Here is a 144,179-nt window from a genome sequence, read left to right on the forward strand (position 1 = left end):
ATGAATTTTGGGGGGACAAAAACATTCAGACCATAGTACCTTGTCATTGCAGAGCTACAATGCACTTTTATCCAGGTGTGCTTATATATAAACTCAGTTCCAAATTTGCTATCTCGGAAGCCAGATTAAGAATTTTCAGTACTATCCTACCTCACTTGAATTATAATATACCTGGCAATTTCTATTTCACCAAATTAAAAGTGTCATTTTCTCCATTGAATCAGAGAGGGTTCTTTCTCTACAGAAAGTCTAAGCTTAACACATTTACTTAATCACCTCGATAACTGCTGAAATGTATCCAGTAGCTTGTGAAGCTGACAAATTTCCCTTCTCTGTGCTATCAATCTAATGGAGCTTGAAGTGTCCATTGCTCCCCACAGGTAGGCTGAATAAAGTGGGGTCTTTTCACTCAGTCTCCTAGTCTTTAGGGCTCACCATGAGATTTAGCACTAAGAAGTTGCAGCTGCATGGCTTTTGGATGTTGGTGAGCTGCTTTGAGGTCACTGGCCAGTATCAACTAATGGAGCACTGGCTTTCCTCATCTACTTTGGTGCACATGAACAATACATGCACACAACACTCTATGGCTCTCACCAAGAGGAAAGATCCTCTAATTACCTCATTTTGTATAGCTTTTCCATTCTGTCCCTTAGATTTCCCTCCCTATCCGTGTTATTGCCAGGAAAGAATGACTTACAATTTCTCCTGAAGGTCTCTCCTCTACCAATCTGCAGCCTTCCCTCTGTCATTCCTCACATCACCATGAATGAAGGAACTTTCCACAAAAAAGATACAGGCCATGCTGGATTCTGTCTGAGCAAATTGGAAAGTTGGCACCAAAGCTCTCCTTCTGTTGACTCCCTTCTTTCTACTACCTTCATCTCCTTCCCTCAGCAATCACTCAAATTGCTTATTTCTCTCACCTTAGTGATATAATATCAAAATCTTATGTTAAGAAAATAAAGCACATGCTACAACAAGATGTCACAATTTGAAAGACAATCCCAGGTTATTTATATTTGCACATGGTACAAAATATTATTTTATAATTAATACAGCTCTGATGGTGAAACATTAGAGATCAAGTCCTTCAGGGAAGTTTATTTCACAGAGGTGAAGATGCTGCCTGCCCCTAATAATAATTCTAAAAATAAGAGTAATAATAGCCAAGTAATAAAAATGGCAGCTGTCCTTTACTGTATTCTTACAACATACCAAAGTGACTTGTAAGTATATTATTTATTTCCTAACAATTTTATGAGGTAAGTATATTATTTATCTCATTTTGTAACAAGGAAATCAAGGGTAAGAGTTGTTAATAAGCTGGCCCAGTATACAAGATAGAACATAGGCATACAGGATTCAAACCCAAGCAATCTGATTTTAGATTAGATTAAATTAAATTAGATTGGCAGGCACTGAAGTCCTTTTGCAGTTATGACAATTGTGTTTCTGAAAACACCTCTGATAGAATTTTCTGTTGAGGACCTAAAAACTATCTTAAAAATGGGTTAGGGGAATCAAAGATAGTAATAAAATTGAGAAAGGCTTTATAGGTTTATTAATGTTTATTAAAATAAAATAATAAAACACCCTCCTAAATTAAATACAATATTATTTTCCCATTTTAAATTAGTTTAATAAATACCCTGCTATTAATATCCACTTACCAGTCCTTACTCAGAAAATTTTCAGTCTCTGCCTCTCACAAACTTTGCTTCAATCCACCACTGCCATTCTTACAAAGAGCCATTCCACACGTATCTCATCTGCTACCTGATTGGCTAATGCCTTTTTTGTTTTAAAATTTATAGTAGCAACACTCTGTTCTTGGTGAGAAAGTCTTAAAATTACTTAAAAGGTACAGGGAAATAAGACCTATGTTCTGTAATTTCTATGGTATTACAGATTACTACCCCTAATAGAAATATATATATATATATATTTCACACAATGGTGAAAGACATCACACAGTCCATTATAAGATTAGAGAAGGAATCATTTCCTTATTGTCATACTGATAATATCTTCTTTTCCCTAATTACTTGGGAGTAGACATATCTGAGTACATATTAGCTGAGAAATGTTGAGGAAATGCTGCCAATTTATCAAATACGGCAAGTTAAATTAAGGACCTGTGATAATAGGGGAAGGTTTATTGTCAGAGATAGCAGGAAGTGCTGTAGAAAGGAGTAGGACTGGAATCTGGTGAAGGTGGGCCAAACTAAATATCAATATAGGAAAACCAGATGACCAGGGCCTTGTATATAATATGTAAGTATAAGTATTCATTGAAAAATATATATGAATGAATGGATGGATGGATGAATGGGTGGGTGGATGGATGGATGATTGGTTGGGCGAATGGATGAATGAAGTAGAAAATATTAAATATTTCCAACTTCACAATTTTGCCAAGGATTGAATCCGCTATTATATTTGATTGCTACATTGCATTCTGTTAAATCCATGTTGTATTTTTCCATGCATGAGTGAGGAAAATAAAAACATAATATCTTCCAATAGCTATCTGTGAGAAACTAAAGATATATTTTGCTCTGCTACTTTCAAAATGTTTCCTATTAACATGCATGTTAAAGTCTATCGATAATTTGTGACACCATGGATAGAACTGGAGAACATTATGCTAAGTAAATTAAGTCAGGGACAGAAAGAAAAAATACTGCACCCTAAAACAATCGAACTTATAGAAACAGAGTGGAATGGTGGTTACAGAGGCTGGGGGGTGGGATGGGGAATGGGGAGATGATGGTCAAAGGTACAAAATCTTAGACAAGGGGATTTTTTTTCCCTTTTTTCTAGTTCTATCACATACCATGGTATATATAGTTAGTAATAGAGTATTGCACATTTCAAAATTGCTAAGAGAGTAAATTTCAAATGTTCACACCACAAAAAAGTTAAGTATTTGAGTTGATGGATATTTTACCTAGCTTGACTTACTTATTCCACATCATGTTTACAAATTATTATATGTAACCACTCTTTACCCCATAAATTTGCACAATTAAAAATTGTCAATTTACAATAAAGTCAGTCATGAAAAGTACCAACCTTGGAAGCTGCATTCTGTTTTCCTCACTTTACCTAAAAAAAAAGACAAGAAAAAATAAATTTAAATGAAAGTCAATTAAAACAACAAAATAAGTAAAAAGGGCATTTTCTTTTCTTTTTAAGAAAAGTTTTTACCCATTTTCCTTTGGACAAAGGAGAAACAACATTTAACTTTGGAAAGAGAAATACCTGATGAAACGTTTTTTCTCCTAAATTTTTTAAGCATTTTGTACTTTGTGATAGTTTCCTTTTTAAATTTCTAAGAGACATAGCAATTATGAATGACAAAGAGTAGAGATACAGAGGGGATGTTTAATGAAAATGACGAAACTATAAAAAATTTCATAAGCAGCACTTAATTAACCCATGGAAATTTGCCATCATGATAAGATTTTTCAATAAATCCAGGCCAGAGTATTTTAAGGGGCTATTACAATTTATCCTCAGGTTCTGTGTTTATGTTCTTGAATGCCGATTAGAACACACGCTTTTGCTTCTTCTCTCTCCTCACTCCCCTAATAATCTATTCTCCCTTATGGACCAAGTGATTATTGTGTTGCTTATAATAACTGTTCTACATTCCTTATGGAAATTGTAATTATGATGCTGAATATTCAAACTGCAAGCCACTTTTCTCAGGGAAATTGTAATTATGATAATGCAGTATTTACCCAACCAATGTTTTCTAGCCATTGTTCTCTTTGAGGAATGAGGAGGTGAGAGAAAAACACTGAAATAAATCATCCTGTTGGGATCTTAGATATGTATTCAGACAAGCATAATAATAATAGATAATATTTGCTTTATGGTACGTATGAGACAATCAAGCTTACATATACATGTATATGACATACATGTATATTACAGACAAGGATACATGAATTACATAGGTTTCTCATTTATCTAACTCAACAACTTCATGAGGTAAGTAATATTATTGCACCAATTTTATAGACAAAAGACCTGAAGCCTTTGTTTAGCATCATGATCTGAAAGCCTACAGAGTGTCTCAGACATCAATACACCTAGTATGATTCCACTTTTGTTAAAAATACATTTTTATGCATATATAATATCTGATTATACATTTAAAAATCTAGAGGGATAAATATCAAACACTTAAGATAATCTTTTAGTAATAGATCGAGGAGGGAACTTTTTTCCCCATGATACATAAACATTAGTGCTTGAAATGTTTATAGTAAGCATGCTTTATTTTTGGAAACCAAAAGCAAATTTTTGAGTGTAAAAACATAGAATGAAAAAATTGTACTATTTCAAAAGGAAAACAAAAACCAGACAAAACACAAGGCCCATCACTAAAAAATCGTATTAGGTGAACCCCTACATGGGATGGGAGGTGGATCTTTACGAACTCATATCATCTGTCTGCCTTTCTTCTACTTCACCTCATCTCTACAGCCAGTGCCCCAAACAATGATAGAAGCCCTGTCCTTTCCTCCTTAGCTCAGCAGTGATTATTATGACCTTTTTCAGTATTAATAAGAAATGATTGGCCACCTACCACAGACAAGCACTTTATAGACACGTTTTAAAATCTCATGATAACTCTCCAAAACAGGTATATTTACTCTAATATTTTATGAATCATAAAATAAGAAAAGTGAGGTTCATTAAAGTCATTTATTTGCCCCAAACTTACCAAGTTGGCTTATGTTCTTTTAAGTTGACAAATTGACTGGTTTTGACCAAAAAGAAACTAACATTAAAAAGAAACTCAGAAACTAAGGGCAAACAAAACAGGACATTAAAAAGGCAAGAATGAAATATGTAAATTAGTGAGTTTTTAAAGAACTACCACCTTGTGCAGCTTAAGAACTTCCAGGACCTATTCTTGATCCTTTTCTCAGCTTTATTATATTTCTAACAACCTGCCCAAGAAATCCCATCCCTCCACCACATGCACACACATTTCCTTCTTAAGCCTTAGAACGACCTCTTCTCCGTTCCTTCAGTAGCACCCATCTGTTTCATATGGGCCACTCAGTAATCCATTTCTGATTTCCCATATAAAGAAAGGCTGATGAGCTGTCCAACCTAATAGCAACAAAGATTAGTTTCAGTATTCATCCCAAGTCCGAGTCAACTAGCCACTTAGAAGTAAGCTGATTATGACATTGGACCTCTTCCACTTTAGAAGGAGCAGTGATTCATCTTGACTAGACCTGAAACAAATTCCAAATAATGGTTTGCCTTGCATGCCTACGGAGCCTTGTCCAGCACCAAGATCTGAGGACCTACAGAGTGTATGATACAGGAAAACATGATATACATAATATCACTCCAGATCAATGGAACTACTTTGGACTGAGGTAGAACAGTGGGTGCATAATATTGGGATCTACTCATCCTAGTACACAGTGCATGACCTAGAAACCGGTGGTCTGATACAGTGATGGAACAGCCTTTTGATGGTGCAGCTGAAGCACCAGCTTGAAGATATCTTGAAATGTTGAGGTAACATCCTAAAGGATGTGGTAAACACTCTAAATCAATGATCATTCTTGCTACCACGTTCCTGATAGGTAGAATACATGGGTCTAGAAACCAAGGGTAAAAAATTAGAGGTCCTGGAAGATCCTGAGAGGAAACGTTTCCATGAAGGGACATGGTAGGAGTCTCATTAAACTTTCAGATGTATCCTATACAAAATCACTTTGTGATTCCGTGCCAAGAGATTGGCAGCAAGAAGAGTTACCATCCTGGTGGATGTAATTGACTCATTATCAGGTGGAGACATGGCTGCTGTTAGACAAGAAAGGCAGAAAAGAATGTCTGGTATGTGACTCATGGCATATTTCTTGAAATTTATCTGTCAATTTTTGATAGCAAATGGACATGTGCAGCTGTCTAAGAAGGGAATGTGAGAAAGAGTTCAGACCCTTTAGTAATGGTCTGTATCACTCCACAAAATAAGCCACATAGGTGCTGGCTGAGGTTGAGGGAATTCTGGAATGGATGGTAGAAAAGACAATAGAGATACATTAGGTATCAGTTGTGACCTGGAGTCTAGCTGCAGTGACAGGGGCTGTGGTTCCCACTGTTCTTCCTCTTAGAGGTTTCCTCAAGAAAAATGACCTATCGGGACTCTGGAGGCGCTGTTCTCAGATGGGATAAACTTGTTCTGTGAAGCAAGTAGAGCCATGCTGCAGGACACCACTCAGATTCCCCTTCCTGAAAAGGCCCTCATTCCCCTGGCTGCCTGAAAGCCCACAGTCAAGTCTTTCTCTGGGAATTTTCCTCTTTCTACCAGAGGGAACTGCCTTGGCCAAGGCAGGTTATTCACCCTCGCACAGACAGCTCACAACTAATGACTGATTATATGGTAGTACAAAGGCCAGGCCCCCTTTCCTCAATTAAGGGATACCTATAAATATAAATTTCCTGCATGAAACCCACTCTATCTCAGAGTTTGTTTCATGGGGAAATTTACCTAAAGCGTGATTACAAAATTTAGAAGACATGAACCTGAGCGTAGAACACAGATATGTCTGGCTCTAAATCCCATATTCTTTCCATTATATCTTCCTGCCTCCCATTAACAGTAGCTTAAACAAATTTTCAACACATTTTTGTATATGCAGTAGACATAGTCAATGATGATATGTTTAAGCCTGTAAGTTACAAAGGATTCTTCAGTGCCACACAAGATCTGCAATTATACTGCCTTTGGAACATTAAACTAGTGCATTTACATCTCTTGAAATCTAAACATTCACTGAGATAAATTAGTAGATATGCACACACATATTAATTTATAATATTCTATTAAAATAAAGTTGGCCATTGAACAAGATGGGTTTGAACTATGCAGGTTAACTTATAAGCGGATTTTTTTTTTTAAATAAAAGTTACATCAGGTGTGCCTGACTCTCCTGCCTCCCCTTCCACTTCCACCTTTTCTGCCTCTGCTGCCCCTGAGACAGCAAGATCAACCCCACTTTTTCCTCCCCCTCGTCAGCCTACTCAACTCAAAGCAACAAGGATTAAGACCATTATGATGATCCATTTCTACTTAATGAATAGTAGATGCATTTTCTCTTTCTTATGATTTTCTTAATAACATTTTCTTTTCTCTAGTTTACCGTATTTAAGAATACAGTATATAATACATATATCATAAAATATGTGTTAATCTACTGTTTTTGTTATCAGTAAGACATTAAAGCAATAGTAGGACTTTTAGTAGTTAAGTTTTGGGGAAATCACAAGTTATACATGGATATTTGACATTACAGGGGGCTAGTGCCCCAACCTCTGTGTTGTTCAAGGGACAACTGTATATTTGTATATATGTACATGTATATGTGTATGTGTATATCCTATAAAATATATCTCAAGACTAACTTCAAGGTCAGTTTGACCAAAATCCTTAATTATGCTAGCCTATTTTCAAAGAATAGTATGATACTTTTAATGGTGCCATTTTTTAGGAAAAATTCAAGCCTTCTCTGTTTCAGAAAACTTAAAAGATTACTTACAGAACAAGGGCTTACATTTTCTATTGTAATGTAAGGATTTTATCAGGTATGAAATGTAGTCAGAACAATTTATGGTTGAGTAAAATATTACTTCAGGCAACTTTTACAATCAGAACACAGAAATTACCTAATTATATGCTGTTTTGAGAAAATAGGATTTTACAAGCAGTGTACCGTTCTTCACACTATTTCTCAAGAAATTCTGCAACACCAATTCCTTTAAGACTTCATTCACAAGCCTTAATTCTAGGTCAAATAATTGTACTTTCCTATTTAAATGTATTTGGCATCACTAGTTTACTCATGTTATCCCACCACTATAGTGCATTAAGGGCTTAAATATGATAAATAAAAATAAGGTGTTTGATAAAATTTCTCTGACAGAAAAATAAGACAAGAAAGTTTCAAGAAATTGTTCTTAACCTGTCCATCGTGAGGCAGAAAATAGGTGTCACACAACAAGGAAGTGCCTACTAGCTTTAGTTTCATTTTTAATTGTCTTCAGTTAGTGGACAAAGGTTATTTATACAATTTTGATGTAAATGGTGATGGAGATAACTAAAACTTATCCCCATCTTTGAATTCAGATGGACCTAGCTTGGATACCAACATTACTATATATTAACAGGGAAACGTTGAGCAAGTTCTTGAACTTCTCTGAGCCTCTGTATTCAACGAGGATACTTATACCTACCTCAAGGTTTGTTTTGAGCATTAGTGAGATAGTATACAGATAGTGCCTGGAGTTTGTTAGACACAAAATAAATATTGGTTCCATTTCTTCTTTAATTCTGGTTCTGATTATTAAGCTATCTCAGCTGCTTGCATTTATCATCTGTGACATTCAAAATCTGATAGCATTGTCAGTATACCTGAAATGTCTAGAATTCAGGTAAAGATGTTCTCCCATAGAATGATTCACATGGACAGAGTCATATGGAAAAACGCCTTAGATATATTTTTGAAACAATTACATTAATAAACTATTAATTGATTTTAACTAAACACCTATAACACATTAAGGACCATTAATAGGTGCTCATTTATATTAAAGGCAGAAATAATATGCACAGGGAGAGTTAGCTGAATACCAATTTAACACATTTAATTCTTCCTATGTTGTACATCAGCAATATTTAGAGCAAAGACTTGGGTCTCATGGGGGCTTATTCACATGCAATTTGCAACTCTTCAACACCTGAAATCTTCATATAGAATATTATAATTCAGTTCTACAGGCCATATGGTACATTTCATTTGGAAGCACTAAGGCATAGTGGTTAATAAAATTTGCTCTGCTTTTAGGCAACCACGACATAACTCTTTAACTTGCTGTATGATCTTTGGCAAATGACCTGAGGCTTGTGCCTCATTTACCTAATCTCTAAATGGAGATGGTAATAAAGCTACATCACTGGGCTATTGTGAGGATTAAATGAGATACTGCAATTAAAGTGCTTGCTATATTGAAATAACTAAATACTATCATTTTTTCACAAATAGGATTTGTAGAGATTCATGACATTTAATACATACATGATAATTAGAACAAAAAGGCCAAAAAGAACAAGAATTCTATAGTAAAAGGTGGTTAAGTGTGGAAATAGGATCTTCCTGCCATAGGACTAATCTTCCACAAACCCAATCCAGAGCCAAGGTCTCTAGGTCCAAAGGTCTCTAAGTTAAAATCTTTCATCTATAGCTCATCAACTGTAGGATGAAGACTATTCACCCTAGCATGCATGCGATTCTCTTCATGGGGTGGCTTCTGCCCACGTGGCTTGCTGGCAGCACTCATCCTTTTTTTAGTAAAATTGAGACACCATAGATCTCCAATCTTATATTGTATGAGTGCATAAGATCCTAGATTTCTCTGCCTCTTGTCTATATACGTTTGTGTGTGTCTATATATGTATGTGTATACACACACACACACATTACTTCTCCAGGAATCCTTTCTCCTCTTCTTCTTAATCTCCCATAAGTGACCATACAGTGTAAGAAAGGTTTAGGAAAGGGAATCTGTGGGCTCATTGGAAGAAGACACTTTCCGAAAAGGACAACATGTTCAAGGCAGGAGAAACTACTGGTGAGGCCAATGAATTCCGGAGAGTTGGAAGTCAAACTCCTCAGGGGATCCTTATCTGGGAAAGAAGCAGTTCATGCAGAGAAACTCCCAGTACATGAAGCCATAAACATAGACTGGAATTTGGAGGTGAGTGAAAAACAGAGGTTTGTCACTTTCAATCCCCAACCACTAAATTAATGCTGAATGTTGATTTATGCTAATTACACTTAGTAATGTAAAATTCTCTGTAAGAGCATCTGTACAATATTTCAGATATTCCCAGGGGTGCTTAGAGAGAGGGAGTAAGTCAAGCATATAATATTGTGTAAAATTAATTAAACAGAGACTTTAATATAAGGAAGCTCTGAATTGGAAAATACATCTGTTTTGTATATGCATTTTTTTCCACCTCACCTGCAGTGTTTAGGTTTGCTTAGAATTCCTGTGTAAAAAGGATTTAGGGTAGAGAAACCTATGATCTTTTGCTAACACAGAAAACAAAGTTATAGACCTTGAAGGCAGGATTACACCTATGAAAACCTTTCTATATATTTTCATATTTACTAAAATAAAAATTATACAATACAACATATGTAAAAATTTATAGATATTAAATTAGTGTAGATTATTATAGTACTTATTTTTATCTTAATAATTATTTAAATAATTTGACATAATTTAGAAATTGTATTTAGATAATTAGTAATTTTGAAAAATGTAATAAGCAAACCTACCACTCAAAACAAAAACTAGAAAGTTGACATTATGCTCTTTTTTAAAACATATGATCCCCATCTCCTCAGGAAACCAATATTCTGAATTCCACATTTATCATTCCCTTCCTTTCCATTTTACATAGTTTTATTGCATCTATAAGCATTCACATAAAAATGTCTATATATGAATATATGCACGTGTATGTGTATTATGATGTTTTTTAATTTAAAAAGGTAATCATATGTAATCATTTGGACTTTTTTTCAGTTAACATTTTATTGTAGTTATTGATATGTTTTGATCTACCTCTACATTTTAGTTTATTTCAATTTTATCTTCCTTTCTATACTTTTAAGTAATAATTCTCTCCCTTTTTTTTCCTGTTATTTTTAAAACAAACATGCACACATCAGATTCATTGAATTCCATTTTCAAACATATCTCCTGTCATGTTGGTATTAACATTCCAGACTTTTAATTTTGTATTAGTTAATATATGCTTTCTCTTTTTCGTTGCTCTTAGCAATTTTTAAAACAACAGTTTTTAACACGAGATAAAATCACTTATAAAATACCGTGTATATTTTTGCAACATCTCCTAAGATTTATTTTCTTATCTAGATACTTTATCCAAACTGCCCCCTTAATGGGTCTTTGGCAATTTCAGAGGCTTTGTATGATAAAAAATGCCGTGTCTTCACATTTATTTATTTATTTATTTATTTAGAGACAGAGTCTCACTCTGTTGCCTGGGCTAGAGTGCCGTGGCATCAGGTTATCTCACAGCAACTTCAAACTCCTGGGCTCAAGCAATCCTCCTACCTCAGTCTGCCGAGTAGCTGGGACTACAGGCATGTGCCACCACTCCCAGCTAATTTTTTAAATATTTTTAGTTGCCTGGCTAATTTTTTTCTATTCCTTTTAGTAGAGACAGGGTCTCACTCTTGCTGAAGCTGGTTTCAAACTCCTGACCTCAAGCAATCCTCCCGCCTCAACCTCCCAGAGTGCTAGGATTACAGGTGTGAGCCACCATACCCGACCATGTCTTCACATTTAAACATCAGTTAGCAGGATATCAAATTCTAGGTCCTAAGTCTTTTAATATTCTAAAAACTACACTCCACTGTTTTCTTGCATTCAATGTTGCAGTTGAAAAACCTGATGTTAGTCTGATTCTAGTTTTTTTGATGTGATCTATTTATTCCCATTAACTCTTCTTTCTTTCAATCAATATGTACTAAATGAACGTGATGCACTAAGTTAGGCACTGGGGTACAGGTGTGCACTAGAGGCATATCTCTAAATTCTTGGATTTTGCCCTCTAGTGACATGCATTTAACACATGCAAGAATATGTTTTTATGGCCAGTTTTAAAGGAAGCATTACCTTCCTTTCATTCTCTTAAAGATTCAGTACTTAGAATCTCTATTCCTATACCATTTACTTTGCCTGATCTGCTATGTCCAGCTCCAAGTTCCCTCTATAAAATAATTAACCCATCTGAAGTGATTTAAAATTCATTTAGCTTATCTAGACTGGATTCAGTTTTCTCACAGCTGCTGAAAAATAAATTCATATACAGGTCAAATTGTACAAGGAGAACTCACAATCAGAGGTTGTGGGAGGGATTGCTGTATTCAACATCATGCCTCTGCTCTGAATTAAGAAATGTAGAAAAGACACAAATATTGTTATGATTCATAATGCTGTTTTCCCTCTTTCTAGGCAAATAAAATTAGGCTTTGTGGCTGGGAAGAAGTTATGTGCAGCTTAAGTAAAATTATGAAGCAGGAGAAAATAGAGTGAACAAAAGATAAATATTCAAAATACAATCTTGCCCTGGAAGTCTCAAATGTACTCAAACCTCTATGAATTGTGTTGGTTTCCATAAAAATACAGGATACGATAACAGACAAATATATGTGCATGTGCTTCATTAGCATACCTTTCCAGATAACTGGAACTAGGCTTAGCCACAGATTCAGAGAAGGCAAAGGAAAATGGACCTAGGGAGAAAAGGTGGATGACAGTTTGGATTTATTAGGGAAACCTGGATATCCTTGACAACTCTGTGGACTTTATTTTTAATGAAACAACACAATTCAATATATATCTTCTTACAGAACATCATTAATAAAATACTACAGTTCTGGGCCTTCTGGGAACTCAAACATGATAGCAGCAGATAATTGCCTTTGAGAGGAATATCAACAAGCATGGAATCTTTTTTTCCATCTCAGTTAGACTTTAATATTGGAAGGAAACATTGCACATAGCACATCGATGGCTTATATCTCTCTGCCTGCCTGAGGATCACTTGTTAGCAAAGATTTGATGAGGTACAGTATATCTCTCGTTTAAAGGGAAAGAATATACAATGTTCATACAGAGATCAAGAACTGCCCAAGTAGGCCGGCATGGTGGCTCAAGCCTGTAATCCTAGCACTGTGGGAGGCCTAGGCAGGAGGATCACTTGAGCTCAGGAGCTGGAGACCAGCCTGAGCAAGAGAGAGACCCTGTCTCTACCAAAAATAGAAAAAATTAGCCAGGCATAGTGGCACGCACCTGTAGTCCCAGCTACTAGGGATACTGAGGCAGGAGGATTGCTTGAGCTCAACAGGAGTTGGAGGTTTCAGTGAGCTATGATGATGCCACTGCATTCTACCTGGGTGACAGAGTGAGACACTGTCTCGAAAAAAGAAAAAAAAAAAGTCCAAATTTATCATGCTGAATCTGGCTGTGCCTTTTGACATTAATGTGCACACGAGAGGCAAGCATTTGCTACTAGGAGCCTAATTGCCTAAGAAAGAGAAACTCCTGTCTGTGTGTATGTGAATGTGTGTGTGTTTACTCCGTTTTCCTTTGCTTCATATTTCCTTAAAACTGCACATATTCTCTTCCCACTCAGAGCAAGTGACGACATATATTTTAAATAAATATGAAGAAAGAGCAGACAATACACAATCCAATGAATAATTCTAAAGATAGAGGTGATATGTCATTTCAGTAAGAGATGACAGGGTATATGAATCTTTAAAACTTACTATAATGTTTTCAACTAATAAAAAGTAAACTTTAATAGTCTCTGGAAACAATCATAGCTCTTCACCTCAATTAATAGAGCAATACTTTGTGTGGTATATGAGAATTTCTGTCCTACATTTTTTAAATATGGGACTTCTAATTTAAAAAAGAAAAACAAACTATTCTAGATAGGCTCCTTATAAGGTAGGTAGGTGTTTCTTAGAATAATTCATGAGCATGAATATGTAAAAAAAATTCTTAACAAAATAATTACTTTGGTTTTAACAAAGACACAAGGAAACATGAAATACTTATATTTTATATGGGAATAAAAAGGATATCAAGTAAGTTTTGATTCTACAATGTGTTTAAATATTTTTTGTTATTTTATTTTATTCATTTAAAAATTTTTTTTTTATTTCAGCATATTACGGGGGTATAAATGTTTAGATTATGTATATTGCCTTTGCCCCACCTGAGTCAGAGCTTCAAGTGTGTCCATCCCCCAGGTGGTGCTCACCGCACCCATTAGGTGTGAATATACTCATCCCCTCCTCCCCACTCTCATCTGCCTGACACCCCATGAATGTTATTACTATGTGTGCACTTAAGTGTTGATCAGTTAATACCAATTTGATGGTGAGTACATTTGGTGCTTGTTTTTCTATTTTTGTGATACTTCACCTAGTAGAATGGGTTCCAGCTCTATCCAGGATAATACAAGAGGTGCTATATCACTGTTGTTTTTTGTGGCTGAGTAGAACTCCATGGTATACATATACTACATTTTATTAATCCACTCATGTATTGATGGGCACCTGGGTTGGTCCACATTTTGCAGTTATGAATTGTGCTGCTATAAATATTCTAGTGCAGATGTCTTTTTTATAGAATGTCTTTTGTCCTTTGGGTAGATGCCCAGTAATGGGATTGCTGGATCAAATGGTAGTTCTACTTGTAGCTCTCTGAGGTGTCTCCATATGACTTTCCACAGAGGTTGTACTAGTTTGCAGTCCCACCAGCAGTGCTGAATATTCCTATCTCTCCTCATCCACTTTCTAAATGTTTTAAATCATGTATTGAAGATATAGTAAGAATGTTTGTAAATGTATTAGAGATAAAGAATTACAGTATAATGAACACTGTGTACCTAATACAGGTGACCAATGTAACCAATAGAACATGCCCATCACCTTTAAGGTCCTTATGGGTCCATCACTAGTATCAGCCACTACCCTTCCCCACGAAAGGTACCCACTGAATTTAGTGTTTTATCATTGTCTGACTGTTCTTTATAGTTTTACTGCAATGGTTAATAACCTCAAGTATCCTACTTCACATGTTTTTAAAGTTTTATAGCTAGACTTGCTTTATTCTCTTTGTGTTATGCCCCCAAGACAGAATAATTTTATATGCAACTATGGCTTATTCATTCTCATTAAGGTATAGAATCCCATTATGTGAATATATCACATTTTCCCCTCTCTGTTCAACTGTTGATAGACATTTGGGATTTTCCTGCCATTTTGCTATTATAAACATTGTTGCTGTTAACATTTATGCATGTGTCTCCCAGTTCAGAAATCCTGAGGCACATAAGTAAGAATTTCCTTTCGTTTTATACCTAGGAGTAGAATGGCTGAGCCATAGGGTCTGCTTCTTTTGTTCGACTTTACTATAATATGGCAATGTGGTTTCCAAATCTTTTTATTTAAATCATGGATGTTTTAACAATTTTATTTGTTCTACATCTTTGCCAAAACTTGATATAAGACTTTCAATGCTTGCCAGTACTGTATCTAACTCTTGATTTTAATGTGGTATCTCTCTGTTTATTAATGAGGTTGATAATACTTGATTCCTCATCTGTGATATGCCTATTTAAGGTACTTCCTTGTGTATTTCATGGGTTTTGACTCTAAGCTCTTATTCCTTGAAGTTTTATCAGCAGGAATTCTTTGATGCCTGGGACAAATGTGGATTCAACCAGATATAATTTGTATTTTCTCCTGTCATGCATTTAGAAACTTTATAAAGTTTCTAGAAACTTTATAAAGTTTCAAACTGCAGCAACTTTAAATATTTTACTTGAGGGCTTGTTTGGATACCCCCAGTAGAATGAATTTAGGCCACAAACCACACATGAGGGCCTGCCTGTGGATATTAAAATTACTGTGATTTTTTTTTTCTCCACTCAGTGTCAAGGTTCCAGAATGGCCATTATTTTTTTGGGTAAACTGGAGTGTAGCCAGTTTATTTGTAATTTACCTTAAAATGTAGGTGCAGCCCTTTATGTTCTCAGATTCCTGGGCTTGTCTTCCTCAGACTCTCACCTTACAGCAGGCTTAGGTGATTTTTATCTAAAGCAGTTATGTTATTCTAACAAAAATATTAAATTGCAAAACATATGAACTGTTCCTTTATGTTCATAAAATTATGTATCATACATGCTGCTTATCAAGATATCTAAGAAGAACTACATCATAAATACAAATAATCTTTATTTTTTGTCTCTAAATATTACTTTACAATTTCAGAGATTTCTAACCATAGATTGGAAGCTAGATATCAGAGTTTTAAAGTTTTCCCTAGTTGACATTCTTCAACTCTCTTGACCTGGCTGGATTGGATTCCCACCTTCCACAAAGGTTTGATGACCACAGCACGGAGGCATCATTCATACTTACCCAGGGCCTCTAAGCATCAGTATCCCTAAATTTCTGCTCCATTTCCTAGAGGATTCCACAGTCAGCTCCACTCAGTGCCACATCACCCAGCAGGGAGCCTAGTCATCTTCCTAGAAAACCAGCAAACCGAGCACCTCAGCTTGCCACAGTAAAAAAGAAAACTTTACTTTTCATAAATGCATCCAAAACTTTGCAATCAGAAAATCTAGGAACTATTTTAAATTCAATAGATATCTAAGATTTTATTGCGTAGTTGAATAATATTTTCATTTTGAATTACATATAGAAGGCATCATAAATTTCTGATTTGAGAGGAAATGAAGTTTTAATCTAGCCCTGGCACCATGCCATTCCATGCCTTCTTTTCTCTCTTATTCTGCCAGGGTTTGGACCATTGCTCAATTGCCCTGAGTTAATTTGATAAATCACACTGAAAATATCTTTTGTAATCTGGAAAAATGTATATCTGTAACTGAGCAATCTGTTTTCTCTATAGTATCAAACTCAGTTTTTAAAGCTTGAAGAGCCATTATACCGATAATAGTTACCAATTTTTTCCAGTGTCTACTATTTGCCGGACAATCTGCAAGTGTTTTGCATACATTTTCTCTAATCCTTACAACTCTTCATGATGGCCCAAGATTGCCCAAGTAGGAAGTGCCTGGGCTGTATTCTACCTCAAGTCACTGTTTCCACAATTTCTGCCTTACACCGTATAATGCTTACACTCATTGTGACCAAATAGCCTTCCCATTGTCTAAATCCAGCAGGTAATTACAAAATTAAACTATTTCTTTTAGCAAAAACAGATTTGGAATTGTTTGGCAAATAATAAAGGAAGAACTTTTTACTATTAAATCTTAATCAATATCTATGCATTATGAGTGTTTACCCTGAAGTCTTGTATTATTTAATAATTACCTAGCTAAATCACTTTATGTATCAGTTTATCAAGCCCGGAATAAAGAAATGGCATAACCGATATTTTCAGCTTTGGTGTTTATTAACAGCTTCCACTGCTTTCGTGCTATTAAAGTGCCGACATATGTACCTAGAATAAAAATGGGTTTACTTTGAATGCCACATAAATGAAGGAAGAAAAATAAACCTTCAGAATGGAGTTTATGATCACAGTCCTGGCAGACCTTGCTATATACCTAAGTCTGCCATCTCCTAAACTTTCCTAGGTTCCAGTTTCCTCCCTATAAAATGGGGATAATACACATTTGACTTCTCTCAAGTAGAGATTGTTTCATGAAGACATGAATGCAGAGCAATTTGGCTTCTTCAGAGCTCAGAATTTTATAAACAAAAGACATTATCATGATGCTTTTGTTGTTATTCTGTTGTGTTATAAAACCTCTCAAATGCAGCCACAGCATGGGAAAAAAAAAAATCCAACCTAGCACATCATTGAAAAAGCTTTTATCTTTTTTTACTTTTCTCCCTTAGCAGCAGTAGTTTTAAAAAATTCTGACATACTTGACAATTCAGAGAGAACGATTGTTACGGATGCAAAAGTTCTCTCTATGCAAGTACCGATCCAATAACATGTGACTCCCAGACATGTAAAACCACTAAAACATGCAGGTGATTGTTAGAATAATTCTTATTCATCTCTAGTTTGCTTGCTTATAGACCCATTAACTTAAATCTAGTTTTATTTTTAAATCAACTTTATTTTGGTATAATTCAATTCACACAGTTTGACCGTAAAATTCAATGAACTGTGACAAATTTATAAATCCAAACAATAACCACCACACTGATCAAGATAGGATATTTTCATCTCATCAGAAAGTTTCCTCATGCCTCTTTGCATAGACTCAGTTTTAAATTATTGGAAATTAGATCTTATATTTAAGTTGGTGGCATTATCTTTGATTCAAAACTCCAGTACCTGGATTCCTATGCAGGGCATGGAAATTGGGGCAGTGGAAAGCATCCATAATTCTCTTACTCTGTTATGAGTTATTATTTCCTCACAAAGGCCTTCCCTGTCCGAAGGCTTTATTATTCTCTCTTTTTGTGCCCTGTTTTTCCTCTTTATCCTTGTTGCAATTTTCATTTATGTATTTATTTGTGTGTGTGTGTGTGTGTGTGTGTGTATGTTTATTTTAAGGTCTACTTCATTCACTGGACTTGAGACCTTCCAGAATTAGGAAACATTTTTTCTATTGCTGATGCTCTCTTAATTAATGCATGACACTTCCTTGGCACATGGAGGATTTTGATAATTATTTTTTGAATATACTAATAAGTACCTGATTCATTTATACAACATTATTAAGCACCTACTCTAGGCAGGTGGACTCCATTATACAGGGATCTAAGGGTGAAAAATAATTCTTAATAAGGAGACCCTAATTTTACGTTGAATCTGCAATTATATGCTTACAAAACAACACCTTGGCTATTACCAGCTTTAGTCAGCTAAGCTTTTTTCCACTTTTAATTAGGATCAAATTGTCAATATACATGAGGGAGAGAAGGCTGCTTCTTGAGAAAAAGTATACATTCAGCATGTTAACACTGGCTTTGGAGGTAGACACTCCTGGGTCCTGTCAGTGCTATTCATTAGTTGTTTGCTCACTTAAGAGTCATGTAACTTCTCTGAGCTGTAATACACACATTATTAGTAGAGAAGAAATAATAGTTCCAGCCTTATCTGGATGATGTTAAGCTTAAATGGAAGGATGCATAGGACAAGGTATGGGGGAGGGAAGGGCACACGGGGCTTCCATGCCCTCTTGGGTCAAGCCACCCTCCCAACACCTGGATGTGTTCATCAAAAATCACTATTCTAGGTTCTAGCTTCTCATCTCCTTTGGAGAGGTCAATGGGTGTGGCTAAAAGTTCTAATCCTCTAATCACATGGTCTTTCTGGTGACCAGCCCCATCCTGAGCTATCCAGGGGTCCTAAGTCACCTTGTTAGTGTAAACTCTGGTGTGTTCTAAAGAGGCTTGTTATGAATAACTAAAGAGAGCCTTGTCACTTAGGAAACTCCAAGGGTTTTAGGAGCTCTGTGCCAGGAACTAGGAACAAAGACCAAAAGTATTTCTTATTATATGACAGTAGTTTAATAAGTTATTTTTTTCAACTCTAAATGTAGGAAATACCACACCATTCCCAAAAGTAGGGCTGTGAATGGTGTTGAGGGTGCATATATCCTTAGGAAGAATCTTAATTTTTATAGCAACCTTGTCAGAAAGATGTTTGACTAATGAATCTCTCAAAAAGTCTCTTAGAGAATTTAAACCTTGCCTGAAATCAACAGCCAGTGAGTAGCTGGGCTATTTGAATTCAAGACAGTCTACTCCAGTGTTTACTTTCTTTTAATAAAAGTATTTTTTATATCTGTCCTGTGCCTACTATGTGGGAGTTATTCCATGCCCTGGAGACACAGCAGAGAACAAAGCACAAACATTGCCCTCATGGAGCTCTGATTCTAGAATACAGACCAAGCTCATCAACATTTGGCAAGCATATTTTCTATTAACTCATTAAGTCCTTACAGTCCCTTTTCAGCAAGGAAAATGAGGCTGAAAGAGGTTACTGAGCTAGTAAACTGAATTGAACAGCCAGAACTGAAGCCTGCCTCTGCATCTTCTGATGCAAGATCTAGCATTCTACTGATTGCAAAATCAACAGAAACTTCAAATTTTATCCTTAATGCAGGAGAGGCGGTAGTTATGGTAACAGTAATATAGTGAACTACAGCGAAAGACCAAACATTTATATTTAGATGGGAATGGGGGGTTATAGAGTTGGTAACAAAAGGTATATAAATAGCTACAGGGTGGAATGCAAGGCAAGACCAACTGTCAGATACTGACATCAGGCCTTACTATGTGAAAGACATCAGCCTGACTTCCCACCTCCAGCAACATCATCTCTCTGCTTGATGGGTTTCTTTAGAGTTTTCTCTGTCCCAGTGTAGTAAGGCAGGCCAAAGTTGCCAGAGAATTAACGTCGGACTGTTCTCCCAAACAGCCATCAAGGAATGATTGATGGGAGTTAGGGTATAAATGTCCTTTGCCCCTTAGGTGGGATGACTCTGAGAAAAGCATTCCCATACTGGCTGCCATTGTACCCAAACAGGATTCATCTCTAGTTACTGAAAGTGAAAAATTTGTTGGTAACCTTTTCTGCCTTTTTTTGTTTATCCCTTGTCTCACTCCTCTATCAATGTTTCTTGGGATTAATTTATACCAGAGTCTCTGACTGGGGGAACCAGGACTAACAGCAACTGATTAGCTCAAGTAAAGATGCCCAGTCAGTAGCCTTAGAATTAAAGGTTTGGTATCAAAGCCCTATCTAGTATATCCCAAAATTTCTTGCCAATGGAGTGTTTCACTCTGCAGAAAGGCTATGAACCATAGTCTGCTGGGCCTTTTTCTGTTTAAGGTCTTTGCTGTTAGTACTTTCTAATTCTGAATTCTCTCAGGCATATGAAATGTAGTTTCTGCTTACAAATCCAGTGGGGATTGTTTCTTCCATCACTCAAACAGAATCAGATCACAGCGAAGAATGCCTTCTCTTCCTTCCTTCCCCACTACCCTCACTACTAATGTTCTTTCTTCTCAACCTCTTCCTTCCTCCCTTCCTGCCCTCCTCTTTTCCTTACTCCATCATTTTCTTCCTTCCTTCCTTTCTTCCAACAATAAAGATAATCATATCTAAATCCTAGCCTTTTTGCAAGAAGGTATTTCTTTTGTTAAGAAGGTAGGCATATACAAGGTAGCTGATTAATCTTTCCTCCCTTGATGTCTTTCTTGTCTTTTCTAAACCTCTCAGAAGATTTATGGGGCTATGTAGAGGTACCAGGTAAGAAAAAAATTATTAGTTTTAAGCTGTAACTAGAGCTCCTTTTTATTACTCAACACTATACACATAGATTCTTATTAAGAAAGAAAATCCTCTGTGAAGGAAATAATCCATTTCATTTTCCAAATGAGCACAGTGTAGCTAACAGAAAAATCAGAATTAACAATAGAATTCCCAGTCAAAACCCCTTGTCATTTCCTTCCTTAGTAAAATGAACACAAGTGGAGAGAGTATTAATTTCATTATAAGGTAGAAGAACTAAACTTGCCCCATCTTTTTGTATTTAACTCCCATTTGGCATTAGGCCACCGCTATCTCATTCATTAGATTATCAGACCTCAAACAACCACCTATCTTGGCACTTGACAACAAAACTTAGACATTCTTATTTTATTAAAACACAGAGAATCATTGGCATAGGAAACAAAATTAATCAGTAATTCATAGTTCAGTCCCAGCCCACCATTAAAACTGATAAATGTCCACATTTGAAATAAGCTAATGAAAGCCCTTTCCTTTTATTCCTGGACGTAATCTCTATGATCATAAATCAAGATAAAACAGGCCACCTATGTGCTGGTAAGAAGCAAAGGAGGTAACAAAAGTAAAAAATGCAAATAACAATATATTAATGAAAACTTTCATCAATTAAATTCAACATGAGATATGCTGGAAAGTGTCATTTTATTGTGATATTACTCACCCAAACACTGTTATTCTGTCTTTTTTTCAATGCCAACATATTAGAGATTTAGAAGAAAGAAAATGCATTCATTGCCAAGAAGATGAATATTGTTGCATAAAGTAGACTTCAAAAGCATTTCCATTATGATACTGAAGCAAAGATATGGAAGTAAAGCCACAATAACAGGAGTAAAACAAAACTCAGGGCCTTGCTGTTCAAAGTGGTATTCCTGGTCTTCTGGGTGTACGGTATGGCAGGGGACAGGCAAGTCAGTGGACAAAGCTGGCCCATGCTCTTGGAATGTCAATTTTATCCAGTGGTAAATAATTTACAGTATTACTTATATATTTAAATAAACACAGATATAGTGTAAAGTCAAATGCAAAATTTTCATAACTTCTAAAGAGAAACATTAACATTCAGATAAGTTTCATAAGTGCAGTTGGTCCATTTTGCTGTTGCCGAGACCTCTACCAGGGTAAGTATACTGTCTTTGGGCATTCGGAATACTTTTCTTGGAAGTAAAGCACTTATTGAACTTGGTTATTAGTTAGTGGCTGTAGAAATTTCAACAAACTTTTTCTCTTTGCAAGTAAAAATTAATATTAGATCTTAAATTCGGCCTTTTGGTCTTCAATATTTAGATTTGTTTGGTAAAACCAGAAATGTGCCTTGCAACAGATTCCCCTGGGTCAGTTAAAAAAAAAGTTAAAAACTGGTGTGTCCATTGGACAGGAGACTGGGAAAAGGGTCAATTAACTACCATTATTCACACTGAGTTCTGGTTCATCCTATCCAGCTAGTTATGTGGCACCTCACTTCTGGGACTCCAATTCCTCTCTGCAAAATGTGGTAGGTTATTTATTTAACAGACACTTATAAAGGAATTACCAGGTGCCGAATGTTGTACTAAGCACTTTGCATGTATTGTCTCATGTAATCTTTATGGCAATGGTCTGAGTAATAACTGCTGAGAATAATATGCAATGTAAATCCGAGTAAGGAAATAGGGATAGATAGAACTATTTTAGTCTAGTCAGAATATTTTATTATTTTATTCAATATTTTATGCATTATATTGGAAGCTGACTATTTTGGATAGGAAGCAATATTTCAGTAGTCCTGACTAAATTAAAGGGTCATCTAGGTAATTATCTGAGAGAGCAATATTTCAGGCAGACAGACCTGCAAGTGCTCTGAGATGGAAACATGCTTGAGATATTGAGAACTAGCAAGTTGACCAGCTTCCTAGAGAGAAGCTAGTACAGAGAAGAGGAGTGTGAGGTCAAATCAGAGAGGAAAAGAGTTTGGGTTCACTTCATATATGATGGAAAACCACACCAATTCATTATTCTCTAAGCTGATTTTGCAAGCATTTTTGAATCCAGTCTACTCTTTTACCTTAACAAAATAAGAATCTATATGTAAAAAGATTTCATGCTTTTAAAAATGCCCTGGGCCCATTATCTTTGCTTATGCATTCTTCTCAGGGATGTTTGTATGACCAGTAACTCATTGTACTTCCTTCCTCACGATGCTAGACTTAATTTTCTAATAAGAGTTCTATCATTTGGCATATAATGAATCTTTATAATGTCTAACTAAGGTAGCAAAAGTAGAATAGGATCCATATCCTTTAAGATCATCTTGAGAGAATAAGATATATAAAAATAAAAACATTTATTTTTAATTGACATAAAATTGTATTGTATGTATTTATCATGTACAGCATGATGTTTTGAAGTATATGTACATCGTGGTATGGGTAAGTCTAGCTAATTAACAAATGTATTACCTCACATAGTTATCATTTTTGTGGTGAGAACATTTAACATCCACTGTCTTAGTATTTTTCCAGAATACATTTCATTGTCATCAACCATAGACACCATGCTGTACAATAGCTCTCTGTTGAACTTATTCCTCCTATCTAATGCTAAATATGTATTCTTTTACCAACATGTCCCTAAGCCCTGTGACCTTTGTACCCCTTCACAATATGTAATTCATATGTACTCCAATAGGCTTTAATAAATGTCACTTAAATTGAGCAAAAATCATAAATAGAGAATACAATAAAATTATTTTGGGAGTTAAATTTTCATGTTAAAAGAATGCTACCATTAATCCCAGATTGAGGAGGGGAAGACAGAAAAGTTCAGTGTCGTGATCAACAACAAAGGCTGATCACAACTGGACAGAGATTATATGCATAACTCCTGTCATGTGAAGGTCAGACAATTTAATCTATGCTGCATTACAGGATCAAAAATATATACTGGAACTGTGTTACTTAGCACTGTCCCTGGATTTAGAAGGTGTTTAACGAATGGGGTTGATTTTTTTTTAGTTGCAAAGAGTTAATGATAATTTAATGTCAAATCCATTCTTTTTACTTCCTAATACAGGTTTAGCAGAAATCCTTTTTTGTAATCTTGTTATTAATGAACCTTTCTGTAGTCATTTCCTTTCCTTTATGTGATTTGGAGTAAAAACTGGTGTAGGTGCAGTTTGGATAAATTGCAAAATAAGGTAATTTGTTAACAGGGACTAAAATTTATTCAGAATAGAGTTAAGCAATAAAGGTAAAGAGAAAATGGAGTGTTTTTAACATGCAGTTGGGACCAACACACTACTGTAAAACCTCAAAGCATGCTGAAAAGAAGGAATCCATACTAAATAAATAGAAACTCTGTATGTTAGAGCAGGCAAGAAGGTGAGTGAGGACCACCAAATTGAGAGAGAAGGCCAAAGAGGGTATGCACCCTGCAAATTTTTTTCCTTTGATAACCTGGGGATTTTTTTTATATTTGTACTGATTTAGGAAATTTCATTTTTGAAGGATGACATGCAGATGGTGTTTAGGAAACTGGCTAAGTTATCTCAAAGATTGTCATTTCCAATATTTTGAGGATCAGAGCAGGGCAATATTACAACCCTTTCCCTCTTAAATTCACATTCCCTGAGTGACAAAATTCAAGGAGACTCTAATTCCATCTCAGTTCTTTCAGTCACGCTCCAACATTCAAAGTAGCAAATATAAATATATTCCTGCCTTTGTAAGATAAGTGGGATAATATTATTCAAAGGCATTTGCCCAAGCTTTGGAGAGTTTGGCAGCATCCTCTCACCTGCTTCATCATCAACAGGATTAGTATATTCAGGTGTCCTACCAGAAGAGAACCTCTGCCAAAGGAATTTTTCCAATACTGGACCCAAACAGTATCTAAACATAATAAGTTCTGCAAATACAAGGGGCCCATGAAGATGGGCACATAGGCTAGCCAATCTTTCTCGTAGGAGACTTAAGCAACAGAAAGCAAAAGCCTTAGATGTTTGTAGCCTTTGACGCAAGGGAAATTCTATGAATTTATCCTAGAGAAAAAATAATAAATGTGTGCACAAATGTTCTTTATCATAACATTAATTATGAAAGTGAAACTGGAAAGTATGTAAATATCATCAGTGATTGACTGGTTAAATAAGTTATGACCTTGTAGACTTACATTCTGAAATATTATACCATTAATAAAAGAAAAAAATCACATGACTGTTAAAAACAACAGATAGAAACATGGAAAAACATGATTAGAAAAATTCATTAAAGAAGAAATACAAATAATCAGAAAAATAAATAAAATGTTCATCCTCAGAGTAATCAAAGAAATGCAGAATTAAACAATGAAATGACCATTTTCTACTCAATTTAGACCATGAAGAACTATAGTGTTGGTATCTATAGAATTACAGGTATTATAATGGTGGCCAGGGAAGGTTTCTGATTAGAGTTGGTATAGAGTATTAGGAAGAGTTTCCAAGAAGACTGAGTTCTGAATTATGCTAATTATTATATTAAATTATAGGATTTGACTTAAGGGTACTCAACATTCATTCTATTTTCAGAATTCTAAGATTCTACTTCAGATATATTTGCATGGGAAAATTTTTAAAAGTAATACCCAATATGAACATATTGAAGGTATCTATCGAAGAATCCATGTACGTAATCACTTAACCGACCATACTTGAATGAGAGCTTAGTTTATAAAATTAAAACAATGGTCTTTGGCCCAACAAAAGCAGTCAGTTTAATTTTGAAGTATTCTTTTGTTGCAAGCAAATAATAGTGGCAGGTTCATCCATGTGGACACAATGTAGCTGGACTGCAGGATCTGACAGAGGGTGGCTAAAACAGACGGTGTGGCTCTATTGTGACCCTTTGGCACCAGAAAGACCAGCCCAAGATACAATCATATCTTTGAACAACAGCCTATTTTGTGAAGAGAATTTATTTGGAGTCAGAAAACCTAGATCCAAATGCCAGCTCTGTTTTTTATCATCTGTGGTAGCTTATACAACTCATAAATTTTCCTATATTTCATTTCCAGTGGTGTGTAGGAATTGGCTCATACTGCCTCATGACAGCCAATTGTGAACATCTTTTTCCAGCTCTATGTTCAGTGATGTTAGAGCTTGAAATTAGGCATGGTAGGTGTATTCATTTCATGGAAACCAGCAGACACTACAAACCAGGACTCCCTCTATCCAAAAGAGCCAGTTGTAAAACATGGACCAGTACACTACTGGTTTAAACAAGGTGCTTTTAAATCCCTCAGTCATGTTCTTCACTTACACCAAGGGATTTAAAAGCACCTTGTAAAACAGAACATGCGTTTCAAGGTATTGTTAGTAGTATCACTCTATGCATAATGTTTTGATAGCTCAAACCTTGTACAAATTTTATCAAAGGCATCGATTACTTCTAACGAAGGAAAAAGTGTTGAGAGAAAAGGATGATTAATGAGACCTGAAAAAAAGAGAGTACATGAAAAGAGCAATAGTCATAGTTAAAACTTCATATTGTATATATTGATAAATAAATGCACTATAGAAGATAAAACATGGAAAAAAGTGAGATTAAAGAATATGAAATCAACATCAAGGTGTCAAAAAACAGTGACGGGTAAGTATAACAAAAATCAGCATCAATGATTTTACAAATATTTGCCATGAGCAATCTTACTAGTAGATCTCATCACTTTCTTCTATCTTCCTTCCTTCTTAATCCTGCCTGCCTTCCTTCCCTCTCCTTCCTTTCCTCCCTCTCTTCTTTTCCCCCTAGGTCTTTGCTTTTTTCCACTCTCTCCTCCAACATACCATCTCTGTTTAGGTCAGAGTTATCTTTATAAGGTCCTTCCCATGTTTGATATGATACGTGCGGGGAGTTAGCTACGCTCCCCGCACAGAGGTCCTCTTCTCTTTGTTCTGATCAGATCTCTAAGTTGACTATGCCAGTTTGCAGGGAGTTAGCTACGCTCCCTGCAAAGAGGTTTTTTCTTCCCATCAGGTCTCTCAGGCAGGGGTCATCGCAAAGGATAAAAAATATAGTAGGAAACAGAAATAAAAATATAAAGTAATGGCAATAATAATACACAGAGCCAAAGATATAGTTTATAAAGTAAAAGTTTATGAAAATAGATAAAGGAGGGTATCCGGATGGAAATATTTTACCCGCATAAAATATCTCCCCGACTGAAACTCCACCCAGGTATTATATAGGATACATACAGGCTTCCCCATTGCCAAGGGCAACGGGATTTGCATACTAACAGGCAGTTTGCTTTAGGGTCAAAGTCTCCTAAAAGGCTACTACAGATCCTTTAACTAACTCTAACTAGGGGAACAATGGGTTATAAAATTGTCTTGGGGCAAACTTCTAAGTTTTATGATAAGGCTATTACTTTAGCAACAAACAGAGACATCTTGGCTCCGGTGATTGTGTTCTTGGAGACAGAGATGATCCCAGAAGTCAACATGGGCTATGCTTTGTGTTAATTACTTTAACCTGCATGATTCCATCTGGGCCCGGCTTGGGCATTAGAATATCTATCTGATTAGCTCTCATCTCCGGGGATCCACCTGTCAGCAGCACCAGCAACCTTTGGTCCTAAGGGAGGCCTGCCTTGTCTTTCAAAACAGGTGAGAACCAAAGGCCCAGTTTACAGCTGTCTCCTTGAGATGCAGCTTCTACTGACCAGCAAGACGCCCTCCTGAGACGAGGCAGCTTTTGAACTAACACATTTAGCTTTTCCTTAAGGCAAAGCTTTATTTGACTTCTGAAATCAAATCTTGTCTCCAGAAATACAGGGGGCATTTCTATAATTCAGTATTCTTAGGCTCAACAGATACGCACATAGTGACCACCAATACTCTCCCAGCTACATTGCAGGCTATCTTTTCCATCACATTTCTTCTATCTTCTTTCTCAGGGAACCCTCTGCTATAGCAACATATATATCAACAAAATAGTTTCAAAATGTCTTACACTCCTAGCCTTCACTGAAAAGAAGGCAGGATATGTAGTAGAAAAAGCAGGGTGTTGGCAAAAATCCACATCTGGTCTCTACCACTTAGCAATTGTGGTATGAAGGGCAAGTTACTAGACTTTTCAATGCCTCAGATTCTTAATGTATAAAATGATGATACCCTACGTAGGGTTATTGTGAAAAATAAATGAGATACCACAGGCTGACTGTCCATTATGATAATTTTGATATATTGTTAACTTTGATGGTAATAAAGATGATGATGACTGTGCTGGATTGTCCCCTTTTTCCCCTCCAGATTTGTCGCATCCTTTCCCTATTGGCTCTATATTTCAGGAGGCTGAATTTTGTGGAATTAATCAATAGGCTTCTTTCCCTCTGGTTTCTGGTTGGATTAGTCCAAAGGGAGGTTCCGGTAGGAGTGGAATGAACAGACAAGAAGGATCTTTGGGTATTTATTCCCAAGGCCCCCTCCTGCTTCCTTGAAGGATGTCAGGGGTTGCATTACTCTATCAAAGGCCACAGCTCTCCCAGGTGGCCCCCTCTCATGGCTCCAGCTGCTCTTCAGATCTGACAGCTCGCTCTGCTTGTTCCTTCTGTCCTAGGAACGGTAACTCGTGTCATCTGAGTGCCATCTGTTCTGCCAGGATTCTGACTAATGCAGTGATGATAATTGTTGTCTTTGCCTAAAATACCTTTATTTAACCTCTCTAAACCTATTGAGGCCTACCTTTTCTTCAAAGAATAATTGAAATGCCAGTGTTATGAAGAATTATTATAAAACTACCTCTATCCTTCAGAAACAAAAAGTATGACCTTAACTTCTCCTGGACTTCCCAAATAAAAAAATGTATGAAACTTTAATTTGGTAAGAAACAGAGTTTACATAACAATGATCTGGTTCCTACCTATAAAATTGTGAGCCTGTTAGAGATAAGGGACTGGGTCTTACTTAATTTTAAACCCTCTAAGCACTTGGCACAGTTATTTGCATATGGAGTGTGAATGTAAGACTTTTAAAATTAAATTAAATCATTTTCTTAGCATGATCTCTTTTCTTCTCTCAGCTCTTTAAAATGGAGATAAAGTCAGTCTCTTGCTTTCTTTAGTTATTTCTCTGATTCTCCTTTTACCTAGATTTTTTTATATAAAAGGAGAGCCCAAAGCTGACCCAACAAGCCAAATTCTTCTCTCCTTAAAGACCAAGTAGAATTGGGCAGCACTCATGTACGAATAATTTGTTCTTTTGCTAATATACATTCAAAATTTTTGCCCAACATATCTCTAAAAAGTGTCCATATAAGTCAATTCATTTTCTTCCAAAGTGTCTTTCTTTTTTCCGTTAGCCCATGCTAATAACTGAGCTTTCTTTCATTGCTTATTTCCTTAACTGTTTTTTTTTGTATTAAGAAAACATTATGTTGCTCTTTTGTATAACAGATGAATAAATATATTCTCCAAATGATTTGTGGCAGAAATTTAAAGGGAAAAAAATCAGCTCACTTATTTAACTTAATTTTCTTTTTAAATGTTTAAAAAAATTATTTAATCTAATAGGTACTCTATTCCAAATATTTTAAAGCTAGCAGTCTGTTAGATTTTATTTCCTCTAAATTGTGTTATTGAAAAGAATATTCTAAGTGTCAGAAACAAATTTCCACAGTGAATTATTTTATGTTTTTTAGTCACCATAAAATATACATAATTATATTTCAAAGAAAAAAAAGAATATCAAGTATGAGAACTAATAGCACTACTTTGCTGAGTTATTTCAAACATGGCCGGTGAGAGGCTAAATGTTTTCCTCTCAAGTTGTATTGTAGAGCAGGAAGGAAAACAGGAGTAACTCCATGACAGACTGGACCTCTTAGGAAAGGCCTAAGTTTTGGTTTCCCCAACGCAGGCCCTCCCCCTCCCCGGAATGCCGCTGGTAACAACTGAGGGCCCTGGCTTGGAAACTGGCCAATTAGGAGCCAAAGCCCCGGCTTGGAAACTGGCCAATCAGGAGCCAAAACTATCGGCCACTTTTGAGGGAACAAATGAACTAAAAGGGGGGTGGGGGGGGGTGTGCCCAATACATATAACCTATCGATAAGTATAAAAGCTTTATTTCCACCCCAGGACAGGGTCCGGGCTCGTGGAGAGACCACTGCGCTGGTGCTCTGAGCCTTGGACCCTAGCCTAGGCTAGAAAATAAACTCCTTTGTCTGTTGCAGCCTTGGTGACTCTGCCTATCTGTTCCTGGGACTGAGGGTAACCGGTTCTTACATTTTTGGGGGCTCGTCCGGGATCCCGAAACCCCTAGAACAGAATCCAGGCCCAAGGAGGAGTTGGAACTTTAAAAAAAAAAAAAAAAAAAAGGAAAATCCGCGCGGTGCAGGTAATTGGTGGCCGGCCAAGACCTAGGTGGACGCACTGGGAGGTCGCTGGCCCGGGAGCGAAGGGAGACGTCCCTCGCCCCCCCTCGGTAGGTTTCCGGCACGGGCCGGTAAGGTCCGTTTGAGAGGGAAACTAAGCTGGCCACAGGGCCAAGAGTTGGGAGTTTGTGAAACGTCTTGTCGTGGTCTATGTGCGTTATTGTCTGGTGGCCATTGTTCCGTGTTTGAGTCTTTGGTGTTCGTTCAGCGGCCCATCCCCCAGCAGCAGCAGCAGCAGCAGCGGCGCGCCAGAGGCCCTTGCGCGCGCCCGCCGACTCGGCGGCGGCGGCGGAGGCGGCGGCGGCGGCGGCGCCCGCTCCCGGCGGCGCGGCGGAGGCCCGCGCGCGTGCCCGCCCACTCCCGGTGGCGGCAGCGGTGCGCCGGAGGCCCTTGCGCGCGCCCGCCGACTCTCCGGTGGCTGCGGCAGCGGAGACCCGCGCGTGCGCCCACGCGCCCGCACTCCAGCAGCAGCAGCAGCGGCCCCTGCACCCTCCCGTTGTCCCACCCAGAGGCGGTGGCAGCAGCGGCCTAGTGCCCGCCCTGCACAAAGGCGCCGCCCACTTGCTTCGCTTTTAGTGTCAGATTGTGGCGTATCTCGCCGCTTTTGTCCGTGTTTTATGTTTCTTCTTCACTCACAGGAGCGTGGATTTGATCTGATGTGCAGAGAAAGCAGCTCTATCTTTAGTCCCCAAAGTTTCCCGATTAACAACGGAGTTAAATGTCCTGTTTGTCACAGAGGCGGCAGACAAGGGTGGACTAGTAACTCTCCACCACACTCAACCCCCCAGCCCTTTCCCCCCGCTACTTCTGTTTATTCACTGCAGCCCACAGCGTCTCCCCGCTCTGGGCCCGTGGCCCCGCCGAGGCCCCGGAACCCTGTCGCCTAGGGTCATCCTTTCGATGATTCCCTCGGTCTCTGGAGTTACTGCTTTTTGGTTGCAGCTTATTCTTGTGGACTCACTGGTTCTGGTATTTGGTATCGGTCTATACACTGTTGCCCCTCCTTCTTGGGGAACCCCACAGAGGTGCGCCCTCACACTCTTTTACTGGGTTGTAATAGGAATAATAGTGTGGCTGCAAATAGACCCCCCCACATAAAGTCTGTCTGCCTGATTAAATGAGTGAAGCGTGACTGTATAAGGTTCCACGGCCACGGCTACGGAATCTGAGTGGGTCCTAACCTGCGATTCTGTGGCGGCGTCGTATGGCATAACGGTGATTCACTCCCCTAAAAAGGAGTGACCAGGCCCGGGGTTTATACGGGTACACCTTAGCCAAGACGCGCCTAAGTTCCCGCGAGGGACGCAGCCAGGCGGACACCTGAGAGAAACCCCCTTCCCCCGTTCCGTTTGTGAGCATGGGGCAGACACAGACAACGCCTCTGTCTATCCTCATAGATCATTTCAAAGAAGTCAAGGATAGGACTCACAACCTCGCTATAGAAATCAAAAAAGGCAAATTTATTAAGTTTTGTAAGTCTGAGTGGCCAACTTTCGGGGTTAGATGGCCCCGGGATGGAACGTTTGACTCTGGTATCATTTCCAAAATAAAAGAAAGGGTGTTCGACAAAGGGCCCCACGGTCATCCTGACCAGATTCCATACATTATTGTCTGGCAAGACTTAGTCCAGGACCCCCCACTCTGGTTGAAAAAGATCCTGCTCCCAGTAGGAGACAGCAAGATCATGATAGCAAAGGAGGCCAGGAAAGAGGGGGAGTCCAAATCGGGGACTACAAAAGGCACCCGTTTGGACTCGCCGTCTGTTCTTCCGGACTCCACTCCCTATCCTGACCTAATAGACCAGGAGTGTATTCCACCCCCACCTTATAACCCCGCTGCAGCCGCAGCCCCAGCCGCTGCAGCCGCAGCCCCAGCCGCTACAGCTCCCTTAGTGGATGGCCCGGCGTACGGGACCCGGCAGCGGGCCGCTAAAACACTGGACCCAGAACCAGTCATGGCTCTTCCCCTGCGTGCAATAGGGCCCCCGCAAGCTGACGGGGAACAGGCTTACCAATATTGGCCTTTTTCGACTAGTGATCTGTATAACTAAAAGTCTCAAAATACCAACTTCTCAGAGAATCCTAAAGATCTAATTAACCTTTTAGATTCTGTTTTGTTCACTCACCAGCCCACCTGGGACGACTGTCAGCAACTACTAAAAGTTCTTTTTACTACTGAAGAAAGGGAAAGAATACAGGGAGAAGCACGGAAACTGGTTCCAGGGGATGACGGCAGACCCACCACTAATCCAGGGATCATAGACCGGGCGTTCCCACTTGAACGACCCCCCTGGGACTACAATGAGGCTGAAGGTAGGGAGCGTCTCCGGGTCTACCGCCAGACTCTAATGGCCGGTCTCCGGGCAGCGGCACGAAAGCCGACCAATTTGGCTAAGGTAGGGGATGTTCGGCAGGGGCCCGAGGAAAGTCCAGCGGCCTATCTGGAGAGGATTATGGAGGCTTTCAGACAGTACACTCCCATAGATCCTACGGCAGAAGAGAGCAAGGCGGCAGTAATGATGGCCTTTGTAAACCAGGCAGCCCCTGATATAAGGAGAAAAGTACAGAGGATGGATAGATTATGTGAAAAGACTATACAAGATCTATTAGAGGTGGCTGAGAAAGTCTATAATAATAGGGAGACCCCGGAAGAGAGGCTAGAAAGGATTAGACAAGAAGATAGAAAGTTCCAGGCTGGGGAAACTAGAAAAGCCAACAAAGAGATGGCCAAGATTCTTCTGGCAGCTACAGGGAGCACGCTCGGGAGAAAAGAGTTTGGGGAGGAGAGAGGAGGCCGCCCCCGGAGGAGAAGGCTAGAGAAAGACCAGTGTGCAAATTGCAAGGAGAGGGGGCATTGGGCTAGAGAATGTCCTAAGAAAAAAGGGGGGCTAGGGGGGAAAGCATCGCCTAAGAGAGTCTTAATAGCGGGGCAGGGAGAAGACAGTAAATAGGGAAGACGGGGTTCGGATCCCCTCCCCGAGCCCAGGGTAACTATAGAAGTGGAGGGGAACCCAGTCAGTTTCTTGGTAGACACAGGAGCAGAACATTCAGTAATCACTGGAACCACTGGAAAGTTGTCCAACAAGACTAGTTGGGTGCAGGGGGCAACCGGAACCAGACCCTACCGATGGACTACTCGGCGAAAGCTAGACCTGAGCTCAGGGCAAGTGAGCCATGCCTTTATGGTCATTCCGGAGTGTCCCACCCCCTTGTTAGGAAGAGATATACTTACAAAGCTAAGAGCCCGTATCTATTTTGAAGACAAAGGAATAATAGTAACTGATGCTAAAGGGAACCATATCAGCAGCCCTCAGGTTACTCAAGTCCTGACCTTGGCCCAGGCGGATGAGTACCGACTATACCAGCCTGTGAGGATCTGTCAGGAAGGAGAGATGGAACACTGGTTTCGAGATTTTCGTAAAGCCTGGGCTGAGACAGGGGGAGCAGGATGGGCAGAACATCGGCCTCCTCTTTATATTGAGCTGAAACCGGGAGCTGAACCGGCCCGAGTCAGACAGTATCCCATGCCCCAAGAAGCTAGAGTGGGAATAACGCCTCACATTCGAAGGCTCCTAGACGCCGGGATCCTCCGGAGGTGCCAGTCAGCCTGGAATACTCCCCTGCTGCCAGTGAGGAAACCGGGTGGAAAAGATTATCGGCCTGTACAGGACCTCAGGGAGGTCAACGCGCGCGTCCTAGACATCCACCCTACGGTTCCCAACCCCTACACCCTGCTGAGTTCCCTTCCTCCAACACAAACCTGGTATACTGTTCTGGATTTAAAGGATGCCTTTTTCAGCTTGGCAGTAGCCCCGCGCAGCCAGGAAATATTTGCCTTTGAATGGCAAGATGAGGAGAGGGGAATCCGAGGACAGTTGACGTGGACACGGCTACCCCAGGGGTTTAAGAACTCACCCACCCTGTTCAACGAGGCCCTCCATGAAGACTTGGGTGAGTACCGGGCCAGTCATCCACAGGTGACTCTGCTACAATATGTAGATGATCTGTTACTAGCTGCCCCAACCTCACAGACCTGCTTAGAGGGCACCAAGGACTTACTCAGGGCGCTGGGCGAGATGGGGTACCGGGCTAGTGCTACGAAGGCCCAGATCTGCAAGGAAGAAGTCACCTATCTAAGATATAAAATAAAGGGAGGACAAAGATGGCTAACTGAGGCAATGAAACAGACTGTGTTAAGAATACCCACTCCGACCTCATGTCGGGAAGTAAGGGAGTTCTTGGGATCAGTAGGGTACTGCCGCCTCTGGATCCCAGGGTTTGCAGAAAAGGCTCGACCCTTACATGAGGGGTGTAAGGCAGGTCAGGCTTGGGAATGGACTAGGCAAATGGAGAGCGCCTTCCAAGCCTTGAGAACAGCCATGCTAGAGGCCCCGGCCCTAGCCCTCCCTGACCCCACGAAGGAGTTCCACCTCTTTGTGGATGAAAAAAAGGAAATAGCCAAGAGAGTGCTCACACAGATGCTGGGACCGTGGAGGCGGCCGGTAGCATATCTGTCCAAGAAACTTGACCCCGTAGCGGCAGGGTGGCCGGCGTGTTTGCGTATCATCGCAGCCGCAGCCCTGCTGGTCAAAGACGCCGACAAGCTCACCCTGGGTCAGCATCTGCGAATTACCACCCCTCATGCCATAGAGGGGATCCTGAAGCAGCCACCAAGGCGATAGATTACAAATGCGAGGTTGACTCACTATCAGGGGCTTCTGTTAGATACTCCCCGTATCGAGTTTCGAGCTCCTGCCATCCTAAATCCAGCCACGCTCCTGCCAGATCCTGGACCGGCAACGCCTGAACATAGCTGCCTTGAGATCCTAACGGAGACCCAGATGGCCCGGAAGGACCTGCAGGACCGCCCTCTTGCGAACAGCGACCTGACCTGGTTCACGGACGGGAGTAGCTTCGTCAGGGAGGGACACAGGTACGCAGGAGCAGCCATAGTAGATGGACAAGGCAACCTTATCTGGGCTACACGCCTTCCACAGGGAACGTCCGCCCAGAAGGCTGAGCTAATTACATTAACGGAAGCCCTTCGCCGGGCCCAGGGAAAGAGGCTGACGGTATATACTGACAGCCGCTACGCCTTTGGGACAGTGCACATACATGGAGCCCTCTATAAAGAAAGGGGCTTCATCACGGCAGAGGGCAAAGAAATCAAACATAAGCCTGAAATACTTCAATTGCTAGAAGCTATCCTGTTACCAAAGGCAGTGGCTGTAGTCCACACTCCGGGACACCAGAAGGGGGACTCCCTAGAAGCTCGAGACAACCGGGCCGCGGATGCCGAGGCCAAGAGGGCTGCAGAAGGACCTACACCAACAAATGTCCTACACTTGAGCCTGCCGCCCCCAGGAATGGGAGAGATACCCCCTCAACCGGACTATTCCAGTATGGACATGGACTGGGCCAGAGAAAAACTTCAGGCAACGCAGGGTAAGGATGGTTGGCTCCAAGACAGAAAACATCGCCTAGTAGTTCCTGAAGCCTTGGGGAACCATCTACTGAGACACTTGCACCAGACAACGCATCTAGGCAAAAAAAAAAATGTTGCAGCTGCTGGACACTGCACAACTCAGATTCAAATCACAAGAAAAGACAGCAGAAAACATTGTCAAGGACTGTCGTGTCTGCCAGGTCATGCAGCCGGGGAGGATCAGAGGGACCCATGCAGGTATCAGGGAACGGGGGAGGCGGCCAGGATTGTTTTGGGAAATAGATTTCACGGAGGTAAGGCCAGGGAAATATGGGTACAAGTACTTGCTGGTTATGGTAGACACCTTCTCAGGGTGGGTAGAGGCTTTTCCTACTAAAAGAAAAACTGCTTTAATAGTAGCCAAGAAAATGCTGGAAGAAATAGTTCCCAGATACGGGCTGCCGGAAAACATAGGGTCTGACAACGGCCCAGCCTTCACAAGTCAAGTTAGTCAGGGACTCGCCCGGGCTCTAGGGGCAGATTGGAAACTACATTGTACATATAATCCCCAGAGCTCAGGGCAGGTAGAGAAAATAAACAGAACTCTAAAGGAGACTTTGACTAAATTAGTTCTGGAGACTGGCGGGGACTGGGTGACGCTCCTTCCCTTTGCCCTGTTCCGAGCCCGGAACACCCCCTACCATTTAGGCCTAACCCCCTTTGAGATAGTATACGGTGCTCCTCCACCGGTAATTCCAAAAATAAAGCCTGAGACCCTGCCTGAACACCCTATAGAAGTACTACAGGCTGTGCAGGCCCTGCAAAGGGTTCAGAGCCAGATCTGGCCTGCCCTTCGAGCCATTTATCAGGTCACCCGACCGGCAGGGGAAAAGGCTAACGGGCACCCTTACCAGCCGGGAGATTGGGTATGGGTAAAACGACATAATAGCAAGACCCTGGAGCCCAGGTAAAAGGGACCTTTTCAGACTATTCTTGTTACCCCCACTGCCCTAAAGGTTGACGGAGTGGCGACTTGGGTACACCACTCCCACGTAAGACCTGCCAACGAGGACGAGCGGGAACAACAACAAGTTCAGTAGAGGGCCTCAGCGGATCCTGAAAATCCACTAAAGACAAGACTGACTCGCGTAACAACCAGACCGCCGCGGGACTCAGGATAAAGACAATACGGAATAAAAATGCTGGTGGTGACTGCTATATACATAACCCTTATGGGAAAAATAATGACTGACCCAAATCCCCACATGCCCTATAACCTCACCTGAAAAATCACTAACTTAGAAACTCATAAAATTTATAGCAGGACTTCAGGAACGGCCCCACTAAACACTTGGTGGCCGGACCTGTACTTCAACTTAGAACAATTGCCAGGCATGAATAATCTGCAATATAACCCTAAGCGGCAGGAATTGGGCTATAAATATCAGTATACCCAACGCCAGGCCCGGATAAAATTAAATAAAAATAGTTTTTTTACATGTCCGGAATTTAGAACAGGGGAAATGAGGCGCGCATGTGGGGGGATCGAGTCTCTCTACTGTACAGCCTGGAAGTGTGTGACCACCAATGACGGAGAGTGAAAATGGCAGGTCCGACCTCTTTTCATTGAGATGTCTTATGTCCGGCCATGCTCACAAACCAGGTATACCTCTGACTATAACCTGATACGTGTAAGATTCACAAAAGAAAAAAAAAAGGACAGACGATGGGTCTCGGGACTATACTGGGGAGTAACTCTCTATGATCGCCGCTGGGGGGGGCGAGGCACTATAATACAATTCAAACTGAGGGCTTCTCCCATCTCGGACACTGTAGAACCCAATCCAGTGCTGGGGGGAACCGGTTCCGACATTTTGGGAGTGCTGAGAAATAAACAAAATAGCCCACGCCCGACTGTTGCTCCACCCTCACTCTTAAGGACCCCGGTGACAGAGATAGAAACGCAAATAACCCCCAGGACAAAGGGGTCAGGAGATCCCTTATAGAAAATGCTGACAGCAACATATGAGGCATTAAATCGCTCCGATCCCAATGCTACAAAAGCCTGTTGATTATACTATGACATCAGACCCCCTTTCTATGAAGCAGTAGAAATAGATGCCCCCTTCAACCGCACGGGAGAGGAGGCCCCCAGGTCCTGCACATGAGACCGCAAGGGGCCGGGGCTAACACTTCAGGCAATCACTGGAAATGGGACCTACGTAGAAAAGGTGCCCCCTAGCCATGCACAACTTTGTGCTATAGTCCACCCATCTATAAACCGGAATGGAGGAACAAAATGGGTGATTCCGGCACTCAATGGATAGTAAGTTTGTTCTAAAACAGGCTTGACCCCATGCCTTAGCCTGTCTGTCTTTAATAAATTAGAAAAAGTCTACATCATAGTACTAATATTCCCTAAAGTTATCTACCACCAAAAAAATATAATATATAATACATAGAAAAAAGACACAAGAGGTGCCAGGTTAACTACAAAAAGAGAGCCCTTTACAACAATAACCTTAGCCACCCTTTTCGGTCTAGATACAATAGGAACAGGGACAGATATCTCATCCTTAGCGGTGCAGCACAGGGGGTTCAATAGCCTGAGGGCCGCTATAAATGAAGACATATCCAGGATCAAAAAATCCATCTCCCATTTAAAAAAGTCACTGACCTCACTGTCTGAGGTAGTGCTACAGAACCGGAGGGGACTAGACCTACTACTCCTCCAACAGGGAGGGCTGTGTGCGGCCCTAGGAGAAGAGTGCTGCTTCTACGCTGACCATACCGGGGTAGTAAAAAAATCCATGACTAAAGTCAGAAAAGGACTGGCTAAACGGAGGCGAGAACGTAAACAAAGAGAAGGGTGGTTCGAGTCATGATTCAATAGCTCCCCTTGGCTGACTACTTTGCTTTCAACTTTATTAGGACCCCTAATTGTGCTTTTACTCATCCTCACTTTTGGACCATATATTCTAAATAGGTTAATTACCTTTATAAAAGAACAAATCAACATGGTACAACTGATGGTACTGCGACAACAGTACCAGAAGCTGAGCTATGACTCTGGCTTACAAAAAGAGAAAACACGAGGCCCCATGTCCGAACAAGAGTGCTAAAAAAAAAAAAAAAAAAAAAAAAAAAAAAAAAAAGGGGGGGAAATGTAGAGCAGGAAGGAAAACAGGAGTAACTCCATGACAGACTGGACCTCTTAGGAAAGGCCTAAGTTTTGGTTTCCCCAACGCAGGCCCTCCCCCTCCCCGGAATGCCGCTGGTAACAACTGAGGGCCCTGGCTTGGAAACTGGCCAATTAGGAGCCAAAGCCCCGGCTTGGAAACTGGCCAATCAGGAGCCAAAACTATCGGCCACTTTTGAGGGAACAAATGAACTAAAAGGGGGGTGGGGGGGGTGTGCCCAATACATATAACCTATCGATAAGTATAAAAGCTTTATTTCCACCCCAGGACAGGGTCCGGGCTCGTAGAGAGACCACTGCGCTGGTGCTCTGAGCCTTGGACCCTAGCCTAGGCTAGAAAATAAACTCCTTTGTCTGTTGCAGCCTTAGTGACTCTGCCTATCTGTTCCTGGGACTGAGGGTAACCGGTTCTTACAGTATAATTAGAAAGGACCTGACTCTTTTGAAATACTACAGGGACACTTGCATCATTTGAGCACTTGCATCCAGGATAAATTATGACAATCAGCTCTTTATTGTAATCTCACTTTGTGTAATGGCATTTTGCCACTGTTAGTATGGCAAGGCTGAATCATTTTATCTGTAAGCGAGCTGAAATGATCTTTGGAGGATAAAGTAATAGCTGCTGAAATGTATGGAAGAACATGGTTGTCGAGACTAGAAGCTGAGCTGCCCTTTATTCAGGGTGAAATTCCAGAACTCCACCTCTGAGCTTGGTATATGAACCTTTGACTGAGGAGTTTCATTTGGAGCAGGTCAGAGGAAATTTAATTCTCAATTAAATTAAAAGAGATCTAACTCACTGAGGAGCAATGTGCCTTTATCTTCATGAGGCATAGAAAGGCACCATTTAAGAACAAATCTCTGCCTACGACTCTTATGCAGAAAGAAGCTCTTGATTAGGTTCACTGATATTTTAATATTCTGTAAGCTTAAAACTTTTAAAGAACACTAATGTATATTAAAGTAACTTGTATATTTAAGCTATCTTATTTTTTATTCTCCCTTGGGCTTTAGCAACACTGCATTATTATTTAACATTGTTATATTAATATGTGCCCCCTTAATTGAAATAGAATTGGGTCCTTTAAAATGAGTGGTCCTTCTGAAACCTCTATCATAGTTAATCCCAAAACTGTGTCTTCATTCCTGTCTTCTCAGGGGAGTTCAGGCTTAACACCTTTACCTAGAGGTCTTATTGTCACCTCTAATTTGATTTAATACATTATTTCTAGTAACAGCCTCATCAATTTCTTCATCTAGCTAGCATTTTCTCTTTTTAAGAATGTATTAGATTTATCTCTCTATCACAATTAGCTTTGTAGCGTTTACCACATAGGAGAAATATACACACACACACACTCACTTGAGAAATTAAAAGGATGAACATAAAGTAGAATTCTTATATTGCTGTGCTTATTTTAATTATATTGAAAACAGTTTTAGAGATGGTTCTTTTTAGAATACAAGATATTTCTCTATCAGGTTTGCAGTCATTGGCTTTAGGGCATTTTAAACTCCTCCTCCTCATTTCCCACATCCTATCCATATTTAAGCCACCCCCAGTTTGTTATATGGCCTCTTGTTCCCCTTTCCTTTTTATTTTTAATTTCACCAACCATGTGTAGATTAAAGGTTATCTCATTCCTTTATTCATTCAACCAACAAGTATTTATTAAATGACTGGCTATTGGCCAGGCAATGGAGTACCTTAATTCCTAATTGTGCCAACAGCTTTCTAATTTTTCCCCACAATCCTTCCTACCCTAATAATGCATTCATATTTTTCTTATCTTGTTCTGTTTCCTTATTTCCAAACAAAATTTTCTTGATGTATCATTGCCCATGGAAGAAAATTTGAAGATTTGATTTACATTCCAGATTTCTTTTATGTGGCTACTACCTACCTGTTCAGCTTTGTCTCCCATGATTGCCAAATATTCTTAATCTATAGTCATTTCTAACCACCTTGCTATTCCTGTTACACCTTGCTATTCCTGTTACGCATGTTAGATTTTCTCACCTCTGAATGACACGGTAATATTTTCAAATCAATTAAAAAAAAAAAAAAAAAAACAGGTGAAGACAACTCTCCCAACTCTATCTTCACCAGATTCTGACTATGCATACTTTAGAAGATTTGCTCTGGCATTTCTTGACAAACATGAAGCCATCTGCAGCATTCCCCAACCAAACTGTTCTTCTTGCTGTTTCTTATTTATTCTGTAAGGGGCAAGTTAAATATACAACTAGGGTAAACATGTTTCTAGATATAAAGGTATTGTGAAAGAGCTATTTTAATTCTTTCTTCCCACAAACATTACTTCAGATAAAAGACACCAGGCCAGAATTCTGTTAAATAACAAATTTCAAACTTCATTGTTCTACTGAAATTTGGCTTTTAGAGATCATAATGGTTCTACAGTCCAGATAGGGATATAGAGATATACACGTGTGCACATTTATGATCGTTTATAATGATGCATTAACTATTTTTCAAGACAGGGTAAGATAGGAAAGAAGGAAGGAAATAAGAGAGGAAAGAAGAGAAGAAAAAATTAAAAAATAAGAAAGCAATGAAGGGAAAATGAAAGAAAAATTGAGACAAAGAAGAAAAAAATGGTAGAAAAGTAAGATAGATTCAGAGCCAGAGTGAGGTTATAGAACAAATCACTTACGATATGGAAAATTAACTTCTTTGTAACTCGGCATTGTGGGGCTGAAAGGGTAACCACTAATGCGTAAAGGTGGTATTCAAAGGTTATTATTTTTTCTTAATGAATGATACTATTTGGGGGCAAATGATTACACAGAATTAAAGGCAAGGATACAGGTTTCTCAGCTTGCCTAGTTCCCTATGCCAAGATTCTGCTCATCACAGAGGAGAGATTTCTAAGGCCATAGCACAGCAAACAACTTGAGAAAGGAAACTTGGATTGGGTGCCAACACTTGCAAATTTTCCTGAGGGTTCCTGCTAATTTGCAGTAGATAGAAAAATAAGTATGAAAGTGTGAAATGACACATGCTAAAGGGAAGGGTGGCAGAGGGGAGAGAGGAAGCAGAGAATGATTCTATTTTAAGAGGATGCTTAATTTCATTATAATTAACTGTTAGCCTTTTCCTTACATTACTATGTACTGAATCACTATAATTTTCCAAATAAGCTCGTACCCAAGTCTTATCCATAAACTCCTGCGGAAGTAAGCAGACCATAAGATTCACTCTAATGAAATATTTTTAGTTGGCCAAGGCATTCTGATAGAACAAAAACTTGTAAAACAATGTTCATTTGAAATAGTGTACAGGGAGCCCAGTCCTTGACTAGGGAAAATAAATCATGGAGTAGTGGGAGACACAGAAGGAGAAGGGGAGGGAGGGGAGCGAAAATAGGAAATAGAAGCAATCTGATTATTTTACTACCTTGCTTAAAATTCTCTCAGCAGCCCTGCGGTCTATAAAGAGAGGCAGAGCTGAGGAACTGCTGGGTAAGACCAGAACTTACCTTTGCTAGTAGAGAGCCTGGGTTCAGATATGGTCAGTAATTTACAAGATGCCTTTGGGCACATCATTTATCTCCTCTATTAATAAATTTCAGTTTTTGAATATGTAAATAAAGGAAATATTTATAAATACTATAAACATTAACCTCTATGTGTTTGCTTAATTGAAATCACTTTCTGGAGCACTTAATACACTTTGTGGCTAATAAGAAATATTCCAAACATCTTGAGTATTATCATTATTAGTAGTTGGAACATGGACTGGTATATTTGGAAAGACTTCAGAGGATTATTCTTTTATTTATACATGAGAAAACTCGGGCCCAGGGATGCTCCCCAACTTTCTCAAAGTCACTCAAATAGGAAGATGGCCTTCTGCTCCACAGTCTGCAGTCCTGTATGACAAAGGGGGACAGCCTGCTTTGAAGTTCAGAAAGAATGAAGACTTTAGAAAATAAGCCTCATAGGTAGTGCCTGAATTTCTAGAATTTCCTCTAAAAGATTCTATAAACATTATTAGAAATAAATTTCATCTGCTTTGATGTCACATTCACTAAGACCAAATGACATTAAGAGCACAGGACAGATTTTTAGTAACCACCTCATCCCTCATCTCACCTTAACTTCCACTGGGCACTTGTCAAAAACATTATTTTCACACAGGCATATTTTCATGTAGGCATTAATTTAGAACGCATGGCTAATGTAGTCAAAATTAAAACTTTCTGAGAACAAGTGAAAAAAATTCATGTTGTGTACCCAGTTGCTGATGGTAATTATTTTCTGTGCTTCTGCTATGATGTCATTTGCTTGTCCAAGTTCTCACTCAAATGATACCTTACACAGTCCAGCCATCTCACCTTTCAGAACTGCAAGACAACATAATTTTAATACCCACCTCATATTTCCTTTCTGAAAGAAGATATCAGATTCATCCTATCCATTTCTTATGGTAGTGTGTGCAATTTTACATTTTATATTAAACTTTGTTGTGGACAATGGTGTATGCAAGTCACTTTTATTGAAACCGATGTGGATTTTTTGAATAGTGTTAAATGTTTAAATATATTTCCCAATTGAGATTCTAATGAATAAAATTCAAATTTTAGGAAGACTTAAAATTCAGATTTCATATAAAATCCAGGTTCTCATCACAAAGCTAGCTCAACAGATGTGCAGAGGGGTGTGTGTGTGTGTTGTTTTTCTTGTTCTTTCAAGTCATTGTAAAGGAAAACAGAACATCAAGATCACACAACAACAATGCCCAGCTTGTCTGAACAATAGTGCATGGGTTTTGACAATTTACTCTGACATCTTGAAATTCTGATCATTTTTCTTCTGATAAAAATATGAAAAGTCAATTGGGCAACAAATTAACATTTTTCATAGAATATGTTTGCAAATGAGGTTAAAATGCACGCTTCACAGTAGTCAGTTGATGAGAAAAAGGTCTAGCTTTCTTACAAATTGCTTTCCCTTTAGTGTCAACACGTACAACAACCCAAACTGGCTGAGATTTGAGAAGCTGCTGAGGGTTTACAGGTGCCCCACCTCTGAAGGTGCTAGCTGTAACAGCAGATTCTCAATGCAAGCTGCTCATCCCCAGGAATTCTCTTTTTTCCTCTAAATATGACAGCACAGCATTGTGTATCAGTTGTTTGGAGAGAGCATGCTAAACAGACAAATGTATGAATTTTATATCTGGCATATGGAAACATGCTAAGGTTAGTTATTTAAAGACCAGACAACTCCTGAGCAAAATGACATTTAATGAACTACATGTTCCTTTTTTATGATTTATTTAAAAATGTACCAAGGATCCAGACTGGCAAAAATATTTTCTCCTTTGCTTTTATTTTTCAAAATTTGTATTGTGGTAAAATACATATAACACAAACACAAAATATACCACTGTAACCATTTTTAAGTATATAATTCAGCGGTATTAGGTACATTCATATCGTTGTACATTCATCACCACCATTCACCTTTAGAACTCTTTTCATCTTGTAAAATGTACCTTACCCATTAAAACATAACTTTCCATTTCCTCCACGCCAGCCCCTTGTAACCACCATTCTACTTTCTGTTCCTTTGATTTTGACTATTTTAGGTACCTCACTAGAAGTGGAATCATATAGTGTCTTTTTGTGACTGGCTTATTTCACTTAGCATAATGTCCTCATGGATATGTCGTAGCAAGCATATGTCACAATTTCCTTCTTTTCTACAGCTCAGCAACATTCCATCATATGTGTATATCACACTTTGTTTATCCATTCATCTGTTGATGGACACACGGGTTGCTTCAATATTTTATCTATTGTGAATAATTTGGGTATAAGCATGGATGTACAAATATCTCCTCAAGATCCTGCTTCCAATTTTTTTAAGGTATGTATCCAGAAATGGTATTGCTGGATCATATGATAAACCTATTTTGATATTTTATTGCCATATTGTTTTCCACAGAAGCTGTAGAATTTTACATTCTATCAATAGCACACAAAGATTCCAATTTCTCCACATCCTGTCAACACTTTTTATTTTGTTTCTTTGATAGTGGCCTAATGAGTATGGGGTGGTATCTCATTGTGGTTTTAATTTGAATTTCTCTAATGATTTCTGATTTTGAGCATATTTTAATGTGATCATTAGCCATTTAATAAACTTCTCTGAAAATGCCTATTCAAATTTTTTGTCCATTCATGAACAGGGTTATTTGTCCAGAAGTTCTAGCCAGGGCAATTAGACAAGGAAAAGAAAAAAAAAAATCCAAATTAAAAAGGGAGAAGTAAAATTATCTCTGTTCAAAGATAATATGATCTTATATGTAGAAAACCCTAAAATTTCCTCCAAACTCTAATAGAATGAATAAATGAATTCAGGAAAGTAGCAGGATGCAAAGTCAACACACAAACATCAGTTGCATTTCTATACACTAACGATGATCAATCTGAAAAAAAATTCAGAAAACAGCTCATTGGCTTTTTAAGAATTTTTATCAATATATATTTGGTGGCAAAAAGAGAAAATAGCAATGATATGAAATATGCATTAGAAACTTAGAATTTTCATTTAAAAATATAACTTTCATAGTAAACTTTTAATTCATTTTTCTTTTTTCTTTGTTTTCTTTTTTTCTTGTTGAGACAAGATCTTACTCTGTTGCCCAGGCTGGAGTTCAGTAGCATGATCATAGCTCACTGCAACCTCGAACTTCTCAAAGGATTCTCCCATCTCAGACTCCTGAGTAGCTGGGATTGCAAGTATGTGCCAACAGGCCTGGATAATCTTTTAAATGTTTTTGTTTTTATTTTTTTGGAGAGATGAAGTCTTGCTATGTTGCCCAGGCTAGTCTTGAACTTCTGGCCTGAAGTGATTCTCCTGCCTCACCCTCCCAAAGTGTCATTTTTGTCTTTCTCTTAAAATGATAAATACGTAATATAATTTTGGATATGCTGGGATTTACTTACAATTTCATTTTATGGCTGGGGAACTGACTTGCCTAAGTTTTCATAGCTAGGTCTTTAGTCATATTCTATGCTACTTGTTTGTTTCTCCATAAAATACACACTACACACACAAACACACACACACACACACATCTCAACATGTAAATGTAACTGAAGAATAGTGAAAAGAGACCTCTATTCACCACAAAATATGTTCTCTCTACCTCAGTAGCTCTGTAGTAATGAACAAATCACTGTTCTCTTTGAGCTTGATTTTCTTTATCTGGAGAACAAAGAAATGGAGGGGACTCTATTAGTGTCATCGACCCTGCACAGGTGGCCACAGTGGCTTTTCATTTGTGCTCCACTGTGCTGCAGGGCTCAGCAGATGACTTCAGGGATTCAAACCTGAAGGCTGGGGCTGGGCTGTGGGAGTGTGAGGGTGGCAGCTGCTGTGCGGGTGGAGCTTGGACTGCCGCTTCCTACTCCACTCACACAAGTAGATGCTCAGCTTATGACTGGGTTATAAATTGATACTTGATTATGAGATTCATTTTAAGCCAGGATTATGCTACTAATGTTGATTATTATGATGATCACAAGGACTGGTGCTTTAAAAAGAGGCTTTAAAAATGTGAGCGGTATTAATATTATTAAATCAATCAGTATTAATTTAACAATAATTATTTAATTCCCACATTATAAGTGTTTCTTAATCACATGAATCATAAAACTTCTTCCCCCAAAGCATATATTTGCACTGAATTGGAGTTGTACATAAGTAAAGCAGAAGCTTGTCTATTTTTTATATTTTTGACAAGTGAGAACGACAGATTCCATAAACTTTCTATCCCAGGGTTTCCTATTCTAGTCTTCTAGCTATCAAAATTAAAACTAGTAAGACTTTCAAAACTATACTTGGTACTATTTTAGGGGAGCAGAGGCTCCCTGATTTTTTTTGAATTTTATTTTTTTCCAAGGCCCATGAGACAATTTCATCACGATTTGTTCTGATCCAGCCTTTAAATCAGGTAAAAATTCACAAAGCTCCCAATGAGATAAAATAATACTTATATAAAAATATATAAAATTTGATTTTAAGCACACAGATAGATAAATAGATTTTTAATACATATTTTTAAAATAGTTTCCCTCACTATGTGTTTTATAATCTTCTGCAAAAAGAAGGCAACAAAGGGGCTAATATTTCCTAATTGTTTTTCAAATCATGAGTTGGTTTAGAAGGAGATTAGAGTAGGTACACCTTACTGATTGTGTTTTTAATATTTGCAGTTCCAACTATTTGCTAAAAACTCTGAAACTCCCTGACATGTAATAATCTGTTAGATTGTTGAGATATATGTTTGAGTCACCTTCTGATGGGGGTGAGAGCTCTTCTTAAGTATAGTAATGAGTCATTTAGTAATGAGTGAACCAAAGTAACTGCTCTACAAACTCCTCTCAACTGAGCTTCATTGTTCTGTGGTTTTTGCCTTAGTAATGATGGATATTTGTTTCTGAGAGAGTAATGATTTTACACAAATAATATAGCTTCAGGGGATCATAAGGATATGTGTTGAGATTTCATGAATAGAGACTTGTTGAAAAGTTGTTTATTATAGTAGAGCATTGAAAACAATCCCCGACTTCAAAAATAAGAGGTTAGTTAAGTAAAGGTTTATTACATTTAAATGGTGAAATTTTGTGTCTAAAAAATAACATTGCAGAAAACTATTTAGCAGTATGGGAGACTGGCCATAAATTACACTGTTAAGTGACAATAACCACAATACATATAACAGAAGAGTGAGATAAACAGAGAGCAGACAAGGAACCCTTGAAGGACAGGAACCAGAATCCCTCAGAAAAGCAAATTCTTCAAAATGCATTTAGCCTATAAATCAATTCACATACTAGATCCTTTTTTCTTTAGTTAAATGAAAATCACTCACATAGGATAATGGAATGGATGGGAGGCTATCAATTCCTGTCTCAGAATATCCCAGACATCGAGTCTTCCTCTTAGCATCCTCTCCAGCCTGTCTGCTTCCACTTTTGACTTACTCAAAATGTCTTTTGAAGACAACAACCAGAGCAGTGTATTTGAAATGAAATTTGAATGTTAACACTTTCTAAAACCTTGAATGGCATCTCCATTACATTGACAATAAATCCCAAATTCTTTACTGTGGCCTGTGAGGCCCTGCATGAAATAGTCCTGCCTCTGTCTGCTATCTCATTTCATGATGCTCCAGTTAGAGTTCACTTGCCTCCTATTACACTATCACTCTTCCAAGCTTTTCCCCAATTCAGGGTCTATGAATTTATTATCTGTTTCCCAGAAATAATCTTCTGGTTGCTCATTCCTTAGGTCCCAGTTTAATTATCATCTCAAACACATACAAAATCTCAGCTAAAGTAGGCTTGCTGCATCTTGTATCATTTTCTATAACAACACCTCAATCAGTTTTAATTATTTTATTTGTCTGTCTGGCCCTTTACAGAAAAAGTGTTAGACTATCTGTTCTATGAGAATTGTAATAATGTCTGTTTTACAACTCATTGTTGTGCAGTGACTGGTACATAGTAGGTGCTAAAAATAATTGTTACATGAATGCATGGATGAAAATCATATCTTTTTTGGTATATTTATAAGAACTGTAGTTGTGACTTTTATTATGGTCAAAAAGATCAGAAATAGTTTAAGACAGTATTTAGGTTTAAATTTTTGCAGAATACAATGTACTCTATTAAACCAAAGGCTGGAACAAAATTAGTTCCATTTATCTGCATAGCTTTTATTTTATCAAAAAAGTTATTTTAAAGATCAAGGATTTTTATGTTATTTGATGAGTTTATCAAAGTCTTTGGCAAAATGCTATCATACCACTTTTACATGTGACAGTTGCTATAGCAGATATATAAACAATCTGGCTTCTCTGTCTACACAAGTAAAGCCAGAAAATTATGTTCTTTTCATAAACATTTTCTGTTAAATAAATATACTTTATCATTATCCACTTTAATTAAAGATGCTAGATTAATAAGCTTGGGCAGGAGTTATTATAATCAACAGCATTCCTGAAAAAGAACGAAATTGCTATGGTTTTCTCCCCTTTGTGGTTATTTTTAAATTTAAAACACTCACACATGCATGCATGCACACACACACACACAAACACACACACACAACCAGTTTCTCAGAATATTTTGAATATCTACCATTTACTAACGTGTGTCATTACCTATCACTTAAAATAGATTTTTAAATTAAATTTCCTTCAAGAAGTATTACCTTTTGTGAAGCATTAATTATTTTTAGAGAGAGATAGGGAAACTCAAGATTACAAAGTGTTCCAGATGAATTGCAATGAGTGGATCCCTTCTATCCCAGTACACTCAGTTCCAAATCCCATACAAGAGACCCTCAAAATGCCTATCAAGAAACAATTTTGACACGTCATCTCTCCACTGTAAGTATCTTAGAAAAGGTCAGAACCTATCTGGAAAGCAATGAACAGTGGAGTGGTTTCATCCATCAGCTGCATAGTGTAAGAAGCTGCTTTTATTAGACTATATTTAAGCTGTGTGTTAAGGTAAAGATATACAGAATAGCACAAAGTTCTTTATATTTTTTAATCTAATGCATACATTTTCCTACTATACCTACAGAGATGAAGAATAATACGTATATACCCAATTCTTTGTGCTAATAAAAGAAATACATAGACACACATATATGCATTTATATACCCTTACAGCTCTTTATAAGTATACAATTTAATGTAAATATCAAGTACCTAAATGTATAGATTCTAACCATAACTCTGATCCAGTGAAGAAAACAATCACTGTGGATGGAAACTATTTATTGCAATATAGTAAGTGGTTCAGGTAAAAAAGACTTTCAATTGCATACTGATATGAAATTTACAAAAGAAGTCAGTTGGGAAAATGGTTAGTCTGTGAAGAATGCTGGCAAGGATAAATCATTTGTGGTTTTCAAAGGCATGGAACTTGTAGGAGGGAAATTTCAAGGTAATGGGGTAGTTTAAACCAAGCTCTATTAGGAATGGCTGTGGTTTAGTGGACTTCAGTCCCATTCCATTCCATTAAAAGGCAACATTACTAAAGCCAACACTGTTCTAGGTGCTATAGTTAAATGCCACAATGAATAAAATCAATGCAGATCTCTTTAACATATTTTATTTGTTCTTCATGCTAGGAAGTAATTATGATAGTAATTGTATTTGAAAATGTGATATTGGCTTAAACATTAAGTATTTTATCAGTTTGATAATATACAAATATACACATTACATAATTCTTAGAGGATAACTATTATATAAGGTTAGAAAAATTTTTCTTAATTATATCATAAATGGTTTATAGTTCCCTGAAAAAATGTCAAGCTGCCATTTCACTTTGCATGATGAACTTTTATTGATCTCTTACAACCCTTCTCACATACCACCTCCTTCAAGAAGACTTCTCTAAAAAATAATCCTCACTCCCACTTATAATAGTTTGCCACTTCCTCCTGTGTGATACCTGTGTACCTTTCATAATTTTCTATTGTTGCACATTTATGTTTTTTGTATGCCTCTTGGGCCCACTAAACTATGAGCATTTGGGGGTAAAGACTTAATTGTTTTTACTCATCTCTATATCCCTCATCCTGGAGAAGATATGTAGCAAAAGGTAGGTTCTGAATGGATGTTTGTGAGTGAACGAATGAATAAATTTGTTGTCATCCTCTTAGACAACTCTGCTGGTTAACTCTGAGTGGTAAGAAGGGGACTGAAATATGATCCTTAGACTTTAGACTTGAAGCACTAAAAACTAAATTGAACCACCATTTTAAGGAAATCTAAGAGAATTACCATTTTGTCCCCTATGGAAGACTACTATTTTTAATGAGCAAATATCAAATTCCTCCAATAATTTATTTGGTGTCCTAATTTTCTGGTACCATGAGCATGTGATTAGTGTTCTTGTTCAGTAATAAGGCACTGAGTATTTAAGAGAACGGGTTCTAAAATTAAAAGGACCTAGCTTAAGTCCTAACTCTGCTATTTAGTAACTATGTTATGTTAGACAATTTCCTTTTCATCTCTAAGACTCAGTTGTCCCATATTCTCATCTGCAAAGCAAGAAGAAAACTGTACCTACTCTCCTACAGTAACTGACAAGATTAAAAGAGATCACTTAGATGCATTGCTTAGCACATAGGAAACATTTAACAAATGCAAACAATCAGAGGCTACAGCATCTTGATTATGAAGGAAATTTCTTGATTACAAGGGAATCTTTGATTACAAAAGGAAATGTCTATACCTTTTCAGCATTTAACATAAGCTTTAGTATTGGTTTGAGGAAGCTTTCATCAACATGTTAAAAATCATCTTTAAAATATAGAATGAGTATTATTGATTTCAACAAATGCATTTTTAGTACTAATCAAAATATTCATATGTATTTTCTCCTTTGATCTATAAATGTAATCAATTACAGAAGTCATTTTCTAATTTTAGTCAATTCTAACATTTCCAGAGTAAATAAATCCCTCATAATTAAAGTATATTATTCTTTTACTAAATTGCAGAATTAATATGTTGATATTTTTTCTGTTGTGTTATTTTTCTATTTTGTGTTATTTTTATAGTTCAGGTTCATTGATATCAGGTTTAGGCTAACTTAAATATGTGAATGAGGAGTTTCCGTCTTTTTTTCTGAGCAGCAAATAGTATAAAAATATTTGATCCTTAGGTTTTGCTTATTTTTAAAACCTTTTTCTTAGTTTCTTGTTTTCTCTAAAATGTATGTCCTGAGAAAACAAGGCAACATATTGATTGGATATTTACTGAGTGTAGATATTTCACAAACATTTCATTTTTGTAATATCTATCTACAGTTAGTAATAGTATTGCCATTTTCCAGATGTGAACACAGATCTAAAGGGATTTTTTGCTGAATCTAAGCTGTTGTAAAAGGTAAGGCTTGTACATAAGCCAGACTGCCTCAATTACCCATTTTTAGTCATATTAAACAGAACAACTGCCAACCAAGAATTTTGTTTCCTGCAAAACTAAGTTTCATGAATAATGGAGAAATTAAGACTTTTCCAGACAAGCAAACACTAAAGGAACTTGTCACTACTAGATGCCCTGCAGGAAATACTCAGAACCGTGTTATGCATAGAACAGCACAATAGATACCCGCCAGAGTAAAAACACCTGAAAGTTAAAGCTCATAGTCCGTATAAAATAATAGCACAAGAGGGAAAACAAAAAAACAAGGCATCATCCATTATGATGAACAGAACAATATCTCACGTATCAATACTAACACTGAATATGAACAGTCTTAATGCCTCACTTAAAAGACATAGACTGGCTGAATGGATGAAAAAACACATGCTAAATAGATGCTATCTCCAAGAAACACATCTAACTTGAAAGGACTCACACAGACTCAAGGTTAAGGGATGGAAAAAATATTCCAAGCAAAAGGAAACAAAAAGTGAGCAGGTATAGCCATTCCCATATCAGATAAAATAGACTTTAAATCATATAATGGTAAAGGGAGTGATTTAAAAAGAAGACATAACAATCCTAAATATATATTCATTAGCACAGGAGCTCCTAGATTCATAAAGTAAATTCTACCAAATCTAAGCAAAGATATAAACAGTAGCATTGTAATTCCTGGGGGCTTCAACACTTCACTGACAAGACTGGAAAGATAACTGAATCAGAAAATCAATGATCAAACACTGGACTTAAATGGGACTCTAGCACTAATGAACCTAAAGGATATTTACAGAACGTGCCACCCTAAAAATACTGAATGTACATTCTTCTCATCAGTACATGGGACATTCTCCAAGATTGAGTATATCTTAGGCTACAAAACAAGTGTCACTAAATTTAAAAAATCAAAATTATACCATGCACCTTCTCAGGCCACAGTGGAATAAAAGTGAAATCAATTCCAAGAGTAACACTCAAATCTACACAAAATCAGGAAATTAAACAATCTGTCACTGAATGGTCCTAGAATCAATGATGGAATCAAGATGGAAATCAAAAGATTCCTCAAACTGAACAATAAAGGAGAAACATGCTATCAATATCTATGGGGTACAGTAAAAGCAGTACTAAGGGGAAAGGTCATAGCCTTAAATGCCTACATAAAAAAGACAGAAAGATCACTAATTAACAAGCTAATGTCACATCTCAACGAACTAGAAAAAGAAGATCAAATCAAACCCAAAGTAAGCAGAAGAAAATAAATAACAATGCTCAGGCAGAACTAAATGAAAAGGAAACAACAACAACAAAAAATACAAAGGATCAATAAAACAAAAAGTTGTCTCTTTGAAAAGATAAACAAAATCAATAGACAACTAGCCATATTAATCAGAAATAGAAGAGAAAGGTCTCAAAAATCGCAATCAGAAATGTCATCCATGAATACTACAGAAACTTCTATGCATGCCAATTGGAAAATATAGAGTAAGAGAATAAATTCCTGGAAACACACAACCTCATGAAGAAATAGAAATCCTGAATGACCACTAATTGAAGCAGTAATAAAAAAAATCCCCCAACATCAAAAAAAAACCCCTGAACCAGACAGATTAACAGGCAAATTCCACCAGACTTACAAAGAAGAACTGGTACCTATCTCACAGGAATTATGCCATAACATTGAGAAGGAGGGAATACTCCCTAACTCATTCTATAAAGCCAGTATCATCTTCATATCAAAGCCAGGAAAGCAAACAACAAAAAAAAGAAAACTGCAAATCAATATCCCTTACAAAGATAGATGCAAAAATCCTCAATAAAATACTAGCAAACTGAATTCAACAGCACACCAAAAAGATAATTCACCATGATCAAGTCAGATGCAAGGATGGTTTAACATGCAAATCAATAAACATGATTCACCACATAAAAAGAGGCAAAAACAAAGAAGATATGATCATCTCAATAGATGAAGAAAAAGAATTCAGTAAAATCCAGAACTCATTCATGATAAAAACCTTCAACAAATTATAAAAGCCATATATGACAAACACACAGCCAACATAATACTGAATGGAGAAAAGTTGACAGTCTTCACCATGAGTACTGGAATAAGACAAGGGTGTCCACTGTCACTGCTTCTACTCAACATATTACTGAAAATCCTAGCCAGAGCAATCAGCCAAGAGAAAGAAATAAACAGTATACAAATCAGTAAAGAGTATGTCAAACTATCCCTGTTTATTGATGATAGGATCTTGTATTTGGAAAACCCTAAAGATTCTGCCAAGAGGCTCCTGGAATTGATAAATAAATTCAGCAGAGTTTCAGGTTACAAAATCAATATACACAAATCAGTAGCATTTCTACGTACTAATAACAGTCAAGCAGAGAATCAAATCAAGAACATAATACCATTTACAATAGCTACATAGAAAATAAAATAACTAGGAATATATTTAACCAAGGAGGTGAAAGATCTCTACAAGGAGAACTACAAAACACTGATTAAAGAAATCATAGATGACACAAGCAAATGGAAAACATCTCATGCTCATAGATTGGTAGGATCAACATCATTAAAAAGTCCATATTGCCCAAAGTGATTTAGAGATTCAATGTAAAACCCATTATAATACCAATGTCTTATTTCACAGATACAGAAAAAATAATTCTATGCTTCATTTGGAACCAAGGAAGAGCCCAAATAGCCAAAGCTATCTTACGCAAAAAGAATACACTTGTATTCATTGTATTCCCTAAATTGTTTGTGCATTAAGAACACTATCAACAGAATAAAACAGCAACCTGCATGATGGAGAAAATATTTCCAAATCACAGATCTGATAAAGGTTATTATCTAGAATACATATTAATAAATAACTCCTATAACTCAACAATAAAAAAAACAGACATTTTTTTTTCAAATGGGTAAAAGATTTAAACAGACACGTCTCCAAAGAAGATATACAAATGTCATTAAGCACGTGAAAAGATGTTCAATGTCACTCAGCATTAGGGAAAATGCAAATAAAAACCATAATGAGTTACCACTTCAAACTCAATAGGATGGCTACTACCAAAAACAGAACAAAACGAAACAGAAACAGAAAATAACAATTGTTGGTAAAGATGTGGAGAAATTGGAATGTTTGTACACTGCTAGTGAGAATGTAAAATGGTGCAGCTGTTATGAAAAACAGTAAAGTACTTCCTCAAAAACTTAAAATTACCAAATGTTCTAGCAATTTGACTCTGGGCATATACCCAAAAGAAGTGAATGCAGGATCTTGAAGAGACATTAGCACATCCATGTTCATAGCAGCATTGTTCACAATAGCCACAAGGTGGATACAACCGAAGTGTCCACTGATGAATGAATGCATAAACAAAATTTGGTATACACATACAATGGAATATTATTCAGCCTTAAAAAGGAAGGAAATTCTGGCACATGATACAACATGGATGAACTTTGAGGATATAGTGTTAAATGAAATAAGTCAGTCATAAAGGATTAATACTTTATAATTCCAATTACATGAAGTACCCTGAATAGTCAAAATCATAAAGACAGAAAGCAGAAGGGTGGTTGCCAGAGGCTAGGAAGAAGATGGAGTGGGGAGTTATTTTTTAATGGATACAGAGTTTCAGCTTTGCAAGATGAAAAGTTTGTGGAGATGAATGGTAGTAATGGTTAAACAATAATATGAATGTTTTTAAGTCACCAAACCATATACTTAAAAATGGTTGAGGTGGTAAATTTTCTGTGATGTGTATTTCAACACAATTTTTTAAAAAGTTTCCTTTTCTGAGTAAAGCTTGAAATGCAGTCTACCCTTCAATATTAAGAGAATATCCTAACACTGTATGTCAGAGAAGACTCCATGGTTTCCAAATTATTCTGAGACACTCTGGGCTAAACAACTGGATAAGAAGCAAAAAGAATTAAACACTAGAATATTCCAGTTAATGATCAATAGCCTAACATTTTAAAAAGGGAAATGAATCCATGAAACCGAACTAACAGTGAACATCCTTTGTGGTTTCTCATCTACAGTTAAGAACTACATATGCATCTTTGACAATTAAATCAATTAAGGATACTACTTGTCACTAAATTAGCTTACACTCTGTTTAGAACAAAATTTTCAGGTGACTAGTGGCATGGTTTATAATTCCCCATGGTAACTCTGAGAAGGGAAAAATCTTATAATAGCTCTACATATTTATAAAACATTCACATGTGAAGAAAACTGCATTAGACAATAATTCATTTTCTTCTACTCTAGGTTTTAAATAAATATGAGGGATCTGTTTTAGAAGACTAATCTCATTTAGCCAAACTGTAAGAGCTTAATAGTGGTGAGTGGAGAAGGTATAGAATATCTAATTCTTTGCTCATTTTCAGGATGTAAATCAGAGAAATAGAATGGTGGGGCTTTATAAAAATTATTATTTTTAACCCTTCTATACAAAGATTAATTTCAAAAATAGCAACATTGATTGCCCTAATTCCTAGATTATGTTTCAGTGGAAACCCCACGAAGTGCCTCACTCAGAGGTTAGCTCTTTTTCCCAGATCTCTGACAATAGTGTTAAAGCTGATATTATGAACTCATGGCATTAATTTCCATCTATTGCCTTCTTCTTTTCCACATTGTCTGCCATGTTAACTTATAAGGAAATAAAGTCAAGTGGTAGGGTTGCCTCCAAATAAGCCATGGCAGATTGCAAAAACTGGCTACAATACTTTTTAGTTACCTTCATTAAAGAGAAGGAATCTCTTTCCCAACCATTGAAACTGAGCTGGCCTTGCAACTCACTTTGTGTAAAACAAGATGAAGGAAGTGAAGTTATGCAAATCCTGGGCCTAAAACTTAAGAGCCCTTTCCGCTTGGATTGCTGCCACCATATAGATAAGCCTGCTGGAGAAGAAACCAAATATAGGAGAACCAAGGTACCTCAGCCAAGAGCTAGCCAATTGCCAGATATGTAAATGCAACCATTTGGGACCAGTCAGCCCCGAGCCAACACAACTGGTACACATACATGATCAAGCTCTCCAAGATCAGCAGACTTCACCCACAATTAAAACAACTTCCCAGGAGAATTATGAACTAAACCAATGGTAGTTGCTTTAAAGCCACAACATTTTAGGGTTGTATTTTATGCAGCAATAGATCATTGACATGTAAGTCCATGTAATAGCAAATTAATTACTATTATTTTGTTCCATCATTTCACCCAGTATCCCAGTTATTACAGCAAGGCTTTTCTCCCATTCTGTAGGTTGTCTATTTGCTCTCATGACAGTTTCCTTGGCTGTGCATATGGTTGTTTTTCTTTTTAGCAACAAAGAGAATACAGATTATCATCTACCCCCCAAACTCCTCTTTACTAATCAAGATCCAGTTCAGACGTTACTTCTTCCCTTCTTTCCTCTGTGACTGAATAGCATGAGTACATATTTTTATTAAAACACTTACTATACTTTAGTGTGATTTTTTTTTTTTTTTTTTTACAAAGGTCTAGCTATCACATATTATAAAGGAAGGACTGGCACTTAGCACATAAGAGACATTTAGAAAACCTACTGATTCCTTATTTCACAGCTGCTTTATATATTTATTTCCCTGTCCTTTAAAAACCACACAAGTACTTCCCATATACCAGACACTATGCTAGAAACCCCAAGAGACCCAAAGATGTTAAAACACAAGAAGACATAATCCAGAGGAGATGAAAAATCCATTAATAGCTCCCTTCTTACCCAGGCTCTGCTATAATTGGAGAGGAGGACACTTAAGGGGCTTCTTGGAAGTGCGCCAGCCCACCTGCTTTCACACATGTGTCTGCTTAGAAGATATGCAGACCAGCGTGTATGAATCAGATGCCTTCACCACTCAAGCGAACGGCTATTATTATTTACTGAGAGTTCATTACATACTTAGCACTTGATGTATATTCTCTCCATTAATCCTCACCATAATCCTATCATTTTACATGTGAGGAAACTGAGGCTGTTTATAAAAGTTAAGTCATTTGCTAAAATTCATACAAATAATAAAGGAAATGGATTTTTCACAAGTTTGTCTCATTCTAAAGCCTAGCTTTTTAATTTCTATCCTAAAATTACCTCCTTGCCAATCATATTATGATCCTATTCCATAGACTTTCATGTGACCATAAATCAGTCCTAAATAAGTATGAAAGTACATTTCTAGAACTTATTCTGTATTCCCCCCCAAAATGCCACATTTGAGTTTCCTGTCCAGAGTCTGTGTGTATAATACAGTCAGTTATATCCAGGACAGGAGCAGCATGGAACATCTTCAATCACTTCCCCAGGATTTATTTATTTTTCTATTTTATTTTTATTTCAGCATATTATGGCGGAACAGATGTTTAGGTTACATATATTGCCTTTGCCCCACCAGAGTCAGAGCTTCAAGTATATCCATCCTTTAACATGGAAAAATATTCCTTAATCATAAAAAGGTAATGATTGGAAGCCACTTATAGCCATGCATCACTTCTTAGTTTAAAACGATGCCTCTCCTAATAATGTAATTTCACAGAACAATAAACAAAACCACCATCTATTTGGTTTTTATATTTCATCTTAGGATCAGGAACAAGAGTTTCTGATATTTGAGAAGATTCTTTGGGCAGTCTTTAAGAAAAATGTTTAAGAAAATCACAGCGTGAATAATAAGCAAGGGAGGAATGGGGATCTCGCCTGTGTTCATCCTCTGGCTGATAAAGCAGAACAGCTGCTGCTTCTTAGAAGAAGGTAATGAGGAGGTTGCTTTAGACTATGTTTCCATTCTCCATAAATGCAGTAGATATATTTCCATTTTCCCAAATTAGGTTATTTTCATGTCTAATCAATTCTCTGATTCATTAGAATGGTTAATTGCTAAGAAAGTCATCTGATCAAAACAACTGGACCTTATCAACTACTTGGTAATGCAGTGGGGTTTTCAGTCATCGACCTCAATTGACTCAAAAATGAGTGATTTCTTCAGCTTTAATCAAAGCAGTGATGCTCTTATAAGGCTTGACTCTGCTTTTCATCAGGATCGTGGTGAGCTCAGACATAGTTGCTGCTGGGTATAGAAGGAGCACAAGCTTTGGAATCACAGACTTGGGATTGAAACCACCTCTGTCAATTACAAATGACTTTTGACAACTTACTTGAATTCTTCAATAATGTGTTTCCTCACCTGCATAATAATAATATTATATCTACTGCATTTATGGAGAATGAAAAGTAACATTAAGTGTGAAACTATTAGTGCGTCTAGTTATCTTCAATTATCCTTCCAATCAAAAGGCAGTCCTAACAGTATAACTAGGTAGCACTAGAGAACATGATTCTTTATCTTGCTTTAACTATCTCTCTAACTTGTGAAATAACTTTGGTTGAAAATAAAGCACACTCTTTACTTATACATTTTTGACAATTGTATCACAGCAGTGGAAAATGGAAATAGTACTATTCTAATAAATCATTTTAGCCAACTTAGTAAGTTTTTAATGTTCACTTAGCACTTTTATCTGTTTAAAGGAAAATGAAATAGATGCAAAGAGCACTCTGCTATTATCCTGCCCCTGCAAACTTGCAAACCACACTGCAAAGGCACTGTGCACTAATACGAATACATTTTATACTCTGGATTTTTTTTCTTCCTAAAACCTCACAGTAGATTAAAATGTTAAACAAAAAATAGTGATAGGGTAATAATAAAGCCCTTTCTTCTTCCCTCTATGGCATAAGGACAATGTGTTAACTCCAAAGATATTGCTATGAACCTGTTGAAAAAGCTGCATAAAGAAACATCACTCTCTCTTTGCTGGATGAGGTCCGTCTTCTCTTAACCACTCTTCAATAAGTAGGGGCAAACTACCACTAGAGAGCTTTGCATAATTGACAGCATTATATGAGCAAGTTCAATAGATCAACCTTCCCCACCTTTTTAAGTTGAGAGCCAAGAAATGGTAGAAATTTCCAATGACTCCAGGAATCCTTTAGAGTGGAAAGTGGTGGTAATAATAGTCTTTAAGCTCTTACATACTAAACTAGTTAATTACTATCCTTACCACTACTAAAATACTTCCATTTTCTCGTTTCACTATCTGCTCTTTTCTTTTGTGGCTTTTTTTTTTTTTAAAAGACACAGTCTCACTCTGTTGCCCGGGCTAGAGTGCTGTGGCATCAGCCTAGCTCACAGCAACCTCAAACTCCTGGGCTCAAGCAATCCTTCTGTCTCAGCTTCCCAAGTAGCTGGGACTACAGGCATGCGCCACCATGCCTGGCTAATTTTTTTCTATATAATTTTAGTTGTCTAGCTAATTTCTATTTTTTTTTTTTTGGTAGAGACGGGGTCTCCTTCTTGCTCAGGCTGTTCTCGAGCTCCTGAGCTCAAACGATCCACCCGCCTCGGCCTCCCATGTGGCTTTTTGACCTCACCAAAGATATGGCTCATGGTGTTCAAACTGGAATTGAATCCATGCATATAAAAGTTGAGAAATTGGGAAAAGAGGGAAGGAAACAAGAAACTGAGTATAAACTAGATAGGGTTTTATGAGATTTGCAGTTCAATTCAGCAAATATGTATTGGGTCACTGCTTTTGCAAACCCTCTAATACTACAAAGATGAGTTAGCTATATCTTCAAATTGCCTATGTTGAACTATATATATGTTTCTGGTCCCCAGAAACCACATGGAAGGACCTTGAGTAAGTAATTTCCAAGGTGGGGGGGCAGGGAGAACAGGGGGAGGCTGATTTCCTGCAATGTGTGTGTGTGTGTGTGTGTGTGTGTGTATTTTGTGTGTGTATATTTTGCTATATTTTGTGTATGTATATAATTTGTTATATTTTTATGAGATTCTCAAAGACTTATATATGTAGGTTACACTCAATATCATATTAATCATCTATTGCTGGGCAACAAGTTTACCCAAAACTAGGTAGCTTAAAACAACAAAAAATTTTTTTCACAGTTTCTGTATGTCAGGAACCCAGGACTGGCTCAGCTGATGGTTCTAGCTCAAGATATCTCATTAGGTTGTAGTCAAGATGTTGACTGGAGCTGCGGTCATTTCAGCACTTTGTGATGGCTGAAGGAACTGCTCCCAAGATCACTCATATGGCTGTTGTCAGGTCTCAGTTCCCTGCAGGTCATTTAACTGAGGGCCTCGGTTCCTTGCTTGCTACACCAGTGGGCATCTCCACTGAGCTTCTCATAACTTGGCAACTTGCTCACCCTGGCATGAGCAATCCAAGAGAGAGAGAGAAACCCCAAGTCAGAAGCCACAGTCTTTTTAAAGAACCGGATCTTGGAAGTGACATTCTATCATATCTGTCACATTGTATTCATTACAAGCGAGCCAATAAGTCCAGCCCAGACTTAAGGGGAAGGGATTACATAGAACATAAATACCAGGAGTCAGGAATCATTGACGGTCATCTAAGGTGTAGTCTAGCCCATATGGCATCTTCCTAACTAGACTCAATTTGCTGTTTTCTGAGAAAATTTCCCAATGTGTGTCACAGTAAATATTGAAGAAAGAAAGAAGAGATGGAGGAAGAAAGAGAAGGGGAGAACACTCAAAGCCAAATTACAAATTAGACAACTTAAACAACTGGAAATGACCAATCTATAGAACTAACGTCTGGAAGAAATAAATAAAATTTTAATGTTTTACTCACGTCTGGAATTACACAGAATTTTTAACACTGTGTCCCTTGATTATAGCATTTAACGAAAAAGAATTTGTAGCTTAACACCCTCTATATAGGTCTGGAAAAGAATCACTGGAGTTAGAAATAAAAAGACCAATTATGTCCATTATCCCAGTTCATGGCAGTTCCTTGCAGTATATTTTGTGACTCTTCCAAAAGGTTCTTTGGCTGAAATACTGGCATTTATGGATGCAGTTTTATATAATAAACAGAAGTTCAATTATCTTAAATGGGCTATCTTAAATGTTATATCCAAAGTGAATTCTAATTTAGGCTGATTTCTCCTCAAAAGCAAAATGGGAAAGTATCCATTCTCTTGCTCCAATAATATGTAATATGACATATTTTTCCTATGAAATCTAGTTCTCCCTCTTTTACTTACGCCTTTCTCTCCCTAAACATGTAGGTGATGGGAAAACACAAATGATTAAAATCTGGTCCTTGGTCTCAGAATCCATTGTATATACATCTAGATTAATTAAAAACCATAATATAATGTGAATAATGTGCCTTATCACATTCTATGCAAAGTATTGTAGGGCCATAGCCAATGGGTGATTAGCTCTGCCTGGAGAGGTCAAGAGATCACACAGATGAGATATCATTAAGACCTCTAATATTTAGAAAGAAGGAATATAATTGTTTGTCATCATTTTAAAAAGAAACAAGGAACATGAGGGAGATAATTTAGTTATGGGTCAAACTTCTTGAAACTTACTTATTGAGTTTTAAAAGCTCATTTTGACATTAAAAAACACTATTGAGCTGAAGCTGTATTGAATTCCAGTAAATTATTCTGTCCCAATCAACATCAATTTAATTTTTAAAATAAAAAATATTTACTATCACACATAAAATAGCATTTCAACTGAAATTTCAATAAAAAGAAAGGAACTGATGATGGTAGAAATCACAAGTCAAAACGTTCCCTGTCACTGCTCAGAGGGGCAACTATAATAGTTTCCAGTTCAGATTAACTGTGATTGATTTTGTGGCAATTTAAATATACAAACAATAAATTTATTCACATGGGTTAATTTGATTGCAGCTTCAGAACTAATAAAGGACAGTTTGAATGCTTTCAGACCTGAATTTTGTCTCTATTTTCTTTGCGTTTATGGTCTCATTAATCATGAATTTAGAATAGGAAAATGTTGTAAGATATTAAACACACTTCTAAGATACAGGATTCTGATGTTTGTATTTAATTCTGATTAATTTCCATAATAGAACATTGCAGATAAAAGAGATGTTAACTTCAGCCTGACTACATTTTCAATTTATTATCAGCCAAATATACTGAAGATTAATCACAATTACACTAGTAGAAAATGAATACTGTTAAGAAGTCTTGTTTTAATTTCTAGAGCTAGTTGGAATGGGGAGGGAATGACAGTATAAAGCCACCAAGAATATGCATTTTTTAAAAAAGTCAATTTTGAAAAAATAGTTTCAGAAAGAATAGACATACCAATTTAATTACCATTCAAAATGGCTATCATTTCTTTGAAAAAGCAATGGATTATAAAGATGTGGAAGAGGTAACAGGAGATGGATTAGTGGAAAGGCATCATTCCATAAAATTCAGAGTTGCGAAAGAATATAAGATGTGATTTTGCAAACAGACTTCCTAAATTAAAACAAAACAGACAAAAAAAAAAAAAAAAACAAGCCGGCCATCCCCCCTCCTCCTCTCTCAGCTGTTTTCCTCCACACCTATATAAAGGAAAGATCTCAGTTACTGGATTTAGAGACTAGTCTCTAAAACTTTTTCATTTCTTATTTATTTCACAAATATAATTTGCTAATATTCTACATGTCAGGCATCATACTGAGCCAGAAAAGCAGATGAATAAGTAATGTCCCCTCTACTAGGGGCTTACCACCCATCAAGAGGAGATGAACCTCAGTAAGCCTAGGATAGTGCTGATAGAAAGGAAGAAGCAGATTTAAGACATATTTTTTTTTTTTTTATTTCATCTTGTTATGGGGAATACAGAATTGCAGGTTACATACGTTGCTCCTGTACCGCCTTTCCCCCCAAGTCAGAGCTCCAGGCGTGTCTGTTCCCCAGGTCATGCGCCTTGCACCCATCGTGTAGGTATATATCCCTCCCTTCCCCACTCCCCCTTCCCGAGTCAGCACCTTCAAGTGTTACCACTCCCCAAACGGTGCGCAATGCACTCATTGTGTAGGCATACCCCCATCCCCTCCCCCACCCCCCACCTCACATATGGCTAACAAACATACGAAAAAATGCTCAACATCCCTAATCATCAGAGAAATGCAAATCAAAACCACAATGAGATATCACTTAACTCCAATGAAAATGGCCTTTAAGACATATTTTTAACGTTGAATAGAGAAGTTCTGATTATAGAATGGATATGGGACTTGAGAAATGACATTTTTATCCTTCTTAAATTTGGCTTCTATCAAGTTGGAGGTCTTTTGTTCCAACCCTCTGCATACATGCCTTATTCTCTTCTGATCTCAGGGTCAAAACTGTCATCACATTTTCTTTAAATGAGAATGCTAAAACAATCAGAATTCTCTTTTCTTTCTTCTCTACTCCACAATTTGGATCCACCTTTATTTTATTCTCTAGTCTCATTCATAGCTTGGATATCTGTTCTTCTCTACTGTTTTTAAAAAGTTCATTGGCTTTTCTGTATGCAAATGTTCATGGAACATTTGTAGAAAAAAAAGAAAAAAAAAAACATTGTTCTAAGCTATGAATGTATTTTACCATTCTGTGGTTTGCTTAGATCACTCCATGCTCTCTCTCTTGATCCAAAATAATCTCTACCTTTTTCCTTTATTACACTTTCATTTCCTTAAAAAAAATTTATTTACCCTTAAAAATACCCACTTTTATTCCTTTGGCAGAATTAACTTTTGGGGAAAAAAAGAGTTTACCACTGGTAGTTTTGTTATAGTGAAGAACATAAAGTGAACATTCAACACATAAATATTAAAACAAAATCACTAAAGGAAAGAATTAGGCACTAGAGAACAAATTCAACAGACTGTACATATTAAAGGCTATGAATTACAGGAACACCTGTTCAATTTTATTGTAATAAAAATCAACTCACAATGGATTAAAGACTTAAAGAAGACCTTTTAGGTAAGACCTGAAACCATAAAAAATTCTAGAAGAAAATGTAGGAAAAACTCTTCTAGACTTCGCCCTGGGCAAAAAATTTATGAGTAAGACCCCAAAAGCAAGTATAGCAACAGTAAAAATAAATGGGACTTAATTAAACTAAAAAGTTTCTGCACAGCAAAGAAAATAATAAACATAGTAAATAGACAACTACAGAATGGTAGAAAATATTCACAAACTATACCTCCAACAAAGGGCTAACATCTAGAATCTACTGAAGGAGCTTTAGGAATTTCACCCCATACTATGACTCTTTGGTATAAAGAGTATTTTGGATTAAAGGCCCTTAGAGATAACACACATTGGAAGGGGCTTTCCTTCTATCTGCATAACACCAGAAAGACCCATCAAAAAGAACAATTGACTTCCCTTCTCTTCCTTGTTATCTCAATATATTGCAGGAAGGAAGATCAAGAATGCAACCAGACCTGGCTCAACCCATTTTAAAGATAATACCTGTCTCTCAGGTTAATTTAATTTCCAAAGAGAAACATTTATAAGTCAATCTGTTTCCCACCATCCATTCATTCTCCCAAGTATCTATTCATCCTCCCTAGTAACTATTTATTGCCCCTAAATGGAATTATCTATATTCCTCTTCTCCCCTTTCCTTCTAAAATGAGGGTATATAAACTTGTAGACCCCACTGGAATATCGAGTAATCACACTGTGAGTCTCACCATGTGCATAGTAAGTAAATTTGTAATCTCTTTCTTTTATTAATCTGCTTATAGAGAGTTGAACTTTTAGCGAACATTCTGGGGGTTAAGGGGAAGTTTGCCTTTCTCCTCCACATTATAAAGAACTCAAACAAATCAGCAAGACAAAAACAAATAGTCCCATCAAAAAATGGGCAAAAGACATGAACAGACTCTTCTCAAAAGAATATAGACAGGCTGGGCATGGTGGCTCATGCCTATAATCCTAGCACTGCAGGAGGATTGCTTCAGGTCAGGAGTTCGAGACCAGCCTGAGCAAGAATGAGACTCCATCTCTACTAAAAATAGAAAAAATTAGCCAGTCAACTAAAAATAGAAACAAAAAATTAGCCATGCATGGTGGCTTGTGCCTGTAGTCCCAGCTACTCGGGAGGCTGAGGCGGGAGGATCACCTGAGCCCAGGAGTTTGAGCTTGCTGTGAGCTAGGCTGACGTCACGGCACTCACTCTGGCCCAGGCAACAGAGCAAGACTCTGTCTCGAAAAAAAAAAAAAAAAAAAAAAAAAAAGAATATAGACAAATGGCCAACAAATATATGAAAAAATGCTCAACATCATTAATTATCAGGGCAATGCAAATTAAAACTGCAGTGAAGATATCACCTTAACCCTGTCATAATGGCCATTATTAAAAAGTCAAAAAACAATGATGTCAGTGCTGTTGCTTGCAGTGAAAAGAGAATGCTTAAATACTATTGGTGGGAAAGTAAATTTACCCAACCACTATGGAAAGCAGCATGGCTATTCCTCAAAGAACTAAAAGTAGACCTACCATTTGATCCAGCAATGCTACTACTGGCTATCTACCCAGAGAAAAAGAAGTCATTTTATAAAAAAGACACCTGCACCTAAATGTTTATTACAACACACTTCACAATAGGAAAGATATGAAATCAACGTAAGTGCCCATCAACTGATGAGCAGATAAAGGAAATATGGTGTTTATGTACATACGTAAATTTATACACACACACCCCCCATCTAGTCATGTAGTACTATTCAGCCATAAAAAGCAATGAAATAATGCCTTTTGCAGCAACTTGGATGGAACTGGAGACCATTATCCTAAGTGAAGTATCTCAGGAATTGAAAAACAGATGCCACGTGTTCTCACTTATAAGAGAGAGCTAAACAAAGGATATATATGGTCAGAAATAGCAGTAATGGAAATTGGAAACTAAGAAGGGGGAAGGTGGGAGGGGGTTAGGGATAAAAATCTACCTATCAAGTACAATGTGCACTATTCTGGTGATAGGTACACTGAAAGCCCTGACATAGCATGACATAGTTTATCCAATGAACAAAAAACACTTGTACCCCTTAAATTTTCTGAAATTAAAAAAAAAATGTAAAGTAACTCTTTTTTATTGTAAGTCACTTTAACCAATTTATAATTTAATGATCTAGTACTTTTAGAACTTTGTGATCTAAGAATAACATCAAATTTTGTTTAGAGATATCATTATACATAAGAAGAAAAGTTATTGTGCTTTGCTGCCAAGAAAACTCCTAAATTAGCAAAAGTTGTGATGCCTTAATTTCCCAGACTAATGAAATGCTAAATGAGATAATGGCTAAAACAGGAGTTGCCCACAAAAGTTGTAATGAGCTCTGGACCATGGAGTTTGATGCCCAACTGTCATCCATCTGAATTTAAGATTTCTGAAAAGGATTAGTAAATTTAACATACAATGAAAATGTAATGAAAGAAAAACAATGTAGACTGCTTACAGGAATGCAGGCTTATATATTTGTCCCATGATCTTCAGTTCTGATTAATAGGATTATAATAAGAGTATTCTTTCCTACTTTTGTACATAAGATATGTCTCTCGGCCGGGCGCGGTGGCTCACGCCTGTAATCCTAGCACTCTGGGAGGCCGAGGCGGGTGGATCGCTCGAGGTCAGGAGTTCGAGACCAGCCTGAGCAAGAGTGAGACCCCGTCTCTACTAAAAATAGAAAGAAATTATATGGACAACTAAAATATATATATACAAAAAAATTAGCCGGGCATGGTGGCGCATGCCTGTAGTCCCAGCTACTCGGGAGGCTGAGGCAGTAGGATCGCTTAAGCCCAGGAGTTTGAGGTTGCTGTGAGCTAGGCTGATGCCACGGCACTCACCCTAGCCCGGGCAACAGAGTGAGACTCTGTCTCAAAAAAAAAAAAAAAAAGATATCTCTCTCTTTGGAGAATAGAGTATCAGACTAAGGAGGAAAGCAATACAACCAAAGACCAAGTGAGACTGAAGTTATTATGAGCAATGAGGTCAATAGAAAGTAATAAAAATCAATATAGAAGATAATAGAATAAACAAAACTTAGAAAAGTGTTGGATAAATCAATAGAAAGAGTGGACTGGGAAGGTGAGGTTTTAGAACAGTAAATACTTACTGATTGATTGACAGGTTGGTTCACACTTAGGGTTTCTATTTGTGTCTGCCAGCAGTGAGACACAGTAGCGAGCAGTCACCAAGATTCTTAACTTAGGGTTTTATTAGTATATAATCCCTCTTTCTGTTCTTAACATAATACATAGCTCACTCTACAGTTTCTCAGAAGCCTTTGAACAAATAATCCACAGCAACAACATGTAATTGCAAAGACTTCAAATATTTGTTTTGTTTTTCACTTGGTAAAATCAGGACTTAAATTCATTCTTTATATAATAATAAATAATTTTAAAACATGATTCTAAAAACATGAAATCTTAATGAAAGATTATTTTCTTCCAAGACCTTTGTAACCTAACAGTCTTGGCTATTGGCACTGAACATGAACATATGTCATAACACCTGGAAACAGCGATTGGATCAGTTAGGATTCTGGCAAGAAACAGAAAGAACAGTCTGTTTGGCAGAGATGAATAAGGAAGAATATTTATAAAGGTGTGGCAGGGTACAGAAGAACAAACAAGGGATATTGCAGTACTCCAGGGCAGCAAGAGCAGGAAGTCCTTACCACCACCAGGTCTGAAGGGGCCTTAAACGCAAACCTCTGTGGAGAGAGCCATCTGATAGGAGCTGTAGCTTTTAGGAAAAGGAACGCAGCCAATCTGTGAAGACCTGGCAGAGAGTGAACTGCTGATTAAATACCCAGCGTGATGGTTACTTTCAGATGCCAACTTGACTGGGTTAAAGAATACCTACAGAACTGGTAAAGCATTATTTCTGGTTGTGCCTATGAAGGTGTTCCCAGAGCAGACGGGCATATGAGTTGGTGGACAGACTGAGGAAGACCCACTGGTAATGTGTGTGAGCAACACCCAGGCCTGGGGGCCCAGATTAAAAAAAGAAAGGCAGAGGAAAGGCAAACTCTTTTCTCTCTCTTTCCTGGAGCTGGGACACTCTCTTTCTCCTGTCCTTAGACATGAGAACCCCAGGGTTTTCAGCCTTTGGATTCTAGAACCTACACCAGCAGCTCCCTAGGCTCTCAGGCTTTTGGTGTTGGACTAAGAGTTATACCATGGGCTTCCCAAGTTCTGAGGCTTTTGGACTTGGGCTGAACCACATGACTGGCATCTCAGGCTATCCAGCTTGCAGATGTCGTGTCATGGGACTTCTCATACTCAACACGAGCCAATTTCCTAATAAATACCTTCTCATATACATACATACATATAAACACACATATATACACACATACATATATAGATTCTATTGGTTTCTATCTCTCTGGAGAACCTCAATACACTTGGTCTCTCTCTTCTCCCTCTTTTTCATCTCTTGATAGTTACTCCATTTTTTAAACTCAGCTAGCCAAAGGGCAAGGGAGCTCCATATGTCAGCCTTCCTGGGCCTATTGAAAGACAGAGAAGGATGAAGAGGGGTTCTGAAGGACAAACACAACATATTCATTACAGAAGACCTTTTCATAATTTGCCAGTCAGCACAAAAAATTCTGCCAGACATTTTTCTTCATATCATTTGTAACATTTTAAATTCTCATTGCTAACACCATAGAGTATAATTTAGTTTTCCCCTTTTTTTGTTACACCAAAGGCCTAGAGCTTTCATGGTGATTTCCTTTCTCATCATATTGACTTCTATAGCTATTGAAAAAAGATACTGTCTATTTGGTCTTTTTCCCTCCCCAACCATCTCTGATGGTTAACTTTATGGGTCAATTTAAGTGGGCTAAAGGATACCCAGATAGCTGGTAAAACATTATTTCTGGGTATGTCTGTGATGGTGTTTCTGGAAGAGATTAGCATTTAAATAAGTAGACTGAATAAAGAAGATCCACCATCCAATTGGTTCAGGTCCCAAGCAGAACAAAAAGGTAGAGGAAGGGTGAATTCTCCTGTCGTCTTGAGCTGGGACATCCATCTTCTTCAGCTCTTGGACATCAGAGCTCCTAGTACTTTGGTCTTCAGATTTCAGGACTTACACACCTGTGTCCCTGCTGGTTCTCAGGCCTATGGACTCAGACTGAATTACACCACCAGCTTTCCTGTTTCTCCAGCTTGCCAAATGCATATTGTGGTATTTCTAGGATTCCATAATCACATGAGCCAATTTCTATAATTGTCCTCCTATCCATCTATCTAGATCCTATTGGTTCTGTTTCTCTGGATAACTCTGATTAAGACACCAACTATTGGTAAGTAGTGATGATGATTTAAGCCTACAAATCTTCACTACTTCCATTGAAGGTCATCAAGGCCTAATACCTTGTCTTAAATTTCAGAAAGCCTGCTATGGAATATAGTTCTGATGTTTGGGAAAGAAGGAAGAAAGCAAAACATCATGAAAATGCCCAGTAAGCCAGGATCCTTCTGGTAGTCATTAGCGCTGTTCATCAAATATTTATGGTTCTCCTGGGTATATGGTGTGATTGCATTCCCCTGCCCACTGTGTTTTGGGATAGCCATGTGACCAGCTTTGTGCAGTGATATGTGCCTCTTCTGTGTGGAAACATTAAGATCTAGTGTATGATTCATATTTCTATCTCCTTCTCCCTGCCATGGGGCTAAGTAATGTTCCATATAGTGGCTTCTCTGAAACCCCAAATCCTGAATTGAATATAACTTCATGTGTATATGCCAAAAGCAAACTAAATTTTGGCTGTTTTTAGACTCTGAAATTTGGTGTTATTTTTCACCCTGGCATAACAGAATCCATCCTGACTGATACATTCCTCAAGGGAATAACTTAATACCACAAATGTCTTGTTTCTACACTATAACACTTTGTTTTCCTCAAATCCCCAATTTTTATTATTTTGTTTTTAAAGAGTAAAAATACACTGAAGAGTATATGCATTTTGTGAGTTGATGTATCTGGAATATAGAATGCTGAAAAAGTTTCTGGAATATTAAATATGTATACATAAGTGGTTTTTATATTTCATAAGTCAAAGACATAAAAAAGAAGTTGTGAATACTGTAGTTATATAAAGTTAGAGGTGCACTATCAATGGACATTTCTAAAAAGTGTGCTTCCGGGAAATGTCTTTTAGCTTCTCAGAGGAATTTGGAAATATTTCCCCTCTGGTAAAGCAAAGGCATCAATTATGAGGCCAGAAAGTTACCTCTGATATTCCCATACTATTAATCTCATAAATTCTTCTTTTTTTGACTTCTAAAAGTTTCTAGGGCTTTTTAAGTTTGGTTATGCCTTTAGGAATACCATACAGGGAAAAAGAACACAAAAACTCTGAAAATAAATGTAATTTACCATTGGATATAATAATCAAAGGGATGTAAATATCTCAAATAATGCTTTGCTGTTTCAGTCATGACTGCTCTATGGAGTAGGAAAAAAAAAACAGGGATCACATTAAAATAAAATTAATCAGCTGAAACATACTACGTATGCCTCAATGATTAACAAGAATATTTTATTTCTATCAGTTATGCAAATGAGAACAAAGCATTTTTAAGGTTTTCCCAGTTCACATATTAATTCAGAATATATAAAACAATTTGAATGAAAATGACCTAGAGGCATATCTCAGAAAGTCTGTATATAAGCCACTATGGTTTGAATGTGTCTCCCCAAAAGCATGTGTTGGAAACTAAATCCCCAATGCGACAGTGTTGGGAGGTAACGTCTGATGGGAGTTGGTTAGGTCATGAAGGCTCCACCCTCAGAAATGGATTAATGCCAAATATAAAAGGGCTTGAGGCTTCCATTTCAATCTCTTGCTCTCTCACCCTCTCTTCTACTTTTTGCCATGGGATGGGGCAGAATGAAGGCCTTCATCAGATGCTGAGGCACCTCGAAATTGGACTTTTCAGCCTCCAGAACTGTGAGAAATAAATTTTTCTTTATAAATTACTCAGTCTGTGGTAGTCTGTTATAGCAACACAAAAGAGTCGAAGACACATGATGGGGATGACTGCCAGGGCTTAGGGACCCCATTTCTGAGGCCGTGGGAGAGGAGGTGAAGGAATGCTGTCTGAGCAGGAGCCGGAGATAAGAGCAGAAGTTAACTGCCTAGTTGGGGGACATTCCAGAGATCTGGGAGTACAGCAAAGCAGACTCCTACCTTAAAGCCTGAGGGGCCTCATGCCTAAAAAGCCGGGGAGTGGCTTGACATGAAAGTCACCCAAGGCTGTAAAGGAAGATTGCAAAATGTCAGCCTGGGAGAAGGGACCCAGACTCCAATTCTTAAAACACCGGGCTAAGTTCCTTCCCTCCCCTTTCTCAGTAGAACCCCTCAGTTAATGGGGAGCTAACCTCCCAGTAAGAAGTACTAATCTCTTTGTTCCTCAATAGAATGAGCCACAGCTGCTGAGTTCATAGATACTATCTATACACACCGTAAGGCGTAGTTGTGCTTAGTAACCAGCTATGTGTTCTTGCTTCTATAGATAAAAGAGTAATTAGCTAAGACATCTTGTGACTATTGGGGAGACTTGAAACTTCTACACATTGTAACCTATGAGCTTTTCACGTGAAATCATTGTAATCTATAGCATGAAAAAGAGACTAAAAATGGGTGCTAGATTTCAGTCAGGGCAACCTGGCTCATGGGAATGCTGGTGGTCCCTGATCTTCCCCATACCCTTTCACCTTACTTTTTGTGCTGGTGTCTTTGTCTCTCCCATCTCCTGCAGCGCACACTGCCCCAGGACCTGGTTATACTGGGGGCCTTGTGAAACCCCATAGACAAAAGCAAGGCATTATAAATTAATTGGCCTTTTGTGGTGCATTAGCTCATCCTCCCATCAGGAAGTTTACACATTAAACTAATTTTTAGTTAAATAAAGAAGCTCTTTGTTTAATGAGAAGTGTAAAATCTACCACTTTGTTAATCTTTGATAGATTTTAGCTCATAGTTCACTCAAATGTCAGTTAAGTATCACAATTACCTTGTGCACTTACTGAATGAAAAAGCAGATTCCTGGAAATGTGACTCCAGAGAGTTTGCCTTGGTGGTCAGGGTCAAACTTACCAGGTTATTTCTAATGCCAGTGGTCTAGGCATTACACGTCGAGAAAGGGACCTTCACATCTGAGGGTATTAGACATTGATTTTCTTCTTTTTCATCATGCATTTACAGTTACTATGTTTTAACATCTACTTCTCTTAATAACAAGGGAGAAAAGAATATATTATCCTATTGATTTGTTTTACTTGATGAAGAGTAAATTATTCTTCCATTATTCAATTTGTTTATTATTTGAGATTAGAAGTCTCTGTGGTTGCAAAAATTAGATTGTTATAACATTTTATGGTTAAGATTATGCTAATTATCTCTGACTTTATTGAACTCAGATACCCCTAACTTCACCCACTGTTTTCTATTGGGAATACTCTTCAAGATTTACATTGATTAGGTTTTTATTATTATTTTTATACAACTTTTTTGCCATTGGCAATGTCTTTGTAAGTGTATCACTCTCTATTTAATTTGTTTAAATTCTATAGGCTTTTTCCTTTTTCCTGGGATCTCTGAGGGATTTCCTAAACTTCCTAAACATAATAAAAACATTATTCAGTTTTTCAGATTATGAAATAAATAAACCCTGCTAATTGTCATTTGGTCAGCTTTATGTTTCTGTTTATTTCTTCTTTAAGGACATAAGAAAGACATAGAGTAATTAGAAAATAGCAAAAATGAATAAACCAATGACCACTCCAAATCCTACCACTAAGATATAGCCACTGTTAAATTTTTGGTTTATACACTTCTATAATTATTTATTCTAGGTGCACATTATAATTTTTAAAAAATTAATTAATGATTCCATATTATATACATATACAAAACATCATATTGTACCACATAAATATATATGGTTATAATATGTCAATAAAAATAATGTTAATAAAAATTATGCTGTGTCTGTTTCATAACCTGCTTTTTTTTTTTTTTCTATTTGTTTCCTTCTTCACCTGTTTTCCTTTGTTATGCTTTCTATCTGTAGGGTCAAAGCAGCAAATATTTCCATTAGATGCATTCACCTTCTTTCTTTTCTTTAAACATACACTCTCTTTGCAACAGCAATCAAGAGATTATGTTCAGGAGAACCAGGCTCCTCTGCCAGGTAATTGGGCCCATTTACATTTATGTACAATCTTGAGCACCATCAGTGCTATGTGCATTCTTGTGTCAGTTATATATATATATATATATTTTCTTATTACAAATTCATGGCCTTTTACTAGTTGAGATCACAATCCTGTGGTTATAAGGGCACATGAACACTGTGGTAGGAAATTTGCTTCAATTCTAAATGATAAAGTCCTTTTTTTGCTGGAACTTCATTACATAGTATTCATTTTCAATATACTCAATATTAAAGGTATTAGCCTTGGCAATTTATTTTTTTCTTTTACAGACTGAGAATTTCTAAATGTGAGGTCACAATATGTATGGACTTACAAGCTTTAAAGTAAGGATTACCTCAGTTATAATTTCACATGGACCATGGCATGTGCACAAGTGGAAGAGGAAAGAATGATATATTGATAAGTCAAACAACAATGGGTGTGTATATGAGAGAGCAGAGACAAAATGGTGAAACAACAACAACAACAAAAAGGAAGATATGCTCTTATACCAATTGTCTTGCTTCTTCTATCTATCAGGTTTCTATTGCTGTGCTTCCTGCAGGGTTTGGCTGGGTAAGTGCTTTAGGGTAACAATAATAATAATGAAAGCTAGCATTCTTGCAGTGTTTACCACGTACCAGGCTCTATACTGAAAGCTTCATAGATCACGTCATTTAAGCCACCCAACAACCTTAGGATTACCTCATTTCAGTTAAGTAACCTAGCCAAGGTCACAGAACTAGTGATTATTGGTAAAGCTGGAAGACAGGGTTCAGAGCCTGTGCTCTTAGCTACTCCACCATGATAATGTTATCAATAATAATATATGTTCTTAAAAGGCTTCTTCTTAGCCTTTACTTTAGAACCTATCATTAGTTCTTGATTCACTAAATTCTGAGCCCTTGTCCCTAGGCATGGTGAAATTTCTGTTCTGCAAAACAATTTATTCCTTCTCTATCAATAGCTGCCATGTTCCTCACATTGAACTCCAGACCTGGAGGTACACGGTCCCTGCACCTCATCCTGACCACATTGAGGGTTGCAATCAAAGCCACAAAATTAGCTTATCCTCCACAGATCCAGAATAATCTGGCATAATCTTGATTTGCCTCTCCTTGAAAAGTAATAAACTGGAGAAATAAGGCATAAACTAAAGAAATAACTATGTGTGCAGTAGCAAGCTTGTGGAAAAGAAAGACTATGTCACCAACTGTGGTGGTCTATAAACATTTAAAGTAATTACATATATTTTATTACTCCTTTTGTTCCATCCCAATAATGTGTGTAGTGTCCATGTGCAATTATATCTAAAAACTATAATGCATGGCATAGGAAACAGTATTTAGAGCTGTGGAAGAAACTTGAAATTAGATCTTTTGGAAGCAAATCTTAAACAAAAATTTAAGGATATACAGGCCCAAAAGAAATTGTAACTGATTCTACCCAGCAACAATGTTACCTCTTGGTGACAACATTTTTTTAAGATGAAATCTTTTGGGTATAATTCCTTTTGTGATTATCTTTTAACTCAGAAGGGAAAAGACCATTGGTATGGGTTATGATTTATTACTTTACTTTACTAAGGGTCTCTGCATCCAAAAAAAGAAGAGATTCTACCTGACCTCAGATATAACTAATTCTCCTGATCTGTGGAAATGGTCACATAGTAATTTCAGGAGATACATCTCAATTTGGTATTTTTTTTTTTTTTTTTTGAGACAGAGTCTCACTCTGTTGCCCAGGCTAGAGTGAGTGCCGTGGCATCAGCCTAGCTCACAGCAACCTCAAACTCCTGAGCTCAAGTGATCCTCCTGTCTCAGCCTCCCGAGTAGCTGGGACTACAGGCATGCGCCACCATGCCCGGCTAATTTTTTCTATATATATTTTTAGCTGTCCATATAATTTCTTTCTATTTTTGGTAGAGGTGGGGTCTCGCTCTTGCTCAGGCTGGTCTCGAACTCCTGAGCTCAAACGATCCGCCCACCTCGGCCTCCCAGAGTGCTAGTATTACAGGCGTGAGCCACCGCGCCCAGCCTCAATTTGGTATTATTAAATATGACATAGTAAGATAGAACATTATATAGAAAATATATGATTTTATAATTTGGGGAAAATTTTTCCTTCATCCTAGGATAGTAGGAAATGTTTATTTTTCATTTTACCTTGAGTATCTCTTTATGAGTACTATTGTTACTATTGTTACCAGGATATAGACAAGCACAAATGAAAGAACTTCATATGATGCAGGTTTTCTGAACAGTCACCAAGCAAATACTGAATGACAGACCCTGGATCTGCTCCATGTCCATTTTACATTGCACATGTTTCTCTAGTATGTTGTCACACAGATTCAAACACATACAGTTTATACTATAAAATTTTAAATACTGGAATGCTTGACCATTTTAAGCTGGGTTTCAGAGGAGCATAATGTTAAGAACACAAATTTTGAACAAGCTCTAGATCCCTAATACTTATTAGCTATTAATATTTGTCCTTGGGCAACTATTTAATTATAATAATATCCACCATACTGGACAAGCATTGGCTTTTTCTTTTTTCTGATCACCTCATTCAGACAATTACTAAGTCTTGCAATTTCTATTTCCTAAACGTCTCTTGACTCTATTCACCTGTCTTGATCCCTTTTGTCATTTTCTGTTCTAAGGCACTATCATTTTTCTCCTTCACTCCTGCAAAATCCTCCAAACTGGTGTTCCTTCACCTTTGTGTGATGTTTTCTAATCCATTCCCTATAGAGCAGCCAGAATGATCTTTTTACAGGGAAGATCTAATTATATTTCACTCCTAATTAAAACAAACAAAATACAAATAAGCAAACAGCCTTCTGTCTTCTCATGCCCTTTAGACTAAAATCTAAAATTAGTAGGTAGCCTGCAAGAAGGTTATACATGATATAAAGCCTTTTTATGCTCTCCCTCACCTTCTGCCTTCAGTCACACTGGCTGCTTTCTGCTTTTCTAAAAGATGCTGGACTCCTTCCTCATCTCAGGTCCTTTATACATGTTCTTTTCTCTGTCTCAAATAGTCTGCCCTCATCATCCCCACCCTACAGCCAACCTCCCCTTGGCTGTCTAACTCTTATCAGGATTCAGATTAAATGTCACTTCCTCAGAGAAACCTTCCCTGAACCTCCAGACTAAGTCAGGTTTGCCTTCTATAGATCCCCCTATGACTCTGGATTTCTCCGTAGTACTTTTCATAATTGTAACTTATATGATCTGAATTTTTATGTCCCCCCAAAATTCATATGCTGAAACCTAGTCCCCAAAACAATAGTAGTAAAAGATAGAGCCTTTAAGATGTGATTAATCATGATAGTTTGCCCTTATGAATGGAATTAGTGTAAAACAAACAAAACAAAACAACAACAACAACAGAAAAAAAAAAAAAAAACACAAAACAAGGGAGCTTGTTTGCCATGCCACTATAGAAGGGCACAGCTAGGCGGTGCGAAGAACCAGAAAAGTGAGCTATTACCAGACATGGAATCTACTGATGCCTTGGTCTTGGACTTCTCAGCTTCTAGAACTATAAGAAACAAATTTCTGTTGTTTATAAGGCACCCAGTCTACTGCATTTTTGTTATAGAGCTCAAATGGACTAAGACAGAAACCAACTGATTTGTTCTTTAAAGAGTTCAATGAGGCCGGGCGCGGTGGCTCACGCCTGTAATCCTAGCACTCTGGGAGGCCGAGGCAGGTGGATCGCTCAAGGTCAGGAGTTCGAGACCAGCCTGAGCAAGAGCGAGACCCCGTCTCTACTAAAAATAGAAAGAAATTATCTGGCCAACTAAAAAAAAAAAATATAAAAAATTAGCCGGGCATGGTGGCGCATGCCTGTAGTCCCAGCTACTCGGGAGGCTGAGGCAGTAGGATCGCTTGAGCCCAGGAGTTTGAGGTTGCTGTGAGCGAGGCTGATGCCACGGCACTCACTCTAGCCAGGGCAACAAAGTGACACTCTGTCTCAAAAAAAAAAAAAAAAAAAAGAGTTCAATGACATGACTGACCCTAAAAGTTAAACAACAGCAGACCCCCCAAAAAACATTTAAAAACTGCTATGACGCAATTTTAGATTTTATTACTAGACATGTAGAGTCAGAAAGCATTTTTCTCATTAAATTTCAAGCCTCACATTTTAAAGTCCTATTGATAAGCCAAAATTTATGTAGAAGAGGACATCCATTAAAAACTGTATTGCATATGTGCAATATGTATAAAACTATTTGCTAAAGGCAATTCCAGGAAGAAAAAGAACACAGTTCTTGATGCCAAAGAACTCATGGTTTCAAAAAGGAGATGATCCAAGTGCAGATAACTATAATAGAAATGAGAAAATGGAAAGGCCTAGAAAGAAGGCAAAGGTAAAAGTGCTGTGGAAATCAAAAAGAAACTGTTTTTCTTTCTTTTGATCATAAAGAACAGACAACTTCTAGGTGGAGGAAACACTTAATCTAGGCCCTGTGTGACTGGTAGGATTATACATCTGGGGAAATTGTACCCTGGAGAGAAGGAAGAACCTGAGAAGAGTACAGCCACAATACCTGGGGGTGAGTTTGGGAATGGTACGTTATCTAGTTAGACTACAATGTAGGGAAAATCAAGGAAAGTAGCAAGGGAACAAAGAAAACCATTACCACCAGTTTGGGACCAGGTACTGAAGGTGTCATAAACGCCATGTCAAGGAGCTAGAACTGACTCTGTTGGTAATGGCAATCCACTATGTGCATGTGTGTGTCTCCGTGTGTGTCTGTGTGTGTATGTGTGTCTGTTGGAAGGGTGGATTTTATTTGGTTATTTTAATGTCAGCCTTTTCCATATCAAGTGACTTTCTTTGGCATTTCTAGCCTATGAAACAAGGCATCATGGCGCAGTCTGACTATGTGATGCTTGTCTACATCTATGTTGGATTTTGCATCAGTCTTTCTTCACTGTATCCCAATGTTTATTTACAGAAAAAGCATGGGCTGTGTGAACAAAGCATCTCAAAGTCCTATTGAAGATACTGCAGACTCATTTCTAACTTCTTGCATATCATATTGTGGTATCCATAGGTTGTTTTCAAACAAAGCACATATGTGCCTTTCTTTTTAAAATACCAGTTATGAGTAATATTTAAATAAATAACCATAGAGCCAGGAGAAGAGTTTAATATTTAAAAGTTGGCCCATTGTCTTTGAATACTGAGTACTGCTACTTAAAGCAAGAATAACAGAAGTTTCTATTTTATATAATACTACTCAATACCCTGATAAGTTACTGGTCTACTTTAAAAAAAAAAAAGGTTTTATTTTCCTTTTGAACAATCGAAGCCTTATTTCCATAGAAGTCTAGAGAAAAGAGACCAGTTAGGATGTATATAAAAGGCAGACTTCAAATGTTGTGACTACCATTTATTACTTAATTCTTTGCTTCAATTAATGGTCTCAACCTACAGTTCAGTATAATCTAGTTTCTGAATCCTTTCTGAGATTTATTATAGAGAAGTAACCTTAGTTATATCATCCAATGGGACTTGAAATTAAGTCACAAAACCAGACAGAATTATCCAGCAATTTCTGCCAAGAAAGTTGACTGTGGCTAAATCTCATTTCCTCACCCTCTTGTCCTTGTGTTGCCGGAAAGAATGAGAGCTGAGATGTTCTTAACTCCTTAGAAATACAGTGACCACCATTCCACATGACTCATGTATTATACCACCATCACCTATGCTCCCTTCTTGCTATGTTTTTTGCTGTGTTTCATCCTCTGGATTGCATGTCCCTGTTTGAAAGGTATCTAAAACACATATGCACTTGCGTATCCTTTGGACGCTTTTCCTAGGACTGTCAACTGTTCTCTCCTGCAGTGTTTCTGAAATGTGATCTGTTGATCTGTGGACCACCTGCAACATATTTACTGAAGACATTTCTTAAAATACGACCCCTAAATCAAAGACCTATGTGTCAGAATCTTTGGCACTGGGTCCTATGAATCCGCATTCTCACAAACTTTCTAGGTGAAACTTGTGCTCATTAAAGTTTATCACTGCTCTTTAAGAAGTGACCTCTTTAAATGAATCACAATAGCTTTAAATAAAGTCAAAGAATATGGGATTTTTTTGAGGTGCGGGGGAGAAAATTCACAGCAGTTTTTTTGGGAGGGCATGATCCTTGTTAGTAAACATCTAGGGTAGTGCTATTAATTTGGCAGTTAGATTGGATTAGATTAGATTAGAGTCCTCTTTGCTCCTTCTTAATTCTGAGATTCAGAAAACAACCAGATAAAAATAGTATTTAAACACTGAAATCTGATGAGTCATATGTAGGTTAAATATTTCTCTACCAAATTGGTTTACTTATCAAATCAATCTAACCAAAGAACATTATTTTTCTGCAACCATCAGTCCATGTAGTTTGTGGATAGAGTACAGTGTTCTTGACTATGGGTTGAAGTGCTATGAAAACACATTAAAATTTTCATGAATTTTTAAATGTGTATATTAATTCTACTGGGAGATATTCCAGATGTTTTTATTTTATAATCTTTTTTTAATCATAAAAAGGAAAAGTTAAACCACAAAAAACTGAATGATTAATACTTGTATTTAAACAGCCCATTCTCCTTATTTATTTTATCACTTAATTGGGGTGAAAAGTATAAATAAGCCTTAATCCTTTCCTTTGTTTTGAATAGAAATAGTCTATAAAATTTTCATGGTTTGAATAGGGCATTGGTAGAGTAGTTTAAAAGACTACAACTTTATCTTCAAAGTGAAAAGAGATAAAATTTTTGAATACAAGTGTGGAATTTGTGTCAAATTGCTTAATAAAAATAGAGTTCCATATATGTAATGCATAAGAATCAATCTTTAGTTTCAAGTCTTCAATGCTTTCCTGAGTTTTATGAGAACTCTGTTTGAAAATGTTGTTTTGATGATCCTCTTACAATGTTTCTTAAGAACATCACTCTCAAAATCATCATTTCTCCATATTTTAAAGCAATAAACCAAAGAAAATAATTATATCATAGAGGGGAAATAACAGAAAAGGGGAAATGGCAGTGGAGTGCATATCTGACCTCTCAGGCTATGTTCTAACACCAGGAAAATAATGTTTAAAAAGTGGGATAGAATGTGCATGCAAACAAGTTTGCCAAACTTTTATTTCTTTTAATGGAATTAACTAGTGAATTCAATGAAACAACTGAAGAAATTCAGTCAAACCAATTAATATGCACCAAATAGACAAATTCAGGTTGTTTTTATTAAAATCTTTAGCTTGTCATCAATTGAGTTGGTATTGAGTAGAAATGGTCTTAGTGTGTTTTTCAACCAGTTGTTCATTAAAATACACTATGAAAGCAAACGATCAGGAATATAGACAGTCTGCTTAGAATTGAAGAGAACTAAATTTTAGATAGTAAATCTAAGTATCTATGTTTATACCTTGATGGAATTCTGCCATTCATCTGTATAAGTATTTTTGTGTTATATATAAAGAGATTTTTATTAGAGTGTAAATTAAAATACATCCATTTGTCTATTAAATATTTTAAATATACAGTTGAATATAGTTGAAATAATTTGTCTCTCTTTTATAAAATTCCAACTGAAAATGTCCGAACTAATGAACAACATGAAATAATTACTAACAATAAGTATTTCAGATATTATCAAAAACATAAAATTTCAGTGTGTGTTACCTTTAAAGTTTGTTAACATAAAATACACTGGAGCAGTGAAAATTAGCGGATGAAAAACTCTAATTTCTAAATAGGTAGAAATCACTTAAAAAAATAAATTTCATCTGATTTACATGCCTTACTGATTTATCCAATGTTCATATATACTACTTCAAACAAAATCACAGGAAGTAAGATGGATGAAAAAATATACTTTTTAAAATCTTATATCAAGATATGACTTAGAATATTTTCATTTGTAAACTAAGTCAATCTTCAAACAATCACTCACATTTTACTAAGCAAGGAGCAACAAATGATATATTACACAGACTCTCATATCAAGAAGCCCACAGGTTTTAAGGAAATGATCATAATAAATAAGATAATAGAATGGACTTTTCACAAACTACATTTAGTACAATGCTTGTATCCCACAGACTTTAAGTGTTGTGTACAAAATGGGTTCCATAGAGAAATACATATGGGAAACACCACATATTATATTGTCTACTCTTAAAGATACCCAATAAATGTGAGAACTGAAAGGGGTATGACTATTCCCAGAATAAAAACACTTGTTTAATTGTATGTAATATAAAATTTATCCAATTTTCTTGACCCTAGAATATTTCCTGCTACCTTTTCCTCCTGCAATGCACTTGTTAACATCCTACAGATCTAGTTTCCTTGGAACACAGTTTAGGGAGAATCTGAACAGAAGTATTAACATAACATAGGGAAAATGATTGCACACAAGGAGAAGTGATTATATCTGGAGGTCCAGATATAATCTGGAGGTTTTATAAACATAGAAATGCCTGGAATGGGTCCTGAAGAATGAATAGGAATTTGCTTGATTCAAGACAGAGAAGGAAAGTCTAGGCAAAATGTAAAAGCACGTGTAAAATCATGTGCAAGAATCCAGAATTATTGGGTGGAAAGGAACATAATAGGTGAGGGGGAGTTTAAACTGAAAGAGTAGATATAATACAGACAAGTAAGAGTTCAATGTGAGAGTAGATATAAGACAGAAAACCATAGGCCTTGTACATCTTGCTTAAGGAGGAGTCTGGATTTTTAAACTTTATTGTGCAAAACTTGGAAAGCTATATACATGCCAAATATATAAAATTAGGAACAGTTTTGGATTAGTATTTAAGATCAATGACTGAGGAAATGTAGATAATAGATTTGAGGAGGATAATACTGGAATCAGAACTCCAATGACAATATATAACATACATAGCATAAACTTTTGAAATGGTTGTTAACAAACATTTTTATTTAATCCACATTTTATCAGCATCTTCTATATTTTAAGCATTATGCTAGTCATTGGGGGTATGAGGGTGAATAATAAAGAGTCCTTACTCTCAAGAAATTCAATTTACGTGAGAGATACTGACATGAAAAGATAAAATACAGTGAAGTACATACAATTTTATCACCGGATACTCTGTATCATATAGCCCATATTTGACTGATATTTTTTTGGATATGTGAAATGGATGAATTTTTGAAGTAATATCAGTGCTCTATCAGAATATAAAGAAACATGATACAACATTTTGGTCTATCTATTCTGCTTGATAATAAAATTTTTGAGACAGCCTTTTAAATTGTGAAGTAAACGAAATATTCAGACACATTTTTAAGATAAGACTCAAAGACAAAGGAATTTCATGATTGCCTTTTCTTCACCCTTAGAGATATTTAAGCACAAATATTTTAAAATCACCACATAGATTATAGGGAATCTTAGAACATTTTTCAAAGTAGAAGTAAAATGGTCCAATTCACATTTACAGAAAATTATATCAGATTTCTTGCTAAACACAACTAGAATATAGCCACCCAAATGTATGTTGAGCCATTTATTTTATTGATACTCTCGTTGCTCAAGATATTTTTGGAACTCCTGTTTGGCAACCACCTTCAGAGCTCAAGGCACATGATTTAAATAGCTCTCTAATTGCTGAAGTCAATGCCATTGCTATTGTTTTTCTGATTAGTGCCATTTAAAAAAAAAAATCCTTTGGATGGCTTTTTTGAACCACACAGACATTTACTCATGCCTTTAGAATTTTGCACAGCTGTCCTACAGTCTGTCTGAATGTATGGTTGGAATGGTAAAATTAGAGGACTGAAAAAATTTAAAATGGACCAACGACTTGAAACTAGCCTTTTAAAGAAATATGCCATAATCAATCTTGAGTAATAAGAGTGTCACTGGCAATAAGTAGGGAACAACATATCAAAGAGGTTACTTAAGATAAGTATTAATAAGAGGATGAGATACACAAATTCTGTTATATTTTATTAACTCTCAGATTCTCAGATTATAAATAATAAATCTCAGTATATAAAAACACAAGTTACTTTTCTATTGCTTATGTCAGTTATATTTCGTGGTACTTTGCTAAAATTGTTTTTTAACTCTTGTGCTTAGTTTTAAGCAATGTCTCTGTTACCATTCCCCTGGAGATAAGCATGCACACACATACACACACACACCCCACCTTCAAACAATGAATTCAAACAAAATTTCCAAACAGTTGATACAACTCCTGCAGAATAACGTATTTAAAGATCAGTAAAAAGGCAAAAGATGAACGTTAGAGGGCAGAGTAGAGATGGGAAAGTCTATAAGAAAAATAGGTGCCCAAATGTTGCATCTTAAACAGATTTTTGGTATTTAAAATGATAAATACACATATAATATTCATACATATACAATATAAACACACATCTATGCACACTTTGTATAGATTGTTGATCACTGAAACTGCAAGATAAAGACACTTAAATTGAATGAAATAAGATGAAAGTGTGAGAAGCAATACTGCAAAAGGAATCAATTCAAAGCAGTGAATTATTACAGCTAATTCTTTTAAATAGGTTTTGCACTTGACAGAAATCATAGAAAATGGATTTTTCCCCCAAGATAAAGAATTACAAAATTTCTGAAACTTCTTTTTTCCTTTGGGACAATTTTAATACAGATAAGAGAGCTTTAGATAAGTGAGTTAACAAAAAAATACTACTTAACCATCTGCTTCAACATAATGTGAAACATTTTTGACACCTCTTAGCTTCTTTAGATGAATTTCAGAATGCAATCACTAGTGTTAAGAACAAGTACTAAGGATTTCCCAAAATTATTTTGTTCTTCTCCTTGATATTTCTAGTATTCTTTTAGACCCCTTTACTAATTTTTCCTATTGGTTTTCTGCTTCCTGAAGTTTTAAATTAAATTTCCCTTCCATTTGGCTCATATAAAAGGGAGACAGACATTGGTTTTGTGATAAAAGACATTAACATTTGAAGTGATTCTGAGTTCACAATTTTTCCATATGTACTGTTGTATATTAGACTATTAAAATAGTTCTATTTTTGCCCTACCTGATAAACACTATTGGTATAAGTTAATGTATTTTAATATTAATCCAATATAAACACTATTGTTACAAGTGAATATATTTTAATATTAATCCAATATATGTCATAAGAAAAAAATTGATTTGCAAAGTAATCTGAGCATTAGCATGATTTCTTATCTAAATGTTTGTGTGATGATAATGAGGACAAATCTACTCCTTCTCTAATGTGCTTATAGGAAAGCTACACTTATATAATAAGCAACCAAAACAGATTTGTTGCTAAATGACAAACAACTAAGCCATAAAATCGAAGCCAATGTATGAGGGCAAGGTACAATTAAAGTCAGGAGCCAAGGTGGGTGTAAATACAAAAATGGTTAAAAAATAGCACAAGAGGGTTTTCAGAAGAGACTACACCAAGAGTAATGTATTTATTATTTAAATCTTTGCTGTCACGACAGCCTAGAAAAACAAGGCCTGCTGCTCTCTTGCTTACAACTCATCAGTGGCATTCTGCTATCCACAGGGATAGCTACAAACTACTTACACAAAATATCATGGCCTTCCTGAGACAGCCTTATCTAATTCTTAACTCACAGCTCCCACACCCCTGTTTTACAAAGTATACTCTTATAGTACTAACCATATTGTAGTTCCTGACCAAGACCATGGCATTTTTTGACTATGTGTACTCTGTGCTCTCTCTGCTCCCTATATCTAAAAGGCACTGTTCCCTTATCTGCCAAGTGGACATATTGTTTAAAGACTCAACTCAGCATATTAGTACTTTTTGCATTCCATGTTGCCCACGTGTGTTCTTCCCGTTCACTCATACCCTCAGACGTTTTGTTTCTCAAATAATAACTAGAATTTGATAGTCTGTTTCATTCATGTGATATTGGCTAGTAGTTTTTGAGTGGTAATTTTATGCTAGGTACTGTGTTAAGTGCTTTACAAGCATCATGCTATTCAATCACCACATCAACTTCATTTAGGTAACTACTACTGTTATTGCCATTTTTACATATGAGCAAATTGAAAAAAACTTGTTGAACTCACGTGCAGGTTAATACTAAGACCAAGATTCAGCCCAGTATGACTACAGAAGCTGGCCCAGGTTCTCAGTCTACTCACACACTTCTACCTCAAACCAAAGAGTTGCTTCTATACTGGGTTGCCTCATTTACAGCCTCACCAGACTTTTCCAGGAGTCTCTATGCTCTCCATGTCTTCTACCTCGGAGGCATGGTAGTATATTTCTTCCAAGTCATAAGGACTTTCAAAAGGGGGAAGTGGAATAAATTAAAAATGTGTACAAAGTACCAAAAGAAAAATTTGGGCTTGTAGAATTCTCCCTTGACTTCAGAGGTTTGCACCATTCTGACTGCTGGCTTCCCAGAAACACAGACAAGCGACTATTTCAGACGTTCTGTAAGAAACTTCCCAGTGATATACCCATTGACACCAGTGCCATCTTTCTCTCACCATTCCAAACTATGACCTTGGAGCCCCCATGAAGAGTCTTTTTCTGACATGCATGACACATACTGGACATACAAACATATGCAATATTTAATTTGAGGCTTCTAATTTAAGGAATGCCTGTGAAAATACAAGTAGTTTGGAACAAGGATTCCTTTTGAGGAAAACACTTCTTACTGGTCTTGCCACACACACATGCAATGACCCATCTTGTATTTATTCCTCATAGGCATTTATTCAAAATAATATTTGAGTCTTTCTACTCCAAATGTTGTTGTTTGCTCACTGTTATCTCGGTTGCAGAGCCTCCAGAACCATGAAAGCAAGAACTATTTTCTACAACCCATGGGGAGAGAGTACTTCTCAAAAACTGATGAAGTGCTGTTGTCACTTAAATCATAAGTGAACATGATCTATCACAGAGCTAATTCCAGAAGCAAAACAAAAGGTAGTGCATCATAGAAATATGTAAAGCTAGGGAGATGAGGGAGAAACCTTGACCAGTCATAGTGGTTTAAAAAATGCTCATGAGCTCTGTGTATGATAGTCTTCTTGCATAAGAACAGTATCTTTTATCTTGCATAGGACCAATCACACAACTCATCACATAGTAAAATAAAAGAAAGGCCTTCAAAGAGGACTGAAACACTGGCAAAACACAAAGTCTTATGATATATTAATGATACTAAACCATACACCGCAATCTTAAATTCTCAATATTGTCACTGTGTTATAAAGAAAGTTTTAATGTACATACCAGTTCCAGGAATAGAAAACTACCTCCTACCAGGGAAAAAAAAAGCAACATTGTACATAAATTTCATATTAATGGTTTCCTTTTCTCTTGTGTCATCACTACTTTCTTTTCCTCTCACAGAAGAAGTTTCTGGGAGGCATAAATTTCGATTAATGACACAATTTAGCCAAAGCATTCTCACGGAAAAGAATTACCAATCCAGGCAGGGTACCACAAAGTGAATCTCAATGAGAATACTTTACAAGGCAAATTACAAAGGAGACTATAATTATCAATTTCTTTCTATGCTGCTCAGCTTTGTAGTATGTAAGGAGAAAACTCTTGGGAAATTGACTTGATGTGAATTTATGAATTGGTAGGACTACTTTAAAGAGATGAACAACAAATTGCTCTTTTATCCTTAAATCACAACATGTACCACATGTCATATGTTTCAGGAGCACAAAAACAACTTGTTGTAAATAATTCTATGAATATTTTTAAAAATATATTTTATTTTTCTATATTGAAGGTGATAATTCTGAAACTGTATTATACTAACATAGTGACACCTGTTCAGAGCTCAAAAACTATATGCTGATTAACTAGATTTTCTATGGTTTCCATTTTATTGATTGATTGATTGATTAGAAACAGCGTCTGGCTTTGTTGCCTAGTTGGAGTGCAGTGGCGCTATCATAGCTCACTGTAGCCTAGAAATCCTGAGCTCAAGCAATCCTCTTGCCTCAGCCTTCTGAGTAGCTAGAACTATATCCAAGCACCATCAGGCCTGGCTATTTTTTTTTTTTCCACTTTGTAGAGATGGGGTCTCACTTTGTTGCACAGGCTATTCTCAAATTCCTGACCTCAAGTGGTTCTCTGTCTTGGCCTTCCAAATTGATGGGGTTATAGGTGTGATCCACCATGCCAGACCTGATCTCCATTTTAGCCTTGTTATTTGTCCCATGACAATTTTCACCTCTGTTCACCTAAGCAAATTCTTGCCTTATTCATCATGACAAATTCCCTGCATTTTGGTTATATTAAGAGTTCCTGTTACTATACCTAAGGTTTTTTTGTTATTGTTTGTTTGTTTGTTTTTCATATCTACAAATATTGCCAAGAATTCAAGAGGCTTTGGAACTAAAAGCAGGTCTTCCTCCCACTGATCCTGTTAGGACCTAAAGTTCTCCCTCTGAAACTCACTTGCCAGTAGGTGGTATCCTTATTACTTACTCCCTAACCCTCCTGGTACCTGTCTAATGACTTATGGAGCTTCCTGGACCAACTTCCACTCTTGAAGGTTTGCCCTGGCTATACATTCTAAACTCACATGCTCATCATGAACTCTGCCCAGAAACTATGTAATCCAAAAAACTGGAGAAGAGCCAGAGCCCAAAGGAGCCATGAAATGTAAGGTAGTACATGCCTATCCTTGGGGGATTTGAGATGTGAGAGCAAGCTATTAAAAAGATACAGAGCGCTAATGTGAATTATGATTTTGCATTACCAAATTCCAATGCAACAACATGATTTATTTAATAATCATCCATAAAATTAAATCATGGCACCACTAAATATATGCTCTACTCCATCACTCCCAATAGTACAGTAAAAAAAATTTTATGTTAATTTGCAAAGAAAATGATGCTTAAATTATTAGAATGATGACATTAGTAAACTACTAAAGGCAAACAAACCATATTCCACCATGATGTTCTGGCTCTTTTACCTGATCCTCAGGAAAGAGACATTTAAAAAGGTGGGAAGAACACTCAACAAACACTACGTGCCTTTTATTTCACGTGTAATTTTTTCCTGAATCTTACAATAAACTCAAAAGTTAGGTATTTCCATACAAGTTTCAAAGTCAATGATTCTGAACTAAAGAGATTTAGTAACATGTTGAAGGTCAGTGGGAACAGTGATAATCTTCACTTCACTGAATAGCAGTGAAAAATAAATGAGAGGGTGAATTGAGTCAACATCACCAAACACTGATTGAGCATCTTGTATATGCCAGAAAATCCCATCTATGTTACCTCATTTAATGTTTTTAAGTGGATGAAGCAACATTCATTATGAATATTAATATGAACCCAGGGTCCTATATATAGACTTTTTGCTCCTTAAAGTTAGGAATAATGCCACATTCACAGTTGTATTCTTAGCACCAGACAATACTTGTGGACCATAGAAGAAACTAAGTAAATATTTTATTTACCAAATGAATAAATGATAATCTGGCATTCTTATGAGAGTGTTGCCTAGAAATATTTGGAAGCCCCAAAGTGTCTGTAATGTTCTTATAATACTATTTCATGTACCCTACAATTTGAAGTGAAGACAGTATGTTTGCATCTTGTTGCTACTAAAAAAACAATCTTCTGAAATCATACAAGAGAATTTATAAACATGAAGAAACATGTCCAATAAAAACTAGAAGTTGACTTGGAAACTTTTATTTTAAAAAGGCATATAACACATTTATGTTTTTATTATTTTTTATTTTTTTTATTTTTGACATAAGAAACTTATTTGTTTATATGTTATTTTTTTTTATTTTATTTTTATTTTTTGTTTGTTTTTCAGCTCATTAAGGGGGTACAAAAGATCAGGCTATATACATTGCCCATGCCTCCCCATCCCCCCGAGTCTGAGCTTCAATTGTGTCCATTCCCTAGACAGTGCACATCACACTCATCATGTAGGTGTGCAACCCTCCCCTCCTCCCACCCCATCCCCCCTAGTCAGAACTTCAAGCGTGTCCATTCCCCAGGCAGTGCGCATCGCACTCATCAAGTAGGTATACACCCATCCCTTCCCCCCAGCCCTGACCTCTGTCCGATACCCAATTGGTATTATTCCCAAATGTGCACTTAGGGAAACCAGTTTGCTGGTGAGTACATGTGGTGCTTATTTTTCCATTCTTGGGATACTTCACTTAATAGAATGGGTTCCAGCTCTCTCCAGGAGAACCAAAGAGATGCCATATCACCATTATTTCTAATAGCTGAGTAATATTCCATGGTATACATATACCACATTTTGCTAATTCATTCATGAATCGATGGGCATTTGAGTTGTTTCCACATCTTTGCGATTGTGAATTGTGCTGCTATAAACATTCGGGTGCAGGTGTCTTTTTTATAGAATGACTTTTGTTCTTCTGGGTAGATGCCCAATAATGGGATTGCTGGATCGAATGGTAGGTCTACTTGAATCTGTTTAAGGGATCTTCACATTGCTTTCCACAGGGGCTGCACTAGTTTACAGTCCCACCAGCAGTGTATGAGTGTACCTATCTCTCCACACCCACGCCAACATGTATAGTTTTGGGACTTTTTGATAAAGGCCATTCTCCCTGGAGTTAAGTGATATCTCATTGTGGTTTTGATTTGCATTTCCCTGATGATTAGAGATGTTGAACACTTTTTCATGTTTGTTAGCCATTTTTATATCTTCTTGTGAAAAATTTCTATTCATGTCCTTTGCCCACTTTTTGATAGGGTTGTTCAATTTTTTCTTACTGATTTTCCTGAGTTCTAAATAGATTCTTGTTATCAGTCCTTTATCTGATGTGTAGTATGCAAAATTTTTTTCCCATTCTGTAGGTTGTCTGTTTACTCTCGTGAGTGTTTCTTTGGCTGTGCAAAAGCTTTTTAATTTGATCAGGTCCCATTTATTTATTTTTGTTGCTGCTGTGATTGCCTTAGGGGTCTTCTTCATAAATGCTTTGCCTAGGCCAATGTCTATAAGAGTCTTTCCTACGTTTTCTTCTAGAATTCTAATAGTTTCCTACCTAAGGTTTAAGTCTGTTAACCACCGTGATTTGATTTTTGTGAGGGGTGAGAGCTGTGTGTCCTGGTTTAGTCTTCTACATGTGGATATCCAGTTTTCCCAGCACCATTTATTAAATAAGGAATCTTTTCCCCAGAGTATGTTTTTGTCTGCTTTGTCAAAGATTAGATGGCTATATGAGGATGGTTTTATATTTGGATTTTCTGCTCTGTTCCACTGGTCTGTGTCCCTGCACTTGTGCCAGTACCAGGCTGTTTTAAGAACCACAGCCTTGTAGTAAAGTTTGAAGTCTGGCAAATTAATACCTCCCATTTTGTTTTTGTTGTTTAAGACTGCTTTTGCTAAACGGGATCTTCTCTGGTTCCATACAAAGCGTAAAATTATTTTTTCTATGTCTGTGAAAAAAGATGTTGGTAATTTAATAGGGATTGCATTGAATCTGTAGATAACTTTGGGCAGTATAGACATTTTAACAATGTTGATTCTACCGATCCATGAGCATGGTATGGTTTCCCACCTATTTACATGTTCTGTGATTTCCTTCCTCAGTGTTTCATAGTTCTCCCTATAGAGGTCCTTTACCTCCTTAGTTAAATATATTCCTAGGTATTTTATTTTCTTTGTTGCTATTTTGAAGGGTATTGAGTCCTTAATTTGGTTCTCTTTTTGACTGTTATTGGCATATATGAATGCCTCTGATTTGTGTGTATTGATTTTGTATCCTGAGACTTTGCTGAATTCATTGATCAATTCCAGGAGTCTCTTGGTTGAAATCTTGGGGTTTTCTAGATATAACATCATATCATCAGCAAAGAGTGAGAGTTTGATCTCTTCTTTCTCTATTTGGACTCCCTTGATTCTGCTCTCTTGCCTGATAGCTCTTGCAAGGACTTCCAATACTATGTTGAAAAGTAATGGGGACAGTGGGCAACCTTGTCTGGTTCCAGTTCGAAGTGGGAATGCTTTCAGTTTTTCCCCATTCAGTATGATGTTGGCTGTGGGTTTGTCATATATGGCTTGTATCATTTTTATATAGGCCCCGTCTATGCCTATTTTGTTAAGTGTTCTTATCATAAAAGGGTGTTGAATTTTGTCAAATGCTTTTTCTGCATCTATTGAGAGGATCATATGATCTTTATTTTTGCTTCTATTTATGTGATGAATTACGTTTATAGATTTGCGTATGTTAAACCATCCCTGCATCTGTGGGATGAAGCCCACTTGGTCGTGATGGATTATTTTTTTGATAAGCACTTGGATTTGATTTGCTAGAATTTTATTGAGAATTTTTGCATCTATATTCATAAGAGAAATTGGTCTATAGTTCTCTGTTTTAGTTGCATCCTTTCCTGGTTTTGGTATCAGGATTATGTTGGCTTGGTAAAACGTGTTGGGGAGAATCCCATCCTTCTCTATATTGGAGACTAGTTTATGTAGGATGGGCACCAGTTCTTCTTTGTAGGTATGGTAGAATTCAGGTGTGAACCCATCTGGTCCAGGGCTTTTCTTTTTGGGAAGGTTTTTTATTGCTGTTTCGATTTCAGATCTAGATATTGGTCTATTTAGGAATTCTATTTCTTCCTGGTTGAGCCTGGGAAGGCTGTGTGTTTCTAAGAATTTGTCCATTTCCTCCAGGTTTTCTAATTTGTGTGCATAAAGATTCTTGTAGAATTCATATATGATATCATGTATCTCTGTGGCATCAGTCGTGATTACTCCTTTTGTGTTCCTGATGGAGGTTATAAGAGTTTTTTCTTTTCTGCTCTTGGTTAGTCTAGCCAGAGGTGTGTCAATTTTGTTTATTTTTTCAAAGAACCAACTTTTGGTTTTATTAATCTCCCTTATGGTTTGATTGTTGTCCTTTTCATTTAGTTCTGATTTAATCTTAATAATTTCTCTCCTTCTGCTGGGTTTGGGATCGGTCTGTTCTTCCTTCTCCAGCTCTTTGAGTCTATTCATTATATTGTCTATTTGTAAGTTTTCTGTCTTTTTGGTATAGGCATTTATGGAAATAAATTTTCCTCTCAGGACTGCTTTAGCTGTGTCCCACAGATTTTGATACGTTGTATCTCCTTTGTCGTTTAATTCAAAGAATCTTTTGATTTCCGACTTGATTTCTTCATTTATAAAATGATTGTTCAGGAGAAGGTTATTTAGCTTCCATGACTTTGAGTAGAAGTGAGGATTTCTGTTAGGGTTCATCGTTACTTTTATTCCACTGTGATCTAAGAAGATGCATGGTATAATTTCTATATTTTTAATTTTTTTAAGACATGCTTTATGTCCTAAGATATGGTCAATCTTGGAGAATGTCCCATGAGCTGATGAGAAGAAAGTATATTTAGTGGTTTTTGGGTAGAATGTCCTGTAGATGTCAGTCAGGCCTATTTGATCTAGCATTCTATTTAAGTCCACTATTTCTTTGTTTATTTTTTGTTTGGAGGATCTGTCCTGAACTGTCAGCAGCGTGTTAAAATCTCCGGCTACTAAAGTGTTGTTATCTATCATTTGGTTCAGATCAAGTAGGGTTTGCTTTATGAATCTGGGTGCACCTAGGTTGGGTGCATATATATTAAGTATAGTTATGTCTTCTTGTTGAATTGTACCCTTCACCCGTATATAGTAACCATCTTTGTCTTTCTTTACTTTTGTTGATTTAAAAACGTTATCGGAGATTAGAACCGTCACGCCAGCTTTCTTTTGGGTTCCATTTGCTTGGAATATTGATTTCCACCCTTTTATTTTCAGTCTAAATGCATCCTTGCAGGTTAGATGAGTTTCCTGAAGACAGCAGATGCTTGGCTTATATTTTTTTATCCATTGGGTCAGTCTATGTCTCTTGAGTGGGGAATTCAATCCATTCACATTTAATGAGAGAACTGATAAGTGAAACAGATTGCTTTTCCTCAAATTGGGTTGAATTTCATTGATCTGTTTTCTCTCTTGAGCCATTATGATAACTGGGTTTTTATATTTATCTCTTGATTAGTGTTACATTCGAGGGTCCTTCTTGTGCTGGACCATGTGTAACTCTGTTTTGAGTACTTCTTGGAGAGCTGGTCTTGTCTTGGTGAATTCCCTGAGTTTTTGTTTATCTGAGAATGTCTTAATTTCACCTTCATATATAAAACTGAGCTTAGCTGGGTACAGGATTCTAGGCTGGGCATTATTCTGTTTCAGAAGAGTGAGAATGGGGCCCCAATCTCTTCTTGCTTGTAAGGTTTCAGTTGAGAAATCTGGCGTGATTTGGATGGACTTTCCTTTGTACGTTACTTGTTTCTTTCTCCTTACAGCTCGAAGAAGGGCCTCTTTAGTGGATATTTTGGTCAGTCTGATGACTACATGATGTGGTGTCTTCCTATTTGGTATGAACCTCCCAGGGGTTCTTTGAGCTTCTTGAACCTGTATATTTAGAGATTTGGCAAGGTCTGGGAAATTTTCCTCAATTATATCTTCAAATAGTTTATTCAACCCTTGCTTATTGTCTTCTTCACCCTCAGGAATGCCGATAACTCTCACGTTAGGCTTCCTCACATAATCCCACATTTCTTGTAGACTCTGGTTTTTTCTCATGTTTCTTTGCTCTAACTCTGTGACTGTCTTATTTAATTGGAAAGTGTTATCTTCCATCTCTGAGATTCTTTCTTCTGTTTGATCTACCCTGCTCTTGAGACTTTCCACTGTGTTTTGTAGTTCCTTGAATAAATTCTTCATTTCCAGGAGTTCAGTTTGATTTTTCTTCAGTATTTCAATTTCTTTGGTGAATTTTTCTTCCAAGTCCTGGATCTTTTTTGTGGTTTCTTTATGTTGATTATCCATTTTTTCTTGCATAATGTTCAGCGCGTTTATGATCCATGTTTGAAATTCTTCCTGTGACATGTTGCTATTTGGAATCTGGTTTGTAATTGATGGAAAACTAGTAATCCTCTTTGAGGGCAAGGTTTCATCTTGATTCTTTATACTTCCAGAGTTCTTTTGCTGAGCCCTTCCCATCTGGATGAATCCTTAAGATCCCTTCTTTCAGCTTTAGTCTGGATAGGGGCACGCCGTGAGCACCAGGTAAGCTGCCTCCTCTGTTGCTAGGGGGAGCCCTTCGTGTGTTGTTCAGGATTTTGCTACCTCCACTGGGGGGGGGGGGCTGCTCCTCTTCCTCTCCTGAGGTGGTTTCCGTCTCTCTCTCAGTCCTTTGTCTCTCTCTCTCTCTGTCCCACGCTGATTCTCCGTGGATTCACACCGCTGTTCTTGTGGGGGAGTGAACCTCTAGTGTTGCGGCAGTCCAAGACCCATGCCTTCCACTCTGGGAGCATGAATCCAGGAGGTCACCACCATTCCGCCATCTTCTCTCTCTCCACATTTATGTTTTTAATAAGCATAATAAACAGGTGAGAAATTTACTTCTATATCACAGTAATTTTGGTTTTGTGATTTTCCCAATATGTACATTTGAATGTGTCTTTTATTTTAACCATTGCTACTTTCTCAGCTGTCCCCTTTTGACACTGCTGGTATATCTGATTTAAACAGACTCTCTGCCTCTTTCTAATTCCCTACAGTCTGGAAAAATCAGATAATAGAACCAGTTGGAATTATGCTAATATAAGAGCAAATATATTTTGTAGAACATCCACATGAAATATGTTACCTTTTCTTAAATCTCAGTGTCCTTTTAAGTTCTTAGTTATGTTATTGGCAGTCAAGTTTGCAAGATAAATGACCTTTAGATAAGTAAAAGATTGGACTGTTTACAAAACTATCTGAGAACTATTAGCAAAAATATAGCTTATGTCCAACTTAAACATATTTCCTAAAACTGAAAACTCAGTCTTACAGTGTATGCAACTTTTAAAGTCCAGATTAAAGACTGCTTGCTAAAAATAAAGGATGCTACTAGAATTACTAGAATTGTATATAGGAATATAGTTCAGCAGGGAAAAAGAAGGCAAAAGAAAGGGTTTTGTGTAATACATAGTAATGGGGAAACAAGGAAACTGAAAATCTTCATGGTATGTAGTTAGAAAAATGTTCTTTTAATGAAAATATACTTTGTAAAATATAACGCATTTATAATAGTAAATTTTACTCTTCCCTCTGGGAATTAATGCCTCTAGTGTGTGGGTATCTGGGAAGGAGTTGTAAGACCCCTTATTTTTCCCAGCCTAGACGACAAGCATGTGTGTTGGGGGGAAGTGTCAAGAAAAGATAAGTGATGAAGAACACTCAATTTCATAATATAAATGTATTAAAAATGTCTACAGCCTCATATCTCTTTTCCTCCTTAGTTCAATTTTATTCAAATAAAAATCACTTAATCTCTAAAGTGTAAAAGAACCTAGAGAACGTTGCAAGAACAACCTGATCTTAAACCCTTGGGCACAAACCCATTCCTACGTCTTCTTTATTGTCTTCTTTTTTTCTCCCCTAATATCAAGAGAAATCTACAGTCTACCACAAACATTCAATTCACTTTTATAACAACATAAAATGATAGAAGATAGTACTGGAAATTGAAGTTGATTCTAACGGAATACAAATCAAAATAATGTTCTGGATGGGCATTTCAAAACGTATTACACAATATCAAGATAATAAGACAATTCTTGATCTGCCTCACTAGGAGCCTAAAGTGCTATACAAGCAGTCTTTTCACAGCCTCGATGTTGTCTCACCATTCATTCCTCACTGTCATTTATTTGTGTGCTTTCTGGAAAATGGTGTGCTCCAGTCTTGCAGAATATCTTAAATTTTTATTTATTCCATCAAAGATGGCAATATATTTTGTATCAAATGAAGTCCTCATGACTTAGCTGGGTGGCATATATCCTTTTCTCTTGACTAAAAATGACTAAAGACCAAAAACAAAAAAAAACAAGAAAGGAAACAAGAAGTGTTGGATTCTTAAATATGCAAAGTAATTGTTCTAATGAGTATCAAAATTTGGGAATTCGTGTCCTAAAAGATAGGGGTCAGTTCTCCCTAACTGGTGCATCACCTAATCTGATTTTACCATGGTCTATGAATTAGTGTAATTGGTGTTTTTATTTGTGGAGGGGGGAGGGGATAATTTATGAGAGTCTAATATAGATAAAAGTTATAAAAGCATTCAGCTCCAAAGACAAGTGGTTGAATTAGCAGTTCCTGTTTATATCTGTTCAAGGTTCTCTGGCAAAGAAAAGTAATTGGTGTGACATTACAGCAACTGTGACAGCTCTATTCATTTATCTTATTTGAATTTTTCAACTACTCTGTGAGTTAGATATTAGCAGTCCATTTTACTTATGAGGGAACATAGGTTCAAAGAGAATCAGTAACTTGGTCTAACTTTACAAAATTAACACCCATGGAGCCATGGTTTAAAGCAAGATCTGTCTGCTTCTAAAATCTGTATTCATTCTCCCCCAGTGTTATTCCTGACCTTAACACTAATCTTTATCTTTGCTTAACATTAGTCCTAATCCAGACTACCCTCTTATCCTACAGAATCAGAGAAACTGAATGGACTTCCAAGAGAAGCTAACCTGTTCATTATTGCACAGACAAAGAAGTAACAGTCATATATACAGTTGCCATTATAATTGTCATTAACCATTGCAGGATCCCCAGAGTGAAATTCTTCTTTCTGTAAGAGTCTTTCCTACATTTTCTTCTAGAATTCTAATCATTTCACACCTAAGGTTTAAGTCTGTTATACACCGTGATTTGATTTTTGTGAGAGGTGAAAGCTGTGGGTCCTGTTTCAGTCTTCTACATGTGGCTATCCAATTTTCCCAACACCATTTATTGAATAGGGCTTCTTGTCCCCAGAGTATGCTTTTGTCTGCTTTGTCAAAGATTAGGTGTCTATATAAGGATAGTTTTATATTTGGATTTTCTGCTCTGTTCCACTGGTCTGTGTCCCTGCACTTGTGCCAATACCAGGCAGTTTAGTCTTGTAGTATAGTTTGAAGTCTGGCAAATTAATACCTTCCATTTTGTTTCTATTGCTTAAAATTGCTTTTGCTATACGGGGTCCTCTCTGATTCCATACAAAGTGTATAATTATGCCTAGGCAAAGAATTTATGAAGAAGACCCCTAAGGCAACCACAGCAACAACAAAAATAAATGAATGGGACCTGATTAAATAAAAAAGCTTCTGCACAGCCAAAGAAACAGTCATGAGAATAAACAGACCACCTACAGAATGGGAAAAAATTTTTGCATACTACACATCAGATAAAGGACTGATAACAAGAATCTATTTAGAACTCAGGAAAATCAGCAAGAAAAATCAAACAACCCTATCAAGAAGTGGGCAAACGACATGAATAGAAATTTTTCAAAAGAAGATATAAGAATGGCTAACAAAAATATGAAAAAATTCTCAACATTCCTAATCATCAGAGAAATGCAAATCAAAACCACAATGAGATATCACTTAACCCCAGTGAGAATGGCCTTTATCAAAAAGTCCCAAAACAACACATGTTGGCGTGGATGCGGAGAGACAGGAACACTCATACACTGCTGGTGGGACTGTAAACTAGTGCAACCCCTGTGGAAAGCATTATGGAGATACCTTAAACAGATTCAAATAGACCTACCATTCGATCCAGCAATCCCATTATTGGGCATCTACCCAAAAGAACATAAGTCATTCTATGACAAAGATACCTGTACTCGAATGTTTATAGCAGCACAATCCACAATTGCAAAGATGTGGAAACAACCCAAATGCCCATCAATTCATGATTGGATTAGTAAATTATGGTATATGTATACCATGGAGTATTACTCAGCTATAAGAAATAACAGTGATATGACATCTCTTTGGTTCTCCTGGAGAGAGTTGGAACCCATTATATTAAGTGAAGTATCCCAAGAATGGAAAAACAAGCATCACATGTACTCACCAGAAAATTGGTTTCCCTGATCATCACCTAAATTCACATCTGGGAATGATACCAACTGGATATCAGACTGAGGTGGAGGTAGGGGGAGGGGATGGGTGTATGCCTACATGATGAGTGCATTGCGCACCGTCTGGGGAATGGTCACGCTTGAAGGTGCTGACTCGGGAGGGGGGGGTGCAAGGAGGGGATGGGTATATACCTACATCATGAGTGCAATGTGTACTGTCTGGGGAATGCACACGCCTGGAACTTTGACTTGGGGGGATAGGCGGTACATGGGCAACGTATGTAACCGGAATTTTTGTACGCCCCATAATAAGCTGAAATAAAAAAAAAAAAAAAAGAAATTTTTCTTTCCATATAAATAATACAGAATTATGACAGCTAATTTGGTTTAAAAAATGTTTTAGGAATAAAGAAAACAACACCCAATGCCCTTGTTTTCCTTTTATAATTAACCGAAGGGGTCATGTGCTAGTAACATTCATCTTGCTCTAACTAAAAAATTTTATACCTGAGTTTTCAATGGCATCTCACCTTTGACAGAGATCAAGCACACTTGGCACATGAGAAAACCATAAAATAGGAGAAAAAAATTGGAGTTGCAAGTTTCTGTCACCTTTTTCTTCAACAGTTATTTTAGAGGGCTGTAAAACTTCACATAAATTTTATACAAATGACTTTTTTAGTTTGTGCTATTATTTATTGGAAGCATGAAAGTTTATCATAACTCTTGCTCAGACTTATAAAATATTATTGCTGGAAATATCTTTGGGCATCCTCTATTCTAATTACCTTCCCCCACAATTTTAAAGGCAAAGAAATAGAGGCTCAATGAAGTAATGTGGATTCATGGAGTAACTTGCTTTGTGAGCAGTAGAAATGAGTAGCAACCAAGTTCAGAGTATTTTTCCAAGGAATCATATATTCTGGACTAAAAATTGGGAAATTGTCTATCATAGGATTTATAAGCCATCTTGCTGACACCTTAAAAAGTAAGACCTCTTGACCATACATTTTCCAAGACAGCATATGTCTGCAAACCATGGGAACCACATGCAGGGTTGGATACTCTAGACAGAGGATCCTAGGGCTAAAAGGTGACATTTGGGATGTGTGAACATATATTCTGGTTTCCAAGGATACTCGTAGTTTACACTCCTATCCACATTAAATTACTAATAGTGCCCTTTTTACTATCAAGACTTTATTGATTAGAAAACAAATTTTGTGATCTAGTCTTTGTCATCAGTGCCCATAAAACTTACCTAGATATGCAATATCCCTTATTAAAGGAAAATGTCATTATATAGGAGAGCTTAACCATCACTTTTAATTTTGTGTGAAGTAATTTATCAAATACTTTTTTCATGATATCTAAAATATAATTGAGTTATTGAGGGAGTATGATGGCAGAGCAAGAGGACATTGTATTATAAGGCCAAAAAAAAAAAAATTGGAAAAAAGGGATGACAATGAAAATGAGGAAAATACTCACCTATCTTTTAATTTTGCCTATTGATAGTCTAGATTATAGGCTCAACTAATATTTGCATTTCTACTGAGAAAAGGATCACATAATATAAAGGATTTAACCTTGGATATTAGGAAAGAATGGCCTGTAGAAAAGTCATCTGAACTGTCATAAAGGAAAAGTCATGTGTTTTACTTGAACTTAGATAAATATTTGTGTATATGTTTGTAGTTGTATAAGAAAACACTCACTGGAGATGGTTTCAGTGAGGGGGAGGAAGTCAAGATAAGCAATTAAAGAGTATTATAATTCAGTGATAAAAATAAAATGAAGAAAATACATAGTGATTTAATGAAAATAGGGTATCCTATGGTAGCTTTAATGATTTAATGGAGTGCATTTGCAAAGAAAAAAATCTCAACAGAATGAATAAATTTAAAGCACCTTGTAGTCACTCCTGCCTATCACAATGAAGATTATTTTTTTAAGTTAGAGGAAATTAGCCTGTTTTCATTTTAATGTACTTCACATTATACCTCTATAAGCAGGAAATCCATCAGTGATAAAGTATCAAGATGTTTCTAGAGTTTTCTGCAGATTTATAAAGACAAAACATTTCATTAATACTTAGGGTTGGGAAAAAAGTGTCATTTCATTGACTTCTACCTGGAAATCTAAATAGTCTATGTTATAAATCATGATTTCATAACATGATGTTTACATATTTTTCCTTGTAATTAAATAAGCAAAAAATATTATATACCATAGGATCTAAGCTAAGGAGTAACTGGTACGATTCTATTCCAATATTATAACTGCTTTGTAACCTTTCTTTTTTTCTACCAAGAAAATAGTAATAATATAATCAGAAGGGCTTTTCCATGTTCAGTTTTCTTGAAGATTAAATATGAATTAACACAAGATCAATTTAAGTTTTATGTTATATTTGTTTGGATGAATGGACATTCAAATCTTCTCTCTTTAATAACTCTCATTAACAGGAGCTTTTGTTTGCTTTACATGGCTGTCATCTTCAGTGATTTTTGTTTCTGAAGAATATAGTTCCTTTTATGTAAAGCTAATAACAAGTGTTCCTGTCTTGAAAGCCATGTTTGTAGGAGAAATCTATTAATGACATCTTGGGTATGATGTTGGGGAAAATAAACATGCCTAAATGAATGGATCATAAACTCCATATTTCCTCTCAATTCTTTTTACTTTATTGTTAAATAAACTCACAAATTCTTGGAAAAAGACATCATCAGCTTTTTATTTTAGGGTAGCGGACTTGGCTATAGAAAATTAGTTGACAGCTCATTGCCTTAAGGCTTTCAAGACGACATTCATTTCACTAAAATTGTTACTTGAATTTCGAGGGTTTTATTGGTCTTCATTACATCTAACAGAAGGCATAAATAAAATTATTCGACTACCTCTATACACATACATATTGTTTAACTATGGAAAGAGTACTACAAATTGGTTCAAGATGACTAAAATTATTGCTTATACAGAATTAATTCTGCACTAACTCTGCTGATAAGATACAGACGTAAAGTAGGTGGGTTAGTTCTATCAATAAAAATAACTTAAACTTAGTTGACTCTTAGCCTCAGCTCTTTCCCTCTGCAAATCATCTACTAGAGTAGCAAACAACATAGTAGAAACAGTGTTGACATGATAAGCTTACTGATGAAATCTTTCCCTAAGATGAAAGGCCTATAACATGTTTTTTACTCATTGGAATTTTTCTATGTCAATGCTGATATCATATATAAAAATAATATACAAAATATGTAATATGTATTACAGTCAAAATGCATTTGGATAAAACTTCAAAAGTAATCATCAGGAAGGTGGCAGACTAGGAAGCTCAAAGATTTTTTTCCCTCATGGAAAACAAAGAAACAAAAATTGAAAAAAATAAATAAACTTATGGACTTATTGATATAATTTAATAGTATCTCTGACAGTCAAAGATCTATAGCAATCAAGCAAATGCCCAATTAAGAAAAAAATGCATTCAAAACGGTAGGAATTTTTGTAGTGTTTTGCTTGCTTTTGCTCCATTCTTTATGCAGTGCTTCACAGTTGGGAGAAATAGCCCAATTCCCAGTTCCCTTCCTTAGGCCAGAAAGAACAGGATAGAACACATTTGCAAGATTCTAACCTGTCTGTGCACTGCCAAGGACCTGGCTCAGACAGGACATATGTCCAGAAAAAGCCTCAGAGGACCTTAACCATTCATACCCAGTTGATTAGTAATAGTCTTCCCCAGCACAAAGCCAGTCTGCAAAGACTGGGAGATACGACTTCTTTTTCAAATGACCAATTTTCAACAAAAGATCACAAGGCATTCAAAGAGAGAAAATACAGTCCATTAAAAGGAACAAAATACATCTCTAGAAACTATCTTTAAAGAAACACACACACATTGCAAATCAAAACCACAATGAAATATTATCTAACTCCAGTGAGAATGGCTTTTATCAAAAGGTACCAAAACAACAGATGTATGTGTGGATGCAACACTCATATACTGTTGGTAGGACTGCAAAGTAGTACAACCTCTACAGAAAGGAGTATGGAGATACCTCAAAGAACTAAAAGTAGACCTACCATTTGATACAGCAGCCCCACTACTCAGTATTTACCCAAAGGAAAAAAAGACATTCTATAAAAAAGACACCTGCACTTGAATGTTTACAGCAGCACAATTCACAATCGCAAAGATGTGGAAACAACCCAAGTGCCTATCAGTACATGAATGGATTAATAAAATGTGGCATATATATATATATATATATATATATATATATCATGGAGTACTACTCAGCCATAAAAAATGGTGAACAAATACCTCTGTATTAACATGGATGGAACTAGAGACCATTCTTATACTAAGTGAAGTATCACAAGAATGGAAAAACAATACATGTACTCACCATTAAATAGGAACTAATCAATCAATACTTACATGCACATATGGAAATAACATTCATCTGAAAGCAAGCAGGAGGGAGGAGGAGGAGGAGATGGGTAAATTCATACCTCATAGGTACAATGCACACTATCTGAGGAATAGGCACACTTATAAGTTTGAATCAAATGGTGCAAAACAATTTATGTAACCTAAACATTTGTACTCCCATGATATTTGAAATAAAAAAAAAAGGAAACACACACATGAGACTTACTAGATAAGACTTTAGAGCAACTCTTTTAAACATGCTCAAATAGCTAAAGAACATGGAGAAAGAACTCAATGAGAGTAGGAAAACAATATATGAACACAATTAGTATATCAACAAAAGATAGAAAATCTAAAAAAAGAACCAAACATAAATCCTGGAATTGAAAAATACAAATACAATATCTGCTGCAAATGTGAAGTAAAAATAAAATCCTTAGCCCTCTGATAACTGAATGGATCTCTTTCAGTCAAGGGGACCTCAGAAACACCTTTAAACTGAGTTCCCAGCCATAACGAGATAGGAGACATAAAGCACAATTACATGTGCATGATTTTCCTCCATAAATATTCATGACTCCTCGTATAGCTTGCTGAATATGTATATTTGACCACTCTGCTCAACATAAAATGTTGCTCCCTTTTGTCTCTTCTTTGAAGCATGTGTTCCTGGCTCCTGGCTGGGGCTCTACTTCTCAGCTGATTGGAATGGCTGCCCAACAGGCTGCTACTCTTTAGGAGAAATAAATCTCTCTCTTTTTCCAAAGTATAAACCTCATTAATTTTTTTTTTAGTTAACATGAATAAGGTCATATTCTGAGGAAAAGAAAAAAGAAGCATACAATATCTGAGTTATCTGAGTTGAAAATTCACTAGAAATGTTCAATAACAGTCTTGAACAGGCAGAAAAAAAGAATCAGTGAATCTGAAGACCAGTCATCTGAAATTATCAAGTCTGAGGAGCAAAAAGGAAAAAGAATAAAGAAAAGTAATGAGAGAAGAGCCTAAGGGTTTTATGGGACACCATTATGCAGACCGATATACACATTACAAGAGTACAAAAAGGGTAAGAAAGAAAGAGGCAGAGTGATTATTTGAAGAAATAATGGCTAAAAATTTATCACATTTGAGGAAATTCGTGGATCTACAAATCCAAGAATCTTAACAAAATCCAAGTATGAAAGCCAAAAAAAAAAAAAAATAGAGACTCTTGAAAGCACAAGAGAAAGATAACATCACACATAAGGGATCCTCAATAAGGCTACTAATGGATCTCTCAGCAGAAGCCTTGCAGAACATAAGGCAGTAGGATGATATATTTAAAAAGATAAAAAAAGATTGTCACCTAGAATTCTATATTTGTCATAACTGTCCTTCAAATGCAAGGGAGAAATTAAGGCATTCCCAGAAAAACAAAGCTGGGGGAGTTTATTAACACTAGATTTACTCTACAAAAGTGCTAAAGGGAGTTTTTCAAGTTGAAATGAAAAGATGCTAGACAGTAACTCAAAGTCATATGAACATATAAAGTTCTCCAGTAAAGATAAATACATGGACAAATACAAATAACAGTGTTATAGTAACTTCACTTTTTATTTTCTACAGGATTTAAAAAGATAAATACATAAAAAATAGTTACAAATATATGTAAATGGACCACACCAGTGGTCCTCAACCTTTTTGGCTCTAAGAACCAGTCATGGAAGACAATTATTCCACAGACTGAGGATGGTTTGGGGATAATTCAAGTGTATTACCTTTATTGTGCACTTTATTACTATTATTATTACACTGTAATATATAATGAAATAATTATACAACTCACCATAATGCAGACTCAGTGGGAGACCTGAGCTTGTTTTCCTGCAACTAATGCTGCCTCTGATCTGATGGGAGGCAGAGGTCAGGTGGTGATGTGAGTGATGGAGAGTGGCTATAAATACAGATGAAGCTTCCCTCACTTGCCTGCTGCTCACCTCCTTCTGTGCAGCCCAGGTCCTAACAGTCTACGGACCGATACTGGCTCGTGGCCCACAGGTTGGGGACCATAGGTATACACTATATAGAAATGTAATTTGTAACATCAGTAACATAAAGGGAGAGTGGAGGTGTAAGGAGTAGAGTTTTTATATGCAATTGAAGTTAAGTAGGTACATGGAAAAGTTCTGGAGATGGATGTTAGTGATAGTTGCACAACAATGAGACTGCATATAATCCTACGGAATTGTATACTTGAAACTTGTTAAAACAGTAAATTTTATGTTATATATTTTACCACAATGAAAAAAAGAAAAATGCATTTGGATTTAACTAATTCTTGACAATATGGCTCCATAAAAAAATACATGCCACATGACAACTGTATCAAATTAGGCACACTCAGTTGTCTCAACAACATATCAGCCAAGCTCTCACACTGTTTGGAAACTAATAGTACTGGAAGCAAATGAACCATTACATTGCCCACCAGAGGAAATGCCTGGGAAAGTGATGGAGCTGTCACACTTGCTGCATGGGTGAGAGCCCTAGGTCCTCTGTCAAGATCATGCTGCCTCCCTGAATCATTTTCATGCCTGTTGCACATGTGCCATCCCTAGTTTCAAATGGGTGGAAAAATCATTAGTTTTCCCAACATAGAAATGGGGGATTCAATCACTCTCCTGCAACAAACTTTAATCATCACCATTCAGCTGTGATTCTACTGTCACAAGGTATGTCAGTACCCAAGAAAACAAGAAAAAATCAACAGAATGCAATGCATTAATTAGCTAACGGGAAAGTTAAAGTTGAGCAAAATAGGTAAGTTGAATTTCAAACTGAATGGGATTGTCAGCCTTGTATATATTTAATAACATAAATTTTATATACTTTTTTCATTTTCTTATGAAATTTTAGGCCCCTTTAGACTGGTTGTTCATTCAGTGGAAATGAATACAGTTACCACATTTTTAATGCCTCCTCTAAATTTCTATGCTCTTTTAATTTGGAGGAAGCTAAGGAATTATTGCTTTGAAGTAGCAATGACATCTATCTTAGTTTATTTTTTGTTGCTATTAAAAAATACCTGAGACTGGGTAATTTACAAAGGAAATAAGTTTATTTGGCTATGGGTCTGAGGGCTCAAAGTCCAAGGGTATGGTGCCACCTTCTGAGGAGAGCTTCCATACTGTGTCATAACATAGTGGAAAAGCAGAAGGGCAAGTGAGTGTGCCTGAAAGAGACAAAACCCAAGGGGTGGACTTGCTTTATAACAACCCATTCTCTTGGTAACTAATCCATTCCCTGCAAAGGCACTCATTCCCTCAAGAATTAACTCCATCCTGCAAGAGTGGCATTAATCCATCTTAATGAACTAATCACCTCTTAAAGGCCTTACCTCCCTACGCCATCACCTGGGGCTCAAATTTTTAACATATGTATTTTTGGGGACTCACCCAAGCCATAGCACCATTCTTATTAGTTATCATAGAAATGTTAATTAAAATCTCCAATAGGACACCATAACACACTCATGGGAGCAGCTAAAACAAAAATCTCTGATAATTACCAAGTATTTATAAAGATGTAGAACTAGGAGAGAACCCTTATCCTATGCCAGTGAAAAGGTAAATCAGTACAAGTATTTGGGAAAATAGCAGTTTCTACTGAAAACAAGCCACGTAAGAGCAACTGTAGAACAGAAATTTTCATGTACATGTCCCAAAAGAAATGTATAAGGATGTAAGATTCAAAAACTGACCATGATGACACACATTGAAAATTAAACTACTGCAACATATAGAAATAATACATGCATAATATTGAGAATAAGCGGCCACACATAAAACAAGTACAAACTCTGTAATTCCATTTATATAAAACTCAAAAACAGGCTAAATAATCCACAGTATTAGAATTCAGGAAAGAGGTTACTTTATGAAGGATTGGATTTGTGATTTGGAATGAGTAAAGAGCACCTTCAATACTGTTAGTTATGCTCTATTTCCTAATATGAGTGGTATTACACAGGTTTGTGGAAATTCTGATAATTCATTGAGCTGTTGATTTATGATTTATACATCATTATTACGTATATTTCAGTAAAAATATTTTACTGAAACTATGATATATGATTATTTTATATATCAGAAAACAGAAGAGACTAAAGCAGAAAAATTAAAATCACTTATTATTCCACCGGTACATTGACTTCAAGTCTTTGTTGTTTTGTTTTGTTTTGAATGTAGGTTCGCACATGAACAATTATTCAGCATTAATAGTTTTTCTAAGTTAACACGAATTATCAAAATTAATTAAGAAAACAAAAAAACCTGAATAGATCAATAACCACAGAAGCATGAGGCATTAAAAAAAAAAAAAAAAAAAAAAAACTATCAGATCCAAAGTAATCTTTTGTCTAGGTTTTCCATTAGGCTGTCCTAAATTTTAAAGAATAGGTAATTCTCATGCAATACAAAAAGTTTCAAACCACAGGAAGTAATTTATGGAATGGTAAAAACCCCTTTCCATTTATTTCTTGAGCAAGATTTTTCCCCTTATGATTTTTTGATTAGTGCTTCTTTTTTATTGTTCTTTTTTTCATAAACAATTATCTACATATTTATTTCTGTTTTCCATATTGGTTATTTTTCTCTCTCACTGTTTTCATCATTTGTCTTTGCCCTTTGAAGTCACGAAGAAACTGAGTGCTTCTTCCGTTTTGTTTTCACAAATCTGATTCTGTTATTTGTTACCTCCAAAGGCAGATTTCATTGTTCTGTTACATTGTTTTCTTTCAATTCTTTGTTTTTAAATTGATCCAGTCTCCATGACTTTTATTTCTGAGCCACTCAATGCTTACATAGGATGGCAAACAATTTTCTAAAATATTTTTCTCGTTTCTGTATTACGTCATTGTTCTACATATGCTTTTTCTCTAAGGCTTTCATTTCTCATGTCAAAGAATCATTACCCAGATCCAGTTTGGCTTTGACGATCTTATTGTTATTGTTTGTTTACTGACATGAGATTGTGATAAAACCTATTGAAGTATTATTTTTTTCCAACAGACAACTGATAAGGCTGATCCTTAGCTCATGGTTCTACCAACAGCTTTGTAGTAGAAAGCTTCTAGGTTTCACAACTAAAGAGCAGATTGTTATGAAGAAACTCAGGCCCAAACTCCAGTAAATAGCAGGCACTCAAATGAAGCAACTTTGTTAGAATGTTGATGGACCATCTTCTTTCCACACTGTGTGGTCCTCTCACCTTGATCTAATAAGAAGAGTATGACACACCACACATGAGTGAACACACGTTACTATTATAACTATCCCCACTACTATAACACCTACAATGCCTATTGGGACTATATCTCGCTTTCTTTGGATGAGAGAAATTACTCTAAGTTCTTCCTTATTTTCTTCCCTTTTCAAAAGAGAGAGAAAGAGACATAATCCCTAAATGGATATAGATATAGAGTCATTGAAGGAAGAAAGGTGCCCAAGTATGACTGCTCAACTTTCTTAGTGATAACAAATGTTGGATTTCTGAGTCAGGGAGAAGAAAGTAACAGGGAGTCTCTCTACATTATTTAAGGTCATGCGTTTGCTCTACTTCAGATTGTGAATTTCTATTTAGCAATGTAGAGTCTTCCGAGAGGCTAATAATAGATTAACTGAAAGTTTCAATTTTGAATGTTGTCATAAATTGTCATCTTTCTCTGTGCCCTTATAGACATGTTAAGCTGCATCAAGTGCTGCTAAGCTGGTAGAATTAAAAAAAAAAAACAACTTATTTCTGACATCTTAAACTGTGATAAAACCATTCCATCAGCATCATTTGGAGAAAAATTCAATCTTCTTCTCATATTTACTCACAACCAAAAGCTGTTCCTGCACATCTGTGCGATATTTCTTTGACACAGATGGTAAAATAGTTATTAATAAAATAGCACATGTAAATATTTGGATCCATTTCACTAGAACTGAGAAAGCTACAAAGCCATCTTACAAAGTAAATTTTCATTACTGACTCAATGTGCATTTTACTTTGCACCAAAAAAGTGCTGCAATTTTCTTTGGTAGTTTTTGAAATGAACAGGTAACATTTATTTTCAAGTCCCTTCAACGTAGTGTGGAAATGATTTCATTTTCATTTCATAGCAGATCAAGATCCACTTTTATCTCTTGGAATTATACACAGGTCTGTATATTGCTTAGGAACTGACAAGGTTCTAAATACAACTTAACTTCTCTTTTCAAAGAATAAACACAGTGAAAAGAAAAGAGACATAAATGACATCTTGAAAAAGCCTTTCAACAACATATCACATATCAAATTTTTAGAAGCATTGATGTCTTATAAGTAAGTGTAGAATAAGTCATTCCTACAGAATTCCAACTGTTTTTTCACTTTTTTTCATGTCAATTGTCTCATATAACTCTCTTAAGATGTTTTGCCATTGTCAAATTTTTTTGCACCGGTTTCATTTTAACAATTTGGAATTCGATCTTCTTGTCCCTGAGAACATAAAACCAGTTTCTTGCAACATGTTGAGGCAGTATAGAGTAATATGAGAAGACCTGAACGAGGAGATGAGGACCTATTGAGTGTTAGACTTGTCTTATATTAGCTCTGTCAGTGCTGCGTGGTCTGCTGTACGGTCCAGATACTGGTGTCAGTATGAAAATAGTAACTGGTCTGCACCATGAGGAAAATGGAAGTTGAAAGAAAACATTAAAACTTTTATAGAAATGGGGTAGATTAATTTTTCGTTTCTTGAATAATAAATAAAAATGAAAATGTGAATTGGTGTATTTTCTATCTGCTTTTATCATTTTATTTCTCTAGCAATTAACTTTTAGTAATTTTGCAAAAACATTCAGTCTGCAGTGGATGAAAAATAAACTGACCCTTTATCCACAGGGTCTGAGAAGCACTGAGCTCTAAGACATCCAGAGAGCCAGTTAACCTCAATTTCTCTATCTGTAAAGATATTAATATGAATAATGATCTATATTCTGCCTTCTTTACAGAGTGAGTACTATACAAAATTACACATTCATAAACTATTTATAAATTAGAAGTCCTCTTATAAATATATAGTTATCATATTCTAAGTAATAATCATTTCGGAAGTAGCATGGCATCACAACTAAAAGAAGCGTGGTAAGTATTAGATATTCAATAAATGTTTGTTGAATTTATGAATAAATACAAGAACAAAAACTCTAGCATCAGACAGAACTACACTCAAATGCTGTCTCAGGAAGCACCGTATGATTTAAAGGCAAGTCACATAATCTGTTAACAGCACAGTTTCTTCATCTGTAAAATGAGAGTAATCATTCCTACTAATTTAAGGTTGAGGTGAGGATTAAATAAAATAATATAGTAAAGTATTTAGTATTTAGTACTTGGCATGTGAAAAGTATTCAATAATACTAGTCTTGTATCTTTAAGCTCTTTCTCTATCCTAAGGGCACTACTGAACTCTTTACGTGCAATTTCTTAGTTGATTCTTAGAAAAATGTAACAGGATAACTATTAAAATCTCCATTTTAAAATGAGGAAACTAAAACTCAAACAATGTAAGCACTTTTCCCAATGTCATATATTGTAGCTACTTGAAATCCATGTCTGTCTGTTACAAATTTGGTGACTTTTCCCACACAATACCACCTCCCTAAGGTCTTCAAAGTCATGAGAATAAATTCCACTGGCTACATTTTGGAAGCATTCTCATTTTTATTTATAAACTATGAGGGTTTTTTGCATAAGAAACTGGATCAATAGATTTCTTGACACACACACTTACCAGTTTGGGTTGCTGGGCTCTTCATGCTGCTAGTGGCTGCTTCTGGTGTTCCACTCTAAGCCTCTTCTCATAATCCTATTTCTAAGCTGCCAAAAAGAAAAAAAAAAGAGAGAGAGAGAGAAAGAAAGAAAAGAAAAATGACGCTTGCTTCAAGAAGGATCTCCACATATTAATGACAACAACAGTAATAATTAACATTTTCATAGCACGTATTTTATAAAGTCATTAAAGAAACACAGTAGGGATTAATTCAGTTCACATGTTTGGGTTTTCCATTGTAAAGGCAAATATATTAGTTGCCTCTTTAGCACAATAGATGGTGCATCAGTCTCATAAAGGCAAGTTTATATTGCTATGTTTATCTTGGAATTCGCAGAACTTGACAAAGTATCTACCACACTATCACCCAGATAATTATTAAATTATTTTTTTATAAAATAGATGAATAAATGAAACTCATGTTCAAATCTATTCATATATTTGAAGGTCTATGTATTCCAGAAGGCAAAATGGTATTTTGTCATAATATAGTTGTTTGCAAAGGAGGAGAAAACAGAACTGAAGAAGAAAGGATTTTTGCTATGTCAATAAATCTGTCATTTCAGAGGTTAAAACTCTGACAATACAGTCAGCATGCAAGGCATAGGCTATTCCTTGTGGTTTCAGCATTTAATAATTATTGGACCAATCCAAAAATCTATTATCAAAAATGGTTATAATCAATCTATACAGGAAATTTTAAAATGCAATCAAATAAAAATCTAGAATTTGCTTTTGGAATAATTGTAAAGTTGGGAAAGGAAATGAGATGTTCTTTTAAGTGTTAGAATATGATGTTTCCATTTTCCTGATCAATCTTTTCTTTCTTACCCTACTCCTCAATTCCACTCTAACTCCCTTCTACAATCCACAAAAAGAGGGAAAAATAAAGATAAGTGAGAAAGCTAAGTTGGCAGAAAACAATAGAAGCTATTCTAGGATAGTTTTCATTCACTCAAAAGTACAGCGAGGTGAAATGCTTCCTTAAGATAATTAGAATGTTAACCACTTTCAAACTTCATATTTACATGTGAGATTTTCTACTTGACATTGCCACTTGTGACCAACAATAATGGCTATAATTATTATGTATTATTTACAAACTAATCAACAACTATTTTCAGTATTTTACAGGCATGATCTAATTTAATATTTACAACCTTGGAAGGCAAGTATTATTATCATCCCTATTTTTAAAGATGAGAGAAGTGAGTCAGAATTTAAGCAAATTATTCAAGATCCACTGCTAATAAGCAAAAGAATAGGAGTTGAACATTTTCCAGAGCCCATTCTCTTAAACTCCAAGGTATTCCACTACTTTCCAAATTTAATCCAAAGTGGAATGCTTGATTTTCCCCATGTACCTTCTTAGGTCTTGCTCCACTTCCTGGGAAATTGACATTTCTGCTCTGTACTGAAGCCAGAAATATGGAGATCTACCTTGACATCTTTCTTTTCCATGTTTACTGTACACACTAAATATAGCTTGAATCCATACAGCTCACTCCAATACCCCAGTTGAAGCCACCACCATCTATCACCTAGAATACCGCAAGAGCCTTTTACCTATTCTCACCAAGCCCACTCTTGACTCCTTCTACAATTCATTGCTCATAGGACTGGACTTTCCACAGCATAAATCACATTTTACTTCTCTGCTTAAAATTCTTAATGGCTTTCTATCACACTTGGAATAAAATCCAATCATCTTATCACAACCTACAAGTTCTGACATGAGCTGGCTGCTGCCTCTCTCTCAAACATTATCTTATACAGTCCTTCTCCATTCTCCCACCAACTCTTCCAATAATTAGCCATGGTCTTCAAGCACCAAAGAACTTTGCTTTTCCGGAAATCAAATGTGTAATGCTCTGTGACTGGATCTTTTTCATCCCTCAGGTCTCAGTTCAAAAGTCACTTTCTCAAAGAGGTTTTTCCTGAAACTCCAAGTGTCTTTCCTCCCATCATAATCTATAATCATATTTTTAACTTATTTGTTTAATTATCTATTATTTTCCTTACTGGAATTTTAGATCCATACTGGAATGTTAGATCCATGTGGACAGGAAACCAGCACAGGGTAGCAATTAAAAATTTCTGCTTAATGAAAATATGGGTAAATGGATAGTCCTTAAAGTATATTCTAATTATCATTCTTCATTTTTATTCATTCCCAAAAGGAAAAGATGAGAATTTTGCAATTAAAGAATCAGCAAGTAAAAAAAAAATAGAAAGTCATTTTTCCATACTTCTTTATGCATACCTACTCTTTTGAGATAGTAAAATGATTACCACTAAGAAAATAATAAAATAGATTTCTTTATATATGGCTTTTCTTTCCTAACAAGAAGTAAGGGAAGATGACAACTGTATATGTTAGCTAACATTGTTTTCTGAAAGTATCCCGACTATAACATTCTTAGTGTGTCATTCAGTGGGCAATAACTATATATATATATGTACTATTGATAATTTATTTGAACATGAATTGTTATGAGTATGCATAGGCCAAGGTCAAATGTTTTGAGACCTTTAAATCATGTATGTCCTATCTATAGCCCTGACCAATAACAGGCCAAAGGGAAAACCAATAACTGTCAAACAGCCCTGAAGTAAGTTTGTACAATGAGGTCCCAGTATTATTACTCCAGGAAATATATTTTGGCTTTATTCATAGAAAACAATAACATACAAAGACTCTGTTATTTTAACTGGTGGCATTTATTTTTTCCTATCTGAATCATTTTTTCCTATCTGCTAAAATATATGCAATCCTGCTTTGTTCATTAGTATTTTTTCTTAGTTTGGTTTAAAGCATTGTTTCTCAAGCTTAAAGCAGAGATCAGTTACATGGAGATTTATATGCACGTTTATCAAAGTGCAGATTTTTGATTCAGCAGTTTTAGGGTAGGGCTGATAAATCTGTATTTATCACAAGCTAAAGTTATACTGATAGCGCTGATCCACCGACCACACTTCGAGTAACGAGAATTCAGAGATAGGTAGCAGTTCTAGATGGTTTCAAAAAGGTTCTTGAATCATTCACAGGTGTGTGTGTGTGTGTGTGCGCGCGCGTGCTTTCCATATGCAAAATTATTATAACGACTTTTTTTAAACTTACATTTTCCTTTTCTGACAAATGCTATTACTATTATATCAAAATACATCACTAAGAAGTTAACAAATCTTACATATTTTTGCTCTTATTTATTTTGTACTTTATCAATAATTCTAAGTAAATAAAGATTTTCCTTGCTTTTCAAATAAAAGCATGTTATCTTGACGTCACATAGTGCAGGTCCCCTTAAATTTAACTACACATGAAATAAACGAAATACTGGCTTTTTGTTTTTGGCTATTAATATTTTAGATACTTTTGCTTTCTTCTGTACTTTTTTTCTATATTTCTGATATCTTTTATCTTACACATTTTAGCTATCATTTATTAAACTCTACAATACACTGTACTAACTATGTTTTTAATACTTTTATGTACATATATATGATATCATTTAATTGATAAATTGATAAAATTGATGTTAATAGTAACAGTTCTATTTTTAGGCATTTATTAATGGCTAGACGCTGTATTAAGGCTTTGTACATATTAATTAATGTAATCCTCATTTTAAAATATTTTAATAAGCTATTGATACACTAAGTTTTTAGGTGGAGGAATTAGTCCTAGGTTGTGTAGTTATAAGTGGTAAAACTGAGATTAAGTTCATGTATGGTCAACCTTATTTTTATAATCAAGAAAAAATTAATATTTTTAGAGAATCAAATAGCTTCTCTGCTAGAAGATATTTTAGGGATCTAATTATATTACAAAAGAGAACATAGTAACCAACTAACTCTCTGTTACATAGTTTATTAAAGAAAAATATTTATGCCAAAATAATTGTTTGCAAAAGCACAGGAAATGTCATTATAAATTCTACAGAATACTGATTCTAATCGTTGCTTCCAAAATTTAGCATTTCATTGCTAAATGTTATGTGGATTTATTACTGCTAAAGATATGTCTGAAAGCATATGTTTTTATCACTATTGAAAGAACCAGAGAAAATACTAGATACGGAAATAAATGTTTAGGATTGATAACAAGAAATGCTTATTGCTGATATCTTTTCAGCCAAATTTCTAAATAGCAATATATTTCAGAAATATTTCTCCCAATTCCATTAAAGAAAGAGTCATTGGTCCTATCTATAGTCACCATTTGTCTCATGTAAGTACCATACTGAAGCATTTCTTAGCCATTGGAACTATGCCATTCATATATATATTAAAATATATATATATATATACACAAAATGTATTACATACATTTTGGGCAAAAACTTAATGAGTCCCTTCTTAAACAGAATTTCGACATCATAAAAAATTACTATTATCTGCTTTCATACATTATGTAATGCTATGAGGTTCATTTACATTTCCAAAGAATTGCTATTATAATTATTGTAGGTTAAAAAGTGGTTTCACTTAGATTCAATACCAAATCAAGAACTTTTAGCAACACAGGAAGTACATAGTGTCAGTCCAATGGATTAGTTTGGTTCCTTTCTGAAGGAAGTTTTATAAGAGCTTCCCAGTTTTTATTGTCTTCATTACTTCTGAGAGCCATATCATCATTTTCTCTGCCCGCATATTCAAATGCTCTCTTCAGCCACTTCTTTGAAAACAAATACTTAAGTGGCTCCGTAATATAAAGCATCTTAACTCTGATTATGTTTGAAAACCAATTATTCAGAGAAGTTTATGTTTTTTAAGAGCAGATGGAAAAATGCTCAGGGAATTCATGACACAAAATGTAAATATGAAGTCAGTTTAGGTAAACGTCAGAGAGGAACAAAGAGAAAATTAAATTGTTTACAGAAATGTGTGTGTTGGGGGACAGAAGTTTTAAAATTAAGGGGGGGAAACTATTGCTAGGAGGAAGAATCCAAGAATTTTATTTATTTATTTTTTTTTGAGACAGAGTGTCGCTTTGTTGCCCAGGCTAGAGTGAGTGCCATGGCGTCAGCCTAGCTCACAGCAACCTCAAACGCCTGGGCTTAAGCAATCCTACTGCCTCAGCCTCCCGAGTAGCTGGGACTACAGGCATGCGCCACCATGCCCGGCTAATTTTTTTTTCTATATATATTTTAGTTGGCCAGATAATTTCTTTCTATTTTTTAGTAGAGACGAGGTCTCGCTCATTGCTCAGGCTGGTCTCGAACTCCTGACCTTGAGCGATCCACCCGCCTCGGCCTCCCAGAATGCTAGGATTACAGGCGTGAGCCACCGCGCCCGGCCAAGAATTTTAATATTTTGGGTTAATGTCTTACTGGAATAACTCATCTCCTCCTACCTGGTTTCTTAGATTTCAGCCTCTTTCTTATTCAATCTACTCCTAAAATGCTTCCATGCATTCTATCCAATTTTCTTACTCTATTTTTATTTATATTTTTTTAAATATCTAAACCCTTCCTTCAGGCCTTGATTCCCTTCCATAATTTATAATTTTGAAGAGGGCTGATTCATTTTGTTGGAGAAACCAAGGACATCACTATTTCTCTGTTTCTGAGTCCCACTACCTCTTGCTTCTGTTACCACAATAGTTTCTTAACTAACTCATCTGCCTCAACACCAACAGTCCTGCCTCCTTCTCATATGCCATTCCTTTCCCAATTTCAACAGATTACATTCTCTAAACCATTCCTAAACCATCCCATTCCCTGTGGAATATAGGGTTGGGGAGGGGGAGAAAGCCCCATTTTATGAGCTCACCATCTTCAACTGTCTTTGATCTACCTTCTCAGACTCATTTTCTATGTGCAAATGCACAATCAAAAAGTTTACTGCAAACTGTAAAGATCTTCACAACTGTGAATAAATTAATGCTCAGGATAAATCTGATAAATAATTACTATTAGTATCCACATTTTGCAATGAGACAATTGAAATACAGTGATGTTATAACTACCTTAAGCCTTTAGTTTACCTCATAAATAGTAAAACCAGGTTTCAGTCTTCGATCTTATATCAACTCAAACTTATTTGCCCTCCAAATTGTATGATTAGCCACTTCTTTAAATAATTATTTTCTTTTCTCTACATACAAACTTATATTTATATTTATATTCAGAAAAACATGATTCTCAGTGTCTTTATTTCCAAATATTTATCATCTTCCAAGGCCCAGATCAAATGCTAACTCCCTCTGTTACCTTCAGCCAGAAATGATCTCTCTCTCATCTGTATAACATTTTATTAAACTTCTCTTACACCATTTTCTATCTACTGCAATTTTTTAAGTTACTTGTGTACCAACTATTTGCCTTGTTTATTTATAAGCATTTACTGGGCTTGAGAATATTGGCCCATCAGAGGTTATGAAGCCCAGTTAGACATATTTTAAGGAAGATTTTCTACCTAGCCCATGCTGCTCTGTTCCAAGAGAACAGAGACACATTATGTAAGAATTAACCAGCCTCAAATATTGGATTTGCATTTCAAAACCTAAAAGGTGGGAAGCCTCAAAATTCCATTTCAGCTACCTAAGTTTAGGACAGGTAGATTCATTTAGTATAATATAAAGCAACTTTTATTAGAATTAAGATTGTTTCTCCTCAAACCTATTATCATTATTTGCCTAGATCTCCACTACTGCAGAAAATCTTACTGATACTCCTACCTCCAAAGCAATGGACTGTCTGCTGATAAAGTGCTTTTTTGTGTACTGCAGGCATTTTGGAAATAGCTCTCGGATCAAACTAAATGAGTTCCAGTATAAATAAAGAACCTGAGACACTGCAGACAGCACTCAGCAAGATATTGGTGTGACAGCTAGAAAGATGTGGTGTAACCCTCTGCAACTGATGTTTTGTATTGAGTGCAGGGACTAATAAAATGAGTTCCATCATGGAACTTGCGTGCTCAATGAAAACTGTATTAAACCTGAATATGAGGTTTGACTGCTGCTTTAGTGAAAGGGGGAAAAAAAAGATAAAAACAAACTGTAACTAGATTCATAGCTTGAGTCATATTCAGCCCTTAAAATAACTGTTAAATATGTACTTTCTAATCAAAGTGAGAAGTGAAAGAATATTTATATAATACATGTTGTCTCGCTGTGGCGTTATTTCAAATACACTGAAACACGACTGACTTTATTTGTTATAACCCACCCCCAACCCCAGGCACATTTTACAGTTTGATTCATTTTCTAACACTTTCAAAGCTGTAGTTCATTAAATTCCACTTGTTTCATACAAGCTACTGTTAACCTAAAAGGACTGGGAGGCAATGGGTTATTTTAAATGCATTATATTTCCTTCCTGCAGATCAATGCAGACAGCCTCCTAAAGAACTGTATTTTTTCATTGCTGTAGGAAAAGATTCAGATTATGGTAAGTTAGGTGGAGAGGAGGAAAAACCATCTCAAGATAACAAGCTAAGTTCTATCTACACCCTGGGCATTTAACCAGGGGTTCTAATGTCAGCAATGGCTTCTAAAAGCATGGTCTTTTCTATAAAATAATTTTCACCTGAGTGAAATGAGTGAGAATTGCTGAATGAGGTTTAATTGTCATTCATTTGAGTAGAGCTTAGTGACACAGATAATTACACAATCTTCAAGTCGTAAGTAACTTAGGTTGTCTAGTCTATCTCACACTTGAGGTGAGTGAGTATACCGGATTTTGTTGACAAGGGTGTTCACAATGCAGGTCTCTTGGCACCAACAAGTGTGCTGAAACAACTACTGGATAAGCATGTTTATATAGAGTGGAAGCCAGCCTCCTTGTATCTGTCACACATTGGTTCAAGTTTTGCCCTGTAGAACTATTCGGAATATATAGAATCCCAGTTTCACATGGCAGCTCTTCAAATAATTGAAGAAAGTTATCATTGCCCTGCAGGGATATAGAGCATCCTTCAGACTCAACATCACCACTTGCTTGAACACAAACTGACAGCCACATTCCTCACATGACATGTTTGTAGACACTTCACTATTCTGGTCACCCTCTTTTGGATGCACTTCAATTTGTCAATGTCTCCTTTTAAAATATATTGAACGCCCTATGACTTTTCTGGAGCTTCTAGCAGAAATGGAACACCCTGGAAATAACAGTTAAGTTCTCTGGTTTGTGACGAGTGACAAGGCCTAAACTTAAATAAAATTTCTATTTACTAAAAGTGGCCAGAGAAAGAACTATTTGAATATTAATGGATTAACAATTCAACTCTAAGTCTAGTGGTATTACAGAGTGGCATCAAAGACAGATGTTAGCTACAATGTGTTGTCAGCAACCAACAGACAACACTTCAGTCAGTTGTCTCCATTGTCCATTAAGTCTCCAAATTATTTAACTCTCTGAAAGGGTTGCAAATAACTTCTGGTCTTGACTCTCCCCCCATTCAGCTAAGTAACCTTGGAGAAGTCACTGACATCTGCGGTTCATAGTTTCTTCATTGTCAAGTGAAAGCATTGACTAGATGATCTCTAAGATCCCATGTAAATGTAACAATAATATTTCCTGGTAAGGGATTTCAATGTTTTAAAACTTCTTATTTGTCAGGAATCATCCTAAAGTTCTATCTTTGATTATAACTCAGTCCAGATTTAAATTGTTTTATGATTAATAAAATCTGAGAAAAGTGCTTCACTAGATCCCAGTCTTCCTATTTGCTAGTTCATTGGTTGGTTCACACAGAAACTTACTTTTTTTAATATGATACACACACACTCACACACACACAGACACAATGAGCACAGCACAGTGCTTGACAATACAGATGATACAAAGGATCATCACAGCTCTTTTCCTTAAAGAACTTACAGTCTAGTTAGGTAGGTAAGACACTACAGTTCAAAGCAGTGCAAATATGAGTATCAAATAAATGACAATGACAACAAATGATAGTAGAATTCAGAGGAAAGAAAGATCATTATGGCCTGAAAAGATGGAAAATACTTCATGAAGGAGATAGGAGGAGACAGGGGTAGTTGATGAGCTAGGATTTTAATAGCCGGGTGAAGAGAGTATTTGTATGCTGGTCAGAGGGAACAAGCTTTTACATAAAGAGCCCTCTAATGCTCTAGAAATGCAGCAACTGTATACAACAACCCTGAAACATTCAATCACTGGACAAAGATCCATACACAAGCATAGGGCTTCAGCAACTCCCTATACACACAACTTTCCACTCTGCTTTGTTAGTATGATATAATTATCATTCACAAGGTTTTACAATCCCCATGGGGCCTGTGCAACCCTGTAATTAACAGGAGACGAGAACAGGAGGGCATTTGATATTTACTTTTGGGGTCTCAAATAGAATATATAGATGGGGACAAAAATCTTATCAACTGGCTTTCGGGGAGATGATTCTGAGTTTTATTACTATCAAATCACTGTTCTTATTTTTGGTATCCCCACTGACTGGGATGCCTAGAGGTTTCATGACTTTAATTATGGGGTCAGGTGACACAGTTCTGAATGACTAACTTTGTGGTAGGAGCAAAAGCATGAACCTTCAGAATTAATTCCAATGTGTCTGGAAAGACATCAATTTATTATGAATGAGGGGAGCTGAGGATATCCTTCTAATCAGGAAAGAGCCTGATTAGGAATCAATAGATTTGGACTATTGAGTCTTGTTGCTAATCTTTTCTAATAATCTGCTTGAAGATAACATAGTTGTTGTTTGGTCTAATTATTTTCAGCAGTGACAAGGCAAAGATTCTGTGTGCCAATTTCTTACACTCAAGTGAAGTAAATGTAGGCCATTACGTTCGGCAATTTGTGTATTAAAAATGACAGATGGAAAGTAATAGGTGATCAGTAAATATTTACTAAGCAATTGAGGTTTGAAAAAACTAAGATTGCTTTGTGTCATTTAGAGAGAAGACACTTCATTACAATCAAGAAACTGTTCCCTGGAAATTCCTTCCAATGCCCTCTCTTTCCAAACAAAAAAGCACATACCTATGCCTATGCCTGTGTATGTGTATGTATTGTTTCCTATTGCTCAAATTTCCTTCTTTAAAGGGTGTTCTTATACATAGGAGACATCTCCTCCTTTTATATTGAACAGTGCTCTGGTGTTATTAGGCCTCCAACCAAATAGTCCTTTCATGTCTCAAAAAGATCTTGGGCTGACTCTCCTTTAACTCACAAAACACAATCCTAAGTTCCAAGGAAAAAAAACACTAAATGGAATTTTAAAAAGAAAAAAAGAATAATATAAAATCATAATCCGTGGCAGGAGACAGAGTTTATAGTCATTCCCTGAGAAGGCAGAACAGACTGTATATTGTAGGGTGCTTGCATTATCTCCATTAAGGGCACTGAGTTATTAGAGATAAGGAGAAAAACCATCCAACAGGCTCAGTGCCAAGCACAGAAAGCAGGAGCAGTTCTAGAGGAAGATAGCCTCAAGGCAGTGTAAAAGAAGGTAAGGGGTCAAAAATGTTAACAGTATATAGAATAACCACAGAAAGAAAAAGTGGAGCTATGCTTTGGATGGAAGAAAGTCCAGATAAAGTTACTCACTGATGCAACAGATAATATTGTGCAGACAGACACTGGGCCCCTTCGTGCAAGGAACTAGCTTTGCTTCAACCTCTGCGCCTTTCCATTAGCAGGCTGTCTTCTATGAATCTATAGATACCCATTCTTTTAGTATGCTTTTCTCACTACAGTGATTTAGGAAATGCATTAAAGAACAAATTGATATTTTCAATTTCTACCCACCAGATATTTTTGGAATGCAGGTAAGATGGTTTAGCATTAGCCAATGCTAGTTGAATGAGCCTGATATTATTATGTTAGAAACCACTAAATATGGTTTGGGTCATATGCATGATAATTTTTATACTGAAATTTTTAAGGAAATTTGTCTAAAAATATTTAAAAGCCGCATTTATGACAAGCAATTCAATATAATCAATCCTTCCATGAAACATCCTCTGCTCCTTCTCGTCTCACATAAAATGTGTGTAAAATGTCAAATTGCCCAGTGGAAGATTGAATAACATGTATACAAATATCCATAATATACCCATGGAAAGACTAATATAAACAGCAGCATAAATCTGAATCTTTTACCCTGTGACAACTCAGGTCTGGAAATGCAGTTAGCTGCATTCAGACTTGATCCAAATTTATTGCTGATGTGACACAAATGTTAAATACGGTTGCTGCAGCCATTAGCCTGACTCGTTAATTAGGAAGAGAAATTATGAAATATTTTTTCAGCTTAATTTACCAAGATGTTCTTAGTCAACACAGGTTAGTTATTTGATGAGGCTTCTCACCTGTTAATGTGACCCATTGTGCATAGATTAAAAGCAAAACAAAACAGAGAAAAAAATAGCTACTAAGCCCACTTAAAAGGCTCCAAAATATATTCATATGCATATTCTGAAATTTATACTCAAGTATGGCCCTGCTGACACCTATTTTGAAGATGTACATATTCATTTTTTTACTAAGTCAAATGATAGTCATTTCACTAAGATTAAAAAAAATTCTTCCAGTTTTCCCAAGGGGATGGTTTTGAGTAGCAAAATAGCTACATGAGACATAGGGATGGGAATTGCAGGTGCTGAAATGTAAGTACGGACTCTTAAGGTTTTTGTGCTTTTTAATGCTTGGCAAATATTTATGAGTGCCTTCAGAATCTTGAAAAGACATCAAGATGAGAGTTTAAAGGTATGAAATGATAGACAGATTTATGGGAAAGGGCTTTGATAAGAGAACTCTCCCTCTTGATGCCTTAGTAATCAAGCTCAGCATAAAGACAGGGAATCTCAGGGTTAAATTTGATATAACCCTCCCATTTTCATGGAATAAAAGAGTAAAGAAATAGAAGAATTTTTTTTTTTTTTAAATCTTGGTTTAAAGCATGATATTCCCATAATGAACGATTAACAAAATTTAGAGCTATTAAATATTTTAAGCACATATTTTAATACTCATTCTGCCTTTAAGGTACCCTTTGATAGCTCCTCTTGAAAAGAATATTGGGCTTAGTGGGCAAATGGTGACTTATGATGGCATCTCCTGTTTTTGCATTATCCTAATCACACTATTTTACTTCCAAGAAGCTTGATTTTCAAGTACTCTGAGTCAATGCGCATAAATAGGCAAACTTAAATACTCTAACAAAGAAACTCTGCCCTAAGGAACTAAAATCTATTACTTACTAATTAAATAATATTGTAAACAGATCCAACTCTTTAGAAGGATCATCCAAAGTTAAACATTATTATAGCAGTTAAAATACCAGTTCCAGAATGAAACCGTGAGTGAAGATATTAGCATTGCCATTAACTGTTATATGTTGAGCAGATTATTTGACTTATCTAAGCCAACATTTTCTCATTTGCAAAATAAGAAAAACAACAGTATCCATTCCATATACTTGTGAGAATCAAATGAAGTTTTTTAGAGTATTTAGAACATAGTAAGTAGTCTATGCAGTTATTTTTTTGATTTTGTAAATATCCTTCTTATTATTAATATCCCCAAGTACTAAAACCAGGTATCCCTCAATAAAAGATTTTTCTAGAGAGAATTGATCACAGCTATCTTACCACATGATGATCCAAGTTATGCTAAATGATGGTTCCAAGTTAAATTGTTAATGATATTATAGTATGAGTTAATCATACTATTTGCTGTCATCAAATTGTCTGATGGTTAATCAGGGCTGGCTGAAAATTCTGGGTAGAGACATAATAGCAGGCCCAAGGGAACAAGTAACCCAGGAGTCCCATTACAACCAGGAAGGCAAGCTTATATCACAGGAATTTAACAGAACAAAAAGTATTTGGGCTTAGAAATGTTGATTCAGTGGTTGTCAAATGTAGCCCATAGACTGCTTCTTATTAGTTGTTCAAGAATCAGCTCAAGTGTTTGTTAAAAAGCAAATTTTCCAGTCTCTACCTCAAGAGATTCTGACTAAGTAAATGTGGGTGAACCAGGAAAGTGCATTTTAAAGCTCCCTAGGTACATCTGATAGGAAGTTAGGTTTGTAAGCAACTGGGTTAAACAATTTGCCCAGAGTCATAAATCCAGTGAGTGATAATGTCAGAACTAGAAGCCACTTTGCACAGGGTTTCTTCATAACAGATTCCCTAAAGTTAACCTTGAATTAATTCCGTCTATTTATGTGTTAGACATAGAAACAAACACTATTAAGTGAAAAGTCTCATCCACGGGCAATAAAAAACCCGTATCTTAAAGAACAACACTTTAATGGGGCTGGCAAAGGTGGGGGGAAATGAAATTCTTACCCAATACTGGGATTGTATAACTTCCTGGAAGACAATTTTTCATGATCAATCAAAATTACTATATTATGGCTCATAACCTATAATACAATAATTTCACTTCAATAAAATTATTCCACAGCTATTCCTCTCACATATATTCAAGGATGTAACTAAAAAATGTTTATTGTAAAATTATCTGTAACTGCAAAAATCTGGGGAAAAAACCCAAATCATTCAAAAACAAAAGCAAAGCAGAAAACAATGCACTTAGCATGATGTAATATGTTTATGATATGAACAGGATTTATGTGCACAGAAAATTCTGTGAAAGATACACGAATAATTCTTAACAGCCGTTAACGTTGGGAGAGTTCGACAGGGGTATTGGGGTGTGTATTAGTTTCCTGTTGCCTCTGTAGCAAATTACCACAAACTTGGTGGCTTAAAACCACAAATTTATTCTCCTACAGTTCTGGAAGTGAGAAATCTAAAATGAGTCTTAGGGAGCTAAAGTCAACGTGTAGATAAGGCTGGTTCCTTCTGGAAGCTCCAGAGATGAATTCATTCCTTGTCTCTTTGAGCTTCTAGAGGCTTCTTGGCAATCTTTGGCCTGTGGCCACAGCATTCCAATCTCTGCTTCTATGATCACATTGCCTTTTGGTCTGTTTGATCTTCCTTCATCTCTCTTAGAAGGACCCTTGTTATTATTTAATACATCGGGCCCACCCATATAATACAGGAAAATAGTCACAAAATCCTTAACTTAATCATATCTACAAAGTCCCTTTTACCAGATAAGTAATAGCCACAGGTTCCAGGGAGAAGGACATGGGCATTTTGGGGGGGACCAGTATTCTGCCTACCACAGGGTCTAAGTGAGTGTAATGTTTATTATGCTCTCTTTTGCATCATTTGACTTAATTAACTATGTTTATGTATTAATTTTAAAATAAAATCAAAACTAGTTAATCATTTAAAATCAAATAGAAACCTGTGCCTTTCTTAGGCAAACTGTGATATATCTAAACTGGCTAGAACAGTGATAACTCATTTTTAAAGTACATTGATTTATGCCCTACTTTGTTCCAAAGGATATTTAGGCAGTTTATGAAACAGGCACCTGTACCAAAATAAATAAAGTAAAAAATTTAAAAAGTAAAAATTAAAAACTATGAGAAAATTAATGTTATAATCTTATGGGGTAAAATACTTGCTTTGAATAGGCATAAATCTTGGCTTTGAGGTTCCTGACTACTGTAACAAAAGAGAAACTGAGGGTAAAGTTTGCATTATTCTTACTGTTGGCAAAAGAGCAAATGCATTAAATTGTCAGAAGGAGATAGATTTTTCTAGTACTAAGCTCTATGAAAAATTTCTAATGTACATCATTGTATGGGGGCACTTTGTATTGCAAATTATAGCATCAAAGACAATTTTATATCAGATTTCAAAATTTCAGTTTCAGTTCTCTCTCCTATGATTCCTAACAGAAACAAATGTAGACAGGAATGTGCTACACAGAGCTGAATTCCATTAGGTGCTGTATATCTTGCATGTGCTGGTGAGACTAAGTTGAATATGAGAACAATGTCTGATCAATCTGTCTAAACTATCCAGTCTTTCAGTCTTAGTATCTTGGGGGGGAAAGTCCACTATGCCAAACAAATAGAGCATTAACAACATACAGCATTAACTCATATGCTGAAAAATTGAAAACTTTACATTAGCCTGTAGCACATTTTTAGAAAGAATCCCAAATTACTGCAAAGTATGGGTATAATACAAACACTGCCACCATTGTAATGAACGATATGTTGTTGGCAACCTGGAGCTGCATAACATGGCTTCAGGTTACAACAAACCACCACATGGTCCTATCAAGCTTAATTTTGTTGCTTTCTTTAAAAGCAGGGCTTTAAAAATTACTTTGAGTCTCTTCCAAAGTTCTACTAACTCCTAAAAAAATGACAGTTGTTAATTATTTTCTCCATTGGAGAAGATGCATGGAATGATTTCAACTAAAGACATCTCTAACTCTCAATGAGTCTCTGAATTTCAACCAGCATCTAGGGGGACTGTTAAACCTTGCCACAATAGAGAACACTGGGAAAGATCATACACCAGTCCCTCAGGGAAGAAGTCAATGAATGCTAAACTGCACAAGACTCTTAAAAGAAAAAATTGGTAGACTACTTCATCACTGAGCAATTACCAACATATGAAAAAATGCTCAACATCTCTAATCATCACGGAAATGCAAATCAAAACCACAATGAGATATCACTTAACTCCAGTGAGAATGGCTTTTATCAAAAATCCCAAAACAACAAATGTTGGCATTGATGTCGAGAGATAAGAACACTCATATGCTGCTGGTGGGACTGCAAACTAGTACAACCTCTGTGGAAAGTAATATGGAGATACCTCAAGAACTAAAAGTAGAACTACCATTTGATCCAGTGATCCCATTACTGGCCATCTACCCAAAGGAAAAAAATTCATTGTATAAAAAAGACATCTGCACTAGAATGTTTGTAGCAGCACAATTCACAATTGCAAAGATGTGGAAACAACTCAAATGCTCATCAGTACATGAGTGCATTAAGAAAATTGTGGTATATGTATACCGTGGAGTACTACCCAGCCATAAAAAATGGTGAACTACCTCTTGTATTATCCTAGATGGAGTTGGAGCCCATTGTAAGTGAAGTATCACAAGAATGAAAAAATGAACACTACACGTACTCACCATTAAATTGGTATTAATCAATCAACACTTATGTGCACATGCACAAGTATTAATAACATTCATCCGGTGTTGGACAGGTAGAAGGAGGAAAGAGGGGATGGGTAAATTCATACATAATGGTGCACTGTACGCTGTCTGGGAGATGGTCATGCTTGCAGCTCTGACTCAGTTGGTGCAAAGGTAATTTATGAAAATATGCACAATATCACTAATCATCATGGAAATGCAAATTAAAACTACAGTGAGATGCCACTTTACCCCCATCACAATGGCCATAAATTAAAAAGCCAAAAAACAATAGATGCTGATGTGGATTCAGAAAGAAAGAAATACTTATATATTTTTGATGGGAAAGTAAAGTAGTACACCTTCTATGGAAAACAGTATGAGATTCCTCAAAGAAATACAAGCAAATCTACCATTTGATTCAGAAATCCCATTACTGAGTGTCCAAAGGAAAATAAGTCATAACAAAAAGACATCTGTACTCAAAGGTTTATTGCATGATAATTGCAAAAATATAGAATCAAACTGAATGACCATGGGCTGAGGAGTGGATAAAGAAAATGTGGTGTGTGTGTGTGGGGTTGTTTATATATGTATACATACATACACATACATACATACATACACCATGGAGTGCTACTCAGCCATAAAATGGAATGAAATAATGCCTTTTGCGACAGCTTGGATGGAACTGGAGATTGTTATCTTAAGTGAAATATCTCAGAAATGGAAAAACAAATACCACAGGTTTTCACTTATAAGTGGGAACTAATAGAAGGTTATATATTTGGTCATAAACTGGTAAAATTTACATTGAACACTAAGAATTGGGGAGGATGGAGATGGGGTGAGGGACACAAATCTACCTATGGGGTACATTGTACACTATTCTAGTGATGAATACACTAAAAAGCCCCGACTTTAGCATTATATGTTCATCTGTATAACAAAAAACACTTGTACCCTATAAATCTATTTAAATTTTAAAAAAGTATAATAGTGCAGTATCTTCAAAAGCCCTGATCACATATCAAGGAAAATAACATGTAAGTGGTAGAGAAAAATATAGATATTTTGTAATCTATCTGCCAACAGCAGGCCTTTCTGAAAAAATGTGCTAAAGGATATTCTCTAGCAAAATGGAAAAAAAATACTTCCATATATAGAAATATGTAGGATTTGTGCAATATTGTTCACTAAATTTGTCATCATTATACTCATAGGAAAATATACTTCAAGCATTGTACACAAATTGTTAGCAAATCAGGACCTATTTATTTTAACTAAGGATAAGGCAGGGCAGGTGAAAGAGAATGCATGCTGATATTTTTGTTCTGCTTGAATGTAGGTATAGATACTAAGTAATTTCAGACATTGGTAGAAAAATAAAACTTTTCTAAGTTTAAGTCAAATGTTAAGAATTGTCACCTCCGGAGAGTAAATGGAATGAAGAAATTGTGAACCAATACAAATAAATAAATAAAACAAAGGACATTGCATTAATACGACAAAGTCAAGGGGGAAAAAGAAATTTAAAGGAAGTGTAGCAAGTAAAAAAAAAAAAAAATCTACACTGAAGTGCCAAAAGTAATTCTAAAATTATCTGTGACCACTTTAAGGTGAATGTGAACTTGTTAAATTTCCCTATTAAAAGCCATTGACTCTCAATTTGGGAGAGGAAAGGTAGAGAAGAAAAAATCCATCTGTTCACCTAGGTTCTGTTTGCATAAGGCATATCTAAGAAACACACACACACACACACACACACACACACGCATATACATGCCTGCAGGCACACACACACTCATAAACCTAAATATAGGTGATACTCTTACCAGTTGATACTTGATAAATTTATTTACCAGATATTTATATCTAATACCCTGTTTTATAATCCATATCTTTGAAAAATTCCTCTATAGATTTAGGATGTAATTGATTTTGAAAGCATGAAAAATCACATAAGAAAAGCAACTTAATATGCAAATAAGAAAGGGTCAACCTGTGAGTAAGCACAGAAACAGAAATTAAAGAGAGATTTTTTTTCCACTGGCAAAAACAGAAAGAGAGTGAAAGGAGGAGGGAGGAAAACAGGAAGGAGACAGAGAGGAAGAAAGAAAAGAGGAAAGGAAGGAGAAAAGAAGGAAGGAAAAAAAGGCGAGAAGGGAGAAAGGGAGGGAGGAAGAAAAAAGTTGATAATACACATTCTAGGTTTTGGTTTCCAGGTCTCAAGATGAGAGAAACATCAAAAACTCACTCTTGTGGCATCTTACCCTCCTTTTCCATGGATTTTCATTCTTAGATTTGCATGACACCACATTCCATTGTTCTGTATCCTTCCTCTCTGTCTACATGTTCTCATGGGCATTTGTTTATTTGTCACCTCTTTTTTTTTTTTTTTTTTTTTTTTTGAGACAGAGTCTCACTCTGTTGCCCGGGCTAGAGTGAGTGCCGTGGCGTCAGTCTAGCTCACAGCAACCTCAAACTCCTGGGCTTAAGCGATCCTACTGTCTCAGCCTCCCGAGTAGCTGAGACTACAGGCATCGCCACCATGCCCGGCTAATTTTTTGTATATATATTTTAGTTGTCCATATAATTTCTTTCTATTTTTAGTAGAGACGGGGTCTCACTCTTGCTCAGGCTGGTCTCGAACTCCTGACCTCGAGCGATCCACCCGCCTCGGCCTCCCAGAGTGCTAGGATTACAGGCGTGAGCCACCGTGCCCGGCCTATTTGTCACCTCTTAAATATCAGTATTCCAGTATTCCATCTTGACTTCTGTCTTGCCACATTGGCTTCCCAAATGGTCTCATTCTTGTGGCTTCAACAACTGATGACTCAATAAATTTTTGATAGGGACCCCAAACTCAGTATGTACAAAAATGAAAATGTTTTTACACATGTTTATCACTTGACCCTTACAACCAACCCTTCTTAAAGGTATAGAGAAAATAAATTATAAAATATGTATTTTTATATAGAAGAGAATCACAATTATGTGAATATTATAGTAGTATTTATAATTCAACAAGTTTGGTTGATAAAGTAAACTTTAAAATCAGAAATTAATTAAAAGAACTAATAATATCACTCAGCTCTAGAATAGTTTATCATTTTATACAGTGCAACAAGACAATAAAGATAGCAGTAAAAACAGTCCTTGATACACAAGTATTGCCTTTTAGTGCCATAAAAATGTAGTTTCGGGAGAGTAGAACATTATAGTTTAAGTGAAGCTCTTCATTAGATAGTATGAGAAAATGAGGCATAAAAGGAAGATGGCAAAACCTCCTTAATAGTTCCTGTGCAGATAATGTAGGCCAAAGACAATCAATAGCTACGGCTCATTTACTTTATGTCCGTGAGCACTTAGAGGCAAAATGTTAGTGTTTTCTGTCCTGTTGGCTTTCTTTGCTCTGCATCAGTAAAGAAAAAATGAATTTGCATATTAAGGCATAATTTTTACACATTTGACTCAGAATATATAGGCTGTTATTAACCAACATAGAAAGAAACACCTTCTGTATTACTTTGGGTCCATTAGAGTCACTTCTAAGCAGCTTGATTATAAATTTAGTGAGTCTCCAGAATGTACCAAAACAAAACAAAAGTTCATACATAATAAAAATACATTCAATGTACATAAAAATGAGTTCCATAAAATATCTGATTTAAGATATGCCATTATAGTTGATTAAGGGAGTCCTGAAATCAACATAATGCAGAGCATATGGTTTTTAAAAAGTCTATTAATGATGTTTCCATATGGATCACACCTTTAGGCATCATGTACGATGGACCATCTAGCATCACTTTTAGGGTGATGGCAGATTGGAATGCAATACATATCTACATAAAATCAAAAGCCTTCTTTTTTATTATTACTGTCATATCTATGGGAACAGAGCTAACAGTAAAAAATATTAAGTAAGATTTCTTTGTGATTTCTTAAAAAAATAGTCTTCCATAAAGAGAGTAAAACTTACATGCCATGTAAAAATGGATTAATATTTGTTTTACATAAGATAATTAAAGGCTAGACATTATGCTTTGATCTCAGTGATCATTTGGTATTAGTTAAGAATAGATTAAGAAATTCTAGTAGGAGAGCTTGAATGCTCAATAAAGTTTTTCCATGTGAAAACTGCACCTGCTACACCTTCCCCAGGTGTGGGCCAGAATGTTGATGGTAAGCAGGGGGAATTAGTGCGGCACTGCCATGACAGTAGAAGGACAAAGAAACAAGGGAGGAGAAAAAAATCAATAAAAGTGAAAAACAGAAAGATTTGTAAATAAGATATTAGGAAAGGTAGAACAAGAAAAAATGATTGACTGTGAACATAATCTGGCGGGTTCTCTTGAAACTTAATGGAGACTTCTTTTACTGCCTCTGTACTCTCCAAACTCCAAAAGTGAAGAACAGAATAAGGCTCCATGCAACAGAAGACCTATCATCAAAGTTCAGATCCACAGTGTACACAGCCCAGCAATCTACTCAGATTTTAACGGTTACATCTTATTTTCTTAATGCCTCAGCTTCAAAGGGCTGTTTTCTGAATAAAATAATGTTCTGAATAAAATAATGCAAAGAAAATCTTGCTTCCATCATTTCTCTATATTTTTCCATATTCTTATTTCTTTAGTCTGTGTAGTATTGTTTATCACTTAAAACATTGTGTTAGCTTTCTATTAAGCCTTATCTTTTCTACTAGAATTTTTAATGTAGATATGTTACGTTCAAAAATACTGTAACATAAGAGGCAAGTTGCAACTTGTCATGGTATATAATGTGACATAATGCTGCACAAGAGGGCTACTTCAAAAAACATGTAGAAGTAACCTGGGCACACATAAGGCTTCTATATTGGGAAGATAAAAAATAAGCTCCTACTGTGCCACATTTACATTGACACAGTTCTAATGTGGTTGTTTGAAAAGTGTTCTTTCATCTGTTTCTAGTCTCACTATTCTTTTGCCGCTATATTTTTTCACTACATTTTATCTAAAAAAATACATTTAGCTTCATCATGAAAATGGATAAAATATAAATAATTTTTCCATATTTGTTATATACCTATTATGGGCCAGATACTAAAAATAGTCATCGTTGGAAAAAAAAAAAAATGTCACTGTAAATGTCCTAAATCAGCTTATAAGTTAGCTGGGAAATAAGAATCAGAAATGAGAAAGGAGTAAAGAGCGGTAGAGTGATTTTTTTTTTTTTTTTTTTTTTTGTCAAACAGTGTGGTATAAGCTCACTTGTAGTTAACAAAGTTTCATAAAGGAGGCAAGACAGGAACGATGGCTTGGAAAGAGGATGCAGAGAGCCATTATAAAAGAGGAAATGACGTGAGCATACTAGGACAATGAGGAGACCAAAATGATTGGAGTGAAGGGTTCAAGTTAGTGAAGGATGAGAAACCAAATTATTTAACTTTAAGTACACCAATTTAAGAGGGGCTTTGAATGCCATATTGAAAAAATAAAAATAAACCTTGTGATAGAAAAAGCAAAAGCAAAAGTAAGTCACTATATTGGTTAAAAAAAATTAAGCAACTATTAACATAATGGTTTGGCCATACATATTGGATAGGTTACCTCATATTTAAGAAAGATTACTAGAAACTCAGTCTAAAAAGCATAAGCCAAAGGGGAAAATATGAGACATTTTTCATTGAATAAAGACTTTCAAAACATCAAAGTGACTTTCAGGTAGGCCCAAAGGCAAAAAATAAAATGTTTCTTGGTGGCTTTGGTTTAATCTCCTAACTTGCACTTCATTGGTAATATTTGGGTTAGACAGAAAGAGGTGAATAAAGCCACGAGGAAATTTATTAAATATTGTTTATAACATTTTTTTTAGGTTTTGGTGAGATGCAAATGAATGTCTATTTAGTTATGTTCTTAATTTGTGACCAATGACATATTCAGCTGGAAGGTCTTACTTTTATTATAAGCCAATTTGTATCTTTTTTAGAATTAGGGCAAGTGGTGATTATAAATTATAAATGAATATTCACTAGAAAGGGAGGGCTTTTTGTCCCCCAGGGTTTGGAAAAGATAAACATTGCATTTATACTTCATTTTGTCCCTAAGGCTAATGACTGCTAAACTTATCAACTAACACATAATCTGTATTTGTAAACCCTAATTCTGAGCCTAATGTTAGGGAAAATCAGCCTAACCTAATTTTCAGATTCTTTATATAGCAACTCATTGTTATTTCTATTTAATTTACTCTTGTATTAGGTATCACATAGTTGTTAACAATTTTATTATTTTCCAATTGCCTTTCTTTAGAATATTAACAGGGAAGAGGTAGATTTTCTAGGGATGGGAGTGTCATTTGTTGCAAGTAACCACCATCAAAAATCACTGATGACATCAACTAAATAGCATTTCTCCTATCATCTAACTGAAAAGGAATTTTTTCTATGCGAGGGTATTTCTCGTTATTTTGTTTTTGTTGTTGTTGTTCTATCTCTAGAGCAGCAACTCAACTCCAGTAGTTGTACTGGTCAGTAGAAAAATTTCTCCCTCCATTAATAGTAACAATAAAATATGTATAGTATTACATATATTTCAATGTGTTTACCTACATGGTATAGTTTATATTTGATATTCACAGCAATACTCCATCTCAAGTAATTATAACTTCACATTTTACATTCAGTAAAACTAAGACTAGTTTGAACTCCTGCTCCATACTTAAATAACAAAGCTACTTTAGGCAAGTATTAACTTGGAGGCTCAACTTATTCATTGTAAAATGTGAATATTATACTATATTCAATCATATTCAATTATAAGAATAAGTTTCAATGAATTATTAATGGAGCAACATTCTAAGAAGGTGAAGATCACCTTATAGTCTTAATTGAGGGCTTCATAATATTAAGAGGGAAGAGTTAGATGTTTTTATTTATTTATTCCTTCTTCCCTCATTTATACCACATAGAAAAAGTTTTTGCTCAAACTATTAGCTGTAAAATTGTTTGTTCCTAGGCACCATAATTGTTGTCAAGGTGTTTACACCATATGGAAAGTACTGTGTGTAAGAAGAATTGCCATGTTGGTCAACTGCAAAGCTATTCCTCCAAGGAAAAACCACCTCTAACAGATAAAGCCATTTGGCAATTTGTTTTGTTAAATTTTAGTTATTTTCCTATACTACTATAAAATTCAAAAGAGCTACAAAGAGAAGAAACAGCACTGTGTAATGGAAAGTTCACAAAATTTGGAATTAAACTAACATTTTTGGTTTTAATCTTGTTTTCACATTTACTAGTTGAAAAATGTTAAACATCAAGGTCTAGGCAGGCAGCAACAAATTACACCTTATGAGAAATTTCAAAGGAGATGCTCCATGGGTGACACCCAGTGCTAAGTGAGGCTTTTTATTCTGGATAGCTCAGCAGGCATCTGGAATAGACCTCATTGCATTTTAGAGGACAGTGAGTGTGTGTGTGTTTATGTGTAAAGAGCTTGGGTCTCTTTGCAGTGAAGAATTATCCTTTCCTACTCAAGAGTCTTCTGTATCCATGTTACATTCTTCAAAAGAGCAGGACATATCCTTCAGTATGTTGTAAGAAATCCCACAGCAATGGGAACTGGAGTGGTGATGAAAACCTACCCTTTGCATCCTCAAATCATTCATCCTCAGTGGTTCTCCCTCCTGAACTCCAAAATTGTATATCCTACTCGGCATCCTAACTTAGATATTTAGCAGACAACTCAGACTTGCATGTGTAGAACAGAATTCCTGATCTTTCTCTCCAATAATAAAATTTAACAATATTAACACCAAAAGATCTCCAAGATATCATAGTAAAGAAAAACTCAAGTTTCAGGAAATATGTAAGGTAGGACTCAAGTTTTGTTAAAACAATAGATACATGTTCACATATACACCTTTATACATTGGAATTTGCTTGGAAAACATCTGAAAGAATATACATTAAAATATTAACATTAGCTATATCCAAAATCAGGGAGTGCAAAGGACTTTCATGTATTATATAATATGAGATTGAATTATTAAAAATGTTTATAATTAGTCTGTAATACTGTAATAATCAGGACAACTTAATTGCAAAACTAGCACAAGTAGATTCTGATTTTTTTTCTTAAGAATTTCACTTAAGTATTACATTTCGTGACTTAGAGCAAAGGTAGGATGACAGTGAGGAGTTCATTATAAAGACAGCCTTTCCAATAATATATTTTGTCATATTTAGAAAGAAAAATAACAGGTATTCAAAATCAGTCTTTTCATAGTGGGTGGGTTAAATGTCTGTGGGGTAATCTGGGTTCATTCTGGTTCCTGTAAATTATTTGGAATTTATAAAAGTACACTTGAACTACGCTTGGCTTTATTAAAGCACTAGTTTATAAAGCTAAGTAGTATTTACCTGAAACTATCAATACACGTATTTCTCCTCCTGATACTTTAGTCTCTTGCTTTGTCTATTTGTTAAAATTCCAAGAATTTCATTACATCCATTTGTATGCCAGCAGATTACAGCTTTAATATATCATTGTTGACACTAAAAAAGAGCATTTATTAAGAGCTCATTTGCATGTGCTATTCTATAGGGGTCAAATTTGAGTAATCTTTTACTCAGATGACTTGTAATAGCACTTCAAGATGTCACCTTCAGGTCTGCACTAAATACTAAAGAAAATGGTAGAAATGAAACTCTTCCTATCTTCCTGTCTTCTTTATTTATTTTGCTTACCTTCTCTCTCCTTTTCCCTTTGTATCCTCATTGTTTGTTAATGGACTTTTTTAAGTCTAGCCCATATGTGGAATGATCTTCCTGCTTTTTGGCACTTATATTTTATCTAACCACTTGAGTTAGTCTTTTGTTCACTCCAAAATTTTGTCCTGGATTCCAGAATACACTCTCTACTTTATTTGACTAGTAAGCAAAGGTTGGTTATTGAAGTCCTTTTGCTGGAGAAAGGGAAAATTATTTGTAAGACATTTTATGCCTTTATGTTTTTATTTAATATAGAAAACCCTATTTGTGGAGTAGAAAGATCATGAGACTTAGAAAATGAGGATTGCTCCCTACTTTTGGTGACTCACTACATATATGTTTTTTGACATAGTTTCTTACCTTACCTGAGGATAGATGTCATCATACTTAACAAAGAAATTATAACTTTATGGATTTTCTGTGTGAACTACATGAAACAGTATTCCAAGAATCTAGCAGAGTCTTAGGATATTGTACCCATACTTCCTCCAACCTGGGACCCACCTGTGCTGGTCTAAATCAGCCTCACTCTGGCCCTATTTTTTACTGGAGCTCTTTCTTGCTTTTCTATGACTAAGATTCCACTTTACACAGCAATCCTAAATACTGAGTCTAACTTGATTTCATCTGGTTGTACTTCTAGTGGGCTACTATCTCTGGAACCAAAGTTTTACATTTCCCCTTCCACATGAAACATCTCAGAGAATGAAATTCAGCCTTCTACTTTTATTAAAGGCATCTTTATGGCTTAAAACTTCTTCCTAATATAGTACCTCCTGTAGGCTTTCTGCATTTTGATTGAAGTTCTAACTATTGACTACCTTTTGAACCTCTGCCTAAAATATTTTCCTGTCAAGATATTTTTCAAGTCAGTGGTGTGCAATCACTGTCTCCATTGAAAATGCTTACAAGAAAACAAACAAAGAAACAAACATTGTTTTACATGTATGGCTGTTGACTCAATTGTGTTCCTACCAAAATTCTTATGTTAAAACCCTAACCCCCAATGTGTCTTTATTTGGAGACAGGGCCTTCAAGGAGGTAATGACAGTTCAATGAAGTCAAAAAGGCGGGACCTTAATTCAATAGGATGGGTGTCCTTATAAGAGAAGGGAGAAGCCAGCCTTCTACAAGCCAGGAAAAGAGGCCTCACCAGAAACCAAACCTGGTGGATCCTTTATTTTGGACCTATAGCCTCCATAACTGCAAGAAAATAAGACCATTGTTCAAGTCACACAGTCTGTGGTATTTTGTGATGGCAGTCCTAGCAGACTAATACATGTGTAGTCCAGATTTTTGTTATTTTTATGTTTTAACAAAACCCAAATATTTTTGCAGAAAAATAAAACAAATACCACTATGGTCAGATCACAATCATTGAAATAATTTGTAATTATAACTGGTATTTAATGTAGTAGCGGTTGCTCAGCCTGCACTGTGATAAAGCGAAAACCCTTTACCTTGGGCAGCTTACAGCAGTTCGGTGCTCTGATCCCTTGTGCAGTCAAAACTCTGCATATAAATTTTAGCTCCTCCAAAACCTAACTAGTCATAGCCTACTGTTGACTGGAAACCTTGCCAATAATGTACACAGTCTATTAACATATATTTTATATGTTATATGTATTATATGCTGGATTCATACAATAAAGTAAGCTAGAGAAAAGAAAACATGTTATTAAGAAAATCATAAGATAGAGAAGTTATGTTTACTATTCACTAAGTGGAAGTGGGTCATCATACAGGACTTCATCCTTGTCTTCATGTTGAGAAGTCTGAGGAGGTGAAGGAAGAAGAGGGGTTGGACTTGCTGTCTTGGGGTGGCAGAGGCAGAGGATGTGCAGGAGGTGGAAGGGGAGGCAGGAGAATAGGCACACTCGGTATAATTTTTATTGAGAAAAATCTGCACATTGGACTTGCACAATTCAAACACATGTGGCTCAGGGGTCAACTATATATACATATATGTTCCTGTGCATAGACAAATACACATAACGCTTGGAAAATATTCTAACCTTGTTCTCCACATGCAAACTTTGTTGTGAATAGGCAAACAAGAGTTGGCAGATGTAGGTATTCCCACCTTTTCACCAATCAATCGATCCATGAAATTTGTTACTTATGCACTAACTACCATGGATTAACTTGAGCTTAAATAGTTATGGTGTCTAAATTTCACTCAAAATGAATATGCCATTAGATATGTGTAGTCAGCATTGTACATAAAATCCACAGTGTTTCCTAAAAGTATGGCATAGCATATGACTTTTTAGGGCACAGCTATGTATTCTTACTTTGTATTATAGATCAGTCTGTAATCTCTCTGATTATATTTAAGTGCATGCAAAAGATAAGATTATAGAAAATGCTTTTTCCCTATAATTTGCATTTTTATGCAATATGAAGAAACATTTGAGTAAATATCCTCATATTTGTTTTACTGTCACTTGAGTTGTACAATTAGATATTTTGTTAAAAATGTATTTTTACAATATTTGGACACAGCTAAACAAAAAATGCTAGATAATTCTATTTTTGCCAACATTGTTTGGTAAACAATTCAGATACTTTTTATATACAATTTACATGATAGCAGTCAATTTTTCTTCTTTATGTGTACGTTCTTCACATAAAAATAGTTTGGAAGGGATAACCAATGAAATATCTTGGAGAAAATTATAGGTTGATAAAGTGAATGATCTTATAAAAAAGACATAACAATTTTGTAAATATATGTATAGTAAAATGGACACTGGCATACCTTGTTTTATTATGCTTTGCAGATATTGCCTTTTTTTTTTCTTTAACAAATTGAAGGTTTGTGGCAAGCCTGAATTGGGGGGTGTCATTTTCCAACAGCACATTCTCACTTCCTGTCTCTGTGTCACATTTTGGTGATTCTCACAATATTTCAAAACTGTTCATCTGTAATGGTTGTCTGTGATCAGTGATCTTTGAGATTACTATTATAATTCTTTTAGGGTGCCACAAACTGCACCCATATAAGATGGCAAACTTAATTGACAAATGTCGTGTGTGTTCTCACTGCTCCCCTGACAGCCCATCCCTTGTCTCTGTTCCTCTCAGGGATCCCTGTTCTCTGAGACACAAGAATATTGAAATGAGGCCAATTAAAAACCCTACAGTGGCTGCTAATTGTTCTAGTGAAAGGAAGAGTTGCACATCTATCACTTTAAATCAAGAGCAGGAAATGATTAAGCTTACTGAGGAAGGCACATTGAAAACCAAAACAGGCCAAAAGCTAGGCCTCTTGCACCAGTTAGCCAACTTGTGCATGCAAAGGAAAAGTTCATAAGGAAAATTAAAAGTGCTACTCCAGTTAACACACGACTAATAAGAAAGAAATACAGACTTATTGCTGTTATGGAGAAAGTTTGAGTGGTCTGGATAGAAGATCAAACCAGCCACAATATTTCCTTAAGCCAAAGCCTAATTCAGAGAAAGACTCTAACTCTCTTCAATTCTATAAAGGCTGAGAGAGGTGAGAAAGCTTCCAAAGAAAAGTTTGAAGCTAGCAGAGGCTGGTTCATGAAGATATGGGAAGAAGCCACCTACATAACATAAAAGTGCAAGGTGAATCAGCAAGTGCTGATGTAGAAGCTGCAGCGAGTTATTCATAAGATCTAGCTCAGATCAGTGACGAAGGTGACTACACTGAGCAAGAAATTTTCACATAGATGAAACAGTTTTCTACTGGAAAGAAAATGTTACCTAGGACTTTTATAGCTAGAGAGTAGAAGTCAATGCCTGGCTTCAAAGCTTCAAAGGATAAGCTGACTCTCTTGTAAGGAGCTAATGCAGCTAGTGACTTTAAACTGAAGCCCAAACTCATTTACCATCTCTAAAATCCTAGGGCCTTTGTGATTTATCCTAATTCTACTTTGCTTGGGCTCTATAAATGGAACAAAGCCTGGATGACAGCACATCTATTTACAGCACGATTTACTGAATATTTTAAGCCCAGTGCTAAGACCTACTGCTCAAAAAAAATTCCTTTCTGCTCACTGACAATGTACCTGGTCACCCAAGAACTGTGATGGAGATGTACATGGAAGTTAATGTTGTTTTCATATCTGTTAACACAACATCTTTCTGCAGCCCATGGATCAAGAAGTCATTTTGGCTTTCAAGTCATATTATTTAAGAAATACCTTTCGTAAGGCTATAGCTGGCATAGATAGTGATTCCTCTAATGGAACTGAGCAACATTAATTGAAAATCTTCTGGGAAGGATTTACCATTCTAGGTGCTATTAATATTATTTGTGATTCATGAGAGGAGGTCAAACTATCGTCATTAACAGGAGTTTGGAAGAAGTTGATTCAAACTATATGGATGACTTTGAAAGGTTCGAGACTTCAATGGAGGAAGTAACTGCAGACATCGTAGAAATAGCAAGAGAACTAGAATTAGAAGTAGAGCCTGAATAAGTGACTGAATTGCTGCAATTTCATAATAAAACTTGAATGGATGTAAAGGTGCCTCCTAGGGATGAGCAAAGAAAGCGGTTTTACCAGACGGAATTTATTCCTGGAGGAGATGCTATGAACATTACTGAAATGATCATAAAGTATTTAGATTACTACATAAACTTAGTTGATAAAGCATTGGCAGGATTTTAGAGGATTGACTCCAATTTTTAAAGTTCTACTGTGGGTAAAATGCTATGAAACAGCATTGCATGCAACAGAAAAACCTTTCATGAAAGGAAGAGTCAACGGATGCAGCAAACTTTTTTGTTGTCTTACCTTAAAATATTGCCACAGTCACCCCAGCCTTCAGCAAACACCACCCTAATCAGTCAAAAAGCCATCAACATTGAGTCAAGACCCCTCACCAGCAAAAAAGATTATGATTATCTAATGCAGCTGTCCCCAACCTTTTTGACACCAGGGACCAGTTTAATTCAAGGACCAGGGAAGAGGGGGATGGTTTCCAGATGATTCAAGTGCATTACACTTATTGTGCAGTCAAACCTCTCTGCTAATGATAATCTGTATTTGTAGCTGCTTCCCAGCACTAGCATCACTGTCTCAGCTCCAGCTCAGATCATCAGGCATTAGATTCTCATGAGGAGCATGCAACCTAGATCCTTAGCATGCGCAGTTTACAGTAGAGTTCACACTCCTATGAGAATATAATGCTGCTGCTGCTCTGACAGGAGGCAGAGCTCAGTCTGTGAAGTGAGTGATGGGGAGTCCCTTTAAATACAGATGAACCTTAGCTTGCTGGCCTGCCACTTACCTCCTGTTGTGTGGCCCAGTTCCTAACAGGCCACGGACTGGTACAGGTCCATATATAGTCTGAGGGTTGGGAATCACATCTCTAAAGGATGGTTGTCAGCATTTTTTAGCAACAAAGCATACTATTATTAAGGTATATACTTTTTAAAAGACATACATAATGTTACCATTATTGCTCTCTCAAAAAAATACTACAGTATAGTGTAAATATACCTTTTATATGTACTAAGAAACCAAAATGTTCATGTGGCTTGCTTTATTGCAATATTTGCATTATTGTTGTGGTCTAGAACTGAACCCACAGTATCTCTGAAGTATACCTGTACATTTAATCTCTCCTGCCAAAAGTTGTTGGAGTTTCCAACATACGATCATTTCAAAATGATTTTGGGATACTTTATTGTCTTCACAGAGAAGGGAATAGAAACTATGTTTAAGTTTTAACAGATTATTTTTAGAAATAAGAGAAAAACAATACGACTTCACTGTTGACGAAGCCAGTCTTTGGCAGTGATGGAGCCAGAACTGGTTTCAGAGAGACAGGACCCAAGCACTCATTCCTCACAGCTCTACTTCTTCACAGTCAGGGGACCCTGGGAAAGTCAAATTCTGAAAGCTGTTTCACCAAGTCTAAAGTGGTGATAACAATAGTGTCTACTTCACAGAAGTAAGAATTAAAGAAAAACAATGTGTAAAAACCACCCAGGACAATATCTGACATTCTCATTGTCAACATTGTTGTTATGTTATTGACACTGATGCTGCTGTTGTTACCGTTATTGAAAAACACTCTATTCCAAGAAGTAATATCTCAGGTTTAAATCTTTCCTCAGGTAAGTCTAGAGCTGGGATCTGATGACTCATTGATATGCTCTTTCTCTGTCAGACTCTGAGAGACATTTGAAAACATTATAAAAAGTAAGTTATTCTAGGTCACTTTTTTTTCCTTTTTCAAATATTAGTAACAATGCCTATTGAGAGTAATTGCAAAGTAATATAAGTATGTTAGGGGCATATATTGTCAGTCTGGATCTGTGGCATTGTGTACAACTTGATTTTCAAGGTGTTGAAACAAATTGGCAAATATCACTTAGGCCCTTCATGCCTGATAGGCAGAATAACTGCCTCAATTTTTCAAGGTGATTAAGCTGATTAAGTAAGAACACTGTGATTCTTCATTCATTCATCTTCACTTAACCAGATGGAAAGGTCTTTTCCACAGACAAATGAATCTAAGTGGTGTGACTTAATCCTCCTATTCTTTTTCTCCCCACTCTCCACACCCATCACAGCCACCACCCCTTCTAATAGAGACTGATCTTTAATATCACACTAATTTAAAGATTCTCATTTCAGAGTTGTGAGGTTTCTCTCCTCTCTTTTTAATTGAAAACATTTAACAGACTTTCTAGGAAATAAATGCTAGAGCAGTAACCTCTGAATGCCATTTAATCACTCCTTTTCAATCAATTCACATGTTTATTTATGAGAATTGCTATACCTGTTAAGTGTTGAATTGAAAGGATTGGAGGGGAGGAAGACACTATTAGGAAATACCCAGAAAGTAGTGCTACCTGAAACGTTTATGAACATCTATTGCAAACACTCTTAAAATCTGGTAAATTGCATTTTAATTATTTCATAAACGTACTGAAATTAAAGAGCATTTGGAAAGCAGTCATCTAGAGTTGAGGAGGTACAAATTAATCACATGGTTACATTGAATATTCAAAAATTCAGGAATCCTTAATGGAGCAATAATAATTTTCAAGCAACATTAGAACTTCTTGGCACATGCTCAGGGCTGCTTGCAGCATATTTTCACACTGTGGAAATGTTTACTCTACCCAGCAGCCTATTTTCCCCAATAGAAACACAATGAAAATTCAAACACAATAAATCATTCCCAAGGTACAGAGATTCAAATGCCACAAGTGCTTTGATTCACTCTGCTTCAGGGGTAGAATTTATAAATTGAAGAACTTTTAAATTTGTTCAAACATAGCACTCTGGAAATGAGAAAAGCAAAGCCACTTGGATTCCAGGATCTTATTGGTGTGTCACTCTGCATTACCTGGGGCAGTGAGTCACTGGCATAACCTATAGGGTCCCAAAGTGTGATGCATATGGCAGACAGTTATTTCACCTCTACAGCCAGCAGGAGGGCCTCAGGGAGATTCAGCCTTGGAAAGGATCTCAGAGGTACCCTCGACTATCACCCCATTTTAAAAATGGGAAAATGAATCTGAGAGAGGAAGTGAATTAATTCTGGTTTTCCAACAGTTAAATCAAGAAAAAAAGAGAGGTTTCCTGACTCCCAGCCCAGTTTCCATTCCTCTCTACCATTTAATAAAATATATGAAGACCACTTCTTATATTAGGTTATAATATATATATGTGTGTGTGTATGTAATATATATATATATATATATATATAAGGATTAAATTGACATAAGATAGATTAACAGGAGAAAAGCATGCAAATTTAATATGTTTTACAATGGCATCGGGAGCCCTCATAAGGAAATGATGACCCAAAGAAGCAGTTAGAGTCAGTCACTTATATACTGAATTGGACAACGAATAGTAAGTTGTAAGGAAGCCTATATAATATAGGTTAGTGTTATGTTCTGACCACTTATTTGTCACTTTCAATTAATGACTCACTTATGAAGTGTGGCAGAATATGCCACCCTGAAATATGCTACTTTGATATAAGGAATACATGGAGCTAAAGGCACTTGAAAATCAGCAGATGTAAGAAGAGCATTGTAGACTCCCTCTTTTCTTTCT

Source organism: Eulemur rufifrons, chromosome 7 (genome assembly GCF_041146395.1).
Source record: "Eulemur rufifrons isolate Redbay chromosome 7, OSU_ERuf_1, whole genome shotgun sequence".
Taxonomy (NCBI): domain Eukaryota; kingdom Metazoa; phylum Chordata; class Mammalia; order Primates; family Lemuridae; genus Eulemur; species Eulemur rufifrons.